The sequence below is a fragment of the Balaenoptera musculus genome, chromosome 12 (genome assembly GCF_009873245.2).
Source record: "Balaenoptera musculus isolate JJ_BM4_2016_0621 chromosome 12, mBalMus1.pri.v3, whole genome shotgun sequence".
Classification (NCBI taxonomy): domain Eukaryota; kingdom Metazoa; phylum Chordata; class Mammalia; order Artiodactyla; family Balaenopteridae; genus Balaenoptera; species Balaenoptera musculus.
This window is the reverse complement of record NC_045796.1, coordinates 54,954,423-55,098,601: the sequence shown is the minus strand read 5'-3', so window position 1 is coordinate 55,098,601 and position 144,179 is coordinate 54,954,423. Positions and strand designations below refer to the sequence as shown.

Genomic DNA, 144,179 nt, shown 5'->3' with positions numbered 1-144,179 from the left:
CAAGTCTCAGTTTATCTGTTTATAAAGAAAGAATTATTTTAGTACCTACAAAAGTTGATTCTCTGGTAAGGATCAACTGAGTGTTATGATCACCTGGAATATAGTAAGCACGTGATAAATGTTGGCTATTGTCACTCTTCTGATTTCTGTTACAAAAATAAGTTGTTCCCATTTCCTTTATTTACAGAATTATAAATTCTGTGAGTGCAGGACAGTCTTATTCCTCTCTGTATACCATTTTAGAAGGCTTCACTTGAAGCTGATTGACCCTGTTTCATGGTTGCTATTGCCACCCTTAATGTCACCATTGCCACAGACTGTCACACTCTTCCAACCAGAACCCTCTGCTACATGGCAGCAAAAAAAAAAAAGCAGAACTCTCTGCTACATGGTGACAATATATACTCATATATATTCTAAATATGTCTCAATACAAATGTACTAATACCCATACCCAACTTAAAACTGTCTTCTAGAAACATGGCTGGAGGCTAATACTTGTCTCTGTTCACACTCTCTGGGCTTGACATTTGAAGCAGTGATTCCAGGTAAGTGGGTCATTCCAAGGTCTAGACGGTGAGAAGTATTAGGAAGCTTGATTGGCTAGTTTTCAATCTAGCTTTTTTGTTTTCATCTCCATCTGTCTTGCTTCTCTGTATATATCTTAGTTGGTTCAGAACTGGGAAAGGAGAATGGAGTATTATTTAATGCCTCATCAAGTCAGCAGAAACTAGTGACAAACCCAAGGCACAGTAAAGGAAGAAGAAAAATTCCTGTACAATAAGAAAGTAGAAAAGAGAGACTGAAAAAAGAAAAGCAAAATAGAAAGAAAAGAAGGATATGTTTTAAAAATAACTACTAGTGATAAGAATGGCACTAACAGTTGCTTTTGATGCTATTCCTGACAGTCAATTGAGGAAGAGACTAGGTAGACACTGAAATCTAGAATGCTGATCTCTTACCTCTTTATTAGGCACTTTATTTGCAGATTAAAAAATTAGTAATTGATCATTTATAACACAGAAATGAAATTATAGATACAGATACTGGTCACTAAGGAACTTCGTCATGAACAGAGATAGATTAACTGATGACTTTAATACCCACCCACCAAAAAAGCGTTCATATTTTTTATGCCTTCTGTATAATTTAGTTCGTTCATTCTCTTGAAAGTGTCCCAGAAATTATGATTCAGGGGAATTGATTTGAGGTCCAGGAATTTAAACTTCTGTTAAGTGCTAGGTGATTTTGGTGTAGGTGATCTGTGGAAAACCCTTTGAAAACATGAAGTGAGTAGCCTTAGAATCTTCCTCTGTAAAGGGAAACAACTATGCCTATTTCATAGGTTTCTTATGAGATATAAATAAGATAATGTACATAAATGCTTAGAACAGGGCCTGGCACTTAGGATTCAACACATGTTAATTTTTCAACTGCACCCCTTCTTTTCAATTTTAGAGATTATTTTCCACTATACAAAAAAGGAAATGTGGTGAATTACAATATAATTTCTCTCTACTCAATCAGATCACAATAAATACATTCTGATTTTCAGCTAGATTTACTTCTGAGTAGCTTTACTGACTGCTTAACATTAGTCTACCACCTGCCCCAGGTTAACCTCCATTATACTGTGTTTCTAATAAATGGAAATCAAGATGGCTATCACAATATTTTAATTCTGTCCCATAATTTGAGCTAACTTGTTCATGCTTACCTTAAATAGCAAATACAATTTGTACCTTAGCACCGTCTTTCTAGCTTGATCTGTAGGGCTGAAAGCACAGCAATTTCAGCTACTATAGGAAGACTACCGGATGGAATGACCCGGACGGATCAACTGGGAACCCTTTGTGCATCAACTCTATAGCAATTTACAAAGTCAAGTGTTTAATATAATCTATGCTAAAGCTAAATAACAAGACAAACTGTATGCAAATCTGCAAAGTTTTTTTGAAATTAATTAATTTATTTAATTAAAAAATTTTTTTTGGCTGTGTTGGGTCTTCATTGCTGCATGCGGGTTTTCTCTAGTTACTGCAAGCGGGGGCTATTCTTCATTGCAGTGCACGGGCTTCTCATTGCAGTGGCTTCTCTTGTTGCGGAGCATGGGCTCTAGGCGCGCGGGCTTCAGTAGTTGTGGCACGCAGGCTCAGTAGTTGTGGCGCACGGGCTTAGTTGCTCCGCAGCATGTGGGATCTTCCCAGCCCAGGACTCGAACCCGTGCCCCCCGCGTTGGCAGGCAGATTCTTAACCGCTGCGCCACCAGTGAAGTCCCAAATCTGCAAAGTTTTGATGCATCCTTCTTTTTCCTTCTTTGACATTTCAAAATATGTTGCAACGAAATAAATCCAATGTGTTTATTTTTTCAATAGATCTATTCTTATGGACAATCCTTGACTCCTCTGTGAATTTTTGTTGGAGGAGAATCTAGAATCTAAAACTTGACCTAAAAGTTAGTAGAGACATCTTCATGGCTATCAGTACCTACAACCCTGAGGGGCACTTCTAGTTAAAAAAAAAAAAAAGAAAACCACATAGAGATGTGTCATTTCCATCTCTAACCCATTGGCTAGAACTAGACACATGGCTCTGCCCCCCTAAAAGTGACCAGAAGAGAAGCTATGGATGTGGGGGAGCATCAGAAGTATCTTCTACAGGCCACCCTTCTTACCACCACAAAGCCTTATGTCTCTTCTTCACAGACACAGAATCAGTAACCTCTTTCCCAAGGGAGACAATCCAAAAGTGCCATTCAGTTATGGCATGGAGCTCAAAATACTAGATCTTTGAGTGATTCACAATGGTTCCTCATTGGGTCCATATGGGAATCCCCTTTATTTCAGAATATATGAACTGAAGAGATAAGATATCAGCCTTCCATTTCTGGAACACACCCAATACACAATGGCAGAACTGGCTCTGCAGTCAACACTCTTATTCTGAAAGGAAGAAGAATGAAAGACACACAGTAGTCACTGGTCTAAAGCAATCTGGGAATCCTGCTGGGTGGATGTTGTGAGGCCCCCAACCCAGTTGTAGGGAAATCTTCCTTGATTAGGTACTGATTTTGTTCCTTAAAAGGAACTTCCTTGTTTGTTGCTCTCCATGGACTCTGCTCCCCTTCCCTACCAATCCCAACACTCCCAGAAGATTCTTCCTTTTCTACTACCTCTTTGGCTACATTTGAAGTGGTTGTTGAAGAATATCCCTTTCTTGGGGGCTGTACATGTTTCTCAACCCTATGCCTGCCCAGATTCTCAGGAGCTTAAGAGTAGTTGATGGAGTGTGTCAAATGCCAACAATATAATTTGTACCGTTGACTTACTTTGATAGTACTCGTAATCGTATCACCTCTTCTCCCATTTTATTCCTCTCTTTATGTTTTTTCTTATGCTTTCTTTTTGCTTTCAAGAGGGATCCATCTTTTATATCTCCAGTATCCTTTTCCTCTTTAGTAGAGACTTCTAAATTAAATAATAAGTTAAGAAGTAAAGACATAAGTTTAGAAAAAAGAACACCTCATTTATTTAATCCTTAAAAAAAAAAAGTAGTAGTTGAAAGTCTAGAACAGTTTCACACAATTTTAGACAAGGTTGGTAATGCCTTTGGCAGCATAACTCTAGCAAAATATAGGCTTCTTTTCTATATGATAACAAGCCAGTTACTGGCTCAATGTGCCATGAACAACATCCATAGTTTATTCTGATTTGAATTAGTTCTCCCATCTCTCTCTCTTTCTCTAATGATAGATGGTTTGAAAGACCCACACTTTAGCCCCTTTTTCGTGAGACACCTCATCCCAATGAAAAGATTTATGGGTGCCACACCCTTGACTTGATCTTTGTACTTAGATTCTTAATCCTTTTAGAGGTTTTTGTTTACTCTGGCTTCTGCTTCAAGATCAATTTTTAATGAGCCAAAGCTTTTCAAATTCTTACGTTTTACTGTATGAGGTAAAAATGTAGTTGCCTTTTTAAATATTGCACGACCCTGAATTTTTGACCCTCTTTTGGCTAGTGGTAATAAATCCTTTCCTGTCTCAAAGGCTTAGGAGAATTGGATGAAACTAGTGCAAGTATTCATCTATTGAATCTATTTTACAACTGTTTATTGTGTACCTACTCCGAAGAATAAAAGCAAGCAAACACACCTGTCCTCGTGGGGCTAAATTATTATTACATTGTAAAATATGAAAATGATGCTACTGATGCACCATCATTAAATCTTGGATCTTGGTTTTCCAGAAGTAAGGAAATGGGGATACATTTCCTATTAATCTGTACTTTTCTGTTGTCATTGTGCCCTTAAGCAATAGCCCGGCAGGATGAGGACTGTGCACTGGCATCCACCCTGGAGGCTCCAATCCAGTGGGTTCCAAATGGAATGAGCACAGAAGACAATCCAATGAGAAACGGGAAATACATAATTACAATTTGATTTTTATCTCATTATCTTAAATTTCTACTTTGTACATGTTTTACAATGTACATAATGTATTTTTTTGTCTGAATATAGAGTTTTGGGTTTAATTAGCAATAAGTACATAAAAACCCATGCAAACAAAGTCAATTATTAACTCAAGGGAATAAAAATGCAGTATGGGCTAAGAATAACACATCACTTATATAAGATTACATTACATAATCTTAGTCATGTAAACGTTCTTAACCATAGTCAATAATGTAAACACTTAATTACATATGCTGGGAAAAGGGGAGCAGGAAGGGAAAGTGTAATGGTCTTAATACACAAGTATATGCATACAATCTATAAATAAATAAATAAATATACATATATTGGAGGAGATGTGTGTTCACTGATGAGGTAAAACATACACATTTTTACACCATGGCTCTAATAATTTAAAATACAATTAAAATAAAAATTTAAAAATGAACAATAATGATTTTTTTAGAAGTTGGACCTAGACGAGGAAGTTTGATTTTAAAAGGTTGGGGTCTATAATTCTTTCTATGACTATGATACATACTATTGGCAAGGCTGTGGCCAATAGTAGTAAATAAACTTTCTGCCAAGCATTCCTTTTCTCCTTGTTGGCTTACATGACCAGACTACCCATTCAAAGGAGGAGGCTTTACTGGTTATTTCTAGCCAACTGCCTTAAAGCCCTGAATTAGGTAGACTCCTCTAAAGCCAAGCATTTTAGGCATTAACAATTTTTAAGTGACATCTGATTTCTCTAACTTTTAAAAAATTTATCCAATTTTTAGGTAATTCATGAGGTTTTATAAATTCTAATGTTTGAGAGAACATTGGAAATATGAAGATGTTCAAACACATAAAATTAGAGAGACTAGTACGATGAACTACCACATACCTATACCAAGATTCAACAGTTAAGGTTTTGTCATATTTGCTTCATTGATCCACTTTCTCTCAGTTTTTGGAGATTTTGTTTTTTAAACAATTGAGTTTTCAAAAAACAGAAAGGTTTTAAAGAGTGTTTTTCATAGAATTAGCATTAATACCTCCTCATACTTTATTGCTTTTACTAAAATTTTTTCAAATAAGTAATACACTTACATGGTTCAAATATCAAAACTATATAACAGGCATATATTTAAGTCTTGCTCCCACCCCTATTCCATCCATTCTGATCTATCTGTCCCCCACAGGCAAACGTTTCATTTCCCAAGTATCTTTCTAGCATTTCTATATGCAAATAACGACAAATATAAGCAGTATACTCATATTATCTCCTCCCTTTCTCACACAAAAGGCAGCATATGTAGTGTCTGGCATGCGGCTTTTTATATTTAACTATGTATCCTAGAGTCCTTTCCATATAAGTACACAGAGGGATTTTCCATCCATTGTATCAATGTACCATTGCTTTTTATTTACTCAGCCTCTGTTAATGGATACAGGTTATTTCCATTCTTTTGCTATGATAAACATGTTCAACCCAGGTACACACATAATTTGTTATGCGCGGACTTACATCTGTAGGATAATTTTCCAGAAGAGGGACTGCTAGGTCACAGGGTATATTTATAATTTTAGTAGATATCACCAAAATTCCCTCTCTAAATATCATGCCTCTCCTGCATTACCACAGTAGTGTATGAAGGTAGTGGTTTATCCACAATCTTGCCAACAGTGTGCTGTCAAACTAGGATTTTTGCCAGTTCTATAGGCAAGTGCAAGTTTGTCATAACTTTTATGAATGTTAAACTTTCTGCCCATTTTCATTTTTCTCCTCTATATGTGAGAGACAGTTCAATAGATACCTTATAATTTGGGTGATAGCGCTTGCTTTATAAACTTTAATTTTGAAAAGACGATAAATTATGTTTGTGATAGGCATATAGAAGTCTAAAATAAGCGTTCGTGACTGGAGTTATTTCTTTTACCATAATAAATGGGGGAAAAAAACCCTATGTGGATCTAGTCAGTTCCCTGCAGAAAGATATTCATTTTTCAGTGAAGAAGCAAAATCATCTAGTTCTAACAATGATAACTTATGGGTTGAATTGTGCCCCTGCCAAAAAATGTTGAAGTCCTAACCCCCAGTACCTGTGAATGTGACTTTATTTGGAAATAAGGTCTTTGCAGATGATCAAGTTAAGATGAAGTTATTTGGGTGGGCTCCAGCAAACAAATACAATACTAACCTTTCTTTATTCATTTTTTAAAAAATCTAATCTTTCCTTTTTCTTAAACTCTATTTTAAAAATTGTTTTAGAGCAAGAAAATAAAGATATAAAGAGCCTAGTTTTTCAATATCATAACACTCAATACTTGTAATTCATAAGCAAAATGACATGATCTCTGGGATTTACTTTCATATACTATAGTCATCAAAAAAAGGGGAGGGTGAGATATAATACACCACATTCTATATTTTCTAGATGTCTTGTTAATTAGTTGCTTGAAAATGTATTCAGGGTGCATTCTCATACACTAATTAAAAAATGACATTTCTTTTATATCCACTATGTGTCAGGCACTGTTGTAGGCATTGAGGATATTAAGAAGAGTAAGATAAAGCCTGTGCTCTCAGGGAGTAATTATCAGATATAATTTTTAAAGTAAAGCAAATTACCGCCACAGCCCCAGGTAGAAAGATACATTTTTAGTAAGTAATTGCCAAGAGCCACACCCAAATGATAAATTCATTTGCCTTTAATGTTCCCTTGCGGCTTTTCATCCACTTCTAATCATGCTAAGATATTCTTTAGTAAGTGCTTAGTCTATCAAAGTTCATTATCTCCCCTTCCTGGAACCTGATATGAAATAATACATTAAGTATTACAATGTCCCATTTTTCATTTTTGTTAACAGCACCATGATGCCATGGTGATAATTAGTTTCTTTTTGAAATCAAAAAGAAAGATGACCTCGTGATTATTTGGAATACTAAGTCTAGGTTATGTTTTAATGTTTTAAATTTTGTTTTCTGATTACAATTCTTCTCAGGACTTTAAACAGGTATTACATAAATATACTTAAAGTCTTACAAAGCTCCTAAAAGACAGAGTATTGTAAAAAAAAAAAAAAAAAGACAACAACAACAACCAAGTTCATTCTGTAAGTGTATCATTTGTAAGCTCTACTCATAAATAAAAAATTACTATAATGCTTTTAAGTCAATCATATCATATTTCAGATGGTGATATATAATTAATTGCTGTTTTTATTTCTAGTGATCAATGTCTGCATCCTTTTCCACTAAATTATATTTGAAATCATAAAGTATGTAGTATTGTATCAAATCTATTGCAATTGATTGATACAATGGTTAAAACTAAGAATTGGATCCAAAAGAATCCTCAGTACTACTCAATGAGTAATGTGAAGTATTTACTTTATGAACTTGCCAGTGTAAACGCAACCTTAAAGTCAGTCACGTTCTGTTCTACACATGTTCAGTGGGAAATTGGCCAGCCTTTTAGGAAATGTATCAAAGGTAGCCGACCTGGAAAATTCTTGGGGAGTCAAATGGGATTTTGCTTTTGATCACTTTGTCTGCACTTATCTCATCCCCAGGCCGGAAGTGTTTTTTCTAGACCGTGGTTATCCCTGACAGATGAACTGGTTTCCTAATCCTAATCCAGGAATTGGAAGGGAAAAAAATGATCATCATTACACAGGAATGGTTTGGAGGCTTGCCTTTTAGTCACAGGTTATCCAGCTAACTGGCCTTTATTAGTCATGTTCAAACTTTTCCACTTTTAATTTACGGAAATTATATACACACATCTGGTTTTTAGTTTGCTGGAATATTTAATCCTTTGAATCAGTTCCACCAAATAGTCTATATTTGATCAGACCCATTCACAGATCACAAGGCTGTGTTCAGTTTTGCAGCTGGTCAGACAATGACTGATCAGGACCACGCATTTGGCTCTGAGAAAAGAAAGAGAAACTTTGACAAGAAAGAACTATGAAGTCGTTAGGTAGAAAATAACGGGGGAGAAGGCAGTGATATTTTGGGAAGATATACCAAAATACCACAGTTAGGTAAACACATAGTACAGCATATTTGGCCACAGATCTTTTGGCACTTTTTGAGATGTCTGTATTCAATTTGAGGTTGAGTATTTTACTGTTTAGGAAATACAATGTAGAACTGAGCTGATAGGTTCCTCAAACTTCTGACACTATCTACGATGCTCACTGGATTCTGAGATACGTTACTCATTATTGCTTTGAACTGCAGTTAGGAGTTCACTATCTCCTAGCACCTCCACAGCGTTTGTTGGTTAAGGAGCAGACAGCGGGGCTGAGGATACGATTTGGTACCTTCTTACAGTTTCGCTTCTGCCTCTCTCCAGGGGCGGCCCAGGGATCGCCATCTGAGGCTCCTCCAGGAACCAGTGCAGCGCGCGGCGGGACCGAGTGACAGGCCCCTAAGCTCGCAGCCGCCAAGAGAAGAGCCTGCGGCGGCGGCGGCGGCGACCGTGCGCGCCCACAGCCCGCGCGGGGACGCGCCTTCGGGTCGGGGCGGGCGGCGCGCGTCCCCGAGAGCCCGCGGGGAAAGCTCCGCCGCCGCCGCGCGCGCCCGCCCGGCCCAAGAATGAATGGAAAGTTCAATCTCGCGCGCTCGGAGCGGGCAGCCAATGGTGAGGCCGGGAGCGGCGACGGGCAGGTGTGCGCGTGCCGCCGCCTGACGCAGGGCTCGAGTCGAACAGCCTGGTGTCGCCGCCGCCGCCGCCGCCGCGCTCCGCGGCCCGCCCCCCCACCCCGGTCCGGCCCCCTCCTCCCCGCCGGGCTGTGGCGGCGGAGCGGCGGCAACAGCGGTTTCCACTCCGGCAGCCGAGCACCGCCCTCGCTCTCCGGCCCCTCCGCGCCGCGTCCCCTCGCCGGCTCACAATGTGCTGACCCTCCCGGCCCCGCCGCGCGCATCCCGGGTCTCCGGCCGCCGCGCTCCCTCAGGAAGTGACAGACTCCAGGCCCCTTCCTCCGCCCCGTCCCCCCGGACTAAACGCCACACACATACTCACACCCTCTCCCCCGCCCTGCCCGGGCGAGCGACGCGACCATGAGGCCCCGGAGGTAAGCAGCGCGCCCCGCGGCCGGGCGAGTGCGAGTGTGGCCGGGTGTGCGCGCGGGTGCGGACGCCGCTCGCGGCCCCGGGTCTGGCACGTGAGCAACGTCGAGTGGAGCTCGGTGCGGCTGAGCAGGAAGAAAGGAGGCGTGAGCGCCAGGGAGGGGGGAAGGACGGGGCCAGGTGGGGAAGTGACAGGTCTCGCAGCAAGTTGCCGTTTGGGAGCCACAGCGGTGTCCTGCCTTCGCCGGCCCTGATTTATTGCCCCAGTGTTCCCACCGAGATGCGGGCGGGCGATGTACTTCCGGGTTCACACCTTTCTCTCCTCGCTCCGCGCCGCTGGGTCGGCGCTCTGTGCCGGCGCGGCGTAGCCAACACGGCCGACGGGTCTCGCCGCGGCCGTCGCCGCCCGGCAGCAGGAACTGGCGGGCCGGGTGGGGAGGGGGCGCGGGCGACTCGGGGGCAATGGTGCGGCGCGGGCTGGGGTCCCGGCAGCCGGTCCGCGTGGCCGGGGTGGGCGCCTCGGGCCCGAGGGTCTGCGCCGCCAGGGGGCGTCCGTTCCTGCCCTTCGCGCACTCCGCAGCGGAGCTGCTTTGTAGCCGCAGGCGTCGGGGATCCTTTTTGCTTCGGGATTGGTAATGTAAATTCATGAATTAGAATTAAGGATTTGAGGAGAACAGAGAAAAACGCACTTGGACTTAGGTTGCTTTTGAAACGAAAACAACCAAAGAAGAATCAATACATTCGCAGGAGCAGTAACTGACTATTGACTGGAACACTGGATGCGAGCGCCTTACGAGGATTTGTACTCCAAAAACTTTTTTTTTTTTTAAACTGCACGTTGATAAATACTGAGTGTTTTCGAGTAACATCTTACAGTATGTATTTAGTGTCTTCATTGCGGAAATTTCTTAAATGTAAGTAATAGTCCGCCATTTTGAATTGTTTCATGTAACAGACTGAAATCTTAGGTTCCTGTGTTTCCTTGAGTTCCTTTCTGTTCCCTCTGTGGATTTGTTTTCATCCACAGGATATTAAGGTTATCAGGTATTATTACTGCTCATAGAACTAAATTCTTCACTGAGGAGTTTTACACCTACAGTTGTTAATGCGGGGGAAAATATGCTTGTGTCTTATTGTAGTTTTGAATTTCTTGATCATAATACTGTGGAAGTTAAAATTACACATGACAGCTGGTATTAGAATGAATTTAAAAACATTTAACAACATCCTTAGAAAAGTATGACTTAAAATTATTTTTACTCGGATCAAGAAAATCCTCATGTTTCATTTTTTGTGCAGATTATTACCATATTTAGTTAGGTGATAATGCAGTAACGCTTTTTAAAATGCATCTGTTGGTAAAGCAGAATTTTAAGTCCAACAGTAAGTTGCGAAACAATTTAATTTTATAAAGACTGCGAGAAAACTACAAAATTTTAAATTGAATTATTGGGAATTTATGCCAGTTTATGTGATTTACAAAATATAAATTTAATTGTTATGAAATTTATGCCATGGATTTTTTTTTTCTGTTATGAGTTTGCACAGATGTAATAGAGGAGTCATATTATAAATTAACAGCACAATCTGTAATAGTACTCCATTTAGACTAATAATTAATAGATCCGTGTTCATTTAGGGGACAGTTCTTGCTTCCCATATTCTTTATCTCTGAATGTATGAAATAGGACAATCCAGGTGCCCAAATTTCCTAAAGAGCTTTAGGAATTAAACTGACATAGGCCTCTTTCTAGTACTTGCTGGGGAGGGGAAGGTACTACAAATGAATAAAATGCTTTATTTGACTTTTCCATTTTACAAATAGGATCGGCTAATCGTTGCTTGATAATAAAATGTCAAAAAGAATTTAAGGATATGAATCAATTTGTAGCACATATTGATTATTAGAACTGTTTATAGGTGCTCCTCAGTAGATCTGGAAGCAAATGATTCAACGATCAAGCCTCATTAATCCTTGTCAAATTGTAGAGTGTCGTATTACATGTCTGTGTCAAATTTCTTTCAGAAACAATGAAAAATTTGTTGTGAAATTAATCACGATTTAAATTAAAAATTGTGTTATGGGGGAAAATGCAGTTAACTATACCTCTTTGTAAGTGAAGCAGATTAAGTTTTAATATGGTAGTACTCAAAGTTAATCTTCAGAATGACTTATTTTAAAGTGTGTTGTACATGTAAATTAAAGAAAAAACACTAGAATTTTAATAAATATAGTGGATTTAAGGGGTTTTTTCCTGTTTACTCTGAACAAAGAGAAGATTAAGTAGATCTTACCTGTCTAATAGTTTGATAATGTTTGGCATCTGATCATGTACAATAATTTTTTTTTGTATTTGTAACACACTGCTATCATAATTTACAAACCATAATTAAGAGAAAAATAAGTTGTTAAGTAAAACATATATGCATGTTTTCAGGTGACAGTCTTCATAACAGTCTTCAGGTATAGAATTGATTTTCTTTAAAATAATTGAAGTGCTATTCAAAACTACCAAATTTGGGGATCGTATTAGAAAGCTCAGGTCAGGAAATGATCTATTAACATTTATGTTAATGCATAGTGGAATTGATTGGAAAAAAAGGAAAATGGAGATTCAGAGATATATCAGTTCAGAAGTAATTAAAGCTATTGATTATGAAAGGGACTATACAAAATTTTGGTCAACTAAAGAGTTTTCTTATTTGGTAATTTTTAGTAGAATATTATTGTCTTTTAAAATTACGCAGCCCATAAATACCCATAAGTTTTTATGTTTAAATGCTTTAGAGCCTGTACTTGATTCTCTTGCTTTTTAAAAGGACTGTGTTTGCATTATAAATAAGTACGGTTTTTGACGAACCACATGGTAAAGAATTTCTAGTTTGCCAAGCATAACAATGAAAATTCTTTACATTACAAAACTTAAGACTGATTTATATGAACATATCTAGGAATATATGAAGTATAGAATCACATCGGTTTGAGAAACTTGCCCAGTATGTACACTGTGTTGGATTTCTCTGACACAATGACTCTCTATGAAGTCGCTGACCATAGTGCTGAACCAAGACAGCCATGTTGGCCACTGCTAAATCTGACTGAAAACTGTACACAGAAATTGTGTAGATGTTCAAGTAGCATCATCATTGTAGGAAATATATACATATATTTCATATGTACTTTTTTATATCTTCTTTTTACCCAGATGTATTGAAATCAACCAAAAATTGTGATAGAGAAATTTTATCTCTGAAGTATATTAATATAACATTGATTTTAAGTAATGTCAGTAAAATCAATGGGATCAATGCTAGAGGTTTTCTCTTTCTTGGAAAGCTGCCACTTGCATATGAAGACAAGACTTTAAAACCAAGTTAAGTGACCAATGAGTTCTCTCAAAAACTGTACAATTTTAGGGGACACTCCTGTAAGCTTGAGTATGAACTTGATATTTGCGATTTTTGATTCAGGTTTATATCAGTCGAAGTGGCACTATCAAAACCAACATCAAAACATGTGGTTATCAAAAGTAATAAAATTACATCACTCATGAAATAAGTTATACTGAGAAACAATAATACAAACACTTTTTAAATAAAGAGAAAAATATAAATTTTGAAATTATAATAATCTTGACTTAGCACTTTGGGGAAATTTTCTATTGTTTGAACCAGGATAAACACCAGGCTGTCACTGCTAACAATGTTATTGTGTTCTACATTGTGTGAAATGAACACTGGTATGAAACCATTGTAGAAATTACCTGAAAAGGAATGTTGTAACATATTTAATATTTCAGTAAAAAGTACTATTTTAGGCATAGAACTATGACATGATTTTCCTAAAAATAGAATGGGTTGACATGCAGGATCATCAAATTAAGGGTCAAAGGTGACAAACCAGGACAAAGGGCATGCAGCTCATTTTCAAGCAATCAGTTCCTAGTTTTTTCATGGCTGAACAAAAGCTTAATTATATAGGAAAAAGGACTTAGTATTGAATGACCAGTTCTATTGGTGGAAAAACATGTTTTAAATTTTTTAGATATTTTCAAATCAGTATTTCTTATTTGGGAATGCAAGAGCCAAAATGCTACTTTCATATTTTGCAAACAATTCTTCTATGTAACATTTCTTTCAGACACTACAAAAACATTTCAACTAAAATATTCTACGCTGTATAGGTTAAAAACAGGCTTTACTTTTTTGTAGATTTAAAATTTTAGAAAATATGTGTAAATTATGTTTTGTCTTTTTTGCGTTAGTCTCTTGGTGTAATCTCCTTTGCTAGTTAATATCCTGATTTTTAAAAAATGTTACATTTATTACACCATTAGATCACTGGCAGTGATGTAAAAGTGAGCAGCCTCTAAAACATCTCTTGATCTTTCTAAAATGTTTATTGAAGCTATTTCAAATACGTGAAAAGTTCTCATTTAGTTGTTAATCTCTTCTGATATAAATTTTAAACCATTAATGTTGTATATCAAAACTTAAAATGTCTATCAAATAAAATTTTCTTGTTAACATTGTACTTACATAGAACTATTCAGGTTTACTTAGAATCATTTTTGTTTATCATGTCAAGAAGCTACCTTAAAGTTTTTATCTTAAAGTTATGGTGGGCCTTCAAAATATATGTGATTAGCTTCTTTACGACACGACTTTTGCCATTAGACTCTTTTTAATCTAAAACCACTTTTTTTTTCCTTCTATTCAATATGACCTCAACAATGACTCAGCTATGAGCTTTATTATATGAAACTGTTGTTTGATATGGTAGAAAATACAAACTATTTGCATTAGCAAAACCAACTGTGCCATGGCTCAGTTGTTTTACAACATTCACATTTAAGCTAAAGAATTGTGTTTACCAATTAATATTTGTGTCATAGTTGGCACCTTTAAACAATTTTGACAATATGCTAGTTGACTTAAATTATTACTTTGAAATTTTTTATTTTCTAGAATAAATTATGTTTTGCTACAGCAGTTGAAGAGAATGCTAGAGCTGCCCATATCTTTGGTGAAATCAATAAAATTTCAATTTGTAAAGTGGTTAAAGTTAAATTCATCTCTATGATTCAATAGCAGTATGACAAATACTAGCCCTTAAGGTTAAATGTTTTTTAATATGTTACAAATAATTTTTGATTCATAAGTATAAAAAATGTAATTTTGAAATGTTTTTCCTGAAGTAGTATAAATTTTTTCCATTCTCTAAAGATAATGTTCAAAATAGTTCAGTAAATGTGAGGTTTCTTGTTTTAGCACTCCTATCTATACCTATGATTTTTCACTTGCATAAAGTCACATGTAAATATTTGTCTTAACTTTAGTTTTAAGTATTTAAATTTTCTGTATCTGTATATAATTGAAGGTACAGCATTTTCAGTTTTGTCTAAAGTTACAGTAGGATGTTGAGTTAAATTACACAATAATTTACCCTGACTTTGCTTAGACAGCATTTGAATTTAGTTTATTGACTAATCGGCAAAAAAATAATTAACAGTGAAACATTTTACTACATATTAAACATTCCTTTAGAGGACAGTGTAAGAAAACATTTTCATAAAGCACACACATTCACTTCAATGTTGAACTTCCACATCTAATGTTTTATTTCATATGTGTATATGTTATATTTAAGTTATAGTAAATGTAAATAAATACTGTGCTTTAGGTTTTACTCTGGTGTTTATAGTATGTTTGCTGTATGATTTTCAGTAGTCATTTAAAAACTTTTCCCCCCAACTATTCTTCTAAGAAAGGAAAGTCACATTATTGCCTACTTTGCTTTCCAAAGAATGTATTTAGTTCAGTGATAGCTGAGATGCATTGTAAATAGGCTATAATTTTTGTTATAAACCATGAAGTGAATATTTAATAAACTATAACGTGCTTTACCCTTACATTATTTTAGAAAATATAGTAAGAAACAAAAATTTAACTTTTTTTTTAAATGTTGAGAAGTTGTAGTGATGAGAATAAATAATGAAATACTTCTACTTTTATTATGGTGCATATTCTTGATTGCTAAATCATTTTGTGCCAACCTAAAGTAACTTTTGCTTTTTATTAATATTAGAAGTAAAAGCTAATATGATGTCAATTGAATTTAAATAAAGTTCTCAGAAATATGTTATATAGCAGTATTTTATTTTATTTTATTACTACTCAGTTCTCTGGGCTTAGCATCTTGGCAATTTTTAAATAAATTATAGTGTATAATGCATAGTAGTAATCATTTTCCTTTACAATGAATAGTTACAATAGTGGATTAACAACAATATGCAATGTACTTGAGAAGAATATTGTTACATATTTTACTAGGAGGAAATATGAAATCTTGGAGTGTTTGTAATGAATGGTGTTAAGTTAGGCAATTTTATAATATTAAGTCTATAGTATATTTAAAATAAAATCATTGAAGTCACTTTATTTGTACATATTTTATGTTTGCAATAGTCAAATGATTAATTCCCTATCACATTCGCTTGGTGAAAAGATTTTTAAGAAAAAATTTGTTTATAAGTCTATTTAATTCATAAAAGGCTTCCTAGAGATAGTCAGCCCAGGTTCAGAAATTCATTAAGTCTTTGATTCATTAAAAAAAAATATGTATTGAACACTAAAGAATGCTAGGATTACAATGATGAGCTAAATATACTCTGTTCCTCCCACCACAGAACATAGAGTCAAGTTGGGAGAGAGAACATCATGGGCTATTACAGTCAATTACAGTACAGTGCTAAATGGTAGAGGCATTGTACTCAGTATGGAACAATAAGAAAAAGAGATCTAAGTGGAGATTTAAATGATGATTAGGGATTATCCTAGTGAAGGGGCAGAGAAATGCATTATAATATTAAATAGAGATACCTGTGTATAAAATTATAAATAGCTGTTTTGGGAGTATTTCGTGCATTTAAAGAATTATTTTCATTCTTTATTATTATTACTTCTTTTCAAAAAAGTCACCTATAGTCAGAATATGAACATTTAATATTGTGAATATTTTATATAACATTAACCTATCTAATTCCTATCATAGTTGTTCATATGGATGGATATTAATATCCATATTTAAACTTAATTCTATTTTCTCTTCCAACTCTTTTGTTTGTGAAAATTTTAAAATCATTATTTAACATCAGTGAAATATATTGATACCTGTGAAATAATTCCACCTTTTCCTTTGAAAAGGTTGATAATATTAAAACTATCAATAACCAAAACCATAATGTGTAAGTTTGGATAATGAAAAATCTGAACATCTTTATCATTCAAATTGTCCAGCTTTCTTTAAACCCAGAAAGCTCATAGTTTGAGCTTAAAATTAAAGTGTTATTTAGCTAATTCTTACACCATTTGACTTTCACTTTATTAGATCTCTCATTTATAATAACTTATCATCTGACTTATTTGAAAAAAATGTTTGCAAACACTTTGTTTCTTTCACATCTTTAGAATATGCTATTTTGAACTTTTTTGCAAATATATAAGCAGAGAAGATCAAGTCTGGGCTGTGGGCTATTAGAAAAACATGAGCTAGGTTTTGCTGAAATTTATTTATAGTATTTAAATACACCCTTACTAAACCAAATGTGCAAAATAAAATTTAATATAGGCTCAATGTAAAGGAAAATTAGTAAGTTTTAATAATGAATTTTGTTAACATTAGGGACTGTCATCTTTTTTAAAAAATTTTATTTATTTTTATACAGCAGGTTCTTGTTATCTATTTTATACATATTAGTGTATACATGTCAATCCCAATCTCCCCGTTCATCCCACCACCACCACCCCCTCCCCACCCCAGCTATCCCCCCTTGGTGTCCATATGTTTGTTCTCTACGTCTGTGCCTCTATTTCTGCCTTGCAAACCGGTTCATCTGTACCATTTTTCTAGATTCCACATGTATGCATTAATATATGATATTTGTTTTTCTCTTTCTGACTTATTTCACTCTGTATGACAGTCTCTAGGTCCATCCACGTCTCTACAAATGAGGGTCTGTCATTATCGTCTGTCTTTTGGTTGTAAACACAGGATAACTAAAGGACTTAATGCACAGAGGTTCACGTGCCTTTTGTTCACATTCTTCCTCTATTCTTTTCAAATCTTACTCAGTGAGATTGTCATCCTTTGTAAGAAGAATCTTGGGTCAACATTCAGTAGAACTCTGCATTTGGAAAAGCCTCCATTTCGTTTTGAGAAGAAAATTAGATCACAACTTAGAGAATTTACACATAATGATTTTTTTTTTGTGAGTTGATATAGTAGATACAGTGTGTAAAACTTAGTTAAGGGAGGAAAGACAGCCCTGGGTGGTAGCAGGTGAGTGGATGCATGTTCAAACCAATCTGCTTTCCAAGCCTTAATAACTTGGACCCGAGGATAAAAATGATAATTCAGTGGTCATCAGGAATTTTTCTTCCAACCGCTATACTTCATTACTGGGTGACCTCTTTATTGCAAGTTTTATTGTGTTGTGACATCTGCCAGTGGATATATTAGAAACATTAGTACTTGCTCATATTTTTTTAAGGAGAACTGTTTTTTGCTTTAGAAAATCTGGGTGAATGCATATTAGATACGTTTAATTAAATATACTCAATGATTAAATGTATTACCTCTTAAAGTAATTTTTTTCTCAAAAAGTATTTGAATATAATAGACCCAGTATCGGGGTATAGTATCACAATTATAGTCTCATGATTTATCTTCTAAAAGATACCTGAATAGTCAAATTAGTCCATCAAGGAACATAGTATTATAGGTTAAGTTCATTTTTAACTGTGGTTAAAAAAAAGAATGGAATTCTTGAATTACAGTGTAAAATTAAATATTAAAAAAATTTAAAACTGCATTGTTCCTGAAATCTGGATCTTTGACTACATCTTAGTGGTCTTGTTTAGAATGTTTTTTAAACTACCATCCTTTAATTGGAATGAAAGGCAAGTTTATGCCAATTGGTTATCTAATTTTGCTAGGTGAGTCTTAAATTGTAAAAAAAAGTTTACAGGTCACTTCACAGAGTCAAAACCTAAGCATTTTATTGCTTTCTAATGAGCCATTAAGCTGAAGAAGAGGCAATTAAATGAGCAATTAATGTAGTACTGACTTGAGCTCTCTGATTTTAGGTTCTTCAGAAGACAATGAGGTCATTCAACCAGGTTTCATCAGCCCCAGGTTAGTCTTTTTTTTTTTAATTAAATTTTTACTTAACTAATATTTATTTAAAAAGATCACTGGAGGCATATGAGAAAACATGACAGCCCTCAGGCATTCTCCACTTTGGCAAGATGGATATGGTACCCATCTTGTACCTACTGTACTCCAGATCACTTCATCTATAAACTGATACTCCCACCAGAATTGCATGGATGAAATCTTCTAATTAACTCCTTTTCCTCCTGATTTTAGCAATATTGGATTTTGTGATTCCCTTTTCCGTATCTCAGGCAAAACAGATAATATTTAAATGTTAATGGAGCTGAATGAAAAGTATTTGTGGCTTGTTCATTTTTGTAAACCCCGTAGCAAAATAGACACTCACAAGTATATGTTGAATTAATTTAAAGCTAGAGACTTGCTCCCGTTTTCAAAAAATTTAGCATAACATAAATAGCACAGTATATTAGCCATGTTTTTCAGGGAATTAGAGAATTTTCCTAATCTAGGAAAGCTCCATTTATTTTGCTTTTCATGAGCATGTATCAAATTTGTTCCTCATTATACTACAAAAATGAGTCGTGAACTTTTAACATCTTAAACCTACACTTAAAAAAAAAAATATATATATCCTTTCATTTATTTAGGTGTACTGTAAACCTAGGCTTTTAATGGAGAAGTATTCTCTTGTATTACTGAAACTAACTGAAAACTGACAACACTATTTTCAGTAACAGTTTTATTTGTATTACTATTTTAATGTATTACTCTGGCTTCTGCTCTCATGCAGTTAATGCCTTGGCTCTACTCTTGACTAATACTACTTTCAAAACTCTTAAGAGCTATGAGATGACAGAGTTTATGAGCATTTATAAGTACAAGTGAAAAGCTGTTATTCTATTATTAAGCTTATCAAATACAGGATTGTAGGTAGCAAGAGGAAAGCAGTAGGGATCAAAAGGTTTAATGAGGAAACCACTGATAGGCATTGCCTTTTGACAAGCACTTTACTTTTTTCTGGAGTGAATCCTTTGACATAGAGATGATGCTCTAAAGAGTACCATGAAAAAGAAGATTCTGAAAAGTTGCCACAATATTTTAATTTACCAACTCTTTTCCCCTTACTATTGATTGTGGTTTTCCTCTGGGGGCAAATTGGAGGCAGTCCAGAGGCCCTTTTCTCTTCTGCTGGGAAGTAATGTTAACACCAGTGTGTTAAGTGACTGCAATAAAGTTTCATGTCTGTGTTTCCTTGTGATTAAAAAGGGTTGGCCGGGGAGAGGTTGCACTTTCACCAAAAGAAAGGTTATTGCCAGAGATTGCATTTAAGCCAAAGATTTGAACATCAACTGCTCCAGTGTCCTCACTTTGCAGGTGAGGAAACTGAGGCCCAGAGAAGCTTAATGATCCAAGGTCACACACAAGGTCATTAAATGGGACCAGAACTCTGGCCTCCAGGTTTTTAGCTGGGTGCTTTTTCTCCACAGATTGCCTCCTGCACAGGCATCTTTAAAGCCTGAAGATTTCTTCTCATTTGCCTCATCTTTTACTCCTGTACTATTTTTTCCCTTCCCATTTTCCACCTACCTGTCCTCTTCCCCCGAATTAACCTAAAGTGAAAATATTAAAAGAAATACCTAGGAAGCAGTCCACACTCTTATTCCAGTTATTTATTTTGATGAGATTAAGTTTTAAAGGGTAAATTTTCATTCATTGCTTTGAGAGAGAGGGAAAAATTGTATGTTTACATTATTTAGTGTCATTTCTGCAGACTCAGAATATTTATTGCAAAAAGATCTGTAAATTATGAGGCATACCTGTTCAAGTAGTACAGGTGAAAAATCTGGACTCATTTTTCAAATAAAACATGAAGAACCTTCATTTTGTGCTATTCTGGGCAAGTAATGTAATGCTTATTACTAAATGATTTCTCTAACCTATTGCTGTCTTAATTAAAATCATTTAGGAAAGTATTTGTTGCGCACAATTCAGAAAATATTTGGGAGGAGTAATAATAAAATTTTTATTTTTCCTTTTAATTGAAGAAGTATGTTAACAGAATATGATTTTTTGCTATTCCAGTTAAAAAAAAATAAACTTTCTACAAAATGATGGTGTTAAAATAATGCCCCTTTTCTGAATTAATTTTGTTGCTCTAAATACTTTGCTGAAAGGGACCAAAAAGAAGGAAACATTTGCAAATGCTTGTTTTTTGAAATATAAAGGCAATTTTATCTGGCACACTTAAAATTTATTCTAATCGTTTCCCGTATTTCCATAGTTTTATTTAATTATACCTGGGGAAATATGTTAACCTATTTAAGGAAAATATTTAAGAGATTTTTACAGCTGTGTAAAAATTACCAAATTGGAACAATTGTGTTAAGCCAGAGCATTTTGCTCTCAGATAAGGAAATTAAATGAGAACGGAATTTTGCTCTTCGGAAACAAAAACAAATAGCCCCCATATTCTAAAGTGCCTGTGCTATAAGACCAACGCACCCAGTCCAGTACTCCTTTCAGCTGACTCCGTGTTGCAAGAATTTCAAGAAAGTTATTTGCGGGTAAAGTAGTTTACTGAAACGCAGTGGGAGGGATCGGCAACAGTTTGCCCGACGTGCGGGTCCGCAGCCTTTGGGCGGGAAACCTCAAGCCGCGGCCAGACAGCGGGTTCCCTAAAATCGCCCCCGGCCGCCCCCCACCCCCTTCCCCGCCGACAGCTTTTCCTGATCCTCCAAAGGCGCACGGCGACGTTTTCGTGGCTTCCCGAAAGGACGGCGCCAGGGGTCTGTGTGAAGACAGCTCCATTTTAGGCATGGCCTGGTGGGGGAGTAGGGGGTGGAGTGGTCATTCTCTCGGGTTCTCCTCATGACCCCTCCCCCCCTTGACTTCACTTTTTGGTTTGCGGAGACTGACATCTCCCAGATGAAGGGATCAGATTATACATGATACGTGTCTGGAAACGCGGGGAAGGTAGTAGGGTGCGCCAAGCGTTGCCTCCATCCTGGTGAAGGCAAAGGTTTCTTTTGTTTGGTGTTCCTCTTGTCGGGACGAAATGACAAATGTGAATGTCCCCTAATTAGTGAGAAATCCTCAGCCTTCTTTGGAACGGCTTGACTTCTCGAGAGGAGGTGGTGATGTGACTGAAGGGAAAGGTGACTGGAGAGAGAACGGGGAGAGGAAGTGGCAGGGGCGGGCGGTGGAGGGAAGGGGCAGATCCGCTGACCTGGGGGTCTCGGCGACCCTGGGGGCGCGAGCTGCGCGTGAAGATCCGCGGCTGCGAGGGCAGCGCGGGGCTGCAGACCCCGGCCTTGTCGGCCGGGACGCAGAGCACGGGTGGAGCCGCTCGTCGCAGTGCCGCAGCCCCTCCTCCTAGTTTTAAGAAGAACCGAAGCATTGTTTCAGCTGTAATAGAAGTCACTCATTGCTTATAGTTGAAAACAACGACGGTGGGCTCTGGCACCTCTTTCGGCTCCTTGCATTGTACTGTCGGAATTCTTTAAAAAAAAAAAAAGAAAGAAAGAAAAAATATGTACGTTTTTTAAATGTAGAAATCTTAGATTGTGATAACCAACGGGCGTATGATAGGTTATTTCCTTGATTTTTTTTTTTACCCCCAGTGCATTGAGGATTCTTTGTAGCTACTTGAACTCATTTTAAAGACATTTTGCAAGAAGTATGATAAATCAAGCTACTGAAACATTTGGCTTCCACAAGTATAAAACATGCGTTTTGAGTCAAGCACAGGTCTTTCTGGCACTAAAAACAAGTAGGAAATGAGAAAAAAATTAAAACCAGAAGACTTCAGGAAGGTGACAAATTGGAAAGCGTTCTAGGAGATTCATGGGACCATTTTAGGTGAAAGAAGAACTCTATGAGCTTAAAAAGATGATGGTTAGTTTCATAAAAGGATCTTAGGCTCAAAAGACTGAGGGGGGAGCAGGAAAAGATGAGTCTATTTAAAAGACAGTGCCATATCCCTGAAATGGGGACTGATATTTTCTGTCAGTCTCCTTCCTTCTCTCCCTCCCAATTCCCTTCCCTGCTTCTCCTCCCTCTACCCTCTCCTCCTCCCTTCTCTCCCCCTTTCTTTTACCGACCCCACTCCAATCCCCCCCCCCAACCAGGTATGTAAAATGCATTTGCCTTAAATTCTTTGTGAATGAATGTTAGAGGATTTCTCAAAGTCCCCAGTTGGAAAAAGCTTTCTACAGGACTTGAAAGGCCGATGTCCCTCTCAGGAAATGAATGAGTCGATAACCTCTGACACCAGTGACCAGTCCAGTGAACCCTACCTTAATTCCACTAATACTGGAGGCCCCCAATCAGGCAAAACTGAATCTCATAACCATACCATCCAATGTGGTTCACTCATGGCATTTCACACTTTTCATCTATGTATTTATAGGTTTGAATTTCATCAAATTTAACAAACAAGGATTCAGAACCCACCTACATATTTCTGATTTTATGATGATTAGACTATTTTTTAATTAAAAACATGCTTACAGATAAAACATTGTTTATCATGAATGTGTATCAGTGACAAAACTAAATTATACTGCCTGTGAATTTTACGATAATTTTACATAAATAATGGCATTTCCTCAATTTGCATGAATACTTTTCACATTATTTCTGTTACCAGATGTTGATTTTTAAAAGTAGTTCTTTCATTTAAAATATTAAAAAAAACACAACTTATTCAAATTAGTTTTTCTATTTCCTGTTATTCAAAATATTTAACCTGGAATACCATCGTTAAAGTTATTTCATTATAGGTCAGTGTAATCAGTTGATTTCTACTATTAAAGTAATGCCTAGTGAGTGTTTTGTTAGTAAATAATTTTTTTGAGAGCTTCAAGCTTTTGGGACTCTTTCAAAATCATTTACATTTTTACACTTTTTCTTTCCTCCCTACCAGCTGGCACATGGTTACCCCCCCCCCCACACACACACAAAGTAAATAAAATGAGAAAGCTTTGCCTCCTTTCTTGAGAAACAACAAAAGAAATAAACAGACGAAAAATCTTTTCAAGTTAATCAGTCTCGATTGAAGCCTTTTACCACAAACAGCTGAAAATAACATTTATTTATATACATCAATTTACTTCAGATCTTAACTAATTAGTATAAATTTATATTTCATTGTTTAGTATGGGGAGGAGGTGTAAATAAGTGCATTATGTGGATTTTCAAAAGCTTTTAGATTCGGTCAGAATCCCTACGTTTTAGTTTGTGTGAAACAGTGTTAGAGTTAGGAGTGTGTTTGGAGAGACGGGGAGGGGGGTTGCGGGTATAGTGGGGGAGGGTAAGCTCCGTAGCTTTGCCGAAGGGAAGTGGTATCTGTACAGTTTCTCGGTAAACTGCTTGTTTAAGAAAATGGGGGTGGGGTGGGGGAAGAGTAGTGGTGCGTTTTAATGTTTCAAAGACGGGTTTTATTTTATATTCTAAAGGAAATCCAGCATTTCTAGTTGATCTATAACATTTACTGTAGTGGTCGATGAGGGAGGCAGTATTGGTGTCAGCATCTAGCAATCAACAATCGTTTGAACCAATTTTAAAGGTAAAGGGTAAGCAGTTTGAAACCGGGGGCTGGCCGGGGAAGGGACGGTAGGAGCCTAATCCGTTATTAAGTTTTCGTTTATTCAACTCTTCTGTCCCCTGGTAGTGGACTTTTAAAATGTCAGGGTCCGGTCAATAAGATATAAATTTACCTTTTTTCTCCCACTTGCCTCCCTTTTTCACCCCCTCCCCCCGCCCGCGCCCGCTGTTTCTCCCCCACCTCTTTCTCTGGCTCCGCAGCCGCCTGTGCTGGCGGCTCCTCTTCACCTCCCCTGCCTGGCGCTCCCCTCCCCCTCCCTGCCCTACGTCGCCTTGCTCTTGGGGAACAATCGCCACTGATTGAGGTTCACTCTATGTTAGGCTGGAAAACTGGGCTGTTATTTAGGAAGTCATTAATCACATCTCCTCCCCCGGAAAGAGATGGCGGAGAAACCTGTGAAGTACAATTCCTTACCAGCCCCCTCCAAAATGTTCCGAAATGGTAAACCTAAACACAATTTGACTACAAGAAGGTGATAGCAATTTTTCCGGTAGCATTTTATTTTATATTTGAAACAAATTTCATGTCACAATCAGGTAATTGTGTGCATTTCTCTTATTGTAGGTGTAGGTTACCATTATCTAAAGTTTCATGGGTGTGTAATTAGGTTCAATTAGATCTTTTGTAAATTACATATTTTCCTCTAAGAATGGAATTAAATATGAAATTTGCATCCCAAGCAGGTTTACTGTTAACGGAGCAGCTGAATTCTTAGGGGGAAAAGAGCGTAACGTAGGTTGCTTTATTTAAATGGCTTTTTCCCCCTTAAATGAGATTATTTAGACAGGCTTGTGTGTAAGGCACGCGTGTGCACATATATGACTGTGCCGTTTTTCTAAATTGACGATTCACAAGGACCCTCCATTGTGTTTAAGTAAAAGCACGAAATCGGCATTCTGATTTATCGTAAAGGAGCGTCCCAAATTGTCTTTAAGATAACATGTTTGAGTTTTTCGTGTTCATTCATAAATTATTTTGATGTCAGCATAGATGAAATGGCGATTGGTTATCTCTTCCTCTTGCCAGCCCCTTAAGGATCCGAGGTGAAATTAGTAGCAAGAAAGCATGTAATTGACAAAGTCACGTGTGCTCAGGGGGCCAGAAACTGGAGAGAGGAGAGAAAAAAATCAAAAGAGGGAAAGCACATTAGACCATGCGAGCTAAATTTGTGATCGCACAAAATCAAGATGTTAGATTGATGCAGAAGATCACTCCGTTGCAAAGGGAAAGTTTTCATCTCACGAGTTTGGAGCAGAGGGCCCGTGGGGCAACATGGCCGAAGGTTAATTTTCTTTTCTATTGTTTTACTGTGATTTTCTCTCTTCCTTTCTCCCGCCCTCTCCCTCTCCCACCCTTCTTTGCCCGTCCCCCCCTTCCCCTTTTACCCCAATACTGAGCAGTACCCCCCACCCCCCATCGCGCAGTGGGGCTTTCTGCAACCTATTGTTATAGATCTCCAAAAATGTTTTGTACCGCCCACACTGATTCACAACTTGAAAAGCTTTCAGGGGGCTATTGTTTGAATTGTTTGAGTGTGATTAAGCGCAGTTTCAGTTAGTGAGCCCAAGAAAACTTTTATACACCTGCCCCCTCCCCCATTCCACCCCAACTTTAATTGAAAGTTATTGGGGGGGGAGGGGAATGCACATTGCAAATAACCCTGGATTCACTGCTGCCGCATGTGCATTAACTAGTTCTAACCATCTTCACGATTTCTCTTTCCTCCTCGGGCACGCCGGAGAGAATTAGTTTCGCTGAAAATTTCTCTTTGTAAATGGGATCAGTGTTAAATCAGCAACATGCAAGTAAAATAATCGCATGCTGTACTGTAATATGTGGCCGAGAAACGGAGTTAAATGAAAACGTACACGTATGTACAGAAACGTGGAAGTTGTGATCGATAGAACAGTGTGGCTTCCTCCCTCCCCCGCTTTCCCTTTTAAGCCTTTAATTTAAAATATTTTCTGCCGAATAAAAGAAGGAATCAACCATTTAATAGCTTTTTTTTTTTTTCATTTCCTCTCCCCTCCACCCCCACTCCCAAGCAGTTTTTTTTTTTTCCTTTCACTGAACTGTATGGGCATACTGACTAACTGACTTTTTTGTCCTGTTCTACTCAGGCGGGGCAAGCAAAGGTGGTGGAGAAGAGCCCGGGAAGCTGCCGGAGCAGGCAGAGGAGGAATCCCAGGTTTTGCACGGAACTGGCCACTGTAAGTGGTTCAACGTGCGAATGGGATTTGGATTCATCTCCATGATAAACCGAGAGGGAAGCCCCTTGGATATCCCAGTCGATGTATTTGTACACCAAGTAAGCCAAACTGTTTTTTTTGTTTTGTTTTGGTTTGGTTTTGGTTTTGGTTTTTTCTCCTCGTCTTCACCTTTTTCCATGTGGAGGAGCTGACCGGTAGTTTTGTCAGTGGGCTTACAATAATGTGCCCTTCAAAATCTTCCTTACAGTCACCAGTGAATACAGTTTTTAGGGTGTGTGCATGGGCACCTTCCTGGGTGTCTTTTCCTAAACAGAAAATGAAATCTCTGAAATTTCACTTCTGGGTGGTGGTTGACTTGATTAAGCAAGTTCCCCTCTTCTTTCGACAGCGAAATTGCCGTAGTGTAGCTTCCGGTGTTATCGGTTACGATACATTATGTGGCCTGTGCCTGGGGAATGAGTGGGAAATGAATGAGGAAACAGTGATCATATTAAGTTTTGGGTTTTTTTAAGCCAATTTGCTGTTATAAGAAATCTGTAGGTCCCTTTGTTTTAGACACCTCTAATCACAGTAGCTTCCCCAATTATTTTATATCTGTCTGTCCGGTAGTCTTTTGTAGGTTCAAATTAAAATAATTTGATTTCACAGTAAAATAGAGTAGAACATTGTTGGCCTAGTATGGATTTGAAGAAATGCAAGAGAGGATTGTTGGTAATCAAACATTTTAGAAATGTGCTCCGTGTAGGGCATAGGTCCAAGGATACTGTCTCTTTAAGAGACTGAACTCAAAAAAACATGTGGCCAGAGGCGGCTCTAGTTTGTATGTTTAAAATGTGCTAGTGGGCTACTTGGGGTAAATTTCCACTGTTGCTTATATTGTGTTGTAATTTTTTAAGATGCTTAAATACCAAATAGAATGTCATTGCTTCTCATTTTCGAAATTTTACCCAGTAGCAGGGAAATTAATATCTCTCCCCCTTTCACTCCTCTGTTGTGCTTAATCTCTTCATAGTAAAAAAATAAAGGTATTTACAGTTTGCAAGCTTGATTATTTCATAGAAAGAAGTTAGAGAAATACAAATTATCTGTAATGAATTCTTAGGAGTAAAGGGATTTAGGACTAAAGAGGTTTATTTTAGCTTGACATCTAAGTTAAAAATAATCGAATGAATGCATATCAGTCCTACAGGTTGACTGACATAGATACATGCAGGAAATAAATATTTAGTATATTTGCATAAAAATTTTCTGTTTTGTTTGATAGTATGTTGCATGTTCTTAGTAATAATTTACAACCTCCTTTCCCCCCTAAGGAATATCATCTTCAAATTAAGTATATAAACAATAGAAACATATGAAACCATTCTGTTTTGATCTGTTGTCCTGTGTGCTTGGTAGCTTCCTGACCTTGCTGTGTGGTGTGTGTTTTCCTTTCCTAAAGGCCTGGCTATCATTATTGGCTGTTTACATGTGGAAGGATCAGCATAATCTGTGAATTGAAACAGGGTTTAAATACATAAATAGAAGTCCACAGACAGGCTACTGGATTTTATGCCTCCTACTTTATATGGCAAAATGAAGCCACATTTTCTGCTTTTCTCCTCCCTAGACTGAATGACTGAAATCGTTGACAAATCCATTTTCTCTCAGGCCCCTGCTTTCCCTGCTTTGAACCTTCTTTAGGTTGTTAAATTGTTCTTTACAATCTCATAAATTTGTTTTATAGATGAATGAAAAAAAATAGCCCTTTTCTTCTTTGTCTGATCACGCCTTGTTATAATTTGGTTTTCTATGTTTACCTTTTAATGTATTCAAATAGTAGACATTTTATTAACTGATATTAATGTTTAGAACAATGAGACATCCAATTTTAAGCTATTTAATGGTTGTATGTTGATAAACATTCCTATATCCACTTAATTAAGAAATGCTATATTGCTGGAAAAGTTTTTTTTATATACATAGTGAATAGTTTCTAGAGTACAAACATAGATTATTCATATTAGACTTATTTTAAATCTTCTGTTACACATCATGTATTTACTAATAGAACAGTATTAAAACGATGTATGTGATAAAAAATTCTCTCAAAAAATATGTATTTGTATTTTTCATAAGAATATATCTGGATACATTCTTAGGAAGAAGTATGTAAAAAGTCAGTAAAACTCACATATTAGCATTTTTGTGATGTAAAAAAACAGGGCAGTAATAATCATTAAATTTAAAATTAGAAAGTGACATTTTAGGGCAGTTTTTGATGGTTAAAGTATTTGCTGTTTGAAATATATCTCAGTTTTTTCCTAAGGATAACTATTTAGAATCAGTTGCTTTGTTGTTGTTGTTGCTGGGTTTTTTTGTTTTTATTTTTTTTGCTTCTTAACTTTGATGCCTAGGTAAAGGGGTTTCTGTCTTATATTGAAGCTTATATAAATTGCATATAAGTCATATGAATAACTGTTTTGAAGAAGGCAGGATCCCACTGATTTTAGCCAAGCAGCTACAAGTAACAATTTGATGGCCATAAATAATGTGTGCAGATATCATGTGAGCATCACTTACACAGTCAGGTTGCGATTCAGGACGATTTTATAGAAGTTTTTAAGACATTTTAAAAATTATTATTTTAGCTGCCATTTTTACCTGTATGAGCATTTTTGAAAGCATACTAGATTTTATGTATAATTATAAATTAGATTTTTCCCCATTATGTCTGTATGCTATTTTGTTATGAAAGAATAGGCATCATAGATAATTAGGAATTTTAAATGTTCAACTAGAGCGACATTTAATTATTTTAAATATATGAAGTAGTGGGGGTTTTTTTTTGACTGTTTAGAAGTACATGTGTCATTTGATTTTTTAAAAAATATTCTAAAACATGTTTTTAATAGTATATGTTTGGGGAAATAAAAAAAGAAATGATTTTAGTTTCTTTAAAATAATACTTTAAAAATTCATGCCAAGGCACACCAGATATTTTTTTCTCCTTTAAAAATATTGACTGCAAAGAACCTGCACATCAAAAAACAATCAGTTGCTATGAAATGAAGAGAATATATGAGTGTTTTCTTAAAATAGAGCTATACATTTATGGTTACGTAATTCTGTTTACAATTTGTTGGCAAAAATACAATCAAACTTTCTTTTAGTTTCTGTAATGCCACCAACTCCCTCAAAAAACATGCCCAAGACTTAGGGCTGTCCTTTCTCTATCTTCAGACTTGTTGATAAATGTAGTGAGACTCTGCCATTTGAGGATGGTATGTGACCATTAGTTCAAAATGACTGTCTTCATTGGATTTTCTAATGTTAACTGGTAATTTAAATGATCGTATTTTTATGGATTTGTAATGAATAGATGTATTCTGACACGTTAATACTGAAACCTTGATAGCATTCAGTATTTTTAAAAACTTAACAAAAATGTATAAATATTGTTGTGAATTTTGTCACAGCCCACTGTTTTTGAGGTGTTCCTTAAAATTTTTAGTATTTAAAATATTTGGTGATGATTTAGTTTGTAAGTAGGATAAATTTGTAGGAATTTCTTACTTAAGAATCCAGTGCAAAACACTGAGTAGTAAGAGTATAGATGATTAATACAGATTTTAAGTCTAGGTTCTTACTCAGTTGATTTCATCAATTAGAATACAATTATTTTGTAAGTGCTAATAATTAATACTCCTATCAGTTTATTGTTATTAAGTTTTTAAAAATTTGCCTCCATAGTTAGATTGTGGGGTAACATGTCTAAATTACCTGGAAAGGTCTCTGGCAACTTTCTGAAATATAATCTTTTAATAGGACTTAATATATGTGATGGTACTTTAAATGAATCACATGGTAATTAAATACTAGATCTTTTATGGAGAAGGGCAGTATTACTCAATAACTACCTGTTGATGTTACTGTGTAATTTCTTCTTTACATAGATTTTGACATTTATTTTTAAAGTCATTGTCTCAACTAATAAGATAAAAATGATCATTTGAACTTTATTTTGTCCAGAGGAGGGTTGGAATCCATTCTCCTTATTACCCTCTCTACAACTCATTTGCATAATAATATTTTCTTGTTGGGTTATATATTTGGGATTGTTTGCCATCAAATAGGATACAAAGAATTTTTTAAAAATAAATTTATTTATTTTTATTTTTGGCCGCGTTGGGTCTTCGTTGCTGTGCATGGGCTTTCTCTAGTTGCCGCGAGCGGGGGCTACTCTTCGTTGTGGTGCACAGGCTTCTCATTGCGGTGGCTTCTCTTGTTGCGGAGCACGGGCTCTAGGCCCGCGGGCTTCATTAGTTGTGGCACGTGGGCTCAGTAGCTGTGGCTCGCGGGCGCTAGAGCGCAGGCTCAGTAGTTGTGGAGCACGGGCTTAGTTGTTCCGCGGCATGCGGCATCTCCCCGGACCAGGGCTCGAACCCTTGTCCTCTGCATTGGCAGGTGGGTTCTTAACCCCTGCACCACCAGGGAAGTTCCACAGAGAATTTTTAACATAAATGTATTTCATTTGTTTCACAGTTTATGTAAGAATTCTTTTTCAAAGAGAAAGAGTAATTTCAAAATGACTGCAATTTAGCTATTATTACTCAGTTGGCTTAAATATTTATTTTAATTTGGTTTTTAAGTCTTCATTTACCTTTCAGGTATTGATGTTTTCTTCTTTTGCTCTTTATTTCTGATTTATAGTTTGATCTTTATGAGAATACAAATGCCTATATTACAAAGATTTTATATATTTTATGTTCCTTTTATTACTTTGCTCAGAAAACATTTCAGAGTAATGGAAATAGAAGAAATAAGAGATGTTTAAAGCATTTTTATTATTAGTATAGGATATGAAAGCATTTGCAGATGACTAATATTTAAATACATGAAAATTGAAGTGTTATACACCATTCAGTTGATGTAGCATGGAGTTCATGTCTCAGTGTTTTTAACATTAATTAGCTACACAATTATGAAAACTGATTTACTCCAATATGCTCATGTTTAAGGGCTTTTCATAATATTTAATTACCAATTTATTAACCATATTACTTTTGTCATAGTTTAGGGTGAAAACATTTTTCACAGTCAGAATAGATATGGTTATTTTTTTTCTTGGGGCTGTTGAAAATGTCAATATCAAAAAAAAAAAAACATATTTAGATAGAGAAATCTTGGAAGTTTAAAAATGTGATAATAAACAGTTACACCTCATTTGTTAGTGAGTTATGCATTTTAATATTTTGAAAATGATTCCTAAAGCTACCAAATTTTCAAGATGAATTGCCCACATGACCAGTTTGGAAGAATCCTAAATGAAATGCTTTGAAGCTATTTAATCATAAAATCACATTTAAAGGCATTTAAATAAAAATTGTATAAGACTAATTGTCTTAAAAGATATTGGATACATTCCTTCTGGTTTTCAAATACTGATCCATTTTCAGGAACTTTTCTGTATACTTCTAAAAAGATATCCTTGTTCAGTTCAAACATGAAATGTGAATTGGGTACATAATTAAGACATCGTCTTCACTACTCATTTTAAAGAATATTGATGTAACTCTTAAATATTTTCCTCTTACTTATTTTTGATTCTCCTTTTTTAAAAAGACCATTCACAGCAAATGAAGGCGATAAATTCAAGAACTGTTTTTTAAACAAATATGTGACAAGCCACTTATGAATATTTAGCATAATATCTTTAACGTGTCTTTAACTCATCTCAGAGTTCTTGGGTTTCATAAGAAGTTAAAAACTTGTTTTGTTACCTGGACTCAACATGGTAGTCCTTTGAGGTAAATTTTGTTGCTTTTGGACAGCAAGGAACCCTAATAAGGGTTTGAATTTGGTTGAATTCATCATCCTGTTCAGAAATTACATAACTATTGCAGATAGTTTTGTATACCTTAACTGAAAAGTTTTATTGGTATTGGGATTAAAAGTTACTAGTTAAAAATATGGTGTACTGTATTTTTATTTCTAAACCAAGTATAACCTAAACAAGTAAAGTAAGGATATTTCTGATTCAACTGGAAATTTATTACTTTAAATATGATATTTTGTAGACTTGATTTGGAACTAAATATTGAGATATTTCTCACTGGAACTTCAGCTTGTTCAATATGTAGTTACTGAGGTTATGGCATTGTAACATATACAGCCCATAAGGAACTTAAATGATTTATATGCTTATCTAAAATAATGTGGTAACATTTTCTAATATCAAAAAAATTGATAACAGTGATATATCAAAAAATACATTAGGTCAGTGGGGTACATTGAGAAATGAACTTTTAAAAGAGTACTCTATTAATTGAGTAATAAAAATGTTTGTTATGCTGCATTTTGATACATCAGGATTAATTTTATCTTCTGTCTAGCAACAAATTAGAAGATTATCCGATGATTGCCCCCCATCCCATATCTAAATATCTGACAGTTTAGAAATGCTGTCTCAAATAAGATTTATAGATAATTGATAGCTTTAGTCTTATGTTTCTTTCTGTAATCAGCTGCAAATTGGAATAATAATACCTAACTATTCAGGTGTTGTGAAGAGTAGAGATACTATTATATAAACTGCCTAGCAAGTATGTGTTGAATAAATAAACTAAAATGTAAACTAGTCTTTTTGCCACAACAAAATCAGGGATAAGTTATTATCAGTAGTATATATTTGTGGTTGAAAATGAAATTGGTATATTTTATGTGCTCTCTTTAAAATTAGGCAAAATGTATTGCATAATATTAATAGCTTAATTTTAATTACAGTGAACTATAAGACTTTTTATTATAATTTTATGGTATAGAGTATTGTTTAATATTGTTTAACACATCAGGATATAAACTGAGACTTGGACATAATTTTGTGATGCACATGTTTTTGTTTTAATAGTTTGTTTCATCATGAGATTTTTACCTGTGTATGTATTCAGGTAGACATATTCAGTTTGTATTCTTCAGTATAGGCTAAGGGAAAAATATGAAATATTGTCTTAAATAGACCTGCTGTGATAATTTAATACCTATTGCTCTGTTAATAATTACTTAATACTTGTGAGATATGATACAATGGTATAAAATCTGGTCAAATAAATCAGTGTTCAAATCCCAGTTTATTATATGTCTGTAGGGAAAGTAAGTTACCTTGTCAGTGTTTCAGCATCTTACAAAGGAAGGGACAAAAAAGTACCCACTTTGTATGGGGTTATTATGAGAATTAAATGTTATTACACATGTAAAGCATTTAACACAGAGCTTGGCAGATAGTAAGGACTCAGCGATGTTTGTACATAGTTATAAAGGAGATATCACGTGGTAGAGTGAGGGAGAAAATATCTGAAATGAAGGTTTGGGTTTGGCTGTGCCACTTGGATGGGTTTCTTACTTTTGGCTAGTTGCTTCCAAGGAGCTTCAGTATTCTCATGCGTAAAATGTGGCAATAATATCTTGCCGTCCCTATTTTTGAGGGGTGGGGTAAGGGTCAACTGAGGTATCATACATGAAAATAATTCAAGAATTCTAATGATCCAGGTTTAGTTTTAATCTTCATTTCAAGCACTATATTTTTATTAATACCTTCACCATATAAATCTTTGTCAGATTTTTTAAAAGATAGTAAGTTCATGTCATTTATTTTTTTTGCCTTGTCAACTTAATTGAGGTATAATTTATATAGAATAAAGTTCACCAAATTTAAGTATACAGTGAGATGAGTTTTCACAAATTGTGTAACTACCACCACAGTCATCATACAGAATATTTCATCAGCCCAAAAAAGTTCCCTTGTGCCCATTTGTAGTCACTCTTGAAGAAGAGAGGCACAGTTGTCCTATATGATATTGATATGTCATATTAACTGGTTAACTGACCTGTTTCTTTTAACTTTGTCTATTTAGATATAAGCTACAACCCATTATCCTTTATGAAATACAATCCACTTATTTTCATGTTTTTTGTTTGTTTCTCTTTAGTTATTTCTGCTCGATGATGACCTTTTCACCAGTAGTTTCTGTGCTTGTGAAAGTGAGATTAATTAGCATACATTTCACTAATCTTCAAACTTAATTTCATTTACCCTTATGGTACTTTTTCATACAACATAAACTCACTGCTTACCTAAAGGGCATAATTAGGCTTATTGATATTCTTATTTCTTGTCAGAAATTTAATGAATTTCTGTTTCAACTGAGTTTTTGTATAAACATTCTTAGAGGTTTAAATCGGCAAGAAGGCTTATTGCTGTATGAAAGTATTAACTTTTAAGAAAGTGGTAACTCTAGAAAAACTTCTGGTTCAATAATTTATCTATTCAACTATTTTTTTAATTGATCACATACTAAGTGTAAAGCATTGTTCGGTGATAGATTTAAGAGTTCTGCTCTCCAGATTGCTATATATTCTTCCTGTTTACTTCCTTTTGGCAAACTTTTTAATAAGATTTTTCCCAATTAATTCTCATTCTTTTCATACAAGATATGAAGCAAAGGCTCATTTTTCCCATGTACTACTCACTTTCTTTTTACAAAGTTTAATTATGCTCCTCTCTCTACCCATTATTTGGGGATAATTATGATGAAAAAATAAATGTTAGTTTTTAAACTTTTGAACTAAATACAATGATTTCTTATCAGTCTTACATAGTTTTCAGATTTCATGCATAGAAACTAAACTGTCTTTACCATTGCTGAGAATCATATTATTTTATTGTGCTATTAGTAATATGCTTATTTTTTACCAGCTGCTCTAACTTTTTGTTATAAAACACTTTTTAAAATCAAACCTCACTGAAATTTATTATTTTTGTTCATCTTAAAGTTAGCTTCTATTTCAAAATCTTGTAAGTTTAATTTACTAATAACTCTAAATTTTTCTTTTCAGTTTTATTGTTCTGTTATATAAATACTCTATGTAAATTTCAAATTAATTTTACTTTGGCCATGATTTGTTTACGACCATTTGTTAAGCTTTGTAAGCAATTCCCTAGGTCTTTACTGTTAGTAGCTACAAAGTTCCTAGATGCAGTAGTTCCTAAATTCTTTTATCTTAACGTGTTTTCATTCAAATAAATCATCTTTATCCTTAGTTCAGTCTGTAACAGAAGTCTGACAACACAGGTTATATCTATCACTTTAAATACTTAATAGATCATTGATGTGTTGTAAAGCTTGGAATGAATGAATTCTATCAACTTTTTTCCTAGCTAGGATTTTAATAATACATCATTTTGCTTACAATATGGAAACACTGGTGCTTGGAAACTAATTCCACTTTTCAGCAACTCCTTTAAATAGATTAAATGATACGAGAGACACGCACCTAACACAGTTCAGTGTAAGCCATACATTTAAAAGGATAAATGAATGAATTTTTTTCAGTTTTAACAGAAAAAAACAAAAACTTCTCTTTTCAGGATTGGTTAAACTATGAGTCAGAAATTTAATCACAGTCTTGACCTCATTTTTTTTTAGCTCTCTAATTAAAATTTTTAGTTGAATACTAAATCTAAGGACAGTTGGATTTGCATGTTTGCCCCTTTCACTGTTTCCTCCCCCTTGCCATTGAAGAATTTTGAATGGGGAGGAATTTGCGCCCTTTGGCTCAGGTTGCAGACCCACTTGATCAAGCCAGAAGAAGCCGGGGTCAGAAACTATTCATTGCTTATCTTTTCCTTGGGGCCACTTGTAAATCATGCCTTCTGCCTCTGCAAAAAATCTCTTTATATTAGACTTATAATAAAGCCTGGAGAATAAAAATGGGCATAATAGTGATGCCTTGATTATGACTTCACATGGGTTAATTTCACTATTTTTGAAGTTTTTCATGCCACTGTAGCATTATTTGATGTATGTAATTTTGTTTAAATAATGCTATTTCATTAGATACTAGAAAAGCATCCTGTGGTAGTGAAAGTTTGGTGAGATGATATTCTGTCTCAGGTTGAGACCTAACACTTTGAAATGTAGTGATTACTTTTAAGTAAACTGAATTTATTAATTTGAATTCAATCTATAAAAGCCCCAAAGTATTTTGTTTGTTGATGTGCTTAATTTCTAGCATTTATGCTGACACTTAAAATTTTCCTGAATCAACTATAGCACAAGTTTATGAACTGTATCTAATAATGGTGTAAAGACTTTAAATATAGACCCAGGTTTAAACAAACACAAAACACTTTGTTTTTATCTCCAGCATCCCTTAAAAGTATACAGCTCTGGTTCAGCGACCTCCAGGACCACCATCACCCTGCGACATCTGGATACTCCTATTTATTCAAGAAGCTTGCCCTGAAGTATATGTGTGCCAGTGGGGGGATGGGTGTGTGGTATCTGTGTATGGGAATCCACAGTTGTTAGGCTGATTTTACCCCCAACAAAAACCAGACAACGTTTGTTTATAAGCTGAATTATGTCCCTGTAGAATTTTCTAGTTGTAAAACCTAATTTACATTAAATGTTTGTTATTTTATGCAAGCGCTGGTTGAAGTTTTCACATTTTTGATGCTTTCATAAGGTTAAAGTGGGCGTCCATTAAGATTAACCTCAATCCATTACAGCCTTTTGGCTTGCAGGCCCCACCCGTTGGCCTTGGATAGCTAATACCAAGCTTTTGTTTCTTCCTGTAGAAAGGAAAGGAAAGAAAACTGTTCTTTCTTTTTCATTGTGTAAGTCATGTGACTTCCTTTTTAGTTAGTTACAGATAGGGTTGAAGTGAATCTCAAAATGCATAACATAGCAAATGTTATGTTTATATGAGATATTTATTGAAATATGCCTCTTATTTAATTCATGTGTTTTATGCAATAAAATATTTGTTTTGAACAACTATACCTTATATTACATCCATGCAATTTTTTAGGAAGCCAAAAAAAGGTTACCAAATAGATTTTAAAAATAAAACTGATCTTATCTATATCATGGTAGTTTCTTAGTGTATTCGTTTTTCTCTCAGTTATCTTGTAGTATCATTTGAGGTTTTTTAACTGTAGCTTATTTCTCAGAACTCACAGTGTAAAGAAAGTAGCAGTGGTGTTTGGGGTGATTTTAGTCAGGAAAATTTGCTGATAGGAAAAAAATGTGTTACAGGACTGCATGTATATATAAGAAGGAACTAACTGGATGTATTTCTTTTTGCTCCTCTTCTCTCTCACCTCTCTATAATAGTAAGTGGTGTAGCTAGCTGTTAGGATAAAATGCTATCCAGCTCTTAGAATATTTACGTTGATGCTTAGTCCCAATTTGGGGATTTAGTCATGATGTTATAATTTACTATTAAATATTTAATCTTTAAAATTATTTAAATTTGTTCTTAATCTGTTTTCCCAAACCTTTAAATTCTGTTTTAGTAACAGTATAGCTGTCCCCAAATAATAAATAAAATATTTTGAAAAACAGTAGTTCTAAAAGAAGAATCCTGTCAGTGATTTTTTAAAATACAATGTTCTTTGACACATGATATTTCCCTGAAAGTCAGTACTTTTAAAAGACTTCTAAGGAGAAATCCTCCTGTGTTTAAAATCCTGTATGCATTTTCATTAAAATGTTGTGTTCAATAAAATAAATTCTTACATAAAAAACATTGTTTCTTACATTTTCATAGTCTTATACATTCTTGAAAGTCAATGATATTTAATCCTATGATTTTGCTGTTATCCAGATAACTTGGTTAGTTCAGATTTTTATAATATGAAAAATCTGTTGAGATATACAGAAAAGCTACTTAAGTTTAATAACACTGGGTTATCAGTTTTTCAATAACCAGGATCTGGTTTAAAGTCTGCAGTGTGCTTGTCATGTTTTCATTGACATTAAAGTGTATAGTAAGTGATTATTTTGCATGTGCTTTACAATTGAGTTTTGAACTTCAGTATATTTCATTAATTAACTTTTAAATATTTATTGATATTTTATTTAATGTTTAAATTGCCACTAAAATTTTGCTTTGAGGAAAGGTTTAGGATACTAAAATCTTTCAAATATGTGATACTTCTTCACTTACCATTTGGATAGCAAGGTATTCATAAACCCCAGCAATCTATTATTAAGTATTTGAATTAGTACCGACATTTTTTGTTGAAATAATCCATTTAGTATCTTAGTGTCACTCTGAGTTTAAAATAAAAAGATTAAGAGACAAAGTCTAATTTTAAAAAATTACTACCAGGTTTTTTGTGTACCGCATGCTTTTTTTTTTTTCCTAACAAAATTTGATATTAGAAAGTGAAAAGTTGGGCGCTTTTCCCTTTATAACTCTATTTTTCTCCTGCAAAGTTTTCTTTAACTTGTGTGGAGGAGAGTAGTTAAATGAATTTATATGGCTTTAAGTGTCTTCATGTTTAGTCAGAAGTACAAGGTTCATTTGTGGGGAGTAATACCACTTGGGATGTTGCTACTTGTTTTCATGAGGGTTACTGTAAATATATGATTGGTGAATGATTTGATTTCTGCATTTTCTTTCCCCTAACATAAACTTTATAAAAAATGGGAAATAATTTTTCAAATTGTTGAAATATCTGAAGGGCCAAGTAAATATGGACATTTGTTTCAGTACATGCTCTTTAGTTTAGGGTTGGGTATTTTTTTTAAAGATATTCTAATATAAAAAATCTTAATAAGTAATGTTTGGGAAGTTGTTAGTTACTGACCACTTTTCCTTACTCTCTGCCTTTACTTTTAAAAGTATCTGGTCACTGTTAAATCATTAATATTCCTAAAGGTAATCCAGAATTTCCTATGAGATTCAGTGTTCAACATGTATTCAATTATTCGAATTTACAAAATTCAAATGATTTTTGGAAAATCTCATAAGACATGGGATAATGTTTTCATAGTAAGATTTTATGGAATAGAATTCATTATTTTGATACATATGTATATGTTCCCATTTTTAGCTGTAAATTGAAAAAATAAATTACCCCAATTATTAAAGCATTATGTTGTCCCCAAATGATTCCTGCCCTAACATTATCATTTGATCTGCCACCAGGAATTATTACGGCCTTAAGTGGTCTCTCTCTTTAGTGTCTGCCTCCCTCTTTTCCCCTCCCCACTCCCCTTCGGGAAGGAAGCCTGGGGCCCTAGCTCTAGAGATACCAGAAAAAAAGCAGTCACTCAGCAGAAAAGTGTCTGTCTTTAGCAGAAGTATCATCCCTTGGAGAAGGGTGTAGTTGAGAAGAGGTTAATAACAGATATTAGAGTTTATCAAACTTTAATTTAGAATTCATTTTTGGTACAGCTGGATATTGTGGTGTTAAGAAAAAAGAAGTCTACTTTGTCTGTTTTAGGCATTAACAAAGTCAAATTCAGTCCTTCACCACTTTTCTCTCTTTACTTAGCTTTGGCTAAATCTTTTATGCTGTTTCTAAAGGCTGTTGCCAGTAATTTTCCTAACTTTGAAGAGGAGTGTGAGTTCTGAAAAAAAAGCCATGGATGGTTAGGTAATTTTAACATTTCTAAACACTTACTGATTATTTGAAGTATTTTCCTAAATTTCCAAAGAAAGTTTATATGAAGTGTTTTACTCAATATCATTTGTCATCTAAAGATAATGTTTGTGTGTCTAGCATATTTTTGCCTAGAAGGCTTTTTAAACCACAAACTAACTCATAAAATAGGCTAACAATGAAAATAAATTGATACTGATAGATCTAGAAATGTTTTAATTATTTACTTCCTTAGATTGTTCATAAATTCCTTCTTTTGTTTGTTTCAGGATGAGTAAGGAAATGCAGATTCAGTGTGGTAAACACTATAAACTGTAGTGTAAGATTGCTGAAGGGAACAAGTTTCTTTGTGCTGTAGATATTTGCGCTAGCATTTCTTCATCTTAAAGGGCAATCCCTTTACTTAGCTCCACATATGTTGGTTTAAGTTTCTCATACTTACTGACCCTAGTTTGAAAAACTTAAGCAGAATGGTCATGGAATCTCGCAATTAGCTTAAAGAGGATTTTAGAAGTTATAATTTATGTCTGAAAGATAATAGAAATGAATATTGTGTAATACTTATGTTTTATGGAATAAACCAAACATATTTTGAAATTTTTGAATGTTATTTACTAAAGGACAAACACGAAAATATAACATAATTGCAGACATATTTAAAGTAATATAAAAATGATAAGTATAAGCAATCTTTTGATAGAATACTTGAAAAAGACAGAATGTAATCATATATTCCTTTGTATTAGTCTAGTCCCTTTCCAGATCAACAAACATTTATATTTGTTTTGTTTTAGCCTCTTGCTAATGCTAAGTTCCCACTACTACCATTCCCGGGGGATAGACCCCAGTTTGCCGTCATTGATCCTAACTCCGGATCATCCAAAGAGTCTGGTGTGACTCCGCTGTAACAAGGCTTCTGTTCTGCCAACACAAGAGAACCCTTCAGCCATAGCCAATCAATACTGTAGCAATGATAGTGATCAGGACATCAATAACAGAATGATGATAATAGTATCATGTAAGTTTTATAGAGTGTTTGCATGTGCCAAGTACTGTGCTAAGCATTTTACATCCATTAAATTTTCACAGCTCTGAAAGATAGTTACTATTGTTGTCTCATTTTTAAGATGAAAAAAATGATCTTAGAATGGTGAATTGCCTGATTTCACACAATTGAGCCAGCAGTATGACTCCAGAGCAGTGCTCTTGAATCTTTGGGTTCCAGCCACATTTTTAGCTGTTTTAATTTTATATTAATATGCGTAACTTATGCGAAGTGCTTGAGATTCAATTGTGAGCCAAAAGCAGACAGGGATTCTGATTCTGACTTCACGGAGTTTAAAGAACAGTAGGGGAGACAGACAATCAGATCACATAAATGAAAGTAAAATAAAAACCATGATGAGTGCCATGAAGAAAAGGTACATGGTGCTGTAAGTATATAACCGTGAGGGTTCTGACCTAGTTTCAGGATCAGGAAGGCTTCTTTCAGGCAGTAAATTTGTGATGGGTGTTGAAAAATGAGTAGGCAAAGAACAAGGAAAAGAATATTCCAGCAGAGAAAGGGGGAATGTACAGAGGCAGGAGGGAAAATGAACATTAGCTTTACAATGTGTTAGGATTACAAAGATCAGTAATGTCCAGTCCCTGTCTTTGAGAAGCTTGCAGTTAGAGTGTGTGTGTGTGTGTTGTGTGTGTTGGGTGTGTTGTGTATGTGACCAGCAGTTACCACAGAGTGATAAGTGCTAGCATAAGAGCAATAAGGCAGGAATTGCCCATGTTTTTAGTAGTGAGGAAGGCTTTATAAAAGAAGAGACCATTTGAGATTGGCCTTGGAAATACCTAGGAACTTGGCAGCCCAAGAGGGCATTTCATGTTATACTTGTGCAGAGATGAGGAGAGGGTGAAAGAGCCTCTAAAGGCCAGTGTGTAGGTAGGGGTGCCCGGTGCTTGCTGGGTGGAAGCAGCAGGTAAGGGGCATGGTAGACCAGTGCTGGAAGAAGAAACTCAAGCCAGGGCTGGGCCAGCTTGAGATCAGGCAGGTTTATCCTTTGGTCCTCACCCTAAACATTGCTATTTATGAATTTCTTTAAAGTACTCTGTCTCTCAAAAGCTTCATTGGCTATTTGTTTTTCAAGTAGAATTAGACTTTTAGCCAAGCATCCTACCTCTTCATGACCTGATTGAATCTACTTTTCCAGTCTTTCCTCTCGTACTTATTTAAGTTGTTTGCTTTGTCAAGTCACAATGTACCCTACACTTCTTTGCCTCTTCCCCTTGCATAGATAATACTGTCTTTCCCTTAATTTCCTTCCTACATTCACTTTTGGAAATCACTGCCATCTTTCAGAATCCAGCCCCAAATTTAGATCCTTCTTCCCTGAGGCCTTTCTTATCCTTCTAGCTAGAATTGCTTGCTACTCTTATAAACTCCAAAACTCCGTTTGTCATAGATTGTCTTCTGTTACATTTTTGTTGTCTTGTGTCTCTGACTGAATTGTAAACTCTTGAATTGTCTTACCAAATTTTGTATTTCATAGCAATATATGGGAGCATGCTTTTCATAATTCATACTCAAAACCATTTCTTGAACATTCAAAAAAGTATAATACATTAGGAACATTTTCTCCTATCTTCCATTGGATAAAAAGATAATGAATGTTATCCAAGAGAGTGTATGTAAACTCTTCTTTAAGAAAACCTAGGGCTTCCCTGGTGGCGCAGTGGTTGAGAATCTGCCTGCTAATGCAGGGGACACAGGTTCGTGCCCTGGTCTGGGAAGATCCCACGTGCCGCGGAGCAACTAGGCCCGTGAGCCACAACTACTGAGCCTGCGCGTCTGGAGCCTGTGCTCCGCAACAAGAGAGGCCGCGATAGTGAGAGGCCTGCGCACCGTGATGAAGAGTGGCCCCCGCTTGACGCAACTAGAGGAAGCCCTCACACAGAAACGAAGACCCAAGACAGCCAAATAAATAAATAAATAATAATAATAAAAAAAAAGAAAACCTAGTGTTCAACTTATATTCAGTTCCCTTTGAATATCACTCTTACATGTTCATTATGCATCAAGTTATGCATTCTGCTTTTGTGGGCCCAGGATGCTTTGGGGCTTCTGCCCCCTCCCTTTTTTCTTAGGAGAAAAGATGGTGGCTTCTGTGGTATATTTATTACCACAGTTTGCTAAGTCTAAAATGTCTGCAGTCTATTGGAGGGGAAGGACCTTTGTGTCTAATTCTCTATTTAAGTCCAGAAGGCTTGAACTTTATTTTCTTTCCTTGGGTAGAACTTCCACCAGTGACAGTTCCTTTCATATATACTGATTTCCAGTCTGGAGGATGTGCCTCTCTCACCCATCCCCATCTCAAACTTTCATCAAATTGGTTTACTTGGTTATGAAAAGTTAGTGTCATTTCTGACTCATGACTCTTCTTTATCCCTCATGTCCAACCAGTAATTGTTGCTCTTGCCGTTTTTATTATCTCAAAATGTCGCACAACTTCCTATCATCTGTACTTGAGATCTTAATGATCAGAGCCCAGTCTTGATTAGCTGTCTAGGGTCCTTACCTAAAAGAAAACAGACCTGAAAGTTAGGCAAATCAGATAAAGCAGCTTTGGAATTAAAGACAGGCATATGATATGATTTGATGCCGAGGTCTTTCTTCCAGGGATGAGCTTCTGCAGGTAGGTCACTTTCCAGAGGGGATCATGGTGGTCGTCAGTCTCCATCAGGACTTAGCTCCATCAGTTCATTCAACAAATAATTATTGAACACCTAATATGTGAGATATAGCAATGAGCAGAAGAAGACAAAACGAAAATTCCTTTTTCATGCATTCCACTCCTCTCTTTTTTTATCTTCTATCTTCACTGTGAAAAAATAGGAACATAGACTAACAATACTCAATATAAAATACAGTATCTTTTAAAAAATTAATTAATTAATTAATTTAGTTTTGGCTGCGTTGGGTCTTTGTTGCTGCACGTGGGCTTTCTCCACGGTGAGCGGGGGCTACTCTTCGTTGTGGTGCGCGGGCTTCTCATTGCGGTGGCTTCTCGTTGTGGAGCATGGGCTCTAGGCACGTGGGCTTCAGTAGCTGTGGCACATGGGCTCAGTAGTTGTGGCTCGTGGGCTCTAGAGCGCAGACTCCATAGTTGTGGCGCACGGGCTTAGTTGCTCTGCGACATGTGGGATCTTCCCGGACCAGGGCTCAAACCCGTGTCACCTGCATTGGCAGGCAGATTACCACTGCACCACCAGGGAAGTCCCCAGTATCTTTAATTTAAAGAAATCTCATAGTAATATTTGAACTCTGGAAATCAATCTCAGGAGAATTGGCACATGTGCATTAAAAAAAAGGAAAGTGTTTTATGTGGGGGGGGAAAGGAAAAAAAACAATATATATGAGATGACAACTCAGTCTGAATTCTAGAGCATTCTAAAAATTATACCTTGAGGTACATATAGTAGTATTGTTAATAAAGAGAAGTAGAGGTTATGATTCACAAGCAGAATTTCTCAACGTTAGCACTTTTGGGCCAGGTTGAGCTCTGGGCCAGATAATTCTTTGTTGGTGGATGGCTATCCTTTGCTTTATATGATGTGTAGCTGTATCTCTGACCTCTAACCTCTAGATGCCAGGACCACACCTCTCCAGTTGTGATAACCAAAAATATCTCCCACCAGTGCTAAATGTCCCTTGGAGGACAAAATTGCCCCTATTTGAGAACCTCTGATTAATGACTTTGGTTAATTGATTTACCAAAAATATAGTGCTTCATAATTAATATCGTAATCTTTTGTTTAGACAAAAATATAGTCTAAAATGATTTTAGAGGGGCTGAACATTTGGGATAAAGAAATTACCAAGAAGTTCATATTTAAGTAACAATATGGACTGAACGCTAAATATGAAACATTTTAGCACTTTTATTTTCAGAATGTTTACATATTGTATTATTCTGATGATAAATGTCATACATGTTGATTATGGGAAGTTTAAGACAAAGAAGGGTATATAGACAATAATAAAAATCACCGATTATCCCACCATCCAGAGCTAAACACTGCTTACCTTTTAGTGTATTTTTTTTACTTTTTCTCTTTATAGCTAAAAACAAATGCTATTTTTTAAAAATTAATTAATTTATTTATTTTTGGCTGTGTTGGGTCTTTGTTGCTGCGTGCGGACTTTCTCTAGTTGTGGTGAGCAGGGGCTGCTCTTCATTGCGGTGCGCGGGCTTCTCATTGCGGTGGCTTCTCTTGTTGCGGAGCACGGGCTCTAGGCGCGCGGGCTTCAGTAGTTGTGGCATGTGGGCTCAGTAGTTGTGGCACGTGGGCTTCAGTGGTTGTGGCTTGCGGGCCCTAGGGCGCAGGCTCAGTAGTTGTGGCGCACGGGCTTGGTTGCTCCGCGGCATGTGGGATCTTCCCAGACCAGGGATTGAACCCATGTCCCCTGCATTCGCAGGCAGATTCCTAACTACTGCGCCACCAGGGAAGTCCCCAAATGCTATTTTTTTTTAATTTATTTATTTAATTTATTATGGCTGTGTCGGGTCTTCGTTTCTGTGCGAGGGCTCTCTCCAGTTGCGGCAAGCGGGGGCCACCCTTCATCGCGGTGCGCGGGCCTCTCACTATCGCGGCCTCTCTTGTCGCGGAGCACAGGCTCCAGACGCGCAGGCTCAGTAGTTGTGGCTCACGGGCCCAGTTGCTCCGCGGCATGTGGGATCTTCCCAGACCAGGGCTCGAACCCGTGTCCCCTGCATTAGCAGGCGGATTCTCAACCACTGCACCACCAGGGAAGCCCCCAAATGCTATTTTTGAATCATTTATTTTTTATGCTGTTTGCCTAACATTTGTTTTTGCAAATGGGGAAAATAACTCTCAATTCCCTTTGTCAAATCACTGCCAATTATAAATTAGAGAAGTTTAATACTAATCAAATTATAATAGGAAAATAAATTACAAATTAAATTGGAAAATTTTATCATCTGGGAAAATTCAGGAAAAAAATAACAGAATCATGTTACTATGTCTTTATTTTCACATGCTAAATATAGAAAGGATTGGTATGTTGTATTTATTTTGTATAAAAATTTAGGTCATTATTTAATCTTTGGCTAGTTTTCAGTTTTATAGGCAAGTTAATATTTTTTTTCTCCTAGCTGATAATGGAATTCAATTCTGCTAACTGTATTAGAGATGACCTTCACTTCTAAAATATATTTATTTAAAATCTGTAATTTAGTTTCTTAAGTTTAATAAACTGCCATGAAATAATGTTATTAAAAATTTATCAGTTTGTACAAGTTCTGATGAATCTGTATATATAACCAAAGCATATTAAGTACCTGTCAGTGTTATTTGCAGTTGAGAGAAGGTGAGTTTTTATTTCTTTTAGAAAGGAAGATGTTTGGCTACAGAGCAAGGAGTAAAAAAGCATTCTGGGCAGGGAAAATGATGCAGATATTAAAAGGTAAAAACAGTCCTTTTTTTGAGTTTGAAAATTTTGTATGACATACGGAGTTCCCAGGAGCCCCTCTCGACTTGAAATCCCAAATTGGTTTCAGAGATACACAAAGGTAATATATTCCTTTTTTACTTTCAGAAGATTATATGCTGACCTAATTTTAAGTGGCAAATATACTGCCGGTCTGTCTGGCATTATAGGCATTAAAAACCTATATTAAGGAACAATTTGCATTTAATATGAAAGGAAACAGCCTTTATATACCTTCTTTAAATGTTCCTTTCTCAACGGTGGTTGATTCATTATCTGCTTATCCACATATTTATTAGTTTGTCACCCATGCATCTTCTTTAAAACACTGAGATTCCCCCTCTATACTCAAACTGAATTAACCTTTTCATATCATGCCCACTTAAATTCTTGGCCACCCTAGTCATTTTCTCAACACAACCACAAGGAACAGCCCACCCTAATCTTGTGTTATTAATTTTATTCCTACCATATATTTAAACTGCTATCAGTTTCTGCTGTGTATTTCATGCTATAAATTTTCTCTTGTCTCCTGGATGTTTGGCCCATTCTTAAGCTAATGCTTATCAGAATTGAGGTTGGGTGCCCCAGTAGGTTCTGGAACATTGTATTTTAGCTAGCAAAAATAAAGCATCACAAAGCATGCAGGACATATTCTTACACATTATAAATTCACCTTAGCCTTTGCTTTCTTTGTGCTATTATTTTCCCATCTGTTCTAAAACACTTCTATTTTAAAATCTTTCACTCATTTTGCTCCTCTCACCACTTTGTGTGTGTCTGTGTGTGTGTGTTTCTCCTCTTGGTCAACTTCCACCCCCACTCCCTCTTCCTGGTGTAAAGAGCTTCTGTAGGAAATTGATAATCAGTGTCTTTCTGCTTCAAAGTCTTTAACACATGGAGCTGGCTGCTAAGAGAAATTGACCAGGTTCCTGTGATCCTTGTCAGTTTCTCTGATTAATCAATTTTTCTTTACTGGAGGAGCTGCTTTTAACAAAAGAAAACTAGCTTGAAATTTCAATCATTTGCCCATTGCTGCCTAGCTTGCATCTGCTCTTCTGTTCCTATCTATCACTTTACCTTTTTATTATAAACTTTTAATTCTTGGCTTTCAGTTACCTCATTTAAACTGGAGTGTGAAGAGCAATTTCATTTAATTTGTATGTCCTCCACGATTACAGCTAATTCTAGTACTTGCACAATTTAATTATAATGCTGCTTCCTATTCACAAGGGGATGACTGCAAATCAAATGAGTGTATTTCTTTCCTAACTCTTGTTGACTTTCCTAGGAAAACCAAGGCAAAACAATTCAAAGCACTTAAAAGGAAATCATGCTGTCATAGAAACTAATGCAATGAGATCTAGAAAAACCAGGGAGAGTTACTATATTGTTTTTTTTATAGGGGTATTTCTTTAAACATGTCAAGTACTATTATACTTAGATACAGAGTTAGAAGAATTTGTCTTTAGGTCATGGACAAGTTTGAGCAGCTAGTTAGCCTGATAATAAGGTTATAAGATCTGATGAAAAAATTTTACAGAATGACCAAAATGTATTTGGACTATTCCTTAGGCATTATATACAGGTGTTTGCACATAGTGATATTAGCTATAGATAGGACTGTCATAGGAAGGAGTTAATTTGAATGGCCTCAGGCTCAGTGGTGAGACTGAATGATGGCTAATGCTCCAAAGCATGTTTTGCAAACAAGTAGTTTTATGGTGTTTTCGGAAGTGTTCCCTGGAAGGGAAAAAAAGTCCTTATTCAGTAAGTTTCGGAAATTCTTGGTTACACAAAGTTAATATATGACTTTTCAATACTTTATTATGCTAAAGTATGCTATCAGCCTCCAAGATAAAGATGTAGAACGTGGTATTTTTACATACTTGTTGAACACTGGCACATTGGTACCTCTTTTTTTTTTTTTTTTTTTTTTAAAGAATCATCTCATGGGACATAGTTCCGTGGGAACAAGCTCTGAGAAATTCTTGGGTTATGGTCAAGAATTAATTAGTATTAGTTAATTATCATATATTATTGTGTAATAATACTGTGTATCAATAAATATTAATATCTTTACTCTTTAGCTCATAATTTATCCTTAAGTTGAAAGAAGTTAAAGGTCTTTTAAACATCTTCTAAACATTTTTAATGATATATTTTTATTTTACAAAACCAGAGATATAAATAATATTCAAGACATCCAGAAAAGCTGGGAGAGGGGGGTGGTACATCTTATAAAAATAGCCTAATAGATGAACTAAAATCAGGTAAGTATTTGTAAAACATTAGCCATGCATCTGGGCATTTAAAGGAGAGTGAAGATAGCTCAGGATTGGTAAATGGTATTGATGGTGATGGTATAAGAAAGCTGAAATTTGGCCGGGGAAGGTGGAATAAAAAGAAACAAGTGGTACACATTTGTCTTTCACTAGCAGCTTCTGGGAATGGCCTCTGGCCTGGGGCACCTGGCTTCCCCCATTTTGTTTTGTTTTGTTTTTTTATTTTACTTTTTAAAAATTGAGCTATAGTTGATGTACAATATTATATGTTACAGGTGTACAACATAGTGATTCACAATTTTTAAAGATTGTACTCCATTTATAGTTATTATAAAATATTGGCTGTATTCCTTGTGTTGTATAAAATATCCTTGTAGCTTATTTATTTTATACATATTAGTTTGTACCTCTTAATATCCTTCCCTATCTTGGCCCTCCCCGCTTCCCTCTCCCCATTGGTAACCACTGGTTTGTTCTCTCTATCTGTGAGTCCGTTTCCTTTTTGTTATATTCACTAGTTTGTGTTATTTTTTTCAAATCCACATATATGTGATATCACACGGTATTTGTCTTTCTCTGATTTGACTTATTTCACTTAGCATAGTGCCCTCCAAGTCCATCCATGTTGTTGCAAATGGCAAAATTTCATTCTTTTTTATGGCTGGCTCCCTTTTGTTGAGTAGCAGCAGAGTTTGCTTGAAGGCAGCTACCCCAGTTATTCAACAGGACTATATCAGGTGTACTCTCCTGGCAAACTTTGGTATCCTAGAGTAGTGATACTAGGCTTTTTTTTTAGTTTCTGATCTCTTGCAGACCAAATACCATTGTACCAATGCTTTTCTTAGTTTGTATGCTTGTCATGGTCCAGCAATGAACAGCTTACTTACCAGCACTGATCTCAGACTGCACCAGCACTGTTACTAGATTATCACCACTTCTACCCTGCTCTCAACTTGAAAATGTCTCACCACTTACAACTGCCAAAAACTCTTCCTACTGAGGACTAAACCTTTTATTCTACAACTAGAGAAAAAAGTGATTTAAAAATATAAATGCTGTTTCTGTATCAGAGATTGTAATTTTGGTAATTTGTGGACCAGTAAACATTTTTTTTTTTTATTTTGGCTGTGCTGGGTCTTCATTGCTGCATTCGGGCTCTTCGTTGCAGGCTTCTCTCTAGTTGCGGCGCGTGGATTAGTCGCCCTGTGGCATGTGGGTTTAGTTGCCCTGTGGCATGTGGGATCTTAATTCCCCAACCAGGGATCGAACCCGCATCCCCTGCATTGGAAGGCGGGTTCTTAACCACTGTACCACCAGGGAAGTCCCTGGACCAGTAAACATTAAAAAAATAAAATAAATAAGGTGATTTGGTAAATGTTTAATAACTGGCTTTCCAAAAAAAATTGAGTGTGTCTTATAAGTTTTACTGATATAAAGGATGTAGAATACAATTTACAAATAATAATACATGTATAATGCTCTTTATTATAAATTCCATGTGGCCAGTTGATTCTCACAGAATACCTTCCTTGATTTTTTTTCCTGAACTCTTGTATCTATAGCCAAACTCTGCTTGCATTTGATGAACAAGTGTAGTTCTTACACGAATATTAAGTGATTTTTTTTATACTAAATGAGTTAGCACAAAAGTAAGACAAAAATGATGTATGTCAGAGCTTTATTGTGACTTTTTTGATGACTTGGATAACAGTTTTTGAATGTTGTAAAATATTTCCTCAGTTTTTGTGCTGTTTACAATGTAACAGCTATAGACATGAATCACTGTTATATTTAATCTGTATCGTTAACATTTTCTTCATCGCTTTCCTAAGTGTCCAGACAATCAGCAAAACAATACATCATGCCATGATTTGTAGTACTTGCCAATTTCCATGGTATAAACACCATGGCCAACTTCAAGCTATCAATGTCATGTCAGTGATGTGGAGTTGGAAGAAAGGCACAGTGACATACCATTATGTAGTAGTTCCACTGTACAGAGTCAAAAGATGTAAACAACCTCACAATGTAGGTAATAGTAAAATGTATTAAAATAATTAGGGAGTAACAACTTTTTAGTATTTTTTTTTTGCCGTTTTTCCATACAATTTATTTAATTCTATCTTTATACTTTAATATTTAATAGGGGCTGTATTTCACAACTATCTCATGGGATTCATACAAATTTAACAATGAGGTGTCCTCAGCTGGTACAAGCCAGCTCCAGCACACTGCTGCACTGCTGCTTCTTATTTTGCCATGTAAGGACACTTGTAACTACTGTAAGTTCGTGGGAGGGATACCATCTCTGAATAAAGGACAAGCCCTAAGAAAGACAACTTGCAGGCATCGACATTGTTCTTACGTCTTACATTTCTGCAATGAAGTATTTAAAATATCGTCTGAGTTCCCACACAGCTATATGGGAACCACTATCCTGGGTAGTGTAGTAGCATTCAAATGAAGCTAATTTTTATTTGTGTAGTGAATACATACCAGGGCTCACTCAGATACTTTTCTGTTTTGGTAGGGATAGGAGTTACTGTTAGTCTTAAGAATTTCATAATCTGAGTGGATGAGGAGAGGCACTCACAGATAGGAAAGAATGTAGAAAACAAACCCCGAAGACTTAAAATTTTGTATAGGCTTTTATTTTTTTTAACCTTCCCCCATTGCATTGGTAGGTAGATGCTCTGTTACGAGCTATTATTATGCTAGGGTTGTTATTTTTGAGTTGTAGGATAGTCCTTGAGCGCTACTTTGTGCACTACTTCCTGCAGTTTATGAGGTATACATTTTTTTACACTTCTCTTCCCCCTCTTTTCCTTCCTCCCACTTCAATACTGAATTAGCTTTCTATTACCACAAACTTAGTGGCTTTTAAAACAATACCCATTTATCAGTTCACAGTCTATAGGTCGGAAGTCTGGTGCACTGTGGCTGGGTTCTCTGTTGCTGGGTGCTCAGAATATCACAAGGCTGAAACCAAGGTGTCAGCCAACTTGTTCTCATATCCAGCTCAGGGCTCTCTTTCTATTTGTATTGCTGGTACAAATTAGTTCCTTGTGGTTATAGAACTGAAGTGTCCATTTTCTCGTTGGCTATGAGCCAGGTACCACTGTCAGCTCCTACAGGCCATATTTACATCCTTGCCTGGTGGACCCAACATCTTCATGTTAGCAGTGGTGGGTCTTGCCTGCTTCCAGTCTCTCTGACTTCCCCTTTTGTCACCAGCCAGAGAAAATTTTCTGCTTTTTAAAAACTCATGTGATTATATAGAGCCCCAAACACACCCCATAATCTCTCTTTTGATTAACTCAAAGTCAACTGGTTAGTAACTGTAATTATATCTGTGTAACATAATCACAAGAGTGATATCCCATCATCTTCACAAAGGAGAGAATTATTTGTGGGTTAGGGATAATTGGGAGTGAGAGAATTCTGTCTACCACAAATACTAAATACATCATATCTCATTTAAACATAATGATGGCTATGTTAAAACTTTCCATATAGTGATAAAACTTTAAAAATTTTATCTGAACCTCATAGCTATTTCCTTCAGAGTAGAAATTAATTTTTAGTATACATAAAATTTAATCTCTTGAATTAGTATCTTAAAATAATGGAACAAAGTTATTAACATTTAAAAATAGTGAAATAAAATAGTGAAGACAAGATTGTATTGTATTTAATTCTTAAGTCTAAGAAGTAATTATTTACTTAAAATATATTAATAAAAGAGACAACTTATTTTGAACATTATCTAAATGTTGGTTTAGAAAATCAGTTCAAAGATATTTAAACATTATGTAAAAATGAAGTACCTAATACAGTTGTATAAAATATAGAGCCTTGTGCCTGAACAGGTAGTCCAACTAATATGCTTACTCAAGAAGAGGGAGTTTCACCAAGGTAGAGGGAAAAAGGTTGAAACTCATAGTAAATAAGGATTATTCTTTATTGAAAAACCTGGCTTATAAGGAAACAGTTAACCAAAGGCTTATGGCAAAATTCATTGCATTATTGATAATGCAAATATCGACATGAAGAAAAATGTACAAAAATCAGCCTATGGTTGAATTATGGTATGTCCATACAGTGGAAAAACTTGGACCTATTCATTCATCCAGTATTTATTGAATACCTACTATGTGCCAAACACTTTGCTCAGCTCTGAATAAAATAATATATTAGCCATCAAAAAATAATTTGAAGAATAACTAATGACTTAGAGTATGTTCATTATGAGGTGTTAAGTGCTATAAAACTAAATTTATTAAATACAATTCTAGGTCTGTAACTGATATGCACAGAAAAAATTGAAGAAAATAAATGCATTTTAAAAAGATAAATTTTGGTTGTTCCTTATTTTTTCTTAATCATGATTACGAAGAGGTTGTACACCTTTCTTTCTTAGCTACTCCCAGCATTTACACTCTGGTGATCTATAAAACATTGCTGAGTTCATGTAACAGCTGTGTTACATGTCTGTTGTGACTTTTGACATATCAATTTATTTTGACAATTTTTTTTTAGTATTGTAAGCTGCTGTGTATTAAAACTTAGTGTAATCTATAGCATGGAATACTGTTCTGATGCCATAGAGTTTAATATTATGTTTTTTCTAAGTTATTCAGAAAGCAAATCTCTCAATAGAAAAAAATGAAGAAAAGAGGAAAACGCCTTTTTACTCAAAAGGGAGAGGAAAATAGCATGGTTTGATTATTTTGGAGAGAGCAAAAGCCCTCTATTCAGGGGGAAGGAGAAGGGGAGGAAGTGGGAAAGGCAAATCACAATAAGGAAGTTTCTAATAAGGGTCAGACACTGTGTAATGCAAATTTATTGTTTCATTTTATTTAATCTTGGTATTCATCTGGGTTAGATATTATTTCATTTTAAAATGAGAAGATTGAAGCTCAGGTTAAATAAACTTGACTGATGTCATAGAATTAGTAAGTGCCAGAGCTAGTATTCTCATCTGTGACAACAGAGCCTTTCCTATTATATTTTCGGTGGGAGAATGGAAATTTAATTTAATTGTATGCTTTCAGTAGTTATATAGTTTCAGTGGCGATTTTAGATGTGAAAGGACCTAGAGAAATACGTAAAATGTCCTTTTTATAACGAAAGCATCTTTCCATCCAACACCTGAGGTTTGATTTAGTGGCGAGAGTTGAAAAGCAAAGAACGTTATAAATTAATACAGACTTACAGGCTTCCCTGGTGGCACAGTGGTTAAGAATCCGCCTGCCAGAAGACCTAAATAGACATTTCTCCAAAGAAGATATACAGATTGCCAACAAACACATGAAAGAATGCTCAACATCATTAATCATTAGAGAAATGCAAATCAAAACTACAATGAGGGCTTCCCTGGTGGCGCAGTGGTTGAGAATCTGCCTGCTAATGCAGGGGGACACGGGTTCGAGCCCTGGTCTGGGAAGATCCCACATGCCACGGAGTGGCTGGGCCCGTGAGCCACAACTACTGAGCCTGCACGTCTGGAGCCTGTGCCCCGCAACGGGAGGGGCCGCAATAGTGAAAGGCCCGCGCACCGCGATGAAGAGCGGTCCCTGCACCGCGATGAAGAGTGGCCCCCGCTTGCCGCAACTGGAGAAAGCCCTCACACGAACAGAAGACCCAACACAGCCAAAAATAAATAAATAAATAAATAAAGTAGCTATAAAACGCAGCTTTCTTTAAAAAAAAAAAAAAAAAAAAAAACTACAATGAGATATCATCTCACACCGGTCAGAATGACCATCATCAAAAAATCTAGAAACAATAAATGCTGGAGAGGGTGTGGAGAAAAGGGAACACTCTTGCACTGTTGGTGGGAATGTAAATTGATACAGCCACTATGGAGAACAGTATGGAGGTTCCTTAAAAAACTAAAAATAGAACTACCATACGACCCAGCAATCCCACTACTGGGCATATACCCTGAGAAAACCATAATTCAAAAAGAGTCCTGTACCACAATGTTCACTGCAGCTCTATTTACAATAGCCAGGACATGGAAGCAACCTAAGTGTCCATCAACAGATGAATGGATAAAGAAGATGTGGCACATATATACAATGGAATATTACTCAGCCATAAAAAGAAACGAAATTGAGTTATTTGTAGTGAGGTGGATGGAGTTAGAGTCTGTCATACAGAGTGAAGTAAGTCAGAAAGAGAAAAACAAATACCGTATGCTAACACATATATATGGAATCTAAGGGGAAAAAAAAAAAAAGGTCATGAAGAACCTAGTGGCAAGACAGGAATAAAGACACAGACCTACTAGAGAATGGACTTGAGGTTATGGGGAGGGGGAAGGGTAAGATGTGACAAAGTGAGAGAGTGGCATGGACATATATACACTACCAAATGTAAAATAGATAGCTAGTGGGAAGCAACCGCATAGCACAGGGAGATCAGCTCTGTGCTTTGTGACCAACTAGAGGGGTGGGATAGGGAGGGTGGGAGGGAGGGAGATGCAAGAGGGAAGAGATATGGGAACATATGTATATGTATAACTGATTCACTTTGTTATAAAGCAGGAACTAACACACCATTGTAAAGCAATTATACTCTAATAAAGATGTTAAAAAAAAAAAAAAAAGAATCCGCCTGCCAATGCAGGGGACACGGGTTCAAGCCCTGGTCCGGGAAGATCCCACATGCCGCAGAGCAACTAAGCCCGTGAGCCACAACTACTGAAGCCCGCACGCCTGAAACCTGTGCTCTGCAACAAGAGAAACCACTGCAGTGAGAAGCCCACGCACCGCAACGAAGAGTAGCCCCCACTCCCCGCAACTAGAGAAAGCTCACACGCAGCAACAAAGACCCAACGCAGCCAAAAATAAATAAATAAATAAATATAAAATATATACATATAGACTTACTATTAAAGAAAATCAACTTAAGATGCCAAAATTAGGTGGTTTTTTTTTATTATTATTTTTTAAATATTTATTTATTTATTTTGGCTGCCCCGGGTCTTAGTTGCGGCACGCAGGATCTTTGGGATCTTCGTTGCGGCATGTAGACTTCTTAGTTGTGGCATGTGGGATCTAGTTCCCCAACCAGGGATTGAACCCGGGCCCCCTGCCTTGGGAGCGTGTGTCTTACCCACTGGACCACCAGGGAAGTCCCTAAAACTAAGTATTTTATTTTATTTATTTATTTATTTAAATTTATTTATTTTATTTTATTTATTTTTGGCTGCATTGGGTCTTCGTTGCTGCACGCAGGCTCTCTAGTTGCAACGAGCAGGGGCTACTCTTCATTGCGGTGTGCAGGTTTCTCATTGTGGTGGCTTATCTTGTTGCAGAGCACGGGCTCTAGGCGCGCAGGCTTCAGTAGTTGTGGCACAAGGGCTCGGTAGTTGTGGCTCGTGGGCTCTAGAGCACAGGCTCAGTAGTTGTGGCGCACGGGCTTAATTGCTCCGTGGCATGTGGGATCTTTCTGGACCAGGGCTCGAACCCGTGTTCCCTGCATTGGCAGGAGGATTCTTAACCACTGCGCCACCAGGGAAGTCCCAAACTAGGCATTTTAGATTTTGCATTGCGTACTTATTCTTCTAGGTTATGTTTCTATGCAGGAAATATTTAGGGCTATGCTGTTCAATATGATAATCCCTTATAAAATACAGCTCTTTAAATTTAACTTCAATTAAAATTTGAAATTTAGTTTGTCTGTTGCAATAGCCACATTTCAAGTGCCCAGTAGCTGCATATGACAAGTAGCTATTGTGTTGCACAGTACAAATATAGGACCTTTCCATCATCACAGAAAGTTCTGTTGGACAGTGCTGACTTAGATTCTTCATTTTTATTTTATAGAAAATAATTGTTTACTAGTTGTCAGGTTAACTTCTAATTGAAAAAATTTTTACCTGTCTAATAAAGGTAGTCATACCATAGTTTTCCCATTTATATTTCTTTGGGATTGGAAGAAAATTAGAAATTGATTAAGGCGTTTAATAATGGCTCTTTAAAAACTATTTTAAAATTGATTTTTGTGCTTAATATTTAAAGACTTATTATATATAACTGTAGTTCATCCATATTCATATATAGATATTCATATATCCATAATTGTATGGTCTCTTATATGAATATACCATATTCTATTATCATTATTATTAATCAATTGATTTTTAAATGTTTTTGCCATTATAAACAATACCGTACTGAACATTCTCTTACAAGTCTTCAGGTACACATATGCAAGAATTTTTCTAGACTATATCTAGAAAAAAATATTTGTGTCATAAGGTCTGTGTATTTTCAACTTGATTAAGAAATGCTAACTTGTTTTCTAAATGCTAAATTGTGGTTATATCAATTTCTACTCTGAGATTATAAAGTTGTTTTCCTTCATTTCGTTTTTAAACCTTTAAAATATTTTCTTTCACATTTATGTCCCTGATTTTATGTGTTTTTTTTTAAATTTTTTTAAATATTTATTATTTAATATTTATTTTATTGTTGGCTGCGTCGGGTCTCAGTTGCAGCACGCAGGATCTTTGTTGAGGCATGCGGGATCTTTCGTTGTGATGTGGGCTTCTCTCTAGTTGTGGCGTGCGGGCTTTCTCTTTAGTTGTGGCGTGCGGGTTCCAGAGTGCGTGGGCTCTGTAGTTTGCGGCACATGGGTTCTCTAGTTGAGGTGCGCGAGCTCAATAATTGTGGCACGCGGGCTTAGTTGCCCCCGCGGCATGTGGGATCTTAGTTCCCTGACCCCAGGGATCAAACCCACGTCCCCTGCATTGCAAGGCAGATTCTTTACCACTGGACCACCAGGGAAGTCCCTATGTGTTTATATTAATTAGCATTATTAAGATTATTTTTATTGTTGAATAAGTAGCCAGTGTTTAATTTGTTCATTTCAGGATTTAAAAGGTAGGATCTTAAATCTTACTTCTTTTGAGCATCAGTACAAGCAGCAATTCGGAAAGTCGTAAACTGATCATCTTGTAAAGTTTCTTTTTCTTTTAGCATTTTGCAAAGAAGTTATTTATCTCTAAAGATGTCATTAAAGTACACCAGTGCTTGATAGAACATCCTTTAACTTTTAGCCTTACTTTTTTTTTTTTCCCCTATGAATTAAAAATTTTTAATAGTATGGAGAGGTCCTGTGTACTCTTCACCCAGTCTCCCAGAGTGGTTACATCTTACATAACTATAGTACAATATCAAAACATTAAAACAATATCAAAATATTGGCATTGGTACAATGTGTGTAAAGCTCTATGAAATCTTATCACATGTGTGGCTTCGTGTAACCACCGTCACAATCAGGATACAGAACTATGTGAAATGGTATAGCACCAGGAAGATTCTTTGTGGTGATAGCCTTACTCTTAAGATTCATGGAAAAATAAATTATTTCTTTTGCTGTGAATTAGCAAATCAATTATTTAACTTATTTATGTAGTTCTGTTTTGTGTCAGGCATGGTGTTAAATGCTCAGGATACAAAGCTGAATTAAGTCAGGTCATGGCTCTGTCTTCAAGGAGCTTGCAGTTCAGAATAGGAGAAAAAGCTGTATATACAGAAGTGCATTAAAGTGATGTAGATGCTGTCAGGAATTACATTGGAATTCAAAAGGAGAATATATGCTTGATTTGTCAGGGTGTTAAAAATATTTTATCTGCGGTGATTGTTAAGCTGAGTCTTGTAAGAGGATAGTATCTGTCAGTCAGACATCTAGGGAAGTGATTCTCAGCAGTGGGAGCATTATACCCAAAGCCTAGCATCTTTAGGACATTTCATATAGTTGAATATGGCTGAAGGTTGAGGGGACAGTACAAGAGAGTCAGTTGAAGAGGTGGGAGGTTTGGCCTTAAACTTAATGACACTGGGGAGCCATTGAAGGATTTTAAGCAAGGAACTAATTTGAGCAGGTTTTCAGTTTAGATGGTTTTGTACAGTATTACATTGAAGATGGATTTGAGGGAGGTAAGAGAACTATAGTTTAAGGGGGAGGGTGGTAAGGGCCTTAACTAAGGTAGTAATACTGGGTATAAACAGGAAGATGAGAGATGTTAAGAAAAACATTAAAAATACTCAAGATTTGGTAAACTGTTAGTTGTAGAGGAAAGTCTAGATTTCTCACTTGGGTGAGTGAATGGGACAGACACAGGTTTTGGGGCCCAGATACTGAGTTCTGTTTTAGATATGTAAGTGTGAGAGCCTTGTAACCATCCAGTTGGATAGGTCCATGTGGATCTTAGAAGGCTGGATTATAGTTATCACTTTAGAAGTCATCAGATTTAGGTGGTAGTGAACATGAGGTGGATAGCATCACACAAGAAGAAAATGTGACTGGCAAGAAAAGGATCCAGGAACAGAATTTGGGGATGTACCAATAAATAAAAGGGGTTAATGACATATCTGTGTCTTCCTTCTTTGTAGTGAAATAAAGATATAAATGTTTGGATCCACAAGGAGCTTATCTGTTTTTTATGGAATTAAGGAACAAATGTATATTTGCTTGTGGTGGAAGCCCATTTACTTAATGTACAAGTAAATGCACAAAACGTAATATGAACTGTAAAAGTATATACTGAAACTAAAAATAGCTTGGTTTCAGATAATAGGCACTTTTAGTTAATAGGTGATTTGAGCAAGATTCAAAAAAGCATTATATAATTATGTATATGTAAATGCCATCAGGAACACACTTGAACAACAACAACAACAAATTGTATATATGAACTTGAGGCAGCAGGGGACATGGCACATCATGTGGAACCTTGGAGCATCTCAGTTAAGGGGGGTGTTAGAAAAGACTTATAGGATTTGGGTTTATGTTAGGTGATTTGGGAAAAGGGTCAAGGAAACTGGGGTTTGCTCTGGAATGGATACTGTGAGAAGAAAGCAATCATTCTGTGGTTGCGTATCTTAATAATACTTCTCTAGAAGGCAGGAAGAACACAGCGGGGTTATGACTGGAATTGGTAAGGAAGCAGACAAATTATCCAGAAAAGGGGAGTGTTTGACCATTTTTGGGTTTGGACAATATTTTTGTTTCTTGTTTCTGTTTCTGTTCAGATAAAAATCACAGAGTGGCCTTGTCTGAAATCGTTTGTGTTGAGAATAAAGTGTTTTGCTATGCACACCCTGGTGTAGCTGTGAGTGCCAAGCCAGCATCACAGCGCCTGACTCAGAGTGACAGGCCAGCCCCCAGCTGTCAGGGGCTGCTTTTGTCTTTCTCAGTCTATAACAGTGATAAGGGAAGAGGAGAATTTAGCAAGGGCGTGGTGGCAAAGATAAATGTTGGATGTCGTTAGGAATTACTCTAGTTAAGTTTGTAGTTGGAGTACAACGAGGATAGTAAGTAAGGGAGGTTAGGAAGAGTGGAACGGTAAGGAGAGACCATTGGTGAATGGTTTTAAATGATCAACTTAGAATATAGTTCAGGTAGATTCCTAAACCAGGTTACGGTATGATGAAATGAATGTTTGTGAATGATACAACTGTTTTTAAAATTATTAACTAAAAATGATTTTAATGAACATTTCACCTTGCCTATAACTTAAAATAACTATTTTTCTTAAAAATACTTGTCCATATACTTCCTTACATTGTTATAGTTATAATTTTATATTCTGAGCTTTAAAAGTGTGCCATTGTACACTTTATTCTGTGTCTTTACCTTGTTTGAAGAAGATCATTCCAATAGTTGTATGTGAGGCTATCAGTTTTCTCAGAAAGGGAAACACAGTAAAAGCAGTGATATAAAGGAAATGGCAAACATTTTGGAGGAGGAATTAACAAGCCTCTATTACTGATAAGTGGAGTAAAGGAAAAGAAGAATAAAAAATTCTGAACCCTTGACAGTGACAAAATTGAACTACATCTATATACATAGTTTCTTTGTTGGATAATAGAGTATCAACAAAAGTATGTAATACCAATGCTGTTTCTGTAAGATATCCTGAAAGTTGCAAGTTATGCCTGATTATTAAAATAATAATGTGTTTTTAGGCTGAAAGATTTGACATTCGGTGACAGTGGTACAAAATAATGGCGGTGGTAGAGTTTGCTAGTGGTAGGAAGTTCATACTTATACCGAACTCAGAATTTGTAATCTGCGTGTGGCTGGATTCACATCCCATAAAAATTAGTCTAAGAGCATTAGTGAAGGCTCACACTTCCGGGTTTTGATGCCTAGCATCCCCATTAGCGTTGGTGGTATTCATCGGAAGGAGCACTAGCTTTTCATCCTTAATTTATTCCCTGGTGCCTTTTTGATAAGGTTGTCTTCTTTAGATGCCTTCAAAAAAACTGTCTTATTTATACACAGTAATAAACTGAGGAGAGAAAAGTTCCATTATTGGAGAAGTCTGATTGTTCAGCTTGTTTTAAATGTTTTTATACTGTAAAACATAAGTACTTTTGTTATCCACCCAATTTGTTTTAATCATATGTAGAATAGGTTTAGATATAAAATGTAACACAAATAAAACCATATTATAACAGATATTATAGTTAACATGCCTAATTCCTGACTCATAATTTTAAGAAGTATTTCATGTTGTAAAAATTCATAAGGAAAAAATTTAGAAATGGTTGACGTTCATTGCAGTACAAGTTATTGTATAATTCAAGTCCTGAGACTACATTTATTTCATTCATAAAACATAAAGTTCAAAAAAGAAGGATGTAAAAGTATTTATCATTTTATTTAGATTTTTCAATGTTAAACTTTAGCAGGAAACATACTTAACAATGAATATACCCTAAAATAGTTTAGGATTAGATGATTTACTTCATCTAATTTTACTCTTAGTATAATAGTTTAATTTATTGTTAAAATATAGACAATAATAACCAAGTAGTTATTTGCGACTTAAAACTTTTTTGACCTTTGCATTTATATTTAGCTGCTTTTTTCTCTCCAAATGTGCCAGCTGTGTCATGTTACAGCTGCATGTATAAAAATTTAATTTCTTCTTGCTCGTTCATTTCCTCTTAGGATCCAATATCACTAATCGTTCACTGACATTGACACTTAAAGTCAATTTTATATTTAGATGACCTATTGTTTATAAAAGTAATGACGGCTGTTTAATGAGTGAAGTCTTTTATTCCAAATATATTTTAATTTCATAAACTACAGTTTAGTTACACATTGGAGTCGTACATTCAAGTAAAGTGAGTAAATTATGTATAAATTAATATGTATATATCTGAAGGATAGGGTAAACCAGATTTTTTTTATATTGTGCTTGACCATGGATCTTTTTGGTGTTAACTATTTAAATTTTTAATTAGATTTTAAAAGCTTGTAGAAAATTGTTAGGAAATTAAAATGCAGATTGCAAAATAAGAAAATTATTTGCAGTGCAGAGGCAAAAGGTTACTATCCTTGCAGTATAAAGAAGTCTTGTGACTTAGTAAGAAAATACAAGCATCCTCGTAGAAAATGGGCAACAAAGGACAGGGACATAGAAATTTGTAAAAGTATAAATAGAAATGAAAGAAATGTAAGTTTAAGACAGCATTTAATGGATTAAAGTTTGGCAAAGTTATTTTAATGATCATACCTGATGTAAAGTTGCAGAGAAATGGTCAGTCTCATATACCTGTGGCAGAGATATATACTGATACAAATTTCTAGAGTATAATTTGGCAATACATGTCAAAAGCCTGTAAGTAAGGATAGATGTACACAAAGGTTTTTATCATAGCACTTTTTTTTTTTCTTTTTTGTCTGTGTGGCATGCAGGATCTTAGTTCCCCCACCAGTGATCCAACCCGCGCCCCCTGCAGCGGAAGCGCGGAGTCTTAACCACTGGACCTCCAGGGAAGTCCCTCATAGCACTTTTTATAAAAGGAAGCAACTAAATGTTCATCATTAGGTAATTAGTTAAATTATGAATATCCACAAAATGTAACATTGTGTAGCCAGTTTTTTAAAATGATGTTTTCAAACTTAGATTGTTAACCTGTATTCAGAAGTGCCCTTGATTTCTTTGGAGGAAGTTTGAGGACCCTGGGAATGGGGGAGGCTGAACACAACTTAATTCTGCTTCAGCCACAGCAGCTTTGTCTCTATTTGTTTTTGGTTTCGTTTTTATTAAAGTGTAATTGACTTACAATATTATATTTGTTTCAGATGTACAACATAGTGATTCGATATTTTTATACACTACAAAATGATCACCACAAGTCTAGTAATCATCTGTCCCCAGAGTTACTACAATATTGTTCACTATATCCCCTTTGCTGTACATTACATCCCCATGGCTTGTTTATTTTATAACTGGAAGTATATACCTCTTAATCTCCCTCACCTATTTCACTCATCACCTCTCCTCTCTCCTCTCTGGCAACCATCAGTTTGTTCTCTGTATCTGTGAGTCTGTTTCTGTTTTGTTGTCTTTGTTTGTTTTCTTTTTTAGATTCCACATGTAAGTGAGATGGTACTGTATTTGTCTTTCAAGTGTCTGACTTACTTCACTTAACATAATACTCTCTGGGTCCATCTATGTTGTCACAGATGGAAAGATACCACACTTTATTAGGGCTGAGTAATATTCCATTGTGTGTGTGTGTGTGTGTATACCACATTTTCTTTATCTATTCATCTGATGAAGGACACTTAGGTTGCTTCCGTATCTTGGCTATTACAAATAATGCTGCAGTGTATATAGGAGTGCATATATCTTTATGAATTAGTGTTTTTGTTTTCTTTAGACATACCCAAAAGTGGAATCGCTGGATCATATGGTAGTCTATCTGTTTCTTATACTTTCAAATAAGTTTCAAATAAGAGTCTGCCTGGAGAAAGGGTAGGAAAGTGTACTTGCAGCTTTAAGAGGTTCAGTATAGTGGGAAGTTGCTCATGTTACTGTGCGAAATGAAAGATAGTAGAGTGTAAAGCATTGGGTTATAATACGATCTCAATGTTTGAAAAAAGTCAGATCTCCATCTGCCTATGCATATGAAAAAATGGAAGTTTAATGGTAATAATGGTAATAAAGTGATAGAAAAAAATGGTAACAGTGGTATGATGGAATTTCAGGTGATTTTTACTCTGTTTTTCTTATCTATAGGTTTTATATTTTATAATTTTATAAAATTAATTTTATATTTTAATTAAATGTTTTATAACTATAAAATTAACAGGTACTATTTGTGATAAGAAAAAAAGGCAATAGTGATAACTTACAAATACTTTAAAAATGTTATCAAATGTACATACAAAGTTCCCTTTTAATGCATATGTGGTCAGAACTAGTTTTGGCCTTACTGTCTAACTATTCACAAGACCTTTATTTATATAATAGAAGGTATGTTGTAACTGAGTTTCTCTTGTACTACTATTTTTAATTGGTAAAATCGCTTAAGTTTAAAGAATATGTAAAGAAAATAAGCAGAACTTGGATTAAAAATATTTATTAAATTTTAAAAAAAATAGAAAATGCTTCTTTATCCTGGAACAATAACAATTAACCATAGAATTTACTACATGCCAGGTACTGTTCTAAGTGGTTGATGTATATTAACTCATCTAATTCTTATAACAACCCAATTTAGGTACTGTTATTATATACAGAGAGCTTAAGTAATAAGACCAAGGTCACATTCAGACTACCTGGATATATCTCCTCTTGTTTTCAAAGAATTCTAATTCCTTGAATCCCAGTTCATATTACTAATTGCCTTAAATTTCAGGAATAGTTCGCAGATGGTAGATGTGAAACATATAAATATGTTGACATGTTTGTATGTATTTTACATTTCATTTAGATTTTCAGTTTTTTATCTCATCCTGTTAGAAGCCTTTGACCTGCTGCTGCTGTTGCTTCACTCATTGCCACCATCTTATGCAGAAAGGAAACAAGAGGATCTTCTAAGTCGATGCAATACCCATTCTTTTTTTTCTTTTTTTAAAAATAAATTTATTTTATTTATTTATTTATTTATTTTTGGCCACGTTGGGACTTCATTGCTGCATGCGGGCTTTCTCTAGTTGCAGTGAGCGGGGGCTACTCTTCATTGTGGTGTGCAGGCTATCTCATTGCGGTGGCTTCTCTTGTTGCAGAGCATGGGCTGTAGGTGCGTGGGCTTCAGTAGTTGCGGTTCGCGGGCTCTAGAGCGCAGGCTCAGTAGCTGTGGTGCACGGGCTTAGTTGCTCCGCGGTGTGTGGGATCTTCCCGGACCAGGGCTCGAACCTGTGTCCCCGGCATTGGCAGGCGGATTCTTAACCACTGCGCCACCAGGGAAGCCCACGGGTACCCATTCTTATGAAAACACTTTAGAAGCCTATCTTTGGTAGCTTTGGCCCTGAGTTACTATGTTTGCTTTAAAGTAAGCTGAGCACCACACTTATATGGAAATGTACAGTGTCTACATGCTTTGCCTCTGGAACATATATAAATCATTTGCCCTCGGAACATACACAAATCACAGTTTTTTATACTTGAAGACGGTATTTCTTTTGGTATTATTTCCTGGTCCAGACTTTGCAGTGTCAGCATGATTTATGCGTGACTTCTTTATGGTAGTAACTGATTCTCTTGAGCCATCCACATACTCTCTCTTCTGTGATCCTATGGGCCTTCACAGAGCTAGGTGAAAAATCTGGGAGAGGTCTGAGTGCATTTAGACACCAATCATTTCTATGAATATGCTTTTTTCCAAGAGGAGATAGTTCATTTCCAAAATGTTGTTTAGGTTTGATAAGTGTCAGAAAAAAAAATTGTCAAGATTCTAAGGGAAAATGGGACATGTATAAGAGAAAGGAAGAATTATTAACTAGGACAATGAAGTATTCAGAACAATTGGATAGAGAAGACAGGAGAATATAAATATTGGATAAACATGCTAGTGAAAGTATCATGGAAATTGAAACAGTATTACTGAAAGATGATAAGCTAATTAGAGAAATATTATATTCCTGTGAGTAAAAGGGATATACAAGCCCTGCTCCAAGATTTTCTGGATATTAAAAAAAAAAAAAACATATTACTAGCTGGAAGTTAATTTTTTCTAGCAAGTATTTAAACAATAGAGAAAGGGGAGGAAGGATAAAATACATAGCACAGTCATAAATTAATGAAGCCCTTGCTTAAAATTACATCTTTTTCTTTTCTGTCTGATTATTTGGAGCAATTTGTAGTAATGTAGGTATTGTAATGTGGCATAGCTGGGACATTGCCTTACATGTATCCAGTGATTTATCCAGTGAAAGAATTAGAGCAGAGTTGTGGAACTTGTTTCATGCCTGGGAAGATCCCCTGGGGCTTTGTGACCCTTCTGTGATCATTGGAGCAGGCTGGGCACTTGAAGAGATCCTCTGATTTTTTTAGAGAAGGGTTTGTTCACTTTTTTTGCCCAACCTTGCACCAGCCATAAAGATTTTCTCCCATGACACATAATATCCTGCTCTCTGATACATAGATTGGAAAATGAAGGTGGTCATGCAGTTAATAAAAAATTTTCAAAATAATGGATCTCATGGTCATTACCTATGTTAACTCTTTTACATTAATAAGACTGAACAGTATAGTGATCTAGGGAATTCTCTGGCAGTCCAGTGGTTAGGACTCTGTGCTCTCACTGCCAAGGGCCAGGGTTCAATCCCTGGTCAAGGAACTAAGATCCCACAAGTCTCGCGGTACAGCCAAAAACAAAAACAAAACAAACAGAAACAAACAAAAAAACGCCCCAAAACTGTATAGTGATCTGTTTCCAAAGCTCCTTTGCAAAATACCTCTCAGGTCTCTGACATAACTCTAAAACCGCACTGTTCAAGATGGCAGTCACTAGCCCGAGTGGCTATTTAAATTTAAATTAATAAAAATTATAAAATATGTGGTTCCCCAGTTGCACTGACAGTATTTCAAGTGCTCACTACCCACATGTGGCTAGTTGGCAGCTACCATCTTGGACAGCTCAAATATAGAGCATTTCTAACATTGCATAAAATTCTATTGGTCAGCACTCCTCTAGAGGATATATCTTTTGAGGCAGTCATTGATTTTGCCTTATCCATAGCTTTTAAAGCATAGATTTACTGATGAGAAACCATGGTGTTTTTCCAAGTTGGGCAGACGTTCTTGTACCTTGATGGTATATTACAATGACACAGTGGGTTTGTGAGTTAGCTAACTTTACTATGAGGGGCATTTCATTCAAGTTAATCAGTAATGGAGATTACTGTGTTAAGCTGTAAAATACTATAAAGTTAGGCTTGTGGGAAACAGCATTATGTAGTTAGTGAAAAAGAACACTAACTTCGAAGAAAGGAAATGTGATCTTGTCCCAGCTTTGCCACTAGTTGTAAGACTATGGTCATTTCATTTTCCAAAGTTAATTTGGAATTTAATTTCTTTAGCTCTAAATTGTAGGTTTAAATAAAATATTTTTTAACATCTCTTTTGTTACAATATTTAATTCTGGGCCCTTTGTTCCCTCAGATATAACTTTTATCAAAGACCTACTCTTTTGAATAGGAGAAGTAATACAAAGAGAAAGAGAAGGTGTTGATGAAACTGCCAAGAGAACCCTGCCCTTATTCACTATCATTTTAAGATAGCGTAGTTAGCTATAGAAACCACTAAACCGCTGCTCAGGAATATGAGAAGGACTGTTGGTCTTAAATGATAGTAGCTTATCCGAAAATACTATTGCTTTCATTGTGTTCACTCCTTCTGCCTAAAAACCTTCTTTAGCTTTGGACTCATGCAGCGTGGTTTTGGATTTAGACAGCATTTCCCCTGACCACTAGCTATGTGACCTTGAGCAAGTTACGTAACCTACCTGTCTCCATTTCCTGTTGGATGAATGAAATGAAGTGATATCTCTTGGGGCTTACAGTCAATTCAGAGGGAAAGACACATTACTACAATAATAGATGGAAAAGTCTGTTATAGATATGTACCAGGTATTTATAAAAACAGAAAGGAAGGTTGTCTACCTGAGACCAGGCCGAGGTAGAGAAGAGAGTAGTAGAAGGTATTCCAGGCAGAGTGGCGTGCGCATGGACACAGGTATGAGAGGTAAACAGGTAAAGCATTGAGAAGGAATAGAAGACTATGATAAGAGATAAGCCTAGGAATTTAAGCAGAGGCTAGAAATTAAAGGACTAAGAAGTTTGAACTTCATGCTGAACACTGTGGGGATACACTGAAAGTTTTAAGCCTGGGTATATGAGCAGGGTAGCGTGAAGGTCTGGGTAGAGGAGGAGCAAACCTGTGCCTCAGGATGTTCACTCTAGGAGCAACGTGGAGAATGGGTTAAAAGCAGAGAGACCAGTAGGAAGCTGTTAATCCAGTTAAAGTGAGATATGATGAAGACTTGTATTAGGAAGATGGGAGAAAGCGAGCAGATGCTACAGGTGCTAAGTAAAATCAGTATGAGTTGAACGTGGTGACTGGTTGATGTGGGGTTAAGGGAGATGGAGGTCTCTGTGTCAAGCAACTAGATGGATGATGGTCACTTTTCATTGGGTAAGGAAAACAGTGACGTGACTGGTGAGTTAATGTAGTGTGTGTCTCAGAGGCTATACCTCAGAGCCAGACCTTGGATTTTACGTCTGAAATCCTAGCTTTGCCATTTATTAGCTTTGTGGCCCTGCCTTAATTTCCTTCATCAGATTCACTTACACATAACATGAATGTGTTAAAATGCTTAGAATAGTTTCTGACAAGTAAGCATTATATGTTTGCTGTTATTATTCCTGGAGGATATGACTTAGTTAAGTTTTAGACATAATAAAGGAGAGTCACGTACATATGTATGTAGTAAGCAGTTGGATATATGAGGCTGGATAGAGCTCAGTAGAGCAGTCTGTGCTGGGAATACTATAATGGGAGTTATTATGTAAGTAGTAGTTGAAATTAAGGGAATATAGAAACTATCCCAGGGAAAGCAGATACAGTGAGTAGAAGGCCAAGGTGGAGTTCCAGGGAACGATAATTTAGAAGTCAAGGAAGATGGGCTTATGGGTGTCAATGAGGGGGAGTGACAAGAGGCATAAGGAAGAAAATTAGGCCTTAGGATCCTGGATACTAAGGGCAGTGAGGGAGTGATTAATGTCAAATGCTGTAAAGCTGACAAATAAGATAAAGATTAAAGATTGAAGAGTCCACTGGATTCACAGTGAGAGGCTTTTTTTTTTTTTTTAATCTGTTTATTTATGTATTTATTTTTGGCTGCGTTGGGTCTTTGTTGCTGCGCGCAGGCTTTCTTTTTAGTTGCAGCGAGCGGGGGCTACTCTTCGTTGCAGTGCGCAGGCCTCTCATTAAGGTGCCTTCTCTTGTTGTGGAGCACAGGCTCTAGGTGTGTGGGCTTCAGTAGTTGTGCCACATGGGCTCAGTAGTTGTGGCTCACGGGCTCTAGAGTGCAGGCTCAGTAGTTGTGGCATACGGGCTTAGTTGCTCCGCGGCATGTGGGATCTTCCTGGACCAGGGCTCATGCCCATGTCCTCTGCATTGACAGGCGGATTCTTAACCACTGTGACACCAGGGAAGCCCCACGGTGAGAGCATTTTTGTGGAGTTTAGGGCAGCGGTCACTTTACCAAGGCCTGAGGAATAAATGGATGAGGAGGCAATGGAGATGTTGAGTTTCAATCTCTCTTTCTCCCCCTTTCTTTCACTGATTTTTTTTTTAAAAATTAATTTTATCAAAGTAATAGTTAAAAAAATCGAATAGTTAAAAAAATCAAATAGTTCTATAGGGCTTAGAAGGAAAAAAGGAAAAGCAATCCTGTGCTCCCTTCCTCCCCACCCCACTTCCTTTTTTATAGAGGAAACCAAAATAAAATTGTCCAGCTGTTTCTTCTGGAATTTACTGCCCTGTTTCATACTGCTGTTTCTTTTGCTCCTTAGATATTATCTATAGACTTCCTACTGCAGAATATGATTACCTTTACCTCCCCCATTCTTAAAAAAAAAAAAAAAATTTAGGACAATTTTTTTTTTCTCCCCTCCCTCTTGAGCCTCCCTCCCACCGTCCCTATCCCACCCCTCTAGGTTGTCACAAAGCATCGAGCTGATCTCCCTGTGCTATGCAGCAGCTTCCCACTAGCTATCTCTTTTACATTTGGTATAGCACAATTTTTGATTAAAGAAATATTTAGTATTACTTTATAGTAGCGACATAAAAGTTGTTAACAGAGGAATCACAGTGTACTGTGATTTTTCCCTTTTTAAAAACAATTTTTAAGAGTTAATAATTGCTTTTTTCTTTTTCTTAATTTATTATGTATGTACCATTACAATGTCTCCAAAGTATTCAACAGAACTGGAAAGCTACTCCATAGCTTCAAATATCTCAGATAGTCTGCCAATTTCATTTCTTCTTTCTTGGAACATCCCTCCTGGAGTTTACCACACTCTTGCTCCAGTCTAAACTCTGTTGTTCTGTTCAGGCCTGCTGAATAGCTCTTGTCCCATGCTTTTTTTAACTCTCATTCTGGGAACTTTTTTGCCTCTTTACTATTTCTGGATCTCATGTCTTCATATTTCTTGGTTTTTATTCCATGTTTGGATGGAACACATCCATAAACTTCTTCCTAAGAAAGAGTACTAAGGAAGTACGTTTTCAAGACTCCATGTGTCTGTTAGTTTGGCTAGGTATAGAATTTATATGGAAATATTTTCCCCTCACATTTGAAAATATTTTTCTCTCATCTTCTAGTGTCTGTTGTTGCTGTTGAAAAGTCAGATGCCATTCTGATTCTTACTCCTTTTTATAAGACTCCACCTTTCTTTTCTTTCTCCCTAGAAGCTTTTAAGTCACTCCCCTCCCACCAACCTGGGTTGTTCTGAGGTTTCACAGTGATGTGCCAGGTTTTTTAATTAATTTTTTACATGACTTGATCCTTTCAGTATGAAAACTTATGTCTTTCTGTTATTGGAACTATTCTCAAAGTCCTTTGCCTCCTTGCTTTTTCTTTTTGTAACTCCTATGAGAGGATGCTGTATTTTAAACTTTTCACTCTGTTATTCATCATTTTTGTCTTTGTGCCCTTTTGGAGTACTTAATCAGTTTTCTGACACTTCTGTTGAATTTTCAGTGTCTCTAATCATATATTCAATTTCCAAGAGCTCTTTCTTGTTTTCAGGAGAACCCTGACTTGTTTCATTTATGCAATATAATCTTTTATCTATCTGAGGATGTTAATTGCAATTTTTTAAGCTTTATTCTCCCTACTTGTCCTATTTACTCCAGACTCTTTTTTTTTTTTTTTTTTCTATTTGCTTATGTTGGCTCCTTTTCCCATGTTGAAAGAAAGGTGATTCTTGGCTCTCCATTCTTAAGAGTGACCAAGATGTTTTGTTATGGGACAATTTTACTAAATGCTTTGACACCACATAGCAAGGATTGCCTTCTAGTATAATTTAGTCTCCCGCTTGCTGGCCCATAAGATAATGGCAGATATTTTAGGTTTGGGGTATGGCCACAACTCACTTCTAGATTCCTTTTTCTGTACCATGCAGGAGAGTCTAAGTTATGTTTTGGTAACAAACAACCTCAAATTTTCAGTGGTATACACAAAGTTTTATCTCTCTCACATGTACAATGTGATCTCCAGGACCCTGTACTCATGGTCCTCACTTCAGGACTCAGGCTAATGGAGACTCTATCATGAAACTTCCTTCTCTGATTGCTGAGGCAGTTATAGGTAATACAGCAGATTGGGCACTAGCTCTTATAACTTCTACCCAGAGGTATGTAAGCCATTTCTACTCACATTTCACTGACCAAAGCAGGTCACATGGCCATGCCTAATTTAAAAAGTGGTGAAGTGCAAGCCTACCATTTGCCCTGAGGGAGTGAGCAACCAGAATGTTTGTAACAGCTGTAATAGCTACCACAATGGTACTCCACTTATGCATATTCTGTAATTTCTTTATGCTCTTGCTATTTTAATGGATTTTGCAAATAGATGTATCTTCAAGAGTGAGGATGTCTTAAGTTCTTTTCCAGCTTCAAAGTCTATGGGTATATGAGTTAAGAACCGCCACTCACCCCTGACAACTTCTTGAAAATTACTGTGTTCAATAAATGTAGTAAAAATAAAACCACTAATATTCTGTCAAAGATGGGAGCTATTTTTCCTCAGTAGCAGTTTATTTCTTTCAAAAAAGAACAGATTCAGAAGCTTGACAGAATTGTAGGACATTTTTGTTTTTCTGTCTTGAATCACTGGCAATATTTAGCAACTGCTTTGATTCTTGAATTATAAATGTCCAATGGGGAGGTTTTAAATTTTTAAACAACCACGATTCCTCAGTTAACTTAAATGGTCTTTCTTGGTTGAAAATAAACATGTATATTTTAAAATATATCTTCTAAAAATTATAAGTTACTCTATGTTGTCATATAAAAAATACCTCAAATATCTTAATACCTTTCAGCCAGATAAAATTTCACTCACATTTATTTTATTTTGCGCTTTATTTCAAACTTTGTTTTAATTTTTTGCTGATGTTATCTTTGTAAGCCCAGTGACATTGTAACACCACATTGCTAAATCAGTAAGCTTTTTCTCTGTCCATGACTGTTTTCCCCAAATATTCAATTTAGTAGTTTTTTTAAATGATATAATTTGTTTTCCAAACCACTAAGTTGTTCAGTTTACTCTAAAAATAAATAGCTTTATTTTCATTCTGTATTGAAAATGACATTGTATCTTGACAGTGACATACAAACACTTTGCTCAATTTCATTATTTGAAATACATGTATAAACAAGTTTTATTTTCAAAAGGAGTACCCCAGCACAAGTAATGTTATAATATTTGCTTGCCTTTGAATGATGATTTTATATGAAAGTTTTGGGCACTCTTCACATAGTGGAAACAGTAGAACAATTTGTTATTAGCATAATGGAACTTGTTTTGCCTTGAGTCTAAAGACTCTACACATTTTTTTAATTATTATTTTTTATTCAAGTATAGTTGATTTACAGTGTTATGTTAGTTTCAGGTGTACAGCAGAGTGATTCAGATATATATATATTCTTTTTCAACACATTTATTTTTAAATGTCCTACTTTTAGGCAAGAAATAGAGAATTCTTTTTAGCTTTAAAAGTAGTTATTTTCACATTACACACACATTGATATTCAGCTAAGAGGAACTCTTAAGATATTATAACAAAGCATTTTATGTGTTCCCTTGTTAATAAACAGCTGACAGTTATATTGTATGCCTGGGTTTTGCCACATTTGTGTATATCACATGTGCTCTAGTAGTAACTGCACTTGTTTGATTTTTTTGTGAGTGGCCTTGAACAAGCCAGAAGCTTTAATGAAAGAGCAATGGAGGGCTGTACCATTTTAAATTAAAAGCGCAAGTTTTAATATATGCACTGAAAGATACCAGTTGAAACTTCTGAAATCTGAACCAAAAAAAAAAAAAAATGTGTAAACCTCATGGTACCGAGTAACATGTTAGGCATTCTACTGACTTAATTTTGTGTCTCATATGATTGTTGTATGTTACAGATCTTAAGGTACTTAAAAGCATATTTAAAAATAGGAATTCAGATCAATTATTGTAGAATCACTGAAGCATTTCTCTGAACTCCAGAGTTTTTTAAGTAGCAAGGTATAAGAGGCATTCTTTCAAAGGGCCTCAGATGGGTGTGAGCGAGGGGAGTTGTGGAAAGCTGAGTTACTGATTTTTTTTCTGCATTGGATAAACCCAAAAAAGGTAAATTTGGAGTTTTTGTCATCATCTCTGCAGCTTGAGACGTTCCTCATTTTTTCCTTAGCTCTAAAGGGAAAGTGGATGCCCTTCTCATTGATTCATCTCTGTTACCCATCCCCATCAGCGATCATTGTAATATAGGGTGAATAGCATACTGTTGTTCTTAGAGCCAAATTAGCTCCATGCAGAGGGCAGAAACTGCCTTGCAGGAAAGGATCAAGTGTAATTCCTCTCAGAAAATATGCTAAAATGGAGAGCAGGATCCCTCTATCAGTTATTCTCTTTAGGTTCAAGATCTTTGCTCTCCTGTGCTGTTGTCTAAATCACCTTCCTGCTGCCTTTCAAATTCAGGCAGCAGCCCAGCAGCCCAGAATTTAGAGTCTGAAAATAATTCTCCAAATTCATTCCAAAGTTCTTATATTCATGTATTCTCACTTCCATTCATGTTTGTATTCATTATTTCTTATTCATCTCTAGCTCTTTCTCCCAACCATCCACCTTCTCCCCTTTTCCAATTATATAAGTAATATAAAATGTCAGATTGTTTAAGTCACTAGAATATTTAATTTTCTAAAATTTGTTGGTAATGTCCAATATAGTGCCATATACAATCTGGTCTTATTAAATACTTTATAAATATAATGATAACTTTAATTTCAACTTAATACTTAAATTTTTTTTAAGTATGGCAATATATCTCTCACTCAAAGTATCTCTTTATCAAAGGTGTATTTTTTATAACATTTTTAAATGAAAAATTTGGAACATATAAAGAAGTTGAAATAATTTTAACAGTAAACCATTATATGCAACATCTAGATTGTATAGTTAACATTTTCCTGTACTTGTTTTTTCACCTAACTCTGTATCTGTTAATGTGGATCCATTAATCTGTCTTTTTAATGCCTTTCAAAAGAAGTTGCAGACATCAGTGCACTCCCCCCTAAATCCTTCAGCATGTTTATCATTAACTAGAGTTCAGTATCTTTTTTGAGGTAAAACTGATATACAATGAAATGCATGAACTGTAAGTGCACCGTTCAATGACTTTGACAAATGACTACACTTTTGTAACCTGCCTTAGCCACTCTTAAAACACTGAACATTATCATTACTCCAGAAGGATCCCTTATGTCCTTCCTAGTCAATTTTGTACTCTTTTTGTATAGAGCTGCTTTCACTCAGTATTGTTGGGAGACAATTTTCCCTGGGTCTCCCAGATTGCTGCATGTTTTATGCGTGAGGCACTGACTCTCCTTTGTTCTAGGCTATATTTTCAAGGATATTTATATAGCAAACAGCTCTGGAACATAGAGACAGTGTTTCCTTCCAGTGTAAAGGGCAATGCTTACTGCCCATTATAAAAATTCAGGTTCCCTAAGGTCAGTGTTCCTCTCTTATAATGCAACCCACTGTGTATAAGTTTTATTTGACCTTCTTCACATCACCCTGTGGGAATTGGGGCTTGTAGAACCAGCATAAAGAAGCTGATACTCTGGTTACTACTATTGCTCTGAATCATAAACTGTCCTTTGTCTCAGAATCTGTAGTACTGTGCCTTCTACCAGCATCTTTGAAATTTTAGCAGGCTCATTTTTTAGCTTGCATTTGAGGTAAGATCAAAGACCCTTTACAGTTCTTGACAGGTATTGTGATATATATACCAGTAATTCATTCCTTTTTATTTCTCAGTATTGTTCTGTTGTATGTACATAGCACAATTTATTTACCTGTTCTTTTATTGAAGGATATCTACCCTGTTCCTGGGTTTTAACTGTTATGGATAAACCTGTTATCCAAAGTCTTGTAAAGATTTGCATACAAGTCTTTGGGTGGACATCTGTTTTCATTTCTCTTGGGTAAATACCTAAGAGTGAAATACTGGGCTGTATGACAGGTATATATTTAAGTCTATTAGAAATTGCAGAACTTTTTCCAAAGTAGATCTGCCATTTTATACTCCTACCAACAATTTATGAGCGTTCTAACTCTTCCATAAGATTCTGACTCCAGTTCAAATCTGTGGATTTTTTTGACCATACCACCAAGCAATTCTGTGACACCAGCTAGGTGTACTACATTCAACTCAATTTTGACACTGTCTACCTGGAGATAGCATCATGTCCCAGGTAGAAGGCAGGTTAAAGGCTCAGTCCCACAAGACTGCACCCCTCCTTCAGATGCCAGTTCCACCTTGTCACCTGTGCTTCTGACTGAATGGCTGTTAGATTAGAGGCTCCTGGACTTCCCTGGTGGCACAGTGGTTAACAATCCACCTGCCAGTGCAGGGGACACGGGTTCGAGCCCTGGTCCAGGAAGATCCCACATGCCGCGGAGCAACTAAGCCTATGCACCACAACTACTGAGCCTGCGCTCTAGAGCCCACGACCCACAACTACTGAAGCCTGCACACCAAGAGCCCGTGCTCCGCAACAAGAGAAGCCACCGCAGTGAGAAGCCACCGCAGTGAGAAGCCTGCACACTGCAACAAAGAGTAGCCCCCATTCGCCGCAACTAGAGAAAGCCTGCACACAGCAACAAAGACCCAACACAAACAAAAATAAATTAAAAAAAAAAAAAGATTAGATGCTCCTATGACCCCCCACCCCGGTTTTGCTTGATTTGCTAGAGCAGCTCACAGAGCTCAGAGAAATATTTTACTTACTAAATTACTGTTTTAATATAAAAGGATATCACTAAGGAACAAGTAGATGGAAGAGACTCATAGGGCAAGGTATGTGGGAAGAGGGACAGATCTTCCCTGCCTTCTTTAGGCACACCACTCTTCTAGCACCTCCACATGTTCCCCAAACCAGAAACTGTCAGAACCCAACCTTTTGGTTTCTATGGAGGCTCAATACAAAGGCATGACTGATTAAACCATTGACCATTGGCAATTGACTCAACCTCTAGCCCTTCTGCCATCCCCAGAGGTTGATGAGAGGGGTGGGGAGTGAAAGTTCCAACCCTCTAATCACAAGGTTGGTTTCCCTGGCAACCAGCCTCCCTCCTAGGATGCTATACCAAAGTTACCTTATCAATATAACAAAAGACACCTTAAGGAAATTCCAAGGGTTTTAGGAGCTCTGTGTCAGAAACTGGGATGAAGACCAAATATATTTCTGCCTCCCATCCCCCACCCCCTAATTGCAGTGGCTAGAACCTCCAGCACAGTGTTGAATAGAGATGATGAGAATGAACATCCTTGCTTATTCCCAATCTGAGGAGGAAAGTGTTTAATACGTCATTATTAAGTTTGATTTAGCTTTAGGTTTTTTTTGTTTGTTTTGTTTTTTCTTTTAAACTAACACTCACTTCATTTATTTTTATTTTTTGGCTGTGCCATGTGGCATGTGGGATTTTAGTTCCCCAACCAGGGATCAAACCCACGCCCCTGGCACTGGCAGCACAGAGTCTTAACTACTGGACTGCCAGGGAAGTCCCTGGCTTTACCTTTTCCATACACGTCATTTAGTAGATTGGGATGTTTCCTTCTGTTCCTAGTTTGTTGAGAGTTTTTGCTGAATTTTATTTTCAGTTATTATTTTCTCTTTTGATTGTTAAGTCCTATTTTTCAAAGAATTGTCCATTTCTCCTAGGTCATCAATTTTATTGGCAATATTTATTCATAATATTCCTTTATTAGCCTTTCAATGTAAGATTGCTAGACCCTCTTTGGTTCCTGCTTTGGGTAATTTGTGTTCTTATTTTTCTTATTAGTCTACCTAGGGGCTTATCAGTTTTGTTGAAAGCCCTGACTTTTGGGTTTCTTAGTTTTTTCTATTTTTCCCTATTTTATTGAATTATGCTCTTATTATTTTTTCCATTTACTAACTTCGGATTTTCTTTTTTCTTCTCACTTCTTAAGGTGAAACCCTATGACACTGATTTGCGACCTCTCTTTTATTTCTAATATAAGCATTTACATCTGTAGGTTTTTATTTATGGATGGTTTTAGCCACATTCCACAAATTTTGATATGTTGTATTTTTCATTATCATTCATATAAAACATTTTTCAAATTTTTTGTGATTTCTTTAATCTATCAAGTTAATCAAAAAGATCTTGTTTACTTACAAATATTTACATTTATTTACCTTTCTATTTCTTAATTAGTATTGTTTTCTGTTTTAATTCTGTTTTGACCTGAGACTATACTCTGTAAGATCATCTAAAATGTATTGAGACTGTTTTTTTATGGCCCTCCTTATGGTCTATTTTGGTGAATGGGCCATGTGGAATTGCAAAGAATTGTATCTTGCAGTTGATGGGTGTAGTTTATATATGTGTGCGTGAGATCTATATCTATTTATAGCTGTATATCCATACCTATATCTGTGTCTATTAGGGCAAAGTGGTTAATTTTGTGTTTTAAGATTTTCTTTTTGTCCTGAGTGACTTTTTTTTCTAGTTTTATCAGCTGCTGGGAGTAGCATATTAAAAAACCTCCAACTATGATTGGATTTTGTCTATTTTTCTTTCTAATTCTGTCAGTGTTTGATTTATGCATTTCAGAGCTCTGTTACTAGGTACATAGATATTTATGATTGTTGTATTTTATTTCATTTTGAAATGTCCTTCTTTATTTCTGGTAGTACTCTGTCTTAAAGTCACTTTTACTATTATTAACAAAGCCGTAGCCTTCTTATTGCTTACTGTTTTCATGTTATGTCTTTTCCATCCTGTAGTTTTTTTTAAGTGTCTTTGTATTAAGGTGGTTCTTTTGTAAATAGCATATAGTCAGATCTTGCCTTTTTATCCATTCTATCAATCTTTGTGTTTTAGTTGGAGAACTAAAACGTATTTATTTACATGCTTTGATTTAGATCTACCACTTTGCTGTTTTTTGTTTATCCAGCTGGTTTTGTTTTTTTGTTTTTTTTGGTACCTATTTTCTTCCATTTCTGCCTTCTTCTGTCCTAGTATGATATTTTTAAAGTTCCATTTTAAATCATCCGTTGGCTTTTTAATTATACCTTTTTGTATCATTTTTAGGGGTTGCCCTAAGGCTTGCATTCTCAAAGAGGATATCATAAGAATGTGGAAATTGGTTTTAGGGGTAAGGGCAAAAACCATATTATAGTAATTTGTGACCCTGTAAAGAGCCACAGTACATAAGTAAATATTCAGTATATCAGTGTTATTAAAGTTTCATGGAGGAGGCAAGTAAGAAAAAAAGTCTCCTTATGAGGGGATGATGAAAAACAGGTTGAGAAATACTTGTCTCGGTTTACAGTGTACATCCTTAAACTTTCAATAATATACATAGACTTAATATCCTACCACACTTTGAGTAAAATCAGATATGTTTTTTAAAAAATCATTTTTATTTCCATGACATCTTAAGTTATGCCCTTTAAGACTGCTTTATTTTTTTAAAGCAGTTTTCGGTTCACAGCAAAACTGAGATAAAAGTACAGAAATGTTCCATATACCCGGTGCTCCTACACATGCATAGCCTCACCCATTATCAACGTTTCCTGCCAGACTGGTACGTTTGTTACAGTTGTTGAACCTACAGTGACACATCATAATCACCCAAAGTCCATAATTTACCTTAGGATTCACTCTTGGTGTTACATGTTCTGTGGGTTTGGTCAAATGAATAAGGATATGTATCATTGTTATAGTATCATGCAGAGTATTTTCACTGCTCTAAAAATCCCCTGTGTTCTACCTATTCATCGGCCGCCCTTCCCCAGACCCCTGGAAAACACTGATCTTTTTACTGTTTCCATAGTTTTACCTTTTCCACAATGTTATGTAATTGGAATCAGACAGTATGTAGCCTCTTCAGATTGGTTTCTTTCACTTAATAATATGCATTTAAGGTTCCTCCATGTCTTTTCATGGCTTGATAGCCCATTTCTTTTCAGTGATGAGTAACATTCTGTTGTCCGGATATACCTCAGTTTATTTATCCATTCACCTACTGAAGGACATCTTGGTTGCTTCCAAGTTTTGACAGTTACGAGTAAAGCCGCTCTAAACATCTGTATGCAGGCTTTTGTGTGGACATGAGTTTTCAGCTTCTCTGAGTAAATACCAAGGAGTGACATGCAATTGCTGGATTGTATGGTAGGAGTATGTTTAGTATTGTTAAGTAATTGCCAAAACTGTCTTCCAAAGTGATTACACAGTTTTGCATTCCCACCAGCAATGAATGAGTTCCTGTTGCTAAATATCCTTGGCAGCATTTGGTGTTGTCAGTGTTCCAGATTTTGACCATTTTAATAGGTGTATAATCATATTTCATTTTAATTTACATTTTCCTGATGACATATGATATGGAGCATCTTTTCATATGTTTATTTGCCATCGTTATATCTTCTTTTAGTGAGATGTTTGTTTAGATCGTTGGCCCATTTTTTAATCAGGTTGTTCATTTTCTTATTGTTGAGTTTTAAGAGTTCTTTGTATATTTGAATAACAGTCCTTTATCAAATGTGCCTTTTGCACATATTTTTCTCAGTCTATGACTTATCTTCTCATATTCTTGACATTGTCTTCTGCAGAGCAGAAGTATTTAATTTTAATGAAGTCTAGGTTGTCAGTTATTTTTTCATGGGTCATGCCTTTGGTGTTGTATTTGAAAAGTCTTCATCATTCCTAAGGTCATTAGGTTTTCTGTGGTATCTTCTGGGAGTTTTATAGTTTTGTGTTTTAAATTTAAGTCTGTGATTCATGTTGAATTAATTTTTGTGAAAGGTATAGGACTGTGTAGAATTTTTTTTTTTTGGCATGTGACTGTCCAGTTGGTCCAGTGCCATTTGTTAAGAAGTGTTTTTCTGTATGTATATATAATTATATCTAAATATATAATATATACTTAATCTAAATATATACTATAATATATAATATAATAATTATTAATATATAAAAGAAATGTAGAATTCTTTCAATTTGATGAAACATGAATATCATTGAAGGTTAGATTCAACTGGGATATTTAAAAATTTTTAAATTTAGCCATCATGTATTAAGTACCTCTAATTTTCAAAGGGACACAATAAAAATAAGATGTCCAACAATAAAAGGGTCGAATACTTACAATTCAATGTATCAGCTAAGAAGTTTTACAGAAAATTTTTAATAAGAGTTAAGCAAAACAATTAAGGGGTAAAAGATGAGCATGAGTTGGGTAGGGAGGTCTGCCAGAGGCCTACAGCTTCAAGATTCTAAACCTAATGTTGAGACCTTGGTGTTGAGGGACGATTGAAATATTCTGGAGAATGTTACACTAGGCATCATGATATACAAGGGCTTTTGGTGTCAAATGATCTGGCTTTGAGTCCTGGCTCTACCATTCATCAGATTTGACCTCTCAGTGTCCTCATCTAAAAGAGACAAAGTCACACTACTTTGTCCTTCCTTTCTCCCTCCCTCTTTCCTTTGCTCCCCACCACGCTGATTCTCTTCCTCTGCCTTGAGTATATAGTGAGCACCCACTGTGTTTCAGGGATGGTTTTAGGTGTGGGGATGTAAATGAAAAATTACAGTACTCCTTTTTAGGAAGTTTGTAGCCTTATAGGAAAACAGACACATGATAATGCAGTATGGTAGGTGTTATAATGGTGAAGTATGCCATATATAATTAAAAAGAAGTACCTATATTTGCTCAAGAATGTCATGAAAGAGTTTGAAGATGAGATTGTGTTTAAACTGAAACTCAGTAATGTGCAGACATTTGCCAAGTGGGTGTCAGGGATAAGGGTAGGTTGGATCAAATGAAAGCATTCAGACAGTGCCTGTGTTTTTTTTTCCCCATTATGGTTTATTGTAAGATATTGAATATAGTTCCCTGTGCTGTACAGTAGGACCTTGTTGTTTATCTATTTTTTATATATAGCAATTTGTATCTGCTAATCCCAAACTCCTAACTTATCCCTCCCTGAACCCCTTTCCCCTTTGGTAACCATCATTTTGTTTTCTATGTCTGTGAGTCTGTTTCTGTTTCGTAGATAGGTTCATTTGTGTCATATTTTAGATTGTACATATAAGTGATATATGGTATTTATCTTTGTCTGACACACTTCACTTAGTATGATAATCTCTTAATCTCTAGGTCCATCCATGTTGCTGCAAATGGCATTATTTCATTCTTTTTTATGGTTGAGTAGTATTCCATATATATACCACATCTTATTTATCCATTCATTTAGGTTGCTTCCCATGTCTTGGCTATTATAAATAGTGCTGCTATGAACATAGCAGGTGCATATCTTTTCGAATTAAAGTTTTCTCCAGATATACACCCAAGAGTGGGATTGATGGGTCATATGGCAACTCTATTTTTAGTTTTTTAAGGAACCTCCATACTGTTTTCCGTAGTGGCTACACCAATTTACAGTCCCACCAACAGTGTAGGAGGGTTCCCTTTTCTCCACACCCTCTCCAGTGTTTATTATTTGTAGACTTTTTAATGATGGCCATTCTGACTGCTGTGAGGTGGTACCTCATTGTAGTTTTGATTTGCACTTCTCTAATAATTAGTAATATTGAGTATCTTTTCATGTGCCTATTGGCCATCTGTATGTCTTCTTTGGAGAAATATCTCTTTAGGTCTTCTGCCCATTTTTTGATTGGGTTGTTTGTTTTTTTGTTATAGAGTTGTATGAGCTATTCGTATATTTGGGAAATTTAAGCCCTTGTTGGTTGCATTGTTTGCAAATATTTTTTCCCAGTCTGTAGGTTGTCTTTTCATTTTGTTTATGGTTTCCTTTGCTGTGCAAAAGCTAATAAGTTTGATTAGATCCCATTTGTTTAATTTTGCTTTTATTTTTATTGCCTTGGGAGACTGACCTAAGAAAACATTGGTATGATTTATGTCAGAGAATGTTTTGCCCATGTCCTCTTCTAGGAGTTGTATGGTGTCGTGTCTTATATTTAAGCCTGTAAGCCATTTTGAGTTTATTTTTGTGTATGGTGTGAGGGTGTGTTCTAACTTCATTGATTTACATTGGCTGTCCAGCTCTCCCAACACCAGTTGCTGAAGAGACTGTCTTTTCTCCATTGTATATTCTTGCCTCCTTTGTCGAAGATTAATTGACCATAGGTATGTGGGTTTATTTCTGGGTTCTCTGTTCTGTTCCATTGATCCATATGTCTGTTTTTGTGCCAGTACCATGCTGTTTTACTGTAGTGCAGACAGTGCCTGTTTTTAATAGGTTCTTGAACCTGTTTGTTTTCTCTTACCTCTCTCCCATACGCAGACCTGGATACTTAACAAAAAATACTGTAAATCATTTATTGAGCTGCTATTCAGTCTGCTAAGCACTGTTCTAGGCATTTTATATTAATTATTTAGAATCTAGCAATAACTGTAGTAGACGTTTTTTATTCCTTGAAGATATTATTATCCCCAGTAGATAGATAAGGAAACTGGAGCACAGGGTTTTTTAACGTCTCTGGTCATGCAGTTTGAGGTTGTAAGTAGTAGGATTAGGATTCAAACCAGTATTCAAATCCAACTTTAATCCCTGCCTGCTTTCCATTATGTCACTTTAAATACCATTCCAGCAGTTTTGCCAGATTTAGTGCACCCTTCTCAGTTTTGAAGTACAGGCCAGATGAAGGGACTTAGTTAGGATTTACTTCAATATCAAGAAAAGTATAAAAATCTCATTATTTTTAATCCTATTTATGTGAAATTTAGTAATTTGACTGGGGCTAAACTGGATTTTATCTATTTACATAAAGCTCAGTAAACATTGACTTCTACCAGGCCACCATATTTCTTTTAGCTTCTATTTTCTTAAGGGATTTGAGTTAAGTAAGAACTAAAATCTTGAGAACGCGTAAAGGGAAATTTCAGCATTGACTGAAAAATAGTTACTCGTTCGTTTCGATCTCTGTCTACATAGACAGAGTGAAGTCATAGAATTAAAAATACATATTTTAAGAAAGGATAGAGACTTGTGTTCTATAACAGAAAGAAAAGAAGGAGACCCACCCAACTGTAAGCAATTTGTCCATCGTTGTGTAACACATTAGTTGTTGGAGCCAAGACTAAGTCCCAGACCTCCTAATACTTAGTCCAGTGATATTTTTGTTGTGTTCTTATACATACCTCAGGCTTAATGATTCCTGGGGTATCTTGACATGTAGATCAAAAGCATATAGTCCTTGGGGACTTCCCTGGTGGCGCATTGGTTAAGAATCCACCTGCCAATGCAGGGGACACGGGTTCGAGCCCTGGTCCGGGAAGATCCCACATGCTGTGGAGCAACTAAGCCTGTGTGCCACAATTACTGAGCCTGCGCTCTAGAGCCCATGAGCCACAACTGCTGAGCCCGCATGCCACAACTACTGAAGCCCGCGTGCCTAGAGCCCGTGCTCCGCAACAAGAGAAGCCACCGCAATGAGAAGCCTGCTCACTGCAACGAAGAGTAGCCCCTGCTCGCTACAACTAGAGAAAGCCCGTGTGCAGCAACGAAGACCCAAAGCGGCCAAAAATAAATAAATAAATAAATAAATAAATTTATTTTTTAAAAACAGCATATAGTCCTTAAGAGTCTTAACCGTTATTCATGCATATTATGTAATATCTCTGCTGCATCTTGTGTAATAATTAACTGCCCTTCACTCATTGTATATTTTTCCACTGATACCTTAGAAAAAAATAGTCTTTGCCTCAGAAAAATATGTTAAAATATTGAAAAGAAGCAGAATATATTTGAATTTTCAGCTCTTTAGCCTCCTAATGTTATCTGATACTCCAGAATTTTTTTTTCTAACATATCTGTATCACCCAGCTTTATTGGACTGAAATTCTTGTACAACTTAATTTTAATTATATTCTTATTATTCTGCCTAACAATGAAGTGAATCACTTAAGTCTATTGTTATCATTAGAGTAAGTCAACTATCAAGAAGGTATCAAACAAAAATAAACAAATGGGACCTAATGAAACTTAAAAGCTTTTGCATAGCAAAGGAAACCATAAACAAGACAAAATGACAACCCTCAGAATGGGAGAAAATATTTGCAAACGAAGCAACTGACAAAGGATTAATCTCCAAAATATACAAGCAGCTCATGCAGCTCAATATCAGAAAAACAAACAACCCAATCCAAAAATGGGCAGAAGACCTAAGAAGACGTTTCTCCAAAGAAGATATACAGATTGCCAACAAACACATTAAAGGATGCTCAACATCACTAATCATTAGAGAAATGCAAATCAAAACTACAATGAGGTATCACCTCACACCGGTCAGAATAGCCATCATCAAAAAATCTACAAACAATAAGTGTGGAGAAAAGGGAACCCTCTTGCACCATTGGTGGGAATGTAAATTGATACAGCCACTATGGAGAACAGTATGGAGGTTCCTTAAAAAACTAAAAATAGAACTACCATATGACCCAGCAATCCCACTACTGGGCATATACCCTGAGAAAACCATAATTCAAAAAGAGATATGTACCACAGTGTTCATTGCAGCACTATTTACAGTAGCCAGGACATTGAAGCAACCTAAGTGTCCATCGACAGATGAATGGATAAAGAAGATGTGGCACATGTATACAATGAAATATTACTCAGCCATAAAAAGAAACGAAATTGAGTTATTTGTAGTGAGGTGGATGGAGTTAGAGTCTGTCATACAGAGTGAAGTAAGTCAGAAAGAGAAAAACAAATACCGTATGCTAACACATATATATGGAATCTAAAAAAGAAAAAGGTTCCGAAGAACCTTAGGGGTAGGATAGGAATAAAGACGCAGATGTAGAGAATGGACTTGAGGACACGGGGAGGGGGAAGGGTAAGATGGGACGAAGTGAGAGAGTGGCATGGACATATATACACTACCAAATGTAAAATAGATTGCTAGTGGGAAGCAACCACATAGCACAGGGAGATCAGCTCTGTGCTTTGTGACCAACTAGAGGGGTGGGATAGGGAGGGTGGGAGGGAGACGCAAGAGGGAGGAGTTATGGGGATATATGTATATGTATAGCTGATTCACTTTGTTATACAGCAGAAACTAACACACCATTGTAAAGCAATTATACACCTATAAAGATGTTTAAAAAAAAAAAAAAAAGGTATCAGTTGGCCTGTTCAAGGAGTGGTGGTTAAAAAAAATGCCAGATTTTGATTTTTAGAGTTGTTGTCTTCCAGCCGACAGTGTTAGATAATCTCTTCTGTGATGAAGCACTTGGAGCAGTCTTGCAAAGATGTTTGTACAACATCAGTATCCATTTACCAATAAAGTGTTCCATGGGGCAAGTAATAATTTATAGCAGGTGATATGTATGGCTCAGAATGTATTTTGCAAAACCAGTTCCTCCTTTCATTTTTAGTTTATTTGTAACCACCTCTTGCTAAGACTATGACAGTTACCTTGTAACAGGCATCCCCTGTAACAGACATACAATCCTCATGTCTCCACACATCCATGGTATTGCCAAAAAAGTAATATTTTTTTAAAACACAGATTTGATCTTGCAACTTATGAAAGCAAAACGTGTCAGTAGGTGTTTATTTTATACAGAATAAAATGCTTAGGATGTCAATAAATAATTCCATTTTCTGGCTCTGACTTGCATTTTCCAGTCTCATTTATGGTCACCCTCTTCACCCTAATATACTTAAAGTAAGCTTTTTCCCTTCCCAAAATATCTGCTAAGTATCCTGCTGTACAAGCATAAGGTTAAACCATTAGCTCAGTTTGGATTACTGTTTTCACTCTCCATTGAAAGCTCACTCTTCATGCAAGGAGAAATGTACCTCATGTGTAAAAGCTTCCGTAATATGTATTCCATAAAATATGCTTCACCCAGTATAGGCCTCTCCTTGGCATTCCCTTTAGCTCTGGGAAATTTTCTCATACTATTCATTTAATAATTTATCTCCTCCATCTTCTGTATTTTCTTTCCCAGGACCTCTAATCCAAGGTTTGGGTATATTTCATTTGAGGGGATCCGTTTATCCTATGTGCCTAGAGATTTTCTAAACTTATATTTCCAACTCAATTTTTTTTAATTGTCTGAGAGTATTGTTAAAATTCTGATTGTTTTTGTTCTTGTTTTATTGATATTATATTGTCTCAAATATCTGTGGAGATATTAATTAGGTGGTGGATAAAATTTATTTTGTTCCCTCGTTTTTCTTGGCTTTTCTTCATTATGCTGTGTGTTTTGTGATTCTTGGTTGACCCTTCAGATATATGAATGAGGGGTAAGAATGAGGGATAGGAATGATTTAAGGTTGAGTGGGTAGGGAGACAGCTCTTGCACCTGTGGCTTCCTAATTGTCAGAATGAATAGAGGTTTTTGTGTAGGATCCAATTTTTCACAAGTTGTCTAGATACTTCCTTCAGTCTCTTAAGAGAAGGGCCTCACATTATTTGCATTGGGGTATTGTTTGCCTGTTTTCACATGTGTAGGTGGGAGTAGGGGTGGGAAAATGAAACGGGCATCTAGTCCATATACAAACTTTCCATTAATCCTTCTGTTTTCGTTGTACATGTAGTGTCTCAGCACAGTCTCTCTGAGTTCTGTTAGGAATGCTGGTTCCTACTTCTGCAGCTCCTTTTATTAGTTTTCCTAGGGTATGGCTCCTTCAACTCAGTTGACCAGTCATCAGTCTTTCTAACTTCCAGAAATTTCTTTAAGTCTGCTTTCTCTTGATGGCACCCCTCTTATTCTCTTCCTTATTGTGAATTTATTTCTTTTTATTATTTTATTGTAGTTTTGATGCCTTTTAAAGAGTAACATGAGACATGTTTATTCAGCCTGCCATCTTAAATTGGAAGTCAGCTTATGTTTCCTAGAGAAGAAAATATACTCTTACTTCTAAGGAGAATCAAGTATAAAACTGTAGCAACACTTTATTGCTTTCCCAATCTAGTTGGAGAGAAAAAACATGCACCAAAAGAGATAAGTAATCTCATTACTAATTGGAACCTTGGGTAGAGTACTTGGCAAATAAAGTTTAGTATTTGGACCACTGTCGTTTGACTCCGTGTTCCTGTCATTCTTTGAAAGTCATTTAAAAATGATTGGGAGGTGGGACTTCCCTGGCAGTCCAGTGGTTAAGACTCTGAGCTCCCACTGCAGGGAGCGCAGGTTCGATCCCTGGACGGGGAGCTAAGATCCCACGTGCTGCGTGGTGCAGCCAAAATAAATAAATAAATAAATAAAATGATGGAGGATTTATGAGAACAATGTTCTCCTCTTTAAAAAAATGATTGGGAGGAGGAAAAGGATATAACAAGGAAATTGAGAGTCAGTATTTTTATAATTCTGTAATAAATTTTTTCAGAAATGAATTTTAAATTTTGGAATAAAGGGAAGTGGGAGAAAGGGGAACCTTATTTGGTTGGAGGAAGAGGAACACAAATTAAAGGTGTTAGATGAGTTAACTTAATATGTGCACATTCAAAATTGACCTGTCCCCTTTGTAAGTGCCTGATATCTTAGCAGGCATGTCAGCAGCTTCTAAATGCTTCTACAATCATTTGGTCATTCCTTTGTTCATCTATTCATTCAATAATTGCGAGTCTTTCCTGTAGAAGATAAACGTCTATTTTGTCCAAACAAATGTTGCAGATGACAGTGTAAGCCCAAACACCAAATGTCTTCGCCTTATGAAAGTCTTACACGTAGATTGAGCAAAAATCTACATAAATCTGCATTCTTGGTTCTCATAGGCAGAACATCATGAATTGTGAGGCATATCAATGAGAGTGATTAGAGAATATTGGAAGAAGGAAGAACAAAAAAAATAGATCCATATTAACTTCTGAATGTAGTCAGAGAATAATGTTATTACCATGAACCATTATAATCCTATCAGCATTTTATTCCAAAGGTATCATGCACAGTGTCACCTTGACACTAAAAGAAGTTATTTTATGTAGCAGAAGTAGGAGCTGGGAAATTTGACTTGGCATGAGCAATTCACTTAACCCCTTAGAGTTCAGTCCACCTTTTTTTTTCAAGTGAGAGTTGGACTAAATAATGATTAATGATCTTACTGATGCTAAATCTATGATTCTTTTAAGTACTTATTGAATGATAGTTGTTTGCAGGCATTAGGCTAAGTCCTCTGGGAAATACTAAGATATATATCACAGTCCCTGACCTTCAGGAGAAGAGAAATCCAAAAGAGCAAATAAAAGTAAGGCATACACAAATATCTGCATTACACAGCAGTGTATTATAAAAACTATATAGAAGAATCAATTAAGTGAAAGAGGAGAGAATTTCCAACTTTGGCAATTGAGGATGATTGCAAAAAGGATCATATGAATTATGCCTTGAATCTTGAGTAAGATTTTGATAGACAGCTATGACTAAGAGAATAATGCATCCCCACCAGCCTAAGTTGGAGTACAGAGATGAGAAAACATGAAATGTGCTTAGGGAAGTACAAGTCAGCCAGCTTTATTAGAGTAATGGGAAAGGAAGTGGAAAATATACCTAGAGGTAACATTATGAGTGGTCTTACCTACAATTTAAGGGAAGTATTGTAGATTTTTGAGACAGGAGACCAACAGGCTAAGATTTATTCAGAGAAGATATGCAGGTGTGGCAGATGCTAAGGAGTAGGGAGGAGACTTGTTGCTGAAATAATAATGAAGAAGCTATTACACTCATCCAGGTAGGAGGTAGTTAGGACCAGAAGTAGGGCAGTGGCAATCCAATGAAATGGTTGGGGCAGATGAAAGTAAGAATGCGCATGATCCAATAAATGGTTGGGTAAAACTAAGGATTGAAACCAGTATGACTGGAAAAATGGAGGCACCTTTAATAAAAATTGCCAAGGCAAGGGGAGAAGTTGATTTTTGTGAAGAAATAAAATAAGCTAATTCCCCACCTTTAACAAATCTTTCCCACTTATGTAGCAGCAATTTTGGTGTAATAGCAAAGATAGAGTATTCTCTGCGAATTCTTGTCCTTTTCTTGCAAAGCCATTATAGTTTCTTACGGATATTATTATTATTATTGTCAATTATTGTGAATCTAAATTGCCTTATGTACTCATTTGGGGAAGGAGGGGAGTATATGATAGAATGGGGGAAAAAAGTATTCTTTCAGAATATCGTGAAGAATAGCCAGAAGTTAGTTAAGAGCAGGATTTTACTTTAGATTCGGAAATGCAGTTCACTTACAAATGATACCTACCAAAAATTGTAATAATGGAAAATGAAATCAAATTAAGTGTGCCAATACACTAGGAACTATGAGGAAATAAGTGACAGAATTTTGATTATAGAAACAAAGCATGAACATATGATAGCTCTAATTAAAACTGCTATCCCTCCCTTCTCTTAACTGCAGTAGTTGACCCTATGCGCCACTTCATCTGATTTGATAATCTGCACTTTTTAGAGTGGGGAGTAAGAAAGGAAATGAAAGCAAAGGACTGTTTATAATTAGTGAGGAGAGAGCTTAGGAGAAAAAAATAGAAGATTTGGAAATATTATATAAAGCTTTAAAAACAATAATTAAAAAAAAATTTTACAGCATGTAGGCAGTTGTGATTTTTTTTTCTTCTAATTCCTACACAGCATCAGAGAGCAGAAAAGGTGCTGCCAAATTACACTTCCACGTGCAGGCTTTCTCAGTGTCAGACGACCTGCACTAGAAACTGGTTAAAACCCCTGTTTTCATGTGCCGTATTACTTTCATAATGAAGAGTCTCCTTTTGCATTGAAATTTGAAGTGTTGTTTTTATCTTTTCCATGTAATTATTTGGTTATATGTAATTATTTACCTGCCTTTAGAGTCATGGACTTGGGAAGGGTGGAGATTTTTCTGGTCCAGCATTTCCCTAAGTATGTTAGTCATCTGTAGTTATAAAAAAAGGTCTCTGGGATCAATTAGGTTGGGAAATTCCTGAGTTAAACACAGTTAAACAAGATTTTTATTTCAGTGGAGGTTGGGGAGGGTATGAAATCTCAGAGACTTTAATATGCTAATATGATCCAACTAAGAAGAAACTAGGTGTAGCAATTCACAAACTTATTTGACCACCAGATCCTTTTTTCATGGAATCTTTTTCAGGACCATTGTTCCTCTGAACACATGAGGGGAAACTCAAATTCCTTAATTTTACAGATTAAACAGAAAAGAGAGAAATGACTCATTCAAAGTTGCATGCCTGTTTTCTTAAAGAACTGGACTTGAACCAGGGTCTCCTACCTGCTGTATTCAGATTTGCTTCCTTTTGCCCCCAAATTCAGAAAAGTCTTGAAGAACTACATGGTACTCAAAATTAGATCTGTAAGATGTACACAAGGGGATTTGAAGAAATAAATAAAATTAGAATGATTTACTTATTTTAATATAGTTTGAATTGGCACATTGACTTTGATGAAGAGTTAGATTGAAAGAGCCAATTATTTGTAACCAAAGTTACACTTTTCCAATCAGGAAACTTTTTTTTTTTTTTTTTTGGTAAAAACCAAGTATCTTTCAAATTACAAAAAGCTCAAACAGCACAATAATGTGTGTACCCAAAAGCTTCCCCACTTTCCCAAAAAAGGACTAGAGAAAAATGACTGTTCATGATTTGCTGTCGATTGTTCCAGACCCCATTGCTACATAAGTAAACTTGTATCTTTTAAACACTTCTCTACATAGATGGTGTTATGGTAGACACACTGTTCTTTACCCTTACTTTTTTTACTCATCAGTATTACATGTTTATCTTCCCCACATTAATACATATAGATCTTTTAATGGCTCAATAGTGTTACATTATATACTTCTACTATCATTTATTTCATCAGTTTCCCATTGATGGACCTTAGGGTAGCTGTAATTTTCTACCAGGCAGCAGTGCCGTAGTGAATTTTGATATAGGTTTTTGTGTGTGATGGGGGTGGAGGGACCTTTGTGTGAGTATGTCTGTAGGAGAGTCCTTGAAGTGGAATTGCTGGGTCAAAAAATACACACATTAAAATTTTTGTAAGTATTGCCAAATTCCTTTAAAAACGGTATTAGTTTATTCTCCCACTGCCAGCATTACAACAGGAAACTTTTAAATGGTATGCCTTTCACTGAACTTTAAAAAAAAAGATTTTATACTTAGCAATGAATAACTGGGGATATCTTGCTGTGTTAATCTTAAAATCACAGAGATAATTTATAAAACATTAATAATCATGATCTCTCTTTCTCTCTCCCTCCCTCCCCTGCTCTTCTCAGAGCAAATTATTCATGGAAGGATTTAGAAGCCTAAAAGAAGGAGAACCAGTGGAGTTCACATTTAAAAAATCTTCCAAAGGCCTTGAATCAATACGGGTAACAGGACCTGGTGGGAGCCCCTGCTTAGGAAGTGAAAGAAGACCCAAAGGGAAGACACTACAAAAAAGAAAACCAAAGGGAGACAGGTAATCATTTTACCTTGTTAGCCTGTGAGTTCATTGTACTTGGAAAAGATTTCTAAAATTTTAATTTATATTTTTATTATGTCATTAAATCTAGCCACAATAAAATAAAATGCAACCACTGAGTAATTGAATGGAATTTATCAGAAATATAGGCTATCTTGCAACTTGAACTCTCTGCAGAATATACTTAACTGAGCCTTCAGCATTGCGCACTAGACAGTCTCCCAACCATTATTTCTGCCAGACTGTTCAGAGACCACAAATGGGAAGTTGAAGTTCCCAACAGACAAAGGTGCCCTTCTGTACATCTTAACACCTCACCTGTTTTTTCAAATGAAAATACGTTTATTATTTTGTCTGTTTTGAAAAGATAACTCACTACAGAAAATTCAAATATAAAAAAATCACTGGAAATGTTAACTGCAGGTGGGAATCATAATATATATGCAGTATTTTTGAAACTTGCATTTTTTTTCACTTAGAAGTATATGGTGGAACATTCCATGTTAGTCTTCAGCACCTGCATAAATTCCCACTGTGTGAATGTACCAAAATTTAAACAAGGCTATGTTAAATTAATTTAATTGTTAAATTTAGGCTATTTCCAATATTTTAAATTTATCAATAGCACCATAGTAAGAATCCTTATATGTACATTTTTTTAAAAATTGTCTGATTATATCATAAGGGATAAATACCTAGTACTGAAAAAATCTGGATCAAAAACTATGCACTTTAAAAATTTTGATATCTATTTCCAAACTGCTCTTCAGAAATGGTTAGGGCCAATGTACAACCCCTTTAAAATTGAGACTACTCATTGAATAATGTCATCTTTTAAATCTTTTCCAATTACATAGGTTAAGAAATGCAGCTTACTTTTTTTCTTTGGATCCTTTGACTAAGGTTAAATATATTTTTATATGTTAATTTTCATTTTTATTTTTTTCTTCTGTGAATTGCATGATTCTTTGTCCTTTGCTTATTTTTCCACTGAGATATTCATTTGCTATTGTTTATTTCTAACTTCTCTCTTTAGAAAAAATATCTCAGTTTTCCTCTTTCCTATGCTGGGAAAAACTCAGTTCTTCCATATTATGTTTCTCTCCTGTGTGTCTCCATTACTTTTACACAGACTGCTTCACTTCTGGTCACCAAATTTGTGGAGGTTTTTCCCCACACCAAGCAATTCTCCACAATGCCAGCTGGGTGTCCTACAATCTAACTCAATTCTGGCACTGTCTACCTGGAGATAATGTCGGGTCCCATAGGTTAAGGGCTCAGTCCCACAAGACTGTCCCACCACATTTCAGATGCCAGTTGCAAGTAACCCAGGTTACCTGCAACTTCTGTCTGAGTTGGCTACAAATCAGAGGTTTCCACGACCCTCTCCTCAGGTTTGTTTAGTTTGCTAGAGCAGCTCACAGAACTCAGGGAAATGCTTACATTTACCAGTTTATCAAGGTTATGATAACAGCAAATAAAGGATACAGATGAACAGCCAGATAAACAGATACATAGAGTGAGGTCTTGAGGGTCCCGAGCATAGGAGCTTCTGTTCCCAGGGGGTTGGAGTGCTTCACCCTCCCAGTGTGGATATGTTCGCCAGCCTGGAAGCCCTCTGCATTTTGTACTTTGGGGATTTTACAGAGGCTTCATCACATAGGCTTGATTTTCAACCCCTTTCCCTTCTCAAGAAAACTGGGGGTGGGGCTGAAGATTCCAAGCTTCTAATCATAGCTTGGTCTTTCCAGTGATCAGCCCTCACTCAGGAGCCATCCAGGAGCCCACCCAGTGTCAACTCAATAGAACAGAAGACCCTCCTATCACCCAGGAAATTACAAGGGTTTCAGGAGCCCTGTATCAGGAACAGAGGTCAAAGACTGATACTAGAAAAAGAGGTGCTTCTAGTGTTCTTATCACTTAGGAAATTACAAGGGTTTTAGGAGCTCTGTGCCAGGAACCAGGGGCAGAGACCAATATATATTTCCTGTTATCTCACATTCTCTTTGTATATTTACCATGTTAATCTTTTGTCTCAAATATATAGGAAGTATCTTTTTCAGCTTGTGAAATATATGCGTGCATGCACACACACACGCACACACACACACACACACACACACACACACAATGGACTATTACTCAGCCATAAAAAAGAATGGAATCTTGCCATTTGTGGCAACATGGATGGACCTCGATGGCATTACTCTAAGTAAAATACTATATACAGATGCTATACATCTGTAATATATTTTAAAACTTTAAACAGTTTCCACAAAGGTGTGAGGTAACATCTCGTGGTGGTTTTGATTTGCACATGTCTGATGATTAGCAATGGTGAGTCTGTATGTCTTCTTTGGAAAAATGTCTAGTCAGGTATTTTGCTCATTTTTAATGGGGTTGTTTGGTTTGTTTGTTTGTTTTGATATTGAGTTGTATGAACTATTTATATATTTTGGATATTGACACCTTCTCGATCATATCATTTGCAAATATTTTCTCCCATTCAGTAGGTTGTCTTTTCATTTGTCAGTGGTATCCTTTGTTGTGCAAAAGCTTTTAAGTTTAATTAGGTCCCATTTGTTTATTTTTACTTTTGTTTCCTTTACCTTAGGGGAGAGATCCAAAAAAATATTGCTAGAGTTAATGTCAAAGGGTGTTCTCCCTATGTTTTCTTCTAGGAGTTTTATGGCTTCCAGTCTTACATTTAGGTCTTTAATGCATTTTGAGTTTATTTTTGTATATGATGTGAGAAAATGTTCTAATTTCATTGTTTTACGTGTTGCTGTCCAGTTTTCCCAGCACCTCTTACTGAAGAGACTGTCTTGCCCCCATTGTGTATTTTTGCCTCCTTTGTCATAGATTAATGGACTGTGGGGGGTTTATTTCTGGACTTTCTATCCTGTTCCATTGATCTAGGTGTCTGTTTTTGTGCCAGTACCATGCTCTTTTGATGGTAGGTTTGTAGTATAGTCTGAAGTCAGGGAGCATGATTCCTCTAGTTCAATTCTTCTTTCTCAAGATTGTTTTGGTTATTCAGGGTCTTCTGGGTTTCCATACAGATTTTAAAATTATTTGTTCTAGTTCTGTGAAAAATGCCATTGGCATTTTGATAGAGATTGCATTGAATCTGTAGATTGTCTTGGGTACTATGGTCATTTTAACAATATTAATTCTTCCAATCCATGAACATGGTATATCTTTCTGTTTGTATCCTCTTCAGTTTCTTTCATCAGTGTCTTATAGTTTTCTGATTACAGATCTTTTACCTCCTTAGTTAGATTTATGCTTAGGTACTTTATTCTTTTTGATGTGATTGTAAATGGCCTCTGCCCATTTTTAAATTGGATTGCTTGTTTGCTTTTGACTGGTATGAATCCTTTATATTCTTTGGATATTAACCCCTTATCAGATAGATGATTTGCAAATATTTTCTCCCACTCTATAGGTTGCCTTTTTTGTCAATTGTTTCCTTTGCTGTGCAGAAGCTTTTTAGTTTGATACAGTTCCATTTGTTTTTTTGCTTTTGTTGCCTTTGCTTTTGGTGTCAAATATAAGAAATCATTGACAAGACCGTTGTCAAAGAGCTTAAGGCTTATATTTCCTACTAGGAGTTTTGTATTTCAGGTCTTATGTTCAAGTTTTCAATCTCTTTTGAATTGGTTTTCCTGTATGGTGTAAGGTAGTAGTGCAGTTTCAGTCCTTTGCATGTGACTCTCCAGTTTTCCCAACACCATTTATTGAAGAGACTATCCTTTCTGCATTGTATATTTGTGGTTCCTTTGTTGTAAATTAATTGACCACATATGTGTGGGTTTATTTCTTAGCTCTCTGTTTTGTTCCATAATCTGTGTTTCTGTTTTTATGACAAATGCTTGAGTACTGCTTGAGTACTATTGCTTTGTAATGCAGTTTGAAATCAGGGAGTGTGACACCTCCAGATTTTTGTACTTTCTCAAGATTGTTTTGGCTATTCTGGGTCTTTTGTGGTTCCATACAAATTTTAGGGTTGTTTGTACTATTTCTGTGCAAAATTCCATTGTAACTTTAGTAAGGATTGCATTGAATCTGTAGATCACTTTGGGTGATATGGACTTCTTTTTTGTTTTTTTTTGGACTTCTTAATAGTATTAATTCTTCTAATCCATGAGCACAGAAATCTTTCCATTTATTTGTGTTTTATTCAATTTTTTTTTTAATTATTCATTTTCTTTCATCAGTGTCATGTAGTTTTTAGTGTATAGATATTTCACCTCTTTGGTTACATTTATTCCTAGGGATTTTCATTCTTTTTCATGCAATTGTAAATGGGGTTGTTTTCTTAATTTTCCTTTTTGATAGCTAGTTGTTAGTATATACAAATTAACTGATTTTTGTATATTGAGTTTTTATCCTGCAAATTTATTTAATTCATTTTTTAGTTCTAACAGTGTTTGGTGTAGTCTTTGGAGGTTTCTATGTGCAATACCATGTTATCTGCAAGTAGAGACAATTTTATTTTTTCTTTCCAATTTGGAATGTTTTTCTTTCTTTTTCTTATGTTAACTGCTCTGTCTAGGACTTCTGGTACTATGTGAATCAGGTGGCAAGAATGGGTGTTTTTGTGTTGTTCCTGATCTTAGAGGAAAGCTTTCGGCTTCTCACCATTGTATGATGTTAGCTGTGTCATATATGGCCCTTATTATGTTGAGGTACATTCTCTATACCTACTTTATTGAAAGTTCTTACCATGAATAGGTGTTGAATTTTGTCAAATGCTTTTTCTGCATCTACTGAGATAATCATGGTTTTTATCCTTCATTTTGTTAACATGGTATATATCACATTGATTGATTTGCAGATGTTGAATCATCCTTGTATTTCTGGAATAAATCCCACTTGATAGTGATGTAGGACCCTTTTAATCTATTGTTGAATTTTGGTTTTCTAATAGTTTGTTGAGGATTTTGCATCTGTGTTCATCTGGGATATTGACCTGTCATTTTCTTTTCTCATAGTATTCATGTCTGGTTTTGGTATCAGGGTAATGCTGGTCTCATAAGATGAGTTTGGAAGTGTTCCTTCCTCTTCTATTTTTGGGAAGAGTTTAAGGATTGATATTAATTCTTCTTTAAATGTTTAGTAGAATTCACCAATGAAGCCACGTGGTCGTGGACTTTTTTGTTTTTCAGATGTTTTTGATTACTGATTCAGTCTCCTTACTAGTAATTCGTATGCTCAGATTTTCTATTTCTTCATGTTCTAGGCTTGGTAGATTGCATGTTTCTTGAAATTTATCCATTTCTTTTAGTTTATTCAATTTGTTGGCTTATAATTGCTCATGGTAGTCTTTTATAATCCTTTGTATTTCTGTTGTATCAGTTGTAATGTCTTCTCTTTCATTTCCAATTTTATTTATTTGGGTTCTCTCTCGTCCTCTCTCTGAAGTTTAGCCTCAAGTTTTGTCTATTCTGTATATCTTTTCAAAATATCAATTCTTAGTTTCATATATCTTTTCTATTGTCTTTTTAGTCTCTATTTCATTAATTTCCACTGTGGTCTTTATTTTCTTCCTTCTCCTAATTTGGGCTTAGTTCATTTGTAATCTTTTGAAATTAGCTTTTTTTACTCAACATAATGGCTTTGAAATTCATCCAGACTTTTGAGTGTATCAATATAGTATTCCCCCCCTTATCCATAATTTTGCTTTCTGGGGTTTCAGTTATCCATGGTCATCAGCTGTCAAAAATATTAAATGGAAAATTCCAGAAATAAACAATTGGTAAGTTTTAAACTGTGCAGTGTTCTGAGTAGTGTGATGAAATCTTGCACCATTTGCTTTGTTCCATCCAGACCTGGATCATCCCTTTGTCCAGCATACACTGTCCATTAGTCAGTTAGCAGCCATCTTGGGTATCAGTTTGACTATCATGATATCTCAGTGTGTGTGTTCAAATAACCCTTTTTTTACTCAATAATGGCTCCAAAGCACAGGAGTAGTGATGCTGGCAATTTGGATATGCCAAAGAGCAGCCTCAGAGTGCTTCTTCTAAGTGAAAAGGAGAAGGTTCTTGACTTAATCAGGAAAAAAAAATCATGTGCTAAGGTTGCTAAGATATGATATGAAGGAATCTTCTATCTGTGAAATTGTGAAGAAGGAAAAAGAAATTTGTGATAGTTTCGCTGTTGCACCCCAAGCTGCAAAAGTTATGGCCACAGTGCATGATAAGTGCATAGTTAAAATGGGAAAGGCATTAAATTTATACAATAAGATGTTTTGAGAGAGAGATATTCATATAACTTTTATTATAGTATATTATAATGTTTCTATCTTACTATTAGTTATTATTGTAAAATCCAGAAAACTGGATTGTTTTCTTATTGTTGCATTTTGAGAGCTCTTTATATAAATTGTGGATACAAGTCCTTAGATTTGTGATTTGCAAATATTTTTTCTGAGTTTGTGGTTTATCGTTCCAATCTCTTAAGTATCTCTCACAGAGCAAAAGTTTTAAATTTTGATAAAGACGTTTATCAATCTTTTATTTTTTGTCATGTTTAAAAAATCTTTGATTAACTCCAAATTTGATTAATCACAGAGTTTTTTTCCCCTGTGTGAGGTGTGAGGTTGAGGTCTAGGCTCATTTTTCACCTGTGAATAATATGAATTGTTCAAACACCATCTGTTGAAAACTATATCTTTTCTCTTGAAATGTTTTTAAATTAGAAAGTTTAATTTCTGTTATTTCAGGTTAAAAAATTAAAGCTCTAAAGTGTTTATTTTAACAAATTCAAACTTTGGTTTCGTCACTCAAGAGAACTTATTTGTTCTATATATATATACATCTATATATAGAACCATATTTTTGTGAAGATTTATGTTTCAGTGGCAAGAAATAAAAAATAATTTTAAAGATTCTATCTTAATTTTAAGTAAACTATTTGCAAAAGAAAGTGGGTTTACTTTTTACTGTCTTAATTCTGCTGAATTTAGTATGCTGTTACTAGTGTCCAGCTACATAATAGCAGTAAATGTTAACTTGTTTTATTTTAAATCCTCTATGTTTAAAATATTTTCTTAAAATTTTAAATGAAATAATTTTTGACTTATATTTGCTGTTTACTTTTTCTTTTGTTCATTATCAGAAGAGTAAAGAGATTTAATGACCTTATAAAAGCTCTCTTTATACTAACATGAAGGTTGTTGTTAGTAAAAGATTTAAAAACTTTCTTCTTATTCTGAAAAACTGGCGTATATTTTGGTATCTTTTTATTCTTTAAAGAGCTACAATTTACTATGAGGAAAAAGAAGTAACTTCTAACAGAATGAAATTGTGGGGGAAGATAGTAGAATGAGGATTTTATTTATTTGTCACTATCTTATTTATATGAAATAATCATGTCAACCTGTAATATAGAATTAAATATTTTATATAATAAAATTTCAGTTTGTATTAACATATGTGTTATTAGTAAAAATGATGTGGACTGAAACAAATGGTCTGGAAATGTTTCTATGTAGATTAAATTATTTTAATACTTAATAATTAAAGAATAAAAATATGTGTAATTAAAAAAAATATTTGAAATGCATATATGCATGATAGGTATAAATATGTTAGATATATACATATAATTTTGTGTTCTTTTATTTATGGTTTTTTTTAACCTCCTTTTTTATTGTAATTTTCTTCTAGCATAGTGACTGTCTTCTTTGTTCTCAACCTTCCACATCTTTTGACCCAACCTCACAGTGCAAGAAGTGCTATTCATAATAATGCAAGTTCCCTTTCAACAATGTTGACTTGAGATTTTTAAAATAACTTAGAAAATAATACCAACGTTCTATTGCTTTCATTCCATTTCAGGCAATAATACGTTTGCATCACTGCATTAGCACATGAGTAAGCTTCTTGATTTTCTACATGAGTTGAACTTTTAATGTATTTTGTTTAGAAAGAAGGTCAATTGTTATGATGTTCAGTATTACTGCTTTTGGCATGGAAGTGTAGGAAATTCATTTGTTCATGTTAGAAAGACTTGTTAATTTATCTTTTTTTTTTTTTTAATTTATCATTTTTAAGATGCTCTTCATTTAGACTTAAAAACTGATTATGAAATTTGACATTTCTTATAGTCTAGTATTAAAATGGTGTTAGAATGGTACATTATGTTATATTTACCATTTATGGCCAGAAAGACCAAAGTGAATGTAAATAGAAACTCATTATATATGTCTAAATTATTCTCAGCTCAGAAGGGCTAACTTGCCTTTTTTAAAAAAATTAAAGATGTACGATAGAAGAGTTATTTTTACAGGGTCCTAGTTTTGTGGTTTCAAATTTTTTAATTTGCAAGATTTGGAAGCCATAAAAATTTTGCTTTTGTCTGTCCTCACTGAAGGACTGTATATTTTCACCTGTTTATTAAAAAGAAAAAATACTTACTTAATGCCCTCATTCACCTTTAGAGCAAGTGAGCTCAAAACTATCTAGTGGTAACCCTCCTCCACCCCCTCCCCATCTACCTCTATGGCAGTATAATCTCTTCCACTCATTATCTCTGTGGTATAATTTGAAGTTTCCCAGGTACTTTATAGTTAGGAATTCTAGTTCTATATTTTTGAAATCCACATAGCATTCCTGGAAACAATAAAGCTGTACTCAGGTTTATGGTACCACTTTATTAAGGATATCTGTTTTATATTAAAAGTTCTTTCAATGATTTTATTTTCATATTTATTATGTCCCAGAAACTGCTCCCAAAAGAAAAAGAAAAATGCTCTTTAGGTGCGGGAGATGTTTGAAAAATGTAAATCAACGAATTCCAATAAATAACTGTTTCACCCTGATACTTGTGTGATTAGATTTAGGAATTTGCTGTTTAGTAGGTTCCTATTGTGGAAGAGAAATCTCTCAGGCATGAATTGATAGTCCAGATCCTTTGAGGTCTGTCTATTCTGACCTATGACCCCTATTCTTACAAGGTCAACATCTGAGGGCAGGAGATTAAGGCAGTTTAAAGACCGGAATGGTAAATGGAATGGAAAAATTAGCCAGCACATTTTGGGTGCAAAACATCAAAGTCATCAAATAGTTTGCTTATTTTAAACCTGGCTTGTGGTTGTAACAAGCTAATTTTATTGTGTTTGTTGGAATCAGAAAAATTTAATAATCATAATTCACTACAAGATTCTGTTTATATAATGTTAACTATATAATACAAATTAAGTTAATAAAGCTTAATCTCAAAGTATCAGGAAATGCAAAAATAATTTGTCACAGTTTCAATACATTTTAGTTTTTCATTCAGCTTAGATGCTTAATTTAAATCGAAATTGGGAAAATATTTACCTTAGCTTTTACTATGAAATAATTTTATCAGCAGTTGAATGAAATATATATTCAATTATATATAATTTAAAGTGACTGAGGATTTAGTTGTAATTATATACTATTGACATAAGAAAAATCTATTTTTAAAACACAGAGATAGAAAACAGAAGAAAGTAAATTGGTTAAGCAGAGACAATTTCCTTTTTTCCCTTTCCTTTTTTCCCTCCCATTCTTAGACTTTGCTCTTTTATATTTTACCTCTTTCCCACTTATGTCTTTAATTGTATGCTCTTCATTGTAATTTCAAAATAGACTTTAAATCTTAGTTCCTAAGTTTTGGTCCCTTGTAAGCAATTCCCCACAACCCTATATTTTACATTTGTTTGTATCCTGGACAGCTGTGAATCTGCATCTTCTGCTTCTTACTAATGACTGGCAAGGGCTGGAGTTGAATAACTGAACTGTTGCATCCACGTTTCCATTCATTCATACAGTGACTAAGAAAATTAGCAAAACCAGTGGAATACCCAAGTCTCCTTAATTCTGCATTTTTTAATTCTACCCCAAATTTTCCTTATTATATACCTAATTTTAGGGTGGTTTCCTTTCTTCTTGTGATTATTTGGCCAGAGATCTCTTAATGAGGCAATTATGGTTGTTTCCTTCATTCACATTATCTTAGCAGATGCTCTCCCTGCTGTGACCTCTGTTCAGACTGGGCAGACAATGTGCCATTCTCATCACCCACCACAAGACATTGTGTGGGCAGAGCTTCATTTGGCGCTGCATAGGTCTCCCAAGTTGCCTGATGAGAATGGTCAGAAGCCAAGTGGCAAATAATCACAATTTTAGGTTGATTCTCTGATTGCCGTTTTATTCTAAGCAAAATAAATAGTAAAATAATGCCTATAGAAAAGAAATGGGCCAGAAGCAACTTATAATATAACAAGTAGAAATTGTGGGTTTAAGAAGTAACTTTACGTAGCTTCTTTACTTTAGACTGGTCTTGGTGAAAATAAGATTATTTATTGTATGGTTTTAATACAAGGGATTATGAAAAGTGGCTAATACTTTTAAACTTGGAGATCCTTTCAAAAAAGGAAATTAATTTAGCCTTTAATACTAAGTGTGTATATTTTTAATGAACATACAACATTGTTCAGAGTGTTACTTTTAAACTTTAAAAAACATAAATCCTCATGCTTATATCTGCTAGGAGATCCAGTCTGTTCCTGTTTGAACAATAAGGGCTGATCAAGATGAAGACTAATCAACAGAAAATGTCTATACTTCATACTGCCAAATCCCTCCACTGAAATACTAGTCCTGTGCCCCAAGCCCAAGTGCCATTTCCAGAGAATTACAAAGTTGTTAGCAGCCTTCAGCTAGCCTTTCTTTATTCTCCATTAATAAGGAAGTACAAGTCAAATTCAGTTCTTATGAACTTGAAGAGCCTTTTGCAAAGCTCCTTCTAAACTTACACTGGAATTTTTGTTTTTTGAAATTTGGTTAAAATAAACATATTAAGAGCTATGACTTGAATTATTCTCATATGATAAAGAGATTGTTCTTTTTGTTGGTGTAGATAGGATCACCAAATTTTAAATAAATAGATTTTAATATGCTTGCACTTATCAATAGGAAGTAGTAATTTAGTAAGACAGTTTCCACTTCTGTAAAATCAGATTCATAATAAATTTCCATATAAAGTAAAAATTTTAACATATGCATTTTCATATAATGAAGAACTACCTGTAAAGTATAGATACTTTGGATATAAGCAGAGAACAAATATTAAATTTAGAAAATGTTTTTGTAAAGGGGAAAATGTTCTCTTAAAGAAAATCTAGAACAAGTCAAGCAAGAAGTCAAGAATTTTGACCTCTAAAACTTTAAGTTTAAAATTTTTCTTTAAGTCTTGTCTGTTGTATGATTATTTTAAATATATGGGCTAATAAGGATCAAAGTCAAATGTTTCCTTTCCTTTTGGGATAGAGAGTTAATATTATCTATAGTTTTTGTAATTTTTTTTTGTAATTATTTTTAAAACTCAGTTTTTCAAGAATCTTCTACTAAGGACAACTGAATTTCATAGATATCCTCATTAACTGGGAAAGCAGGTATATGATCATGGTTAGAGGAGCTCAGTTGCCTGTGCTAAATTTGAACCAGGGTCTCTTTATACCTAGCCTGCTTCCTCACTTCTATACTGTTACAAATAAAAGCCTCTGGGGACAGTGATTTTTTTTTTAATAGGATCATTGTATGGAACTGCTATTAAGTCATTTCTTTCTTTTTCCTACTTGGCTGACTTGAGATTCTGTTCTCTGATTTAAGCAGTTGCTTTTAGTCCTCTCAGTTTTAATAGCCCATCTAGAGTCCCCTCTTGGGTTTGTTATTGATACTACTGGAGGTGCTACCAATGCAATTAGAGAAGAAAACTAAATAAAAGATCTAAGGATTGGAAAAGAAGAAAGCAAATGCTTTGTTATTCACATCAATATGATTTTATATCCATGGTTATCCATAGATAAATTATTGGAATAATTGGAATAAATTTAAAAATTTAGCAAGATTGCTAGTTATAAATTCAATACACAAAAGTCAAACTAAGAACAAATGAATATCTGGAATGTAAGGAGAGTTCTACATCCTAGGAATTCGCAACTAGAAACTGGTATTTTAAAAAGGGTTTGCTGAGACTTCCCTGGTGGCACAGTGGTTAAGAATCTGCCTGCCAATGCAGGAGACATGGGTTCGGGCCATGGTCCGGGAAGATCCCACATGACGTGGAGCAACTAAGCCCGTGCGCCATGACTACTGAGCCTGCGCTCTAGAGCCCATGAGCCACAACCACTGAGCCTGCGTGCTACAACTACTGAAGCCCACATGCCTAGAGCCTATGCTCTGCAACAAGAGAAACCACCACAATGAGAAACCCGTGCACTGCTATGAAGAGTAACCCCCACTCGCCACAACTAGAGAAAGCCCGTGCAGCAAAGAAGACCCGACGCAGCCAAAAAAAAAAAAAAGTGCAATCATTAGGTGTCATGGCACAATTAAATTCTTAAAAACATTTAAAAAATTAAAAATAAAGAGGGTTTGTTTCGCAATTGGAACATAAACTGTAATATACTATACCTAGGAATAAATCTAACAAAACTATGAAAAACTTTTATGGAGAAATGATAAACTTATATTGAGATATATAAAAGCAAACCTAAATAAATGGAGAAAGGTATTTTGTTAACAAATGGCAAGACTCAATATTTTAAAGAGCATAATTTCCTATAATCTACAGATTCAGTGTAATTTCATTCAGAATTCCAATAAAGTTGATTTTAAATTGACTTGGAAGTTAATAAGACCAACAATAACCTCACAATTTTGTAGATGAAAATCGAAGTTTGAAGGCTCTCCCTGCCAGATATTTATATTTATTATACAACTATGTAAGTATATGTAAATAAGTGAGGTGATGGCCCAGTGAAAGATGAATAGACCATTGGCAATGAGAATATATACAAATCTTAATATATGGCAGAGGTGCCTTTCAGATCTTGGAAAATAATGCAAAGATTGTAAATGGTCCTGGGATTATATCTGACTACAGAGAAAAAGTAAAATTGGACCCCGACCTCATAGCATACCTAAAGATCTAAAAGTGTAAAGCAAAACTTTACAGCTCTTAGGTTTGGGAAGATTTTTTTTTTTTTAAACAAGACACAAAAAACACAAACTATAAGCAGTTAAATTAAATTGACTACTTCAGAATTTAAAATTTCTACCTGGCAAAGGTTTCAGTCAGGAAGATAGAGCCACTTTAAGTGTTATGAAAATTGAAGATTCAGAACTTACACAAGGGACTTCCCCTGGTGGTGCAATGGTTAAGAATCCGCCTGCCAATGCAGGGGACACGGGTTTGAGCCCTGGTCAGGGAAGATCCCACATGCCGTGGAGCAAGTAAGCCCGTGCACCACAACTACTGAGCCTGCGCTCTAGAGCCCGCGAGCCACAACTAATGAGCCCATGTGCCACAACTACTGAAGCTTGCGCGCCTAGAGCCCGTGCTCCGCAACAAGAGAAGCCACCGTAATGAGAAGCCCGTGCACTGCAACGAAGAGTAGTCCCCACTCACCACAGCTAGAGAAAGCCCACGTGCAGCAACGAAGACCCAACGTAGCCAAAAATAAAAGTAAATTTAAAAATATTTTTTTTTAAAAAAGAACTTACACAAATGTGAAAGTTGCTGGGTAGGGGAAGAGTCAGTACATACAGTACATTAGAGAAATATTCACTAACCAGTCTTCAGAAGCCCTGGACTAGATAGACAAATCAGAGCATGCAGGGAAATCCAAAAAGCCAGGCATATCTGGTATTGCAGAGGAACTGAGGAGAGGGAGACCCTGGGGAGAGCTATGGAAACTGCTGCCTCTGTGTTGTGACAGCCTCTCTGGATTTGCAGACAAGGGATGGTGTCAGGCTGCTGGTCAGTGGGACCAACATTGGGAAGACAAGGTGGGCACAGAGCACCAGAGAGGACAAGCCAGGACGTGCTGGTCAGATCTGTGTGTGCTACCGTGGCTGACCATGATAATGGCTTCTGCTTTGTGTTTGCTTTCCATATCTTGTAGTATATGAGTTTCTCTTTTGGCTGACTGTAACCCAGAACCATCCAGAAAAAAGACTCTGGGAAACATAGTTACCAGGCATAACCTAATTGACATAAAATAGTCCAGCACCAACAGTATAAACGAAGTTAGAAAATACAATATAGAGTGGGAAAAGATATTTGCAATGCATGTAGTTGATAAAGAATTAATATCCATAATATATAAAAGACTATAAGTCAAAAGGAAGTAAAAGCCCAACAGAAAAATGAGCAAATAAACTCATTTATAAAAGAAAAAAATAAATATTCAGTAAACAAATAAAAAGATACTGATTTAAATGAGATACCATTTCACTCCCATAGAAGTAGCAGAAGTTTTAAGGTCTGACCATACTAAGTAGTGTGAAGAATGTCACACAGTCCTGATGGGACTCATAATTGATGAATCCACTTGAGAGAGCAATGTGGCAATATCTGGTGGAATCAAAATTTTTTATATACTTTGATTCCACTTCTAGGTGGATTTACCAGAGCAGTGTTTTTCAAAATGTAGGCTGGGACCCACTAGTGCCTTTTGATATTAATTTGGTAGATTATGGAAAGTATTATTGCTATTTTTTAATGAAATAGAACAGAATAAAAATCAGAGTGCAGTGCATGTAGTAAGAGTAACTATTGTTTCATATACTTTTGGGTTATGCTGGGTGTTTTTGTGTGTGTGAGTACTGAATCGTGACGCAAAATGTTTTCTCTGTGGGTTATGGTCACATGTACACAAAGAGAATTGTGCAAAATAATGTTTATTGCAGCATTGCTTGTAATAGAAAAAAAACAACAACAACAACCCAGAAACAACCTAAATGTCTATTACCAAGAGGATGATTAAATTATAGTATATTCTCAAAATGAAATTGACTTAAAAGAACAGATTACAGCTACCATTATCAGTCTGGATTACTTTTTTAAAAATCCCGCTATAATATTAATTAATAAAGCAAGTGGCAGAATGATCGATGCAATATTATTCATCTTTATTAATTTTTTAAAACCATCAAGTAATATTATGCATTGTCTGTGAATACTTATATTTGTGGTAAAAATATAAAACATGATGAACGCTGAGTTCATGATAATGCTACTCTGAGACCAGAGAAGAGAATGGGATTGGAGGAGCATATAGGTTATGTTGACCCATTTTTTTCAAGTTATTTTTGTGTCCTTTATTTTTATTTATTTATTTTTTGGCTGTACTGGGTCTTCATTGCTGTGTGTGGGCTTTTTTCTCTAGTTGCGGCGAGCGGGGGCTACTCTTGCTGTGCACGGGTTTCTCATTGCGGTGGCTTCTCTTGTTGCGGAGCACGGGCGCTAGGTGTGTGGGCTTCAGTAGTTGCAGCACGCAGGCTCAGTAGTTGCAGCACGCGGGCCGCAGAGCGCGCAGGCTTCAGTAGTTGTGGCTCGTGGGCTCTGGAGTGTGGGCTCAGTAGCTGTGGCGCATGGGCTTAGTTGACCCGCGGCATGTGGGATCTTCTCGGATCAGGGATCGAACCCATGTCCCCTGCATTGGCAGGTGGATTCTTAATCAGTGGACCACCAGGGAAGTCCCTGTGACCTTTAATAAGTTACTTATATAGATTTCTTGTGATGATTATTCTTAGGTATTTTTGATGCTATTGTGAATGATTTTTTTTCCTTTTAACTGGCCATTGCTATTGTAGAGAAAAACTCTGGGTTTGGGCAATAGTTTTGTGTCTTCTCCAATAGTCATACCTATTATTTAATTTTCTTTTCTTATGGAATAGACTAGAATTTCCTAAACAGTGTTGAAAAAGCTGCTGACAGTGGGCATCCTATCTTCTGATTTAATGAAAATGGCTTTAATATTTCAAATTTAAATCTGTTATTTTCAGTTAATAATCATCATGTTTAATTGCTTCCCTTCTCTTTTTATTATGAATACCTGTAGGATTATATCAAAAAACTTTTCAGCATCTTTTGACATAATTATATAATTTTTGACTTCAAGGTATTGATAAAATGAATTACATCTATAGATTCTATGTAGTTGAATAATTCTTATATTCCTGCGGGAAAAAACCCTTCTTAGTCATGATATGCGGATATATTCAGTTTCATAATATTTATTGGTCTTCATGAACTTGGACTTTTTAATGTGTTTTCCTCATCATGTTTTATTACTAAGGCTATTTTATTTCATGTTTGGGTAGTTTTCTATTTCTATGTTGTGGGGTAATTTAATATACATAAGAATTAAAGTACTGGTCTCCAAAATGGAAAATCTATCTCCAATAGACAAGATAATAGATTCATTTTATTCATACATGGAAAAAAATATCATGACTTGTGTTTATATTTATTTATTTATTTATTTTTGTTTAATAATGTATACATCTACTTTATAAAGTATGTATCTACTTTATAAATACAAACAAATATACATATATTGGGATGGATATTCAAAAATATTTTACTGATAAGTGTGTGTGATCAAAATGATTTGGAACCCACAGATTAAAAGGTGATAGAACTGAGCTACAAAACATCTGAGCCCTTTCTTTGCCTTTTGTAGTTTAAAAAATTATGTTCTCAAAGTCTTATCTATTAGGTTTTTCTACTTCTGATTGGTCAAATTTGGTATATTTTGCTGGGGAATTATTTACCTCCTTTATATTTTCTGATACATTGCCATAAAGTGGCAATAAGATTCTCTTATTCTTTTAGTCTCTCCTATTGTGCAATTGGATTTTAATAATCTCTAGCATTTTACATTTTTATTTTGTCTGTTTCTTCCTATTTAGGCTTCTTGTGGATTTACGTTTCTAAATAATTAGCTTTTGTCTTATCTATATTTTCTGCTGCTTTTGTTGGTTTTCTCTGTTTCTTTACTTTCAGATCTTACAGTAAAAAGTGTTCAACTTTTGTTAATTTTGTTTTATTAATTTTGTTGTATTTTTTCTACTTTCTGAAGTTGAATACTTAGTTTTAGTCTTTATTTTTATTAACAATAAGGATTCCAGACAATAAGTATTCCTTTAAGAAAAGCTTCATTGTGTTGCATAGGTGTTGGTATGAATTTCTTATTATTTTCATTATTTTCTGGATAATTTAAAATTTTCATTTTAATTTTCACTTTGCTTCAAGGGTTATTTCATTTTTTTCCACCTGTTTGGAGATATGTTGGTCACTAATCTTTCAGGTGTAAGTAATATGAACCAACTCATAATGGCTTAAGGCAATCATTCACAATTGTGGTCCTTGGACCAGCATCAGCATCACATGGACTCTTGTTAGAAATGCAGATTCTCAGCCCTCATCGAGACTTACCCCCCAGGATATGGACTTCAGCAATCTGTCTTTTGTTTTGTTCTGTTATTTTTTTTTTTTTAAAACAAACCCTCTAGGTAATTTTGATGTGCTCTGAAATTTGAGAACCACTGGCTTAAGGAGGAAAAAAGGAAATGTATTGACTTGCGTAATTTATAATTCCAGGAATTAGAATAGTTTCAGAGCTATCTGGATTTGAGTGCTCAATCCACATGCCAAGAGGGATAGAATTACCAGCAGTTCTAGCAAAAGCCCAGGATTGCTCTAACCTGTAATGCGGCGCTCTGGTTTGCTAGACAGCAGTCATTTGCCCACCCCTTGAGCTGGGGAGTGAGGTGAGCCCCATCTAAACCACAAGGATTTAAAGTAAGGAAAGGAGGACTCTCCAAAAGCAAACCAAAGTGCTCTTATGAAAAGAGATGTTGGATGAGTTAGGCAAAAACAATTGTTATCCATAAAACAGTGCTGTTCAAAGTAGCCATTCTGCAAACTGTTTGTTTCCGTTCTTCAACAACACTAGGAACTTGTGCCGTAATGTAAAACATGCTACTTCCTTCACTTGAGAAAGTCTTAGTACAAAAACAGGGTCACCTGTACTAAATATTCATTTTTTCATGTGTTTAGAAATTTTCTTCTGTAATTTCTTTACATATTTCTTTACTTGTTTCCTTTTCTCCTTTTAGAACCCCTCTTATTCAACTGTTAGTTCCAAAATTGGTCTTTAACGTTTCTTCTTATTTTTTTCTTAGCATTTCCATCTGTCTTGCTTTTTGTTGTAGGATTGTTCCTCTTGAACTTCCCAGCATATTGAGTTCTCAGGTGTGACTGTCTCCTTTCACTGTTCTTCCTATTTAATTTTAAAATTTCAAATCATGCTTTCAATTCCAGACAGCCTTTTTTCTCTCTGTTCTAAACTAACTGGCTTAGGTTAAAATTTTCTTCAGAGAATTTCAGTGGGAGCATTTTCTAAAGGTGCATCTTTCTTCATCAGATTACATTGTCCCTGTGTTTTTTCCCTGCTGTTTATTTCTCCAGTCATGGTTTTTCTTCCCTAAACAAGAGTATAGAGCTGGCTTTTAGCATTTTTTGAGCAGAGGCAAATCACTGAGCTGTGGAAGGTATAGTTTCTGCTCTTCTGAGCTGTCAGTAAACAAATTATCAAACCATGACCCTTTTGCTAAGGGAGATAGGAGGATGGAGGACAGAGGAGAGAAACTCTGTTATCTTCCTCTGCTCATTGAAGAATATATTTAATTTACCAAAGGAACAAAAAATGAAAACGCTTAGGAATAAAGTTTAATAAGAGATATGCAGGACCTAAATAGTGAAAATGAAAACTATACTTTGTTAACGTAAAAGAAGAGTTAAGTAATCTAAACACATGTCTACAATCTGTCCTGGGGTATATTATCATTGTGTGTGTATGTGTTTCTGTACTATTAAAACTGACATTTTTTTCCTTCTTTTATTTTTATAATCTTTTTTCTAAATGGAATTGATTTTGTGTAACATTTTTGTAACCAGCCACCTTATTAACTTCTTTTTATTGATTTTAATAATTTTTCAATGTATTTATGGTTTTCAAGGTATGAAATATTTTCACCTACAAATAATAATTTTGCCTCATCTGAGATCATCTTTGGCATATCCAATTTCATTGCTCTTTCATTTGGTGAGTTCTTGCATTTTGTTTCTGCCTTTGTTTCTTACAGATCAGATAAATAGTGATCTATATTTTTTCTGATTTATGGTTTATTTCTTTTAACTCTTAAATCCATCTAAAATTTAATTTATACCTTTACATAAAATAAAGCTTTATTCTAAATTTCCCCATACTCAGTATCTCTTGTTTGAACTCTTTCCATTAACTTGAAGCCTCTTTTGTTACCTAATGATTTCTTCTATATGTTATTTCTAAGATGTGTGTTTCAGGACTCTAATTTTTTATTGTTTGTCTTGATTTTTCTTCCACCAAGTGTCTTTATTTCTCTGTCTTTGTAATACCTTTTAGTACCTAGAAAGCAAATCTCCCTGTATTAGTGTTCTAAAATATTCTTGTAGCTCCTGGATGAACTTTATTTTTTTTTTTAACTTTTTGTTTTATATTGGAGCATAGCCAATTAACAATGTTGTAATAGTTTCAGGTGCACAACAAAGTGACTCTGCCATACATATACATGTATCCATTCTCCCCTAGACTCCCCTCCCATCCAGGCTGCCACATAACATTGAGCAGAGTTCCCTGTGCTATAAAATAGGTCCTTGTTGGTTATCCTTTTTAAATATAGCAGTGTATACATGTCAATCCTGGATAAACTTTAATATCACTTTGTCAAGTCTTTGTCACTACCAAGAGAATCCCACTGGTATTTTGATAGGAATTCAAGTTATTTTATTCATGAAATTCCTGAGGTACAGGAATCCTTACAGTTGATAAATCTGAGGAACAATACTATTGATATAAATAGAAATTTAAATTTCTATAGTAAAGCCATAAATCTAATCATAACTGTAAACTATCACTTCATATACTTTGATCTATTTTTTTCATGCTCTAAGAATTGAATTAATACAGTCATTGGATATTACTTTAATAGCAATAGTTTAATATCTTCATATTTATTAAAAATAATTTACCTCTGATTTTTAAAATTAATTAATTAATTTATTTTTGGCTGTGTTGGGTCTTCGTTTATGTGCGAGGGCTTTCTCTAGTTGTGGCAAGCGGGGGCCACTCTTCATCGCGGTGCGCGGGCCTCTCACTATCGCGGCCTCTCTTGTTGCGGAGCACAGGCTCCAGATGCGCAGGCTCAGTAGTTGTGGCTCACGGGCCCAGTTGCTCCACGGCACGTGGGATCTTCCCAGACCAGGGCTTGTACCCGTGTCCCCTGCATTAGCAGGCAGACTCGCAACCGCTGCACCACCAGGGAAGCCCCAGGCTGCTTTTCAAAGTCCAGTTGGTGGGATGCTGAGCAATACCTGGCCAGAACTCGGAACTGTAAACTTGACCACATGCCTCTCCAAATGATCAATATACAATGTGCTTGCTATCTAATGCTACTTTTTAAAAAATCTGAAGCTTAGATATTCTTTCATTCATGTACTGTTTTCTGTCTATTTTCTGAAATGGCATTTTTTATAGTTAGTAATTTTAATTAATACTAAATGGATTTGTAATGTTTTAAAATCACTCTTTTTATATTATCAGGTCAATTATAGGCCTCATTAACTTTCTTAAAATTTTTTTCTTAAGTCAGACATAGATCACCAAAATATCGGAGAAATGTTGATTTGGCCACTTTTGTTTCCTTAGGAGATTCAGTACATGGTATAAAATGTAAGACTGTTTTACAAATGATGTAAAAAGTGTATAGGACTCTCTAGGTTAAGTAGCTATACCCAGAAGAAAAAAAAAATGCACTTATACTGGGAAGTTGCTAAGAGTGTAAATGTTAAAAGTTCTCATCACAAGACAACAAATGTTTGTAACTGTGTGATGGACGTTAACTAGACTTATTGGGGTGATCATTTCACAATATATAAAATATTGAATCATCATGCTACACACCTGAAACTACTGTAATGTTGTATGTCAATAATAACAATTTTTAAAAGAAGAAAAAAATGCCATTTTTAATGAATAAAAGAAATAGACAACCAGGGAACACCTAGTTGTAGTTGAATTACTAAGGAATGTCGAGTTCTAGCTTTGTGTTTAGTTGGCTCAAAGGACTTTTTTAAAGTTTCAAAGAAGTGTGTGTCATAGAAAGAGCGGAAGCCCATGTGACCTACAATCTGAGTTGCTTTGACATATAAAATCCATGAGGATAGGATCTGATCTTCCTTATTTATCATTGTATATCTAGCTCCAAGCACCTGTGTGGTGTAGAATTAGTTGTTGGTAAATATTCCCAATGTCTCTGTGTGTGTATGTGTGTTTGTGTGTTTGTCTACATATGTATGTATCAATATTTGCCTAAATATATGGCTCTTTCATAACCTGGTAAGTTTTTAGCCAGTAATCTCTTTTCTATTGTACATTTTCATCTTATCTAAAACCCATAACATATTCAAATTTCCTCCAAATAATTGCAAAATGTCCTCTTCAGCTGGTTTGCATAATCAGTATCTAAAGTGGTGAATTTGTCAGTTTCTCCTTCTAGATCTGTCCATTTTTGTATGTATGCATATAAATATTTAAATTATAAATTCAATTATTTTTCATCATGTAGCATCCTTCTCTATTCCTAGGAATATATTTTTGCCTCAAAGTATATTTTTTCTGTTAATATTAATAAACCCAGCTTTCTTTTGGTTAATATTTGTCTGACGTTCTAGTCTGCTAAGGTTGCCATAACCAAATACCACAGACTAGGTGGCTTAAACAATTTATTTCTCACAGTTCTAGAGGGTAAAAGTCCAAGATCAAGGTGTTGGCAGGTTTGGTTTCTCCCGAGGCCTCTCTCCTTGGTTTGCAGATGGTGCCTTCTCACTTTGTCCTCACATGGATGCACACATATCCCTGGTGTCTCTTCCTCTTCTTATAAGGGTACACCTAGTCATTTTGGATTAGGGCCTCACCCTGAAGTCTTCATTTAACCTTGATTACCTCTTTAAAGGCTCTCTCCCCAAGTACATTGATGATTAGGACTTCAACATATGAATTTGTGTGTGGGGCTACATAAGATCTAATATAGTTTCTTTCCTCTCTTTTTTTTCAAGCTATTCATATTATTTTGTTTTATATGTCCTTTATAGACAATATATATCTGATTTTTATATTTTTAAATCTAATCTGACAGTCTGTATTTAAACTGGTACATTTAGTCTGTACACATTTAATGCCATTATTGATATATTTTTATTACAGGTTTTGTGCTATCTATTCAGACTGGATTTTTTCCTATTTTTTCTTTTCTTTTTTCCTTTCTGTTGTTGTTCTCCTTTCTTTTTCTTTAAATTTTTTAAAATTTTTGTTATTTTTGGCTGTGTTGGGTCTTCATGGCTGCGTGCAGGCTTTCTCTAGTTGCGGTGAGCGGGGGCTGCTCTTCATTGCAGTGCATGGGCTTCTCATTGGCGGTGGCTTCTCTTGTTGCGGAGCGTGGGCTCTAGGTGCACGGGCTTCAATAGTTGCAGCATGCGGGCTCAATAGTTGCAGCACACAGGCCCTAGAGCATGCGGGCTTCAGTAGTTGCGATGCTTGGGCTCAGTAGTTGTGGATCGCAGGCTCTAGAGCGCAGTAGTTGTGGCGCACAGGCTTATTTGCTCTGCGGCACATGGGATCTTCCCGGACCAGGGATTGAACCCATGTCCCCTGCATTGGCAGGCGGATTCTAAACCACTGCGCCACCAGGAAAGTCCCTCTTTTACATTTTTATCTTATCTTTCTATGCTGTGTTCCATGTAATTTCTTGATATTTACTTTCTAGTTTATTAATCTAACCTTTATCTGTGTCTAAGTGTTGTTTAATAATTCCACTGAGTTTGAGATGTCAGCAGTATTGATTCGATACCTAATAGTCCTGTTGAGTTTGTTATTTTCAAATATGCCTGGTTATTTTTGCTACTCTCTTGTAGGTTGTTCATTTTTGTAACTTCATCTTTTTCTTTCTATTTCTTTAAAAACTTTGTCTCTAACTATTTTATAGGCTGTTTTTGACAATTTCAATAAAGTTCTTAGAAGTCTAACTTGGTAGTTTGTTGTTTCTGCTGACCCTTACCTCATGGTGGTTTATTTCTTGGTGTCTCATTATCTTTGATTATGAGGTCATACATGTTTGATTATATCTATGGAAATAGTACAGGCTTAAATTGAGAAAACTTTCCTCTAGAAGTAACTGTGTTTGCTTCTGCCTGGAACTATGGATTTCCATAGCCTTCATCATTATAACTAATTTCAAAAATCCCTCGGTGTGGAAGAGAGTTAAGATGCTGCTGGCCCCATGACTCAGTCTAGTCACGTGCTACAGCACTAATATTATTATCCGTCCTTAGGGAAGCCCTGCCTTTCCTGTTTGCTTATAGCTTACTGCTCCTTGCTCTAACTTTACCTTTAGGGTTATTTGGGGAGGCTCTTACCTTTATTTTCTGCAAGCCCAGCTTTCTGCAAGCCCAGCAATGCATGCAAATGTGTGTTTTTTCCATGCATTTTTTAGAGAACTGGTTGGTCACATTGCTGGAAGCAGAAGTTCTTAATGTTCTCTTCAGCTATTTCTGATCTATTTTTAAGACATCCATTGAGTTTTTAGTTCCAATTACTCTTTTTTTTTTTAATCTCTAAGTATTCTGTTTATTTTTTCAAATCTGCTTGTCTTTTGCTCCTGACCATAGTTTCAATCCCTTGTTATTTCTTTAGATTAGTGGTTCTCAGTGAGCATGGTCCTATCACACAGAAGGTGTTTGGAAATTTGTGGAGGAGATTTTGGTTATTTTCCCTACAAATGGTAGTCAGTGATGGGAAAGGGTATTTTGATCATTTCCTCTACTTTAGTCAATAATGGGAAGGGGTAATTACGGTTGTGTAGGAATGTTAGATGATTTCAGTGTATGAGACAGTCTCAGAGGACACACACATTGTCCTACCTACATTTTACTAATGTCTTTTTTTTTTTAACATCTTTATTGGAGTATAATTGCTTTACATTGTTGTGTTAGTTTCTGCTGTCTAACAAAGTGAATCAACTATATGTATGCATACATCCCCATATCCCCTCCCTCTTGCATCTCCCTCCCACCCTCCCTATCCCGCCCCTCTAGGGGGTCACAAAGCACGGAGCTGATCTCCATGTGCTATGCGGCTTACTAGTGCCTTGCCTTTTTGATAAAGACTTCTGTTGTTTCATTGATTTAATTTCAACTTTAATTTTTGTTGAAAATCAACTGGCTACACAAAGGTAGCATGTTTATGGATTCTCTTATATTAACCTATCTGTCCATCCTAATGCCAATACCACCCTGTCTAGTTTATTGTATGATAGTTGGGGTTGTTTTTGCCCTGAGGGGACATTTGGCAATGCCTGGAGACATCTTCGGTTGTTACAATTGAGGAGAGGTGTTGCTGCTGGCATCTAGTTGTTAGATGCTAGGGATACTGATAAAAAATCTTTCCTACATAGGACAACCCCCACAAGAATTATCTGGCCTAATGTCATTGTGCCGAGATTGAAGAACCCTACTGTATCTTTACAGTAACTCTTGAAATAAGGTAGTATCAGTCCTCCAACCTTGTTAACCTTTTTCAAAATTGCCTTGGATATTCAAGGTCCTTTGCATTTTTATAGAAATTACAAATGAGCTTGTAAACTGGAAATTTGATTGGGATTGCATTTAATCTATAGATTAGTTTGGCGAGAATTTACATCTTAACTATTTTGAGTCTTTGGATTCATTAACCTGATATATAACCATTTATTTAAGTTTTCTTTTATTTCTCTCAGTAACGTTTTGTAGTTTTTAGTATTAAAAGCCTTCCATATCTTTTGTTGAATTTACTCTTGAGTATTTTATGTGTTTGGATGCTCTTATATATTATTTCCTTAAATTTTGTTTACTGTTTGCTGCTAGTATATAATAATACAATTGATTTCTTGAGTACTGCATTTATCTATTAATTCTGTTATCTTTTGTAGACTCCTTAGGATTTTATGTGTTAATAATCACGTCTGCAAATGAAGATAACTCCTTTTCCATCTTTATGACTTTTATTTCTTTCCTTTTTTTGTTTTGTTTTTGTGGTTTTTTTTCTCCTTATGCACTGGTTAGGTACTTGAGTAAAATTTTAATTAGAAGTGATGGACATCCTCATTCTTTGGAGGAAAGTGTTCAGTATGTCAGTATTAATTATTTTGTGATAGTCCTTTGTCAGGTTGAGGAAGTTTTCTCCTGTTTCTAATTTCTGAAAATTTTTAATCATGAATGAATGTTGGATTTTCTCAAATGCTTTTCTGTGAATGTACTGATCAGGTGTTTTTATCTCCTTTATTAATATGACTTTTAAGTCAATTAATTGACTTTTCAATGATAGTACCAATAGATATGTATTTCTGGGATAAACTCCAGTTGGTCATGATACATATAATCTTTTTTATATATTGCTGGACTCTTTTTGCTAATATTTAGCTAATGATTTGTGTGTTCATGAAGGATACGGGTATATAATTTTATTTTCTTATAATGTATTCGTCAGGTTTTGGTATTAGGATTATTTAGATCTTATAAACAATTTCCCTCCTTATAATGAAAACTGTTTTGTAATATTGTATAATTTATTTAACATAGAATTCACTAGTAAAACCATCTGGACTTGGAGCTTTCTTTGTGGAAATTTTTTTATTACAAATGCAATTTCTTTAATAGATAGAAGGTGTAATAGTCAGAGATCTCCAGGGAAACAGACCAGATTTTTTAAATCAAAAACTGGTTTTAAAAACCTGGTTTTTATCAAACCCGACAATCTCTACTTTTTAATTGGAGAATTGAGACTATTTGTATTTAATTATTAACATAGTTAGATATGTCTACATCTTTGCTATTTGTTTGCTATTTTTCTCACTTTTCTTTCTATTCATTCCCTGTTTTCTTTCTGCTTAATATTGTTTCATGTGCTGTAAAATGTAAGCACTTACAAAAGGATAATTTCATTCACCCCTATGTCATCCTTTGTGCTATTGTGTCATATATTTACTTTGACATAACTTGTAAATTCCACAATTCAGTGTAATTGCTTTTGCTTTAGATTGATATTTATCTTAGAAGTAAATAAGAGTAGAAAATAAATAGCATTTTATGTTTATGTACACATTGCCAATTTCCAGTTCTTTTCATTTCTTTGTGTAGATTGAAGTTTTCATGTGGTAGAATTTCCCTTGAGCCTGAAGAAATGTTTTTTCCTTTTTTTTTTTTTAGCATTTCTTCTTGTGGAAGTCTGCTGGCCACAAGTTCTCTCAGGTATCTTTATTATATCCTCATTTATGAAGGATATTTTAATAGATTCAGAATAGTCAATTTAAAGTATTTTTTCTTTTACTACTTTGATGATGTTTGTTATCTGGCCTCCATTAGTTCTGAGAAGACATTAAATGTCATTCATTTCTTTGTTCCATGGTGTGAAATGTATCCCTTTGTTCCCCTTGCTCCTTTATTTGGGTTTTCAGTAGTAAGTATCATTCATGTGCCAAGGTGTGTTTTCTTTGCGTTTATCATGTTTGGTATTCTCTGAGCATTTTGATCTGTTGATCCAAGATGTTTTCATAAAATTTAGGAAATTTTAGCCATTATTTCTTCAAGTTTTTTTTTTCTTTCTGCTCCATTCTCTCCTTTTTTTCTGGGACTAATTACACATATAACACACTATTTCATATTATCCCACATGTCACAGACATTCTGTTCATATTTTTCAGTCCTTTATTGTATCTGAAATCAGTTCATATTATTTCTTTTGTAGTCCATCTTTAAGTTCACTGACTTTTTTCTGCAATTTCCAGTCAGTGAACTTTTTGTTTTAGATATAGCTTTCAGTTCTAGAATTTCCAGTTGGTTTATTTTGTTTGTTTTCTTTTTTTTCCTGCCACGATTCCCCATTTTTTTTTATTCAGCAAGTCCTTCTTTTCCTTTTTGTTGTTGAACGTATTTATCATAGCTGTTCTGAGGTCTTTTATTTCCAACTTTTGGGTCTTTTCAAGGTCTTTTATCTTGTCTGCTTTTTTCCTGCTTCTTTATATGTCTAGTAATTTTTTGTGTGTGTGCAGAACATTGCTGCTAATAGCTGTAGGGAATCTAGGTTTTCATCTTTTTTACAGGTGTTGAGTTTTATTCTGGTAGGCAATTGAATTACTGTTAGTTTTTTATTCTGCCAGCCCTGTTTTTATTCTAAGTTAGTGTAGATCTATTTTGGTTTTGTGTTTAGTCCTAGGATGCAGCCTTTTCTCTGGGGTACGGTCCTTATTCCTAAGGTATGAGTTACTGGGATCTCAACTGAATACCCAAGGTGCTGGATTAAGAATCTAGTGCGGTCTTACCACCCTGTCTGGGTAGAACTCCTATGTCTCCCAGCACTTTGTGACCTTGGGTGTCTGGTATCTGGTTATCTCTGCACCAAACAACAGCAGCCTCTTTCTGCTGTGCTTAGCAAGTCTCATTCTGTATATGGGGGTAGAGGGTTCTCTTTTGCACACATTTCTTCTATCCAGTAGTCTGTTCCATAATTTCAACTGCTTCATAAACCATTAGCTCAGATCTTTCATTTTTCTGCTCATTAACATCACGGTGCTGTGCCTGGGTTCTTTCTCTTTGACCCTTAGTCCCAAGGTCTACTCAGGAAGCCAGATCACACATGGTGCTTATTTTGAATGTTTTCCTTCCATAAAGCATCAGTTTTTCACTGCCCGTTGTCCCATCCAGTGCCTGTAAACAGTTACGTCACATATCTTTTCCAGTTGTTTAGTTGCTTACTGAAGAAGTCTAGTAACAGTGAGTCTGTCATGGTCAGAAGCCTACTGAACCTATGTATTCTTAATTTGTCTGTAACATAGAGATTTAAAAATGGCATGTAGAAAGTATTTATTTTGGGTTTGTAGGTTGTTTTTCAGACCTACTGCAATACTGTCTCCAGAAACAATTTTTCTATAAGCTCTTGTATTATTGTTTTGTTTTCCAATCCATCAGCTATTCCTTGTCACCTATTAAAGGGTATGGTTTCCAAGGTCTTTTTATATACTTGACACTGAATTTATGTCTCAGCATGAGGTACAGTTAAAAGATACATGGTAAGTTTTCTGCTGTACTTCATCACTATTGTCTACCATGTTACAACATGGGGAATTGGGTACTGCACTTATAAATAAGGTCTAGCTCACTTGAAGAGTGTTGTATTTTCTCATATTTTATGTATTGATTGTTTTTAAATTTGCCTTGACATGTTATGCTACTTCAATTAAGGTCATTCCCTTTCTCGTTGTATATATACATTCGCACTAATTTTTATTCTAGTATTCCCCTGTACCTCTTCTTTTTTATTTTCCTGTGCTTGTATGGAATGGCTTCTCAAGTCCAGATTTATTTATCATATACAAGTACCGAGCACTGACAATTTCATTATGTCTTCTAGTGTGGTTTTGTTACTGCATTTTTTATTGAAATATGTATTATTTTACTATTACTTTTTCTCCTATATTTTATACTTAAGGGATATATATATAAATATACACATACATAATGTGTATATGTAGATTAGATTATTTTAAATTTCTGTCATGATAAGAATAGGGGCATTACAGAAATATTTATTGTAAAAAGTAGACATGGGCCTGATAATGTTGAGAACCATTGCCTTAAACATATCAAAATGTATTTATTTTACAATTTGAATCTAATCAACCCAATATCTGAGGTCTTTGGTTCTGATTCTACTGGCTTAGTTCATGCTACCCTATTTTTCTTTTGTTTTTTATGATTTTTTTTTAACCAGTCATATTTCTTGGACTTTTACCTGTAGGAATTCTTTGACTCCTGGCTTGAAAAATACATTTTTTTCCAGGGATTTTTTTGTATTTGCCTGGAGACATTTGTACCAACTGGGAACCATTTTATGAGAAATGCTCAGCTTATGCCACATCCCCACGTGAGCTGCATTCTGGGTTGTGGTTATCACTTCTCAGGGGAGACTTGTTTTCTCTTCCTCCCAGCACCATTCTGTGGGTGGGAAAGTTTCCATGCCATACTCTTCTTTAGGGCAAATTTGTTTTTCATTTATCTTTACGTTGTGGGTGCAGTTTTGGGGGGGTTCCGGCTCTATGGGACAGGATCTCCTATGACACCCTCAACTTCTGGGCAGATCCTAGACTTTGTTTCCTGCCCCTTCTGCTTCATCATCCCCGTTACAAGGTCAAAGCTTAAGGTTGGCAGTGTTATATGGATGCCTCCAGGGTGAGAGTCTGTTTCAATGCTCCACTTACTGCCCTGGTTTCCTGCTTTCACTTCCTTTTTGACTTCTAAGCATTCCTTACTTTCTTGCCTGATCAGTAATGCATTTCAAAAGATGTTTTAAAAATATTTTGTCCAGTATTTTTAGTCATTTTCAGTGGTATGGTCAGAGTATTTTTATATGCTATTTTGAAGGCAATATAATTCTTTTTTTTTGTATGGTTGACTCAAATTTTTTTTTATTTTTTTGCTAGTGTGAGTATTTAAAAAGTACTTGTGTCATTTTTCTTTCTCTTTTTGTGAATTTCCTGTTTGTGTCTTTTTTGTTTTTCTATTTGTCTCTGGTGATTTTCAAAAAAATGTATATTATACACTTTGGAAGGGGCTTATTCTCTGCTCTTTGAGGGACTCCTTTTTCCTAAGATATGCATGTTTGATTCTGAGGAAGTTAAGTCTGATACTGGCACTGCAGTTCAATTTTATTTTATTTTATTTTATTTTATTTTATTTTATTTTATTTTTTTAAAGGAGAATTTTTTTTTTATTTACTTATTTATTTATTTATTTTTGGCTGTGTTGGGTCTTCGTTTCTGTGCAAGGGCTTTCTCTAGTTGCGGCAAGCGGGGGCCACTCTTCATCGCGGTGCGCGGGCCTCTCACTATCGCGGCCTCTCTTGTTGCGGAGCACAGGCTCCAGACGCGCATGCTCAGTAGTTGTGGCTCATGGGCCCAGTTGCTCCGCAGCATGTGGGATCCTCCCAGACCAGGGCTCGAACCCGTGTCCCCTGCATTGGCAGGCAGACTCTCAACCACTGCGCCACCAGGGAAGCCCTGCAGTTCAATTTTAGCTCCTTAATCCTTTTGTATTCATTGTATGTTCTATCTGAGGCTTCTTACTACTGCTTGCTTGCTAAATCCATCAACCTATTTTAATACCTCATCTTATTAGCCACTTTCTCCACTACAAAGCTGTATTTTCTTTTTTAACTGGGTAAACCCCTCTTTTTTGCCTTCCTACTGTTGACTGAAAAAAATTGCACATAACTCTCAACTTTTAGGTTGTGCAATGCTGTTTCAGTCGACACTACTACCCTCTGACTGTTCCTTCTTAGACATCTCACTGGTTCTTCCACCTGAAAATTATTAAGGAGAAGTATTTCTGAGAAATTTGTCTGCAGGTCTCTTCTCACTCTTCACATTTTGCTGGTTGACCTTTGTCCCATGGCTTTAACTACTGTCTGTCCTTTCAATGACATCTCCCAAATCTGTGACTTCGACCTTAGCATCTCCTCAAGTTTCAGACTAGCAGTATCTCCAAGGATGCACATCAACATACAGTTAACTTTTAGTTCTCCCATTACAACGTCTTTGAAAACTCCTTATATAGTGAATACTGAAGCTTAGTCAGAAGTCCGAAAGGCTTGTCAAAAGATGACTAGATAAAGGGAAATTGAACTGAATTTGGTAGCTTTTGCCCAGGAGATGAGGCTGTTGCCATAGGGTTGTATGATGGCCTAGTGGGTGCCTGTTAATCTGCAATATTGTCTAGAATACAGGACAGTAATGTCAGTACAAAAAGTATGGTAGGTGGGAAGGCATGCCTTTATTTCTTTTTGACATTAGTCACTCTGTACCTCACCCACTTTCATGATGATGCCCTTTTGGTACTAAATTCTCTCTTTTCCACCTTCAGGTTCCAGCAGCTCATAATCATTTTCCTTTTCACTGTTTTTATTTTTTATTACACTATTAAAAAGTAATACATGGTGACTAATTTAATAAATTTTTGTTTCATTTATATTATCTAAGATAATACTAATATGGTCATCACTGGTTGGTAATTGAGTGGACCGAGTGGGTTGATAGATGTACCTGGAGTATAACAATGACCAATCTTTGGCATGGCATCAAGACGGAGACCAGGAATCTATCCCCAAATGGACAAGATACTGAGAAAACTGTTTATAGGTTTAGGAAAGTTGACCCAAGAGTAAGCTTTATGTTTCCATTTTGCTTTTAAAAGACAAAAAAATAGTGAAGATTTTCGTAGTCCCTTTTCCTTTTCTTTGAGGCATCCAAGTAATATAACAGTAGACACTATGAATGCAATGATGAATGATGGAACTTACAGGAAAATTAATCAGTATTGGAAGACATCTGGAAACAAGGGGTCAAAATGACCTTGAAGAGATGAATTGAGTTTGAGATTACAGAAAAACATCAAAGTGGGAATAATTTGTGAGTGATCAGCATAAACAAAATAGTTTGTTTAAGGAAATGGATCAGTTTTTCAAAGGAGAGATGATATAGATAAGCTTACGTTTGGATTTTGGTGAATCCAGGAAGACACTGAGAATAAGATAGGAAAATAATGTCAGAAAGGTAGAAAGAAAAGCAATAAAAAGTGTGTCCTAAGAGCTAGATGAAAGAGTAGTTTCTAGAATATAGGAATAGTGAGCAAATTTCCCATACATAAAGCTGTATTATATACAGATTAGTGTCTTTATAATTTTCTTCATCTACAAAATTTCCTGATAGAATTTATTAAAACAAAGTTACTCTAGATTTGATTTTTAGGGACTCCAAGATATAAATCAGAAAAATACTGAACATTTCAACAGTTACCTACATACAAGAAAAATTCCTTGGCATCTGCAACCAAGCAAATTAATTTACTTATCAAAATGCAGAGTAGGAGATGGTAAAGAAAATCCCAGTGGACAAGGAATGGTAAATGCAAATTAATTATAGAGCATTCATAAGATAAGCAATATATCATTATTAGGCTATTTAGTTTGTTCTCTTTACTGTTCTTGAAAATGGAAAGATATTTTAAGCTTTTCCTGTTATTTATTTTTGTTTTCTCCCACTGTAATTCATGAGAACTGCAATTCTTCTACCATTAATTATCTCACCACCAGTGGAGTGCAAGTGCTTCAGGAATATAATATCTAAGATTAGGGGTAGGGAAAGAAATTGTACCTACCATTTATATAGAGCTTTGTAGTTTGCAAAGCATTTTAAAATATTTATTTCACTTGAGACCAACAGCAACCATGTGAAGTAAGTGGAAATCATTATCATCTTTAAAAAGGATTCCTGAATGATGAAACTTATTTATGGATGAGGAAACCCAGAGAGATTAAGTGATTAATCGTGCATCACTGGAGTTATAAGGTGAAATCCTGGGCTATCCGTTATTAGGTTTGTGGTCATGAGCAATGCATGTGTCAGCTTTGAAACTCAATTTTTTTCAACTCTAAGATGAAAGATTAAAAAAATATTAAACTATAAAATATATTTAATATTCTGCTTAGTAATCTTGGTTTCCATTTGCTTTTTTTAAAATAAGTTTATTTATTTTATTTATTTATTTTTGGCTGCATTGGGTCTTCATTGCTGCGCATGGGCTTTCTCTAGTTGCAGCGAGCGGGGGCTACTCTTCGCTGGGGTGCGTGGGCTTCTCATTGCGGTGGCTTCTGTTGTTGCGGAGCACGGGCTCTAGGCATGCGGGCCTCAGTAGTTGTAGCACACGGGCTCAGTATTTGTGGCTCACGGGCTCTGGCGCACTGGCTCAGTTGCTCTGTGGCATGTGGGATCCTCCTGGACCAGGGCTCGAACCTGTGTCCCCTACACTGGCAGGCGGACCCTTAACCACTACCACTGTGCCACCAGGGATACCCTCCATTTGCTTCTGCAAGCTAGCCAATTAATTGCCTTCCTAGACATATCCTCCAGTTTTCCACTTCTGTTTTCTTATTCATGCCATATATTCAAATGGCATGTTTTCTCTTCTATCTAAACAAATCTTACTCATTTTAGATAGCCTTTAACTAGCTTGTTGTAGCCAGGTCAGCTCCTTTACAAAACCATTCCTATTGCTCCCAATAATTGTGACCATGTCTTCTCTTGAAAAGATGTTAACACTTTCTTTCTGTTACACCATTTGTCAAACTCTATGTTTTATTAGCTGCCAATATACCAGGAAGAATAGTCATCACCAGTTACTATCTGAGTTTAGTGGACTCTTGTAAAACATATTTTAAAAATCATTTTACAGGTAGTTTACAGATATAAAAATAAAAGATGTTGTAAAAAACAACTGGATTAGAAATTAATAAGAATTTAAATGTAACAAACCCAAATTTTATTCCATATTTTTCTGGTGTGAAGATATACACATCCAAAAAAACGTATTCTTTTTCACCTGTCAGACTGGCAAAAATAAAAACCCTTGTTAAAAAAAAAAAAGATATACACATCCAAAGTTGGCAATATCCTTTGAATGAAAGTAATTGCTCATAGCTGAGCTGGGAACATAGCCATCTTATAAATAATGATCTAGATTTCAAATATATTTCTAAGAGTCCAGCTTTTTATTACCTCTAGTTTTTCTTGTACTTCTATCATCAAAATACAGTGCTTTGAAAACTTTTATGGCTCGTAATTTTGTTGAAGAGAGGGTGGTCATTTTCCTCATCAGTAGCAACAAAATATTTTCATTTTAGATATTGATTAGAATGATCAATTCAGTGAGCTTTTTCATTTCTGTGCTGTTTATCTCCTTTCAGTCAGTGCCTTCAGCATTTATCTACTTATGAACCATATCAAGTAAATTCTCTAGCACAAACTTGATAAAAGGTGAAAGCATCCTGTTACATGTCCTTTTTAGTAAACATATCTTGTCGAAAAAAATACTGCATGATGACATTCTCCTTGAAGGACTAACTGAATAACAGATTTCCTTTTTGTCCATAGAAATATATTGTTCACTCATTGATTCTTGAGTTTGATAAAATATATTTCTAGGATATATTATGTGAAGACTCATAATCTGAGATTTAGCTTATATGATTAATTTCATCATCATTATTAGAGTCTGGAGTATTACTGTCTGCCTTTTTGTATTTGTATTCTTTTTCATCTAACAATTGTGAAATATCTTCTATCATTTTCTTCTCTTTGCTGTTATGGAAAGAAAATGAAAATTTCTGAATTCTCAACTGTGTTCGATGAAGAGTTAAAAAGAAAAAGACAACAGAAGTCCTGCCTCCTGATATCTTTTATACCTTCTGGAAAGATCAGACGGAACTTTGGGCATTGCAATAACAAGGATGATGAAATAGCGATGATTTATTTCACTATTTTATCATCCATCTAGATGATCACATCATTTTTAAATTTTCTTTTTTTTTTGTCTGTGAAAGCCTTAAATTCAATATGGTTATTTGCCAGTTATCAGAAAATTATTTAATTGTTTAATTAATAGATTTCTCTGGAGGCAGATCAAAATAATGTTAAGCAGGTTAAGTTCTCTGCAAACAGTTTTGAACACCAGGATTGCATGGGGCAATTGAGTAATGATTTTTATAATCTCAATTCCAGATGAACATGTAGCATAACTGATATTTAGGGTTATAAAATTAGAGAAGATCGAGACTATTGCATCTAGGTATTTAAAATCCTCCCCCCCCCCCCCACCTTGGGCTTCCCTGGTGGCACAGTGGTTGAGAATCTGCCTGCTAATGCAGGGGACATGGGTTCGAGCCCTGGTCTGGGAAGATCCCACATGCCGCGGAGCAACTGGGCCCGTGAGCCACAACTACTGAGCCTGCGCGTCTGGAGCCTATGCTCCGCAACAAGAGAGGCCGCGATAGTGAGAGGCCCGCGCACCGCGATGAAGAGTAGACCCCGCTTGCCGCAACTAGAGAAAGCCCTCGCACAGAAACGAAGACCCAACACAGCCAAAAATAAATAAATAAATAAATAAATAAATTTATAAAATCCCCACCCCACCCCACCCCTTGTTTTCTCTTTCTCTGAGTTGCTTCTGGTCTCAGGTGCCTCTCCTCCCAGCTTGGACCAACTCATTTCAATAATGCTTTTATGAGAAAACTTGTCCTCCTCATCCTTTTGTCCCTTCCCACCATCTACCTTTCCAACCCCAACTCTAGATAAATTTGGGTCTCTTCGACCTCCCATTGCCCACTATGGGGCTGGCAAATATTTCTCAGATAAAGTCATAAAATCAGGCTGAGTTGTGGGTTGTGAGGGTAGAGAGATACCAAGATCATAGACAGTTTAAATTGGGAGACAGTCAAGAGAATTCAAGTCTTAGCACCATCTTGCAAGTGAGATGGAGAGTTAGTTAGTAGTAGAGCTAAAAACAAGTGCTGAAGTTTCCTGACCTTTGTTTCAATGAGTTTCCAGCATAGTGAATTGGGAAGTAAGAAAGTTATATAAAATATGAGAGAAGAGAAAAAGCATTAAGGTGGCCTGAAGTTCTGTAAAGGAAATAGTCTAAGCCCCCTCCCCACCCCAGCTTTATTGAAGTATAGTCAACAGGTAAAATTGTAAGATTTTTAAAGTGTACATTGTGATGATTTGATATATGTATACACTGCAAAAGAATTCCGCCCATCTAGTTAATTAACACGTCCATCACCTCACATCTTTATCTTTTTTTTTGTAAGAACATTTAAGTTCTACTCTCTTGGCAAATTTCAATTATACAGTACAATATTATCATCTGTAGTCACCATGTTATACATTAGATCCTCAAACCTTATTCATCTTACAGCTTGAGAGTTTGTATGCTTTTACCAACCTCTCCCTATTTCTCCCACCCTCCAACCCCTGGCAGCCACTTTTCTATTCTCTCTTTCTATGAGGTCAACCTTTTTTTTAGATTCAACATATAAGTATTTGTCTTTCAGTGTCTGACTTATTACACTCAGCATAATGCCTCTGAGGTTCATCCATGTTGTTGCAAATGGCAGGATTCCATTCTTTCTTATGGCTGAATAATATTCCATTGTGTATATAAAAATGCCACATTTTCTTTATCTATTCATCCATCGATGAACACTTAGGTTGTTTCTATGTCTTGGCTATTTTAAATAATGTTACAGTGAACATGGGGATGCAGATATCTTTTCAAGATAAGGATTTCGTTTCCCTTGGGTCTATACCCAAAAGTGGAATTGCTGGATCCTATGGTAGTTCTATTTTGAATTTTTTGAAGACTCTCCATACTGTTTTCCACAGTGGCTGCACCAATGTACATTCCCACCAGTAGTGCACGAGGGTTCTCTTTTCTTCACATCCTCATCAATACTTGGTATCCCTTGTCTTTTTGATGACAGCCATTCTAATAGGTGTAAGGTGATATCTCATTGTGATTTTGATTTACATTTCCCCGATGATTAGTGATTAGCACCTTTTCATGTATCTGTTGACCATTTGTATGTCTTCTGTGGAAAAAATTAAATTTTCATATTATTTTCAGCTCCTTAGCATAGTTGGATATAATTCCCAGGATTAAGAAAGAGCAAAGTGTTTCAAGGTATAGGAAAAATAAGATCACTGAGAAGAAACACAAAAATGTAAATTGGGTCCAATAACCCTGAGAATTAAAGTTAGTTGTGCATTTATCTGATCTCTTTTCTAGATTTTATGTGCTTAAAGAACAAGGTCATCATAATGTCATAATGATCTTTGCATCTCATGCAGTGGCTTATCTGGGATAGATTTACTGTATGAGAATTATAGGACAGTTTTCAAAAAAGGTAACATCATGACTCTCATACAGATATAAAATGAGCAAGTGTTAAAGATTTTATTTAACTCAAATGAGGGAAACAAGCAGATGTTATAACCTTTTCAAAGGAGAATCCAAAGAACAGACACATTTGTAGTTGAGGAATATTGAAATTATGCAAATGGAAGCAACACTAGCTTTTTCCACATGGGAAAGGGAAGTAAATTGGACCTGACAGGGCAGAATTTGCTACTCTACGGGCAAGAATAACTTTGCAATTATCAGCGATTTAAAGAGCTGTAAGATAACTCCCATACAATCAGAATCAGATAATCCATAATTGTGAATGCTAGGTCTAGGCAATGCACAGTTTTCCAGGGAAGCACAACTTTTTCCTTACACATATGTTGTATTCAATTAAATTATAAACATAAAACATATAAAGAGAACTTCACACTCAGTGTGATAAATAACACTTTGCCACTTGTAGCTCTCATATTTTTAAATGTTTGTTTTCTGAAATACATACATTTTTAGAGTTTCAAGATCAAGTATCATCCAAAGAAGGTTACCTCCTTTCACCACACCTACCAGGATATTTGTCAAGAATTTTTTTGTTAGGGAGTTCCCTGATGGCCTAGTGGTTAGGATTCTGGGCTTTCACTGCTGTGGCCTGGGTTCAGTCCCTGGCTGGGGAACTGAGGGCCTGCAAGCCGCGCAGCACAGCCAAAAAAACAAAAACAAAAAAAAATAGGTTTTTTTTGTTAGAGAAACACAGAAAAATTCTTTAGTGACTTTGTTTCTTTTGTCCCACTGAGAGAATAAACCAAATTCTTCATGTAAACTTTACCAGCCAAATTTAAAGGATGACCAAAGGAGATGAAAACTCCATTGTTCAAATGCTAAAGGAATTGTATTCAAGGCAAGCCATAGTTTGGCTTATAGAATATGCACACATAAATTTGTTAATGTGTAGGATCTAGTCATAATGGTTTGCACTTATTAAGAGTATTTGGACATGGCTTGGCTCCGTCCAAGGACCTATCTGCTCTTCTCATACCTACCTTCAGTTTTTACCTCCATCCTTGGCTCCACAGCTGTCTCTTTTTATACTACTGGCTGTGTGTTCACAGAGTCACAGCCTTAAAATGTTCAAGCAGGGAAACAAAATTCCTTAAGGAATCAGTGATGAGAGGAAAGATCTGCAAGGATGCCTTAGCAGCTTGACCATCAATCTTTGGTCATATGAAAAGCTGGGATGATGTGAAGGGCAACTGCAACCAGTAAGGAGGGAAAAAAAGAAGTAGCCATGAGGCCAAGAATACCTGACATGGCTTTAATTTTCAAGATGAGACCTACACAGAGAGGAGATAATATCACAGTTTATAGAGGTTATCTGAACATAGTAGCAGTTTTCCTTGTTGAGCTTTCACCTACCTACCTATATATGTACATGGTAAACAATTTAAGAACTGCTGATTCTTGGCAAAGAGCAATATATAGCCAGTCACAGGAAGACCAATTGGGCTAGAGGGGGAAGTGAACAGAGGTCATTTACATCTCATCTGTACTTCATCATTTTCCTCAGCAGTAGCTGGTGCTGGAATGGGAGATCAAACTTATCGATTGTTAGAAGCCTTTCCTTGGTGATTTCAGCAGAATAGTTTTAACTCCTTCTGATTCCTGAGTAGCTGTAGAGATAAGGATGGTTTGGCACAGTCTTCTTTTGCATCTTGCACATGAATTAATCCTGAGGGTACGTTTTGGGTAGATCACACCAAGCAATGTGCTCTAGGACGACAGGTCCTCTATAAATATATTTTAATGCTACTCATATAAACATTGTCAAAGTGGAAAGTTTACACATAGTTCTTCTTAATTCAGGAATATAGCAACAATTCAGTGCTAATAGTAAAAATATTAATTCACTAATAGAACAATAGGGAGTTGTTTTAACACTATCTTCATAGAAACTCAAATGCTACCAGCATTATTACTGGCATCAGAGGTAATTAAGCCATGGTAACGTCAAAGCTTTAAATAACCAATTTGGCTAAATAACAACAACAACAATAACTCATTTGGCTAAAACTAGGATTGTATCTCTTTTTTTAAAATTTATTTTATTTATTTATTTTTGGCTGCATTGGGTCTACGTTGCCGCGCACAGGCTTTCTCTAGTTGCAGCGAGTGGGGGCTTCTTTTCGTTGCGGTGTGCGGGCTTCTCATTGCGGTGGCTTCTCTTGTTGCAGAGCACGGGCTCTAGGAGTGTGAGCTGCAGTAGTTGTGGCACGAGGGCTCAGTAGTTGTGTCTCGCGGGCTCTAGAGCACAGGCTCAGTAGTTGTGGTGCACGGGCTTAGTAGCCCCGGAGCATGTGGGATCTTCCCGGACCAGAGCTCTAACCCATGTCCCCTGCATTGGGAGGCAGATTCTTAACCACTGCGCCACCAGGGAAGCCCCAGGATTGCATCTTTTAATCTAGCCCTCTTTTTGCTTCCAGCTTGCAAATAACCAGCATAAATCTGGAACTGTTACCTAACCTTCCTCTGTGCAGTTCATCAGTCATGCCACTAAAATTGATTCTTGACCTCTATACGTCATTCTTTCCTTTGAAAGTTCTCATGCTGTCTCTTCCTTCTATGCTTTAATGGAGGAGGTGTGTGTAACAAAATATGAGCGAGTCACTTTTTAATTTTGCAGTCGTCATTTGAATACCTAAGGTTTTTTAACCCTTAAGTATTTTTACTATGTGTTTAAATTTTCTCATATATTGTTTTGATGTTTACATCTGCTTCTCTAGATTGCAAATTACTGTTTCACCTATCAAGTAATCATAATGAAATTTGCCTTTTAAAATTTCTTGTGCCTCTGACCAAATGTTTAATAATGAAAAAATTCAATGTACAACATAAAGAGAAAGATCACTTTAGAATGATTTGTGAAATAATGTCAACCATAAAAATAAGGCTGGTTTCCTGAGCCAGAGCCTAAAAGAAATCATGTGATGAGCAAGAAAAAACATTTATAAAAGTTGACACAAAAGCAGTAGTGGAGTGAGTTGTCCTTCTTCAGGCCAAACCAGTGCTTATTTACAGCAGATGTCACACCTGTGACACTGGTGAATGTGAAATGGTGTGGTGGAAACCAAGCAGCCCTGGGGTTTTATGTTTTCAGCAAGGCTGCTGTGACAGATAAATGAACCAACATTTCCAGATTGCTGTAATCAGATTATTATAATCTGATTCTTCCATCTAAGTAAATACCTAATTTCAACCATCTCAAGATAAGTTAAATTTTGAATGTCTTTCCTTCATATTTAATACCTGCACTAACCTTCTAAAAACACTATACCTTAAAGGTCAGTGTGATCAAATATGGTAGATAAATTGACCTTGGTTCCAGCAAGATTGAATTTAAACCAGCAGTTTGGATAGTTGTAACACTGCCATTTCAAAAATACATGTGGCTTGTGTGTGTGTGTGTGTGTGTGTGTGTTGTCCTGAACTGGACACTCCTCCCTAGCTGTGTTAGGATCATGCAAGCCGTGCTGGCAGAGTGCCCACTGCATGTAAGATTGGGTCCTATTTTATAACAAACTGCTTTTACTCCCAAGAAATTGGAAAGCATTAAGTTATCTGTATTTGAGTCCGTCTTTCTCCTTGTTTTTTCATCTTTTCCATTAGCCAGAAGGGATTGCCTGTGTGGGATGTCGTTTGTCACCTAAAAGAGAGATAACATTTCTATTTCAAATACAGATTTAATTTATAACCTAGAATTCATTATTATACTCCTTCTCAAGTTGTGGTACAAAGTAGCAAATTCTCAACAAACGATTATTGTTCCGTGGAATTGCCGAATAACCTACAAGTAATTTTTTTAATGTTTTTTTATTGTGGTAAAAGTCACATAATATGAAACATATTTTTCTAACCATATTTAACTATACAGTTCAGTGGCACTAAGTACATTCACATTGTTGTGCAACTCTCACCATCATCCATCTCCCAAATGTTTCACCTTCCTAAACTGAAACTTTATCCCTTTTAAACACTAACTCCCCATTCCCCTCCCCACTCCCGACTCCCAGGCCCCTGGCATCTCCCAATTTACTTTCTGACTCTATTTTTAAACATAATGGAATGAAATACAAAAATGCCTGTTGCCTTCCGTGTGGTAGAAGGGCCCTTACATGAAAAAGGCTCCCTTTTCCCCAGTTCCTCCAGTGATTTCTCTCCCTTTCATGTCTTCTACTCTTTAAAAACTGTTATATGTTCCATCCCTACTTCTCTTGACCCTGCACCACCATTCATCACATCTGTCCCCCACATTTTTCCATCTTATCTTCTTGTTTTTATAAGATGATGAAAGGTTTGTGAATAGAACTATTACTATATTTTAGCTGGTTGTCAAGATACTGTGGGGCATTTTTAGCTGGTGTTATGATACAGACGACAGACCGTGGCATTAATCATAGAGAGTGTCCAAAAACTAATAAACATAAGACAATCCAAAAAGCAGTCAGGCAAAGACATCAAACAAGATTTTATATACATATATATACACATATGTATGTATATATTACCATCCAGCCAACTATGCACATACATTTTATTAGTATCTAGTACAAAGTTGTACTCATTGTAGATATTCTTAAGTGGTTTTTTTTTTTCTGTTTTTCATTTGAGTTTATGAAAATGATTGCCTGGGTATTATAAGCAGTTGAATCCCCACTGATAGGCAAGGTATCTAGGTAATTGCACATCATAGAACTGGATGGTAAAAGAGGTTAGTAGTTGGTAAGTAAAAAATACCGTTTGAACTCAGTGCAAACCCCATATCAGTTTAGTAAATGGTCTGAGCACTGAGGTTTGGAGGAGGCACAGAGTATTCATTTCCTCTGCCAGCAGCTTAGAGTTCTGAGTTCACATTAGTTCCATCCACATCAGACTGACCCTTGCTTACTATGACTAACACTAGGCCATAGAGAGCCATCCAAACATCTAGCATTTATTCACCAGAAAGAACTGAATGGCAGTTATACTGACTAAATTTTGCTTTTTAAAAATAACATTGAAAACCAATCCTTAGGGTGGTCTAACTAATAAGCAGATTTAAAACCATCCATTATGCACTTTATTTTTCTCTTAGTTTAAAAAACAGAGTGGGCAGTAGTAACTTTATCAACGGTGCTGTTTTAGGTGAAATGTAGTTTAAATATTAGAGATTTTAAAAATTCCATGACTAACAGATTTTATAAAAAGCAGAGATCTTTTTATTATGTTTATATTCATTTGTATATAGTAGCCAAAAGAATTTGGCCATTAGAAATGTTTGCAGGAGTATCTCTATAGGAAATAAGTTTATATGGTTTTGAGAATTACTGTAGATGGAGGCAACAGAAGATGGAGAATTAAAAGAGTTATTATGGGAAATCAATAAATGTTAATTGGTAATGATGGTGAAGTTTAGAGAATGGAGCAATTGATTCAAGAGCTGTAAATTATCACCCGTTTTGATGACATGGGTGCCTCCCCATTGAACCCATCCTTGATTGATGAACTAAGAACTGAGTAATAACCTCAGAAACAGAGAAACTACTTGTGAAGCTAAACTCAGTAGATTTTTGCAATGTTTTCCTTCCAAAATAAGCAGGAATCGGTGATGGTAAAAAGTTGTGGGCTTTTGTGCTGTTACAGCTACAAGTTTCAGGGAATCATTTTTAGTTTGCAGTAAAGAAACAAGATCTATATACACCTTTTTCCTCCCTCCCTCCCTCCCTTCCTTCCTTCTTCTTTCCTTCCTCCTTCCTTTCAAGGCATCAGTGAACTGTTGAAACAGTGTTTGGGGAGTATTCAGTATTCTGTTTTGAACCACATTCCTTGTGGTTGGGATTACAGAGTGCTCGCTCTTGGTTAAGGTTGTCGGTGGTAAACTCAGGTTTGTAGACAGCTGTGGTTCTCAAGTAGCTGCTCACTATCATCTGGGAAGCTTTTTAAAAAGTACTGATGCCTGGAGGTCTGCCCTCAAAGATTCTGATTTAAAGGTCTATAGAGTAGGGCCCAGGCATAAGTATTTTTTAAAAAGCTTCCAAGATGATTCTAGAATTGCTGATGTTGTACAGGTTAACTGTTAGATGACTAACAATAATAATGAAGGTCAAATTATAAAATGGAAATGCAGCTTTATAATTGCTCTTTTTCCTTTTTCAATTACATAAATAATCTATAAATTTTCTGGTTATTTAAAAAAGAAACTATACAAGAATTTACGGAGTAAAAATGAAAGTTCACCTTCACCTTTACCTGTATTCTCTCCATATGTAACCACTGTTAATGTACTGTTTTTCCTTCCAGTGGTTTTCCATGCATTTAAAAATGCATATTTACTTATAATCATATATAGTGTTTTTGAAACATAAATGAGATTACACCATCTTTTGTTTATTATTCTGTGGTTTGCTTTTTTCACTTAATTTGGCTTGGAGATCTTTCCATGTCAATACATATAGATCTACTTCATTCTAAAAAATATTCTTTTACTTCATTCCTTTCAATATCTGTAGAGTGTTTCTCAGTATATGTGGGCTTTAATTTCCTTTTTCATTTTCACATATTTGTAGCTCAATGGTAAAGAGCAAAAACTCTGTAGCCAGACTACCTGGTTTTGACTATAAGTATTTATTATTGTTGGTGGTATTATTACCATTTAATTTTTCTGTTTTTTACCAATATGGACAATACTCTAGTTAATATTTTAGTACCCAAATCATTATGCTTATCAATGAATATTCCTGTAGGGCAAATTCCTAGCGTTAGAGTTGCTGGCTCAGAGAGTATGCATATTAATATTTTGAAATGTGCTGTCAAATTTCCCTCCAAGAGCAATTTACATTTGCTCCAGCCAATAGAATCTCACTGCAGTATTTATTTCAAGGCCTCAATAAATTGTTCACATCACAGTGTGGCTTCATGGGCTAATAACCACAATGGCTGGAATTTATTTTCTTTATTTTGGCTGGAATTTCATTGAGTCAGTTTGATAGCTCTGATAATAGCATATCAACCTGAAGTTCCAATTTATGGTCTGAAACATATGATTAAGGAACATGGAAAAATTACTTACTGATTTTTTTTTTTTTTTTTTAAGACAAAAACTTTCAACATAGAAAGTACAAGAGGGGTAGGGGAAAAAAACTGGGCTTTGGCAGTGAAAAGTCTGACGGACTAGTTACAGCCTTTAGATGGAACAGCTCAAAGAGAGAAGCTCACTTCCCCACACCATAGTGACAGAACAGTAACCCAAGTCTCAAGAAAAATCTACTTCAAATCTGTGTGTTTGTTGGTGTTTTAAATTCAGGACCGTTATATGTTTTTAGACTTTTACATAATAAAATTTACGTCAGTATCGTTGGGTATAATGTTTTTATATAATGAAAATGGAAGTGAAATTTATTATTTTCAATTCAAATTTCCTTCTCTGTATACTCTCTTGAGTCTTAATTTTCTCATCAACACAATGTTGATATTTAGTACCTACTTCATAGGATTTGGGGGAGGAGTCAATTTTATATTACATATTAAAAACCTTTAGGCACTTCCCTGGTGGTCCATTGCTAAAGAACCCTCCTTCCAATGCAGCGGACGATCCCTGGGTCAGGGAACTAAGATCCCACATGCCGTGGGGCAACTAAGTCCACGCACCACAACTACAGAGCTCGCGTGCCTCAACAAGAGAGAGAAAACCCACACACCGCAACGAAGATCCCACGTGCCACAACAAAGACCCAACGCAGCCAAAAAATAAAAATAAATAAATTTAAAAAAAGAAACCTTTTGCACAATGTCTGGAATATGGTAAACTCTTAATAAATTGAACCTCAGTATTATTCCTATTATTATCATTTTAATTCTGTTAACAGTATGTTCAGCCCTGCTGTGGATAGATTATTTTATTTTTAGCATGAGTTAAGGTAATTGAGGGGGGATACTGGCTTTTGTATTTCAAAAGATAAACATGAAAGATTTTCTGGTGTTAAAAATATTTTTTCTGGTGTTAAATATGTATTTGTTCCATAAGAACCCTTTTTAATAAACGTAAATCACCACTAACCAATGTTTTTGAAAACTCAATATTTCTACCATTGTACTTAGGAAAAATATATAAAAGTTAACATTAGTAAAATGTTTTTATTGTTTAATTGGCTTACAGTCTTAGGAGTTTGGATATAAGAATAATAAAAGAAACAAATTTGCATAAAGAATAGGTTGCTTTGATAGAGGTCAGAAAATGTGTGCACTGTTACTGTTTCTAGCTCTGTGGTTCATCAACATTTTCCAACTGTCCTCTTGGTATTTTGGGGCAGATCCTATGGAGTGAATAAGCTATATACCCAGTTGTGAATTTAGGTTGTTTGGAAGCTTTCAGAATAAAATGAGGCCTTCTGGAAGGTTGGCCTAAGAATCTGTCTCTCTTACCCTCAGGAGGTACAGGGTGGGCATATTGCTTCCACCACTCTGGATCCTTTGCTCTCCTGCTCTCTTGGGGTCTGTGATGGCATTTCTGCCCATCCCCCTCCCTCCCATGTTCAGACTGGGATCCAGCACTCCCAGGTCTTGGGCTGATTGACACACCATTGAATTAGATAACAAGTGTTCAGACAGAGTAAAATCGAAAACTGTAGCCTTGATGAATGTCATTAGTGTCATTTCTGGATTTTAGTTGGACTGTATCGGAGTTAACAACGATAATCTCTTCAAGGAGTTGGTTATCGTTTCTCCAGATTAGTTTCTGAAAGTCTTTCCGATCTGTGACTCTTCTTTACCCCTCTGGCCTCCCATTTGAAACTTCACTGATCCTTTCTCTCATCTCTCTTTTCCAGGGATTTTATTATACTCCTTTCTATATTCATCCCTCCTTCCTGCTGCATCGCTTGCACTTTTCCCACTCTGTTCTCTCTCACTGATACTGCTTTACTTACTATTCTTTCAACATTCCCTTCCTCTTTAGAAGTGTATAGATCACTGTATCCTTATCCTTAATGCCTCCCTCTAACCCCCCAGAATATGGATCTAAGTTTCCATATATATTCTTATTAAGTTAACACTTTAAAATACTTAGAAGCGCCTACGTTATATTTTTTTTCTGTTACACTTTTAGACAAGCAAAGCTGACTTTCTCTCGTTATGTAGTGTTACCTCTCATTTTATTTGATCCCTTCTGGGACCTGTTTTAATGCTCGTGTCACAACATAAAATTCATGCAAATTAACAAAAGCAAGCTGATTTGGAGAGGTGTGGAGAGTGAACAAAGGAGCCTAGTACCGTTCAGAGCTTTGTATGGAGAATGTGGTGTGATATTATTTGTGAGCTGTTCCATTTTCCTGTCGGTCCCTTGGGAAGGAAGGAGTTTCATAATGGGGTGTGACCTGCACTTCTAGTAAGTGTGATTGGCATTGAATGTTTAAATAGAAGAGGAGAATACATATCATTCCTCCCCTTTAAGGCAAAGCACAAATATACTGAATGTAAATCTTTTCAGTGTGGAAAGCAGTCTGGCCTAATGATAGCATGAATCTGAAAAGCTAAGGGAGTGAATTAACTATGCAGATCAAAATGCAAGGAAGCCAAAATTCCGTAGTATCCTTAAAAGTAACTTTTAAAACCCAAATGTAATGGTAAATGCACATACAGAATATGATGGAAGACCCCATTTGAAAAAATGGAATTCTGACATCAGCCCCTTGGTAAATGAGTGGGCAAACGGTTCCCTGAATTGGATAGCAGTGCACATACCACAGTGACTGATGAAATTGATGTGTCAGTGGGAGAGCGGCTCTATTACTCAGTCCTTTAACCTATTTTCTCTCTCTTCAAAAATGAGCTCCTGAGTGGATGTTATCCTCAAGGAAGTGAATTTAATTCAAAAGAAGCGTTTTATAGATGAGCAAATTTAGTTTAAGAATTCACTTTTCCATTATAGAAGAGAACTATGTGGAAAAACATTATTATAAGTAATATGCTTATACTTCTCAAAGATGCCATTTTTGAGTGTATTTTGGGGACCTGAATTTCAAGCATTAGTAATTTTTATTCTTTAATTTTGAATTATCTCTTAGAACACATGGCTAAAAAAAACATTGAATCTGCATTGTAATAGTTTCATTAACTTATTAAGGTATGTAATTACACAGTAAATAATCATAAAAAATGATTTCTTAGTTTTTCCCGTTAACTTTTGAAAATATGATGCTTTTTTCCTGACATAAATACTTGTTAATTACTGCAAAGAATAAAAGTCCATCTTGTGAATCCATTATTCTGAATTGCAAGGTAATATTGATAACTGGAGAAGCAGGCTGTAGTTATCCTAGTTTTTGCCAAGTAAAAATAAATTCACTCTGTAACTTATCTCAGAAGATAAAATACATAACCATAAGTATCCTACATATACTTCCCAGTAGGTTAATAGTAGCTTGTCTTGGAAGTATATGGTAATATAAGTTATTAAGCTTGCTAGTCTCTCACACATGCACACACACAAATCTAATTAAGTATAATTAACTATTTTGTCATTATGATCTTAAGCTGATTCTCACAGTTACCACCTATTTTGCTATCATTTTTTAAAAACGTGACCTATTGTGTAAATTTCATGAGAATTATGGAGTCATAAATGTATTTGGAAAATAAATTTAAAATAGAAAGCCCTTAGGGGCTTCCCTGGTGGCACAGTGGTTGAGAATCTGCCTGCTAATGCAGGGCATACGGGTTCGAGCCCTGGTCTGGGAAGATCCCACATGCCGCGGAGCAACTAGGCCCGTGAGCCACAACTACTGAGCCTGCGCATCTGGAGCCTGTGCTCCACAACAAGAAAGGCCGCTATAGTGAGAGGCCCGCGCACCGCGATGAAGAGTGGCCCCCGCTTGCCACAACTAGAGAAAGCCCTTGCACAGAAACGGAGACCCAACACAGCCAAAAATAAATTAATTAATTAATTAATTAAAAAAAAAGAAAGCCCTTAAAACATTTCATTTGGAGCCAAATCAGTAAGCAAATTTTGTATTCAACAAGTAGATTAAAAACCTTTATAAATATAAAATTTTATTCTCTCCAGTTGATGGTGTTTTATTGTTTTTAATATAAAATTTTAGAAGAAAGAAAATCTGGCTGAAATTGAGCAATGTATCTTCCAAATAATTTCTCAGCTTTTAGAAGCTGTCAGAATTTCAAACATATAGTACAAACGGTGCCCCCAGTGTGCATTCAGGTATTAATTAAAGATGGATTTATATTTATTTCAATTTAGAAGAATTTACCCTGAAGGAAAACTAACTTCTTACAGAAAGAAAAGAAAGTTTTTCCCGCCCCTGAACTAGCATCAACCTTTATTAATCTGATCTAAGTATCAAGAAGCTTTCTTTTAGAGCATTCTTCTGATTCAGACACTTTCTATCTCGTTCTAATATTACTTGGTAATTCCCCAAATACCATTCACCATAGATGTCTGACTTTCTTATTTATCAAATTTCACTGCACTAATTTCTACAATGGGAAAGAATTCTTCCAGTTCAACTGGTTTCCACAGCCAAATAATTAACACCCAAAGAAATGTTAAACTCATAAAATTTAATTTGGTCTATAATTTTTTCCCAGTTGCTGGTTGAGTTGGTGTTGCATTTTAGTCAACAGCTGCGTTTTTTAACTGCCTTTTCCAAGCTAGCTGGTTGTTTTTTGTTGAACGTGGCTGCCCTCTAGTGGACTAAATTTCCTTTACAATAACCTAACTGTCAAATCTAAAGCAGTCATTTATATATGGAAGTGATTAGTCTTTCATGCCTTCGGACTCTCGTTTTTCATTGACTTTTGTGTTTAATACAACACGTTTGTTGTTAAGAAGGCATATTAAAATAAGCTGATCTCTTTGACGGTCTGCGTATTTTAGTATATTTTCGACTTCTGACCTATTTTGTGAGACACGCTCCTTCTTAAGGTCTTTTCATTTTTCTTGTTGCAGATGCTACAACTGTGGTGGCCTTGATCATCATGCTAAGGAATGTAGTCTACCTCCTCAGCCAAAGAAGTGCCATTGCTGTCAGAGCATCACGCACATGGTGGCGAACTGCCCTCACAAAACTGTGGTGCAGCTGCCCGCCGGTTCTCAGGGAAGACAGGAAGCAGAGCCCCAGCCGTGCACCGCGTTCCCTCGAGAGGTGGGGGCGGGGCACGGCTATCCGTCACCACCGTTTCCTCAGGAGGCGAGGTCCGAGGTCTCAGAGTGGCCAGGCAGGTCACCTGCAGAAGCTTCCTCCACAAAGTCACCTGCAGCACCAGAAGATCAAAGCAAAAAGGGGCCTTCCGTGCAAAAAAGGAAAAAGACATAACCCTTTTTCTTAACGTATCGTTTTCTCTCCCCGGTTGGGAAGTCTACCTCATGCAAGTACAGGGGAACAGTATTTCACAAACAGCAGCTGACCTGGGATTTTTAACTACTGTTGAGGAACTGTGAATTTTTTTAAACAGACAAATCACTCTTAAGCAAATTACCTTTGAGCAGGGTGTCGTGTGTCACGTGACTCAGAGGATGCGATGCTCTGTGTATCTGTATGTGCATGTGTGAGAGGGAGAGAGCCTGAGTCTGTGTGTGTGTGTAGGAGGATTTTCTATAGAATGTAGACATATATATAAAGAGGGTTTGTCTTTATATATGTGTGTAGAGAGATGTAAGCACACAGCCTCCCTCGCAGAATTGGACATCCCCAAGAATTGAAAACCCAGGTAAAGCATTTTAGATGGTTTTGAAAATAACCCTTGGAATTTTTCTTGAAATACCATTCCCTTTATATTACATTAGGAAAACAAAACAAAACAAAACATGACTGTTACCTTTTGTGTGAACCAAAGGATACTTACGATCTCAGCGCTGCCAATCCTATGGTACTAAAGGTTTTTAAGACATCAGTTCTCCCGAATTTGGGATTGCCTCTTTTTCTTGATATCTGTAGAGTGTGTCCCCCACCCCACCCCCTTTGAAGGCAGTACCTTAACTCCATATGCCTCTGACTGCCATAAGCTTTTTTGAATCTGGGATACATAACTCCAGAAAAGACAATGAATGTGTAATTTCTGTGCCGATATTTCAGTGTTTTTAATTCATATGTTTTTATTGTAAATTAGATGCCTATTCAGAGAAATGAAGGGGAGGGCAATGTATAAAGGTAGTGACTTGATTGTTTTCAATGGTATTTTGATACTCGTTATAATCTTTTACCTGTTGTGAGGTTTTTGAGGGACTGTGGCAACAGCAGCTTCCCTTGACCAAGTCAATCCTTCTAACCATCGCTTCGAGTGGAGGCCTCCTTGTTTACTACTGAAGACCTTGGAGGAAAACTCCAGTTGTTTGGTGTATATTTTTGGTGGCTGTTTTTATTCCCCCTGGAGAGTTACCTAACTTGTTTCTAAAACAAACAAACAAAACAGCACAGATGTGAGTAAAATGCCAGGGTTGAGAATGAAAATTTAAGTGGATGCTCACAATTGCCCAATTACGTGTGACCTTGAATAATATTAAAAAGCACCGTGTTTGATGGCGGGCGACTAGAGTGGTGAGCCTGGGGCAGGAGGTTCCCAGACCTCTCCTACCAGAGAGCTGGGAGTATTTTATTACCATACAGTTCATCTTAGGGGAATTCCCTCATGACTGCTACTGAAGGGACCTATGTGGGAGATTCAGGATGAACATTCAGTGATGGGGACAGAGGTGCTTCTCAGGTTGGTCCTCAGTTACAGTAATAAACTGGCTGGGGGCCAGTCATAGTATTGGTCCCTTCAGGTTTCAGTCATGAAAAGCATTCATTCTGGTGTCATCCTGGTTCTAGATGTTACGGATCAATTTTGGAAACATTTTCCAAGAAGGTACCAATTAGTGGTGATGCTTAACATTGGCAATAAATATAGTTGTGTATGAGCCTGTTGGTGTAAGCTCAGATAATCAAAACCAGAAAATAGCATGATTCAAATGAGACACGTTCTGCTGAACAGTTTCTGCTCCCTCCCCCACTTGTCCTGCCGAGGGAGGCTTGTTGTACAGTTGTGCTGCCGTTTCAGCAAGCAAGCCACGCAGAAGGAGAGCCTCGGGCTGGGCCGCCAGCCCTTCCCAACTCAGCTTGAGTTGACAGTGTTTGTGAGAATCTCCATGGGACATACTGAAATATCAGTGTGCTGTGATGCAAAGCTTACCTTTGACGATATTGAATGTGATAAATAGCTATAGAGAAGTACTTCCTTGCCTTATGTGAGGATCGTAAGCTTATTTAAATTATGTAGACAAATCAAAGTGGCATTGCTTAATTTTTAGCAGGTATGATAAGCAGGTTAACAGTAAAAATGCAAAACGTAAGTCACTTTGAAAATTCAAACCAAAGTTCCTTGACCTTATTAGAAATAGGAAATTATGGACTTGAGAATTGGACATTCCCTGTTTACATATAAAAAGTTCAGAGCTGAGTTCATGGTTTTGAAAAAGACACACAGAAAGAAACATGTTATAACTATGGACCTTATGGGTGCAACTTGAAATCATTTTTCAGCATCTCACCAGACTGAACTAAGCACATACCAAACCTATCTTATGATTAAAAGTTGGGGTTTATTTTTTATATGAGAATATTATCACTCTTACATAACACACTCAGGACAAAGAACTTTGCTCAGGGAACATACCATATAATATTTTTGTTTCTTTACAGAATAGTCTACAGTCCTGCTTACTCAAAACAAACCAAATAACTTAGACCTTTATGTAAGTATTATGTACTGATGTTAGTAATAACTACCTCTGAGTTTGACATAGATCAAAATTTCTGAATATCAGATATCGGTTCTCCTATTTTTATTTCATGTGAAAAGTACTCTAAAGGAGACTCCCTCAACTCCTTGCATATGTGAATATCACTGACATAAGCACAGTGTCCATTTACATGGGTGAAATATTATTCTGTTTACAGCAAAAGGCTACCTCATAGTTGATGCATAGCACACCTTTATGCTGCTGCAGCCTTACAATGGCTGATAATGCTCTGGTACAGACCTTGTTATCTATAGTATAGATAGCAGTTCACAACTGCATGTTTCTGACAAACACTTGTGAATAATGAAGCATCTCATCTAGTTAGCAAAGTCTCCGAGCATTTCCTTCAAGTTACCATGTATTTTGTTTAAAGACTTATAGGGACTCTTCCACTGAAGCAAAACAGAACACACAAGCAATCTTGGAAATAGCTACTTTGCCCAGAGGTCAGTCGGTAGTAGGAAGAGGTTGGGAAGAGAGGTTGGTTGTACAAGTGTTTTTGTGCTGGGCAGAAGTTATCAAAGAAAGATGCCAATCTCCTTCATTTGTGTCTGTGCTGCCCTGAGGCCAAGTGTATTGCAGCATTATTGCCCAGGCACATAATTAACTAGCACTGGCTGCCAAGGAGTGAACATAGAGTGGACGTGCAATGCCATTTCTAGCTACTGAGGGGTAGGGTCTGTGTGAAGCATCAGTTTACAGGAGTTGCTAATGGGTTGGGCAGGAGGTCAGTGAATTAGTTGCTCCTTGACCTCACCCCCCATGTCAACACAAATGTAATTCCTTAGAAAGATGCACTACCGGTCTCTTAGCCCTGCGAGCTATTCATTGCTACATGGCAGATTATAGTAGAA

General features: G+C 35.9%; 1 protein-coding gene across 3 annotated transcripts; it reads left to right on the top strand.

Annotated features, from left to right (window-relative positions):
* Window positions 1-25,572: 25,572 nt before the first annotated feature.
* Window positions 25,573-141,031, top strand: LIN28B (lin-28 homolog B). 3 transcript variants are annotated; one of them, XM_036871902.1, is made up of 5 exons: window positions 26,056-26,105; window positions 26,421-26,608; window positions 91,567-91,751; window positions 117,927-117,968; window positions 140,494-141,031. In XM_036871902.1, exons 1-5 carry the CDS (start codon window positions 26,075-26,077, stop codon window positions 140,858-140,860), a joined length of 813 nt encoding a protein of 270 aa, XP_036727797.1. In that variant the 5' UTR covers window positions 26,056-26,074; the 3' UTR covers window positions 140,861-141,031. The 3 variants fall into 3 exon arrangements, with proteins under 3 accessions (XP_036727799.1, XP_036727797.1, XP_036727798.1); XM_036871904.1 differs by lacking the exons at window positions 26,056-26,105; window positions 117,927-117,968 and adding an exon at window positions 25,573-25,582 and having other exon boundaries at window positions 140,494-140,860; XM_036871903.1 differs by lacking the exon at window positions 117,927-117,968.
* The last annotated feature ends 3,148 nt before the right edge of the window (window positions 141,032-144,179 follow it).

Bases quoted from the DNA above. Each gene is read 5' to 3' on its own strand.
- LIN28B (XM_036871902.1), top strand. From the start codon at position 26,075: ATGGGATCAGTGTTAAATCAGCAACATGCAA. The intron at 26,106-26,420 runs GTAAAATAATCG...TGTTCTACTCAG, and splicing joins GTTAAATCAGCAACATGCAA to GCGGGGCAAGCAAAGGTGGT. The intron at 91,752-117,926 runs GTAATCATTTTA...TTTTTTTTTTAG, and splicing joins AGAAAACCAAAGGGAGACAG to CATTTCTTCTTGTGGAAGTC.